The sequence below is a fragment of the Sus scrofa genome, chromosome 9 (assembly GCF_000003025.6).
Source record: "Sus scrofa isolate TJ Tabasco breed Duroc chromosome 9, Sscrofa11.1, whole genome shotgun sequence".
In the NCBI taxonomy this organism is placed as follows: Eukaryota; Metazoa; Chordata; class Mammalia; order Artiodactyla; family Suidae; genus Sus; species Sus scrofa.
In genome coordinates, this window is record NC_010451.4 from 56,934,773 (window position 1) to 57,078,951 (window position 144,179).

At 41.0% G+C, this 144,179-nt stretch overlaps 2 protein-coding genes across 7 annotated transcripts; one reads left to right on the forward strand and one right to left on the reverse strand.

Moving 5' to 3' along the window:
• ZBTB44 (zinc finger and BTB domain containing 44) lies at positions 12,373-84,031 on the reverse strand. 6 transcript variants are annotated; one of them, XM_003130080.5, is made up of 6 exons: positions 83,813-84,031; positions 37,841-38,913; positions 28,229-28,313; positions 24,954-25,117; positions 22,713-23,013; positions 12,373-19,750 (listed from the first exon to the last, which is right to left on the reverse strand). In XM_003130080.5, the coding sequence occupies exons 2-6, from the start codon at positions 38,856-38,858 to the stop codon at positions 19,468-19,470; spliced, it is 1,851 nt and encodes a 616-aa protein (XP_003130128.1). In that variant the 5' UTR covers positions 38,859-38,913; positions 83,813-84,031; the 3' UTR covers positions 12,373-19,467. The 6 variants fall into 6 exon arrangements, with proteins under 6 accessions (XP_003130128.1, XP_005667568.1, XP_013835025.1 ...); XM_005667511.3 differs by lacking the exon at positions 83,813-84,031 and adding an exon at positions 82,524-83,052; XM_013979571.2 differs by lacking the exon at positions 83,813-84,031 and adding an exon at positions 82,524-83,050 and having other exon boundaries at positions 24,954-25,063.
• On the forward strand, positions 82,009-85,476 carry LOC102165987 (proline-rich protein 18-like). Its single transcript, XM_021063955.1, has 3 exons — positions 82,009-82,035; positions 82,433-82,761; positions 84,438-85,476. The coding sequence occupies exons 1-3, from the start codon at positions 82,009-82,011 to the stop codon at positions 84,484-84,486; spliced, it is 405 nt and encodes a 134-aa protein (XP_020919614.1). The 3' UTR covers positions 84,487-85,476.

Here is a 144,179-nt window from a genome sequence, read left to right on the forward strand (position 1 = left end):
CAAAGCAGGTATTTATCACTTGCTTTGACTTGGGATCACCTAGAAAACGGTTCCAACTGTTCTTCCACAAGATGACAGACCCTGGTGTTGACAATGGGGAGGGAAGATGTCAGAGGGGGTTTGAGCGAGTGGCCTTTCCTCTGGGCCCGTGGGATGCAGAGGCTCGTCCATCCGTGGGATGAGCCTTCTGAGCTCATGGCAGAGATGGGAGAGGAGAGAGAGCGGCCGCTGGCATGTCAGAAGCGGGGCCCTGGCTGAGGATAGGGGAGCCTGTGTCCAGATTATCTTTGTCCAGGCTGTTCCCCCACCCACCCCTGACCCCAAACCAAGACAGATTTGAGGAAAGAGCAGCCCTGACCATGAGCTCTGTGCGATGCACCAGTTGCTTCTGAGGGCTGATGGGCCTGCAGTGATGGTTGTATTTTGGTGAAGAAACCCCAACTCTGAGGCTCTCAGTCTCGTTATCTGCTGCTCCTCCTTTTTCTTCTCTGAGGGGTGCGCACTCCTGGTCCATCGCCCTGTGCCTGCAGCTTGGAGACACATGTTTACCCTTTCCCTTCACCTCCAGTTGTTTCCTAAAAATGGAATGCTCAGTTTCCAGGCACGGGTGGGATCAACCCCATTGTCTGTCTGTTCCATTGTCTCAGAATCTTCCACCAGGAGGGATGTGGATTTTCCTGGGGTGTAAACCTAACATGCCCTTCCCCTTGGCTCTCTGTGCTTTCCCTGCACCGCCTGCTCCCTTCACCTTGGGGTTATCACGATTTTCCCTGCCCACGCCCTGGTGTTCAAGAATAACTCAGCCTCCCTGCCAGACTTCTCTGGAACTTCATACAGACTTGTTTAACTCGAAAAGGAAACTCTTCCATCCTTAGCCTATGTTCTTTTTCCAAAGAGCTGAAGGGCACCGGGTGTGTGGTGAGGGCAAGCGAGGAGGGAGAAGGACCAGATTCAGAGAGAAGGGGAGGGAAGCTTGCATTCAGGCTCCCTCTCTCCACCCAGAAGTACGTTTAGAGAACAGCTCCCCGCGTAAACAAGGCATCAGACACCTTTTTGAATTTCATAACAGAAGTACTATCTGAACACCTAACAGGACAGGAAAAATGTATAGACACAAACTAGAAAAAATTGGTATCTATATTTGAAACATGTGACTGTGGCAAAAAAAAAAAAAAAAAAAAAAAGTAACAAGCTTATTTCTATCGGCCAAAGGAAAGGATGAGGGACGAAGTCTTTGGTGCAGCAAGGTTTTGTCAGGGCCCACCCCGCGCCGTTTGTGATTGGGAAACAGGGCAGTTCTAGGGTGGGGGGCTGCTTTAGGGAGCAGATCCTGGAACTTGTCGGGGGAGAGTTTATGTCCCTGGGAGATGTGGGGTCCCAGGTCTGGGCCAGTGCTGGGAAACAGGTGCCTGTGCCCGAGGCCTTTTCAGGTGTGTGCCAGCATGCCTCTGTGGTCCTCCAGGTGCTTAGGGGAGTAACAGCTGCCTGAGGGGCACCCATTTGACCTCACAGCTGGAAAGAACTTAAAGGTCAGGTAGGTAGGCACCTGCTTAACATCCGAGAGCAGAGACAGGCTGTCAGGGACAGGAAGTCGCTGTGATGATGGTCTCTCTCCCGCTGGTGTCTGTGCTGGGTGGGACCTGGCAGGTCAGCTGCTCCAATGATATATAAAAAGTGTCAGTAACAACGGGCAGGGCATGCTGAGTGCCTTATATGCATCACATCCCTGCATCCTCACCAGTCTTGTGACTGTGTTTGGAGGAAGCGGTACACCTCGGTCAAGCTTCCTCAGTAAAAGAGGAAGGCTGCAAATCCAGTGGCAGGACCCCAAAGCCCATGCAGTGAAGTGCTGTACTGCCTTCTGGAGGCAAGTCGCTCCCCACCTGAAGCTTTGAGGATCCAGGGTCTCTCGTTAGGCGATCAACCCTCTGGCTCAGGCACACGCGGGAAAGGCCAAAGTGAACTGGGCTGGATTCTGAAACGGCTCCTGCAGCATTTCAAGACCCTTCCCATTCTCATCTCCTTGGCTACGCCCAGCAGCCCCTGGGCATCTCCCCTTCTCGGGGGCCAAACTGTCTGCTCTTATTCCTCGGCCTGTGGCTAGCAGGAACCTGGAGGGAGAAAACGTTCCCTTGAGTCTTGGCTGTGGGCAGCAGAACAGCATGTTCTGAGCTGTGACCAGTCTTCTTCCTCCCTAGAGCCCTTCATTTCTGCTGGATGCTGGTTGGCCTTGGGGGGGGGGGGCGCATAAGCAAAGGGAACAGAGGCCAAAAGTGATTGGGCAGCTGAGCTTGGAGAGATGGCTGGAAAAGGACTGATGGAAACTCTGCTGGGGCTACGGCACACGTCCCTGTACTGGGTCCTGCCGAATCCAGGGAAATCCCCTTTGCTCAGATGTTTCCAGGCCCAAAGAAGAGCCACAGAATGAGCCTGTACTGGGTGACAGAAATACTTCTGGATCATCAATGATGGGGACTTTCTTCACTGGGACCTGGGAGAATGTCGCAACCAGAGCCGAAAGGCCAAGTCCGTTTTGTTTTAGTTCCAAGGCTTTTGAAAAATAAGTGAATGGTTAACAGTTTGAATGGTTTCACTGGGTATTTTAAACAAAAGCCTTTTAATTAGGTTTAATAAGTATTCTATAACTTTAGGTTAAAGGCAAAGAAAGATGACTCTGGGTCTTTCTCCTAGGGCTCATTCAAGGCGAGAGCAGTAGGGGGCGCCCACACCTCATACTTCCTAAGTGTCCAGGGGAAGCTTTGGGTATCTCCACAGCCCCCTCCACCCAGGTGATGGTGAGTCTTGGCAAAGTACAGACGTGGAACACAGTGTTCCCAAATGTGGCAGTGCCATGTCTGGACCCCTTGTGAAGGTGGCTTTCCAGGGGTTGTGCTGCCTTTTCTCTTCCTGTCCCCTTGCCCTAAGGGGTGGATCCATGGCAGTGGCATGCCATGAGCAAACTCGCTGTCCCCTGGTGAGGCTGGCAGGCACTCTGAGGTCCCACTGCACTTCCTGAGCTCCGGGCATGGAGCAGGCCTGCTCACATGACCTGGAAGTGGGTTATGGGTTGGCCTTACGCAGGCATCCTTGGCAGATTCCCGGGCTGGTTTATGGGAGGCTGCAGGACTTTGGGATGGTGGTCACTGCTGTGGGAACTGAGCACCCAGAGGGAAGCTCCTCAGGTCGCCTTTTCCAGAGTGGATTTCATCCCATTTAATATACCTGTCCTCAAGGTCAATGTTTCCAAGGTCAATGTCTACTCGTTCAGGCTTTCTTCACTGATGCCATTTTCTAGCTTTTCGGTCATGGTCACATCAAGTAGTAGGGAAGCTGATGAGTTCAGTTCTCCAGGAAGAGCTCATAATTAGGTATTTCTTCATCACTGACAGGGAAAGTGACAGGCAGGAAGTGTGCTGAGGTTTGTTTTTTAATTAACTGTGATCTGATTGATAGACTGCCATTATTACAGATGTGTATCATCTCTCCTCACTGATTCCTTCTGAGGACACTTACTTCTCACCGCCTGCAGGCCTGGTCCTGGCTCTGGCGGCACAATAATGCCCCCACAGGAACTCAGGGGGAGAGCGAGGCCCCTGCTCAGCGACACACTCTCCTGTCCCTGAGGGAAAGAACCTTAAAAAGCCAGGGGGCTGAACTGAATGTCCTGTGAAAACCTCACCAATGCCCAGCTATGAAAGGATGAGTCTGGGGCTCTGGGAAGATCTTAAGCCTATTCCTTACCACATATTCCTGTCACCCCATATTAACATCATCTTGGCCTGAGTCTGAATTATATTCAGCCTTGACCTCCCCACATGCTTCTCATTCTCCTTGGGATTAATGAACGCCTTCCACTTTGTACTTACTCACGGCACTGCATTATAGGTAACTTCTGGGAATCAAGGACCAAACTTTTACGTCTACACTGAAAACATTATACTTACTTAACACACTCCTAGATGCCCTCTGGGAAGGACCTGTGGGGAGAGTCAGGGGGAAGGCCCACCTCCCGAGGTTTAGGAACCAGGTGCTGAGTGTGTTGGCTGGGCCCGGAGGAGGCATCTGGTTCTCATCGGAGAAGGGGAGTTGCTGGGCAAACTGAACTGCTGGATTTTTCCTTTACTTCTGGCTCTGCTAACCCCTCCACCCCCCCTCCCCCCACAACCTACACTTTATGGTGGGAGAAGAACCGGAAAACCCACTGACGCAGATAAAAAGCTGGGGTAAACCAGTGACTGTGAGTGAGTCTGGGGAGGTAGGGATTCAGGAAATGAGGAAAAACCTTCCACACCTGGTGCCTGTAAACAGAGGTGAACAAGGGGCTAGAACTGTTTGGCTCTGGAATGGTGGCTGATACAAGTGAGGGTGTCGGCTCCAGGAGGAACATGAAAGGGCTTCTGGTCCCATGTGTTTCAGGGACACAGGCTCAGGGCCCCAGAAAGGGAAGTCTGGTAGCAGCCCTGGGGAGGGGGCCCTGGGTGGGCAGTTAGCAAGCTGCCCCAGACGGATCCCACGTGAAGCAGAGGCCCTCCTTTCTTCACTTGTCCCTTTTCACGTGTGTCTGTTCTGCAGCACTTAAAACGTGCAAGGCTAGGTTACCTTCCCCAAAGCTAATCTGTGCCAGGGTCTTTCTCCCAAGACCACACGGAAGGCCCTGCCATGTCCGACAGTGGATCTCAATTCCAAAAGGTATCACACAACCTGCCAGGGAGGCCAGGGGTACTGTGAACCCCAGCTCTACAGAGAAATTCTTCACACATGCACCTGGCACATACTGGGCAGGACTGAAAGAAGCTGTGTTTAGTTTTTCCATCACGTTTTCTCCATTTAAATCTCATTCTTTCCCTAGGCCTTCCTTGCGGTACCTCTCTAAAAGGCACTTCCCCAACTTTCCAGGGCAGTTATGCGTATCCTCTCAGGAAGTTCTGGGGTGGGGGGAAGAGCAGTTGTCTAATAAAAGCCACTCATGTTTCCTGGGTGAATACAGATTACATGCTGACAGCAAACAGCTCAGCTCTGGGTTCAGTGTATGTCTGCATGTAGTCAGGGCCTCTATAGAAGGTGTCTGGGTATCTGACGGATGCAGAGATCATTTTCTTTGCTTTTTAGGGCCACACCCATGGCATATGGAGGTTTCCAGGTTAGGGGTCTAATAGGAGCTATATCTGCCAGCCTACACCACAGCCATAGCAACACCAGTTCTGAGCTGTGTCTGCGACCCACACCAGAGCTCACGGCAACACCAGATCCTTAACCCACTGAGCAAGGCCAGGGATTGAAATGTAACCTCATGGTTCCTAGTTGGATTTGTTTCCGCTGCTGTGCCATGACAGGAACTCCTCTGCAGAGGTCTTTTAAATGGCATCTTAAACTTAGGAGCCACAAATTTGGATACAAAGAAGCAGCTCAGCTATGTTAAAAACTTAAACCTTCAACTGCTGCTAGAACTTGGCCTTTAGCTTGGTTGCTACCCCAGAGCAACCTGCTCCTTGGCTTGTGCTGGGGAAACACACTTCCTGAGTTTGTTCAGGACAGGACACTACACGTGGAAACAAACTTCCTCCATCCTCCACGATCAGTTTCTATTTCTTTTTTTTTTTTTTTTTTGGTCTTTTTTTTTTGCTATTTCTTGGGCCGCTCCCGCGGCATATGGAGATTCCCAGGCTAGGGGTCCAATCGGAACTGTAGCCACCGGCCTACACCAGAGCCACAGCAACGTGAGATCTGAGCCGCATCTGCAACCTACACCACAGCTCACGGCAATGCCGGATCGTTAACCCACTGAGCAAGGGCAGGGACCGAACCTGCAACCTCATGGTTCCTAGTCGGATTCGTTAACCACTGTGCCACGACGGGAACTCCTCTATTTTTTTAATCTCCCGGCACCGCCTGTTCCACTTTGGCTTCTTGCCTGTGGGTGGGGATCCTGGCCTCCCTCCTGAACACACCAGGCAGCTTACTGTCCCTTGTACCTGCTGTTCCCTCTGCCTACGGCACTCTTGCCAGTGGAGCAGTTATTGTCCACTGATCGGATACTGTCACCTGCTTGGACCTAGATGTCCTGGTCCTTTGCTCACTGTACCTAAAATCGTACCGCCGCCCACTTGCATGCTATCTTATTCACCCCATCCCACACCCGGATGAACTCCATGAGGGCAGGGTTTCTTTGGTTCTGTTTGATGCACTATTTGTGGTGCCTAGAACAGTGTCTTGTGTAGCAGACAATGTTTATTGAAGGAATTTTAAGCAGAGTGAAGTAGGACATGAGAAACATGTTTGGAAATTCCATCTCCACTATCTCGGTTTAGTAGAAACCTGGCTCTACTAGAAGAGGGCCACCCAGCTGAGTTTTTCCAAGGGGGAAAAGAAACCTCTCTTTACCCTAACTCTGAGCTGAACTCTGGAACCTGGCTCAGAATTTTGCCTAATTCTCACCCTATTTTGTCTAGGACACAGTTTCTCCTCAAAACAGGGAGTTTGGCATTCCTGCTGTGGTGCAGTGGGTTAAGGATCCACTGTCGCCGCAGCTACAGTGTAGGTCGCAGCTGTGGCTCAGATTTGGTCCCTGGCCCGGGAATTTCCATATGCTGCAGGGCTGGCCAAAAAAGAAAAAACAACAAAAAGCAAAGGGAGTCTGCCTAAGAGTTTGACAAAGTCAAGTAAAGGGCACTGTGAGGGCTTGGAATAAGAGTGGATACTGTCCACTGTTTAGAGACACAGGCTAACCTCTCACCAAACTCCTCCCCAGATCCCTACTTTAGCCCCACTCATGGCACCTTCTAGGCTCTTCCCTGAACTACTGAAGAAATTCCTGTGACCTCAGTTAAGTCTGTATACCTTCTCCCTCATCTACATTAGGCTTGTTCTTACTCTTTCTAGAGTAAGCTCTGATTAGTTGTCCTTCTGGCTCAAAATGTGTGATGGTTCCCTATCCTACCAAACGCAAGTTCTTAAGACCTTCCTGATCTGGTCCCGTTCTGCCTGACATTTTCTTCTTTCAGGGATCCTGTACATCTCAGCAAATCAAATCACTTGCAACTCTTGGACACTCCATCTCTTATGCTCAGTATTATTTCCTGAGTGGCCCTATTTTTCTTTTTTGCTTTTTAGGGCCACACCCGTGGCACACAGAAATTCCCAGACTACTGGTTGAATTGGAGCTGCAGCCGCTGGCCACAGCCACAGCCACAGCCACGCCAGATCCAAGCTGCGTCTGCAACCTACACCATAGCTCACGGCAATGCCAGATCCTTAGCCCACTGATTGAGGCAAGGATTGAATCCACATCCTCATGAATACTAGTCAGGTTTGTTAACCACTGAGCCACGAAGGGAACTCCTGAGTGGCCCTGTTTTTGCTGGTACAAATTCTAGACCTCTTTGCAAGGAAGATTCAGCTCAAATGTTCCTCCTCCATGTAGCCTTCCCTGATCCCTCCAAATTTCCAAAGCACATGTTTTGGTGTTTTTCAACCTGTTATTTATTTATTTTTTTTGGCTGTGCCTATGGCATGTGGCAGTTCCAAGGCTAGAGACTGAACCTGTCCCACAGCAGTGACCTGAGCTGCTGCAGTGACAATGCTGGATCCTTAACCTGCTTCACCACAAGGGAACTGTTATTTTTGTATTACCTTTTCTTCCAGAATTTTTCTAGACTTCGGAAACCATAAGCTCTTAAGGTCAGAGACTTCATTCAATCAACCCTGGACCTGGGGACACCTTGATACAAGAGATAGGCATGGCACTTGTCCGAATAGAACTTATCTAGTGGTGTTTAGTCCAGCTGATTTTATTTAATATACTTATTTATTTTAGGCCACACCTATGGCATTCATAAGTTCCCAGGCCAGGGATAGAACTCCCTCCACAGCAGTGACAATGCCGGGTCCTTAACCCATTGAGCCACCAGGGAACTCCCCAGCTGATTTTAAATTATCAATTACCAATGTAATAAAAGCACAGGATGCTCTGTGAACCTAACAGGAAGTCCCAGCCCAGGGTGGGGGCTCTGGGAATGCTTCTTCTTTTTTTTTTTTTTTTTGGTCTTTTTGTCTTTGTTGTTGTTGTTGCTATTTCTTGGGCCGCTCCCGCGGCATATGGAGGTTCCCAGGCTAGGGTTCGAATCAGAGCTGTAGCCACTGGCCTACGCCAGAGCCACAGCAACGCGGGATCCGAGCTGCGTCTGCAATCTACACCACAGCTCACGGCAACGTCGGATCGTTAACCCACTGAGCAAGGGCAGGGATCGAACCCGCAACCTCATGGTTCCTAGTCGGAGTCGTTAACCACTGCGCCACAACAGGAACTCCTGGGAATGCTTCTTAAAGATGAAAGACTTAGGTATGTACTTGACGGATGAGTAAACCAGACGGAAAGAGGAAAATGGCAGGACCAGTGTTTCAGAGAACAATTCAGGAAAATTTTGGCAAGGCTGAGGGCAAATTTTTGGTGTTCTGTCCTCAAGTTCTCTAGTGAGTACCTCTCAGCACTCCGGTAAAGTGAACTTATGACCGTTTCCTGGCAACATTCAATTATTTATTCAACATTTTTTTTGAGTTCTACTATGTACCCAGCACTATGGGGGATATACAAATAGAACACACAGTCCCTGATGTCAAGAATTACGTCAGGTGAGGGAGACATACTAGTAATAATACATGAGACTTAATAAGTGGTTACTATACACTAGGTGCTCTCTCTCCTAAGCATCTTACATACAATTCATTTAATTCTTATAACTACACCATGAGGCAGATTTAAAAGAGTGTGATTGAGAAGTGGTTTGGTAGAACTAAACAAAATCTGCTAGGGGAACAGACAGGAGGTGAAGCCTGATCTGTGTTGTGAAAATCCAGCTACACAGCAGGCTGGGACCGGTTCCCGAGGGGGAGAGGAAGATTTTAGGTAGGGCGGTGGCCTGATTAAAAGATGACTCTAGCAGAAATGGGAGGGATGGACCTGACTGGAGAGAGGGAACAGTGGTTAGGAGGCTGTTTTTGCTGTTACTAGGCCAGAAACAACAAAGGCTTAGCCGCAGTAGGGATGGAGAAAATGATAGAAAATAATACCAAAAGAGGTGGTAAAGTTAACCCAGTGGTGGTATTGTCTAGGGAAAAGCACACAAAGAAAAAGCACATGGCAATTAATCCACGTCCCTATGGCAAGGTCACTTGTAGTTGTTTTACATCATAGAGACCAAATTAACCTGACTTTCCTTTAGGAGAACTAGGTCTTGGCATAAAAGACAAAAACACACATCTGCATCATTGAACTCACACTTCCTGCCAGTATTACCCTCTCTCAAGAGGCTGCCGAAATGTTAGTGCCCCAAAGAATCTCAATGTGAGCACTGGAAGGGTCAAAGCTCCTGGCTTCTCTTCCAATCACAGGGTCTGGGAGAGCACAGAGCCCACAAAGATACCGGCTCTACCCACTCAAGACCTCTCAGGGTTCAGACCTGTTGGTACCTAGAGATTTCAGGGTGGATCTAATGCCTTTTTTTTGTCTTTTGGGGGCCAGCATGTGCAGCACATGGAAGTTCCCAGGCTAGGGGTCAAATTGGAACTATAGCTGCTGGCCTACACCACAGCCCCAGGAAAACAGGATCCTTGACCCACTGAGAGAGGCCAGGGACTGAACCTGCATCCTCATGGATACTAGTCAGATTTGCTTTCGAGGCGCCACAAAGGGAACTCTCCAATGCCTTTCTTATAAGGGTAGGAAGGGCACTAACTGTCTAGGTGGACCATATGTTTGCTGTTACACCACTGGGTTTTTGAAGACCAAATCATTTACAGTGCTAATCTTTGGTAACTGTAGAACAAACTGAAATCTTCACTAATCTTGTATGTAGACTCATTTGCATTCAATTAATTCTCTTCCTGGACAAAAGTTATCATGTACACAGGCCCTACATATATACTGATGACACTTGTACTGCAAGAGTGCACTATCTGCCTCAGTCCCTAATTACGATAGGCTAGGAGTATTTTATTTGGTTGTGATCTTTTCTTATATTTTAAAGCAATTTTCCCCAAAGAGGGTCTCTAGATGGCTCATCAGAAGCAATTCATTTGAAGCTGGCCATTTACTTAGTGTGTGCTGCTAACTTTTCAGGTTCTCTGGTCAATGAGATTCACTCTTTTACTTAACTCCAGCCAAAGGCAGCCAGAAATGTTAGCTGTAGAAAAAAGCAGGCAAGAATAGAAAGAAGGGTGAGGGACTGTGCGGAGGGCCCCTCAAAATGATTCTAACGATACTCTGTCCACAGCCTCTGTAATGACTTGTTTGCTTATCTATAAAATGGGCAGGTTTACTAATTTTGTTTGTTTTGTTGCTATTTCTTTGGGCCGCTCCTGCTGCATATGGAGGTTCCCAGGCTAGGGGTTGAATTGGAGCTGTAGCTGAGGGCCTACGCCAGAGCCACAGCAACTCGGGATCCGAGTCGTGTCTGCAACCTACACCACAGCTCACAGCAACACCGGATCGTTAACCCACTGAGCAAGGGCAGGGACCGAACCCGAGACCTCATGGTTCCTAGTCGGATTCGTTAACCACTGCGCCATGACGGGAACTCCAGGTTTACTAATTTCAAGTACTTTTGGTACAAAATTTCACGTAAATGAATCAAGATTTTAAGAAAACAAAACAGCTTTCCTGGAGTTCCTGTTGTGGCTCTGTGATAACAAACCCAACTAGTAACCACAAGGATGTGGATTTGATCCCTGGCCTTGCTCGGTGGGTTAAGGATCGGGTGCTGCCGTGAGCTGTGTGGAGGCTGCAAACGTAGCTTGCATCCCAAGTTGCTATAGCTGTGGTGTAAGCCAGCAGCTGTAGCTCCAATTCAACCCCTAGCCTGGGAACTTCCATAGGCCACAGGTGTGGCCCTAAAAACAAACAAAAAACCCCCACAAAACCAAAAATGAACAAAAAACCCCCACAAAACCAAAAGCTAAAAAACCCAAAATAGCTTTCCTGTCATCCTCATGTCTGTTCAAACCCTAGTTCTCATCAGTTTGCTGATGGGGGAATTCTTTCTGGACTGACTATGCCCCATCTTATTAGTTTTTCTATCTGTGTAAAAGTTTACCCGTGAGAAAAATGAATTACATTGCATTTTGAGATTTTTTTTTTTTTGCTTTTTAGGGCCGCACACAAGGCATATGGAGGTTCCCACTGGGGGCCAAATCAGAGCTACAGCTGCTGGCCTGCGCCACAGCCACAGCAATGCAGGGTCTGAGCTTCGTCTGCTACCTACACCACAGCTCCCGACAACGCCAGATCCTTACCCCACTGTGTGAGGCCAGGGATTGAACCAGCAACCTCATGGTTCCTAGTTGGATTCATTTCCACTGCGCCAAAAAGGGAACTCCACATTTTGAGATTTGATGTTCATGAGCAAGTTTCTCTCAAACTCTTAGTACGTTTACAGATTTCTCAGTTTAGTACTTAGAACAAACATTCTGTTCAGAAAAGAATGCCCTAATAATAATCCCAGCACCAAGTCAAGGAGACACACATCTGGAGGTTATTACCCTTAGTAACATTCTGAGAAGAGTTTTTCTGGTCTGGAATTCATATGCAAATCAAACCACAGGGCATAAATGACCATTTAAAATTCTACATTCTGGGTGACTGAGGCCACTGAGGACCACCCCCCACAGTTGGCTGACCTTGAATGGTCTGGAAAACTGCAGTTAAAAATACTCAACATACTCAATGAATGATAGAGAATGCTTTCCCAAAATTTACCCCTTTCCTCCCAAACTTAATTAAAGTGATCTTGGTAGCCTGGGGTGAATGAAACAACTGACTTTGCCATTACTCTCACTCTATAGACCACTTATTGTCAAATTCCACAGTAAGACAAATCTATAGTTAGAATGACCTTCCCTGAGGATCTCATAGGCTCATCACCTATATGCATTGAGCTGCTTTCCTCCAGTAACTATCATTTTCTACTCCTTGGCTGCAAGAAATTATTGAAATATCACCAACAGGTCTCTAATCAATAAAGTATGGCCTCAGAAAGACTCAGGGCAAGTTCTGAAAAAAGTAGCTCTGTGTAAAATACCTGGTTCAGTAGCTCTAGGATTTGATGACTTTCTCTAACCAGCCTCCTTCATATCCCTTTCAATCTTAGGGACAGTGTTTGTGGATTCTTTACAAATCCAGCTCTTGGCTTACCTGCCCAGGAAGCAGACACATGCTGTCTCACGTACGACCCTCTAGTCTGTACACACTCAAATGGATGCTTCCTTAAGTGACGCATTATTATGATGACATATCTTACCCACTTGACCTCAAGCAGCACCACCATCAATTCTTCCTTCTAGCCAAGAGTAAATAACAATATCAGCAACTTTTACTCCATAAATCATTAATAAGATATTTTAATGAAGGAAAAAAACCCAAACAAATCTTATTCTTATGTTTCTATCCAAAGACACTCAAAACTATTTTTTCCCGGCCCATCCCTTCTAACTGCAACTTTAATTTGTGACCATGTAATAAAGGCCAGTTTAAAGTTTTTGTTTTTGTTTTTTAAAAAGTTGAAACCTTTTAAAAAAAAGATTAAACAACCAGGCTAGCAAAAAAGTACTCAATACATACTTTCCTTATATCAAACAAGCTAATATTTCAGTACAATGTAACTATACAGAATATATACAATACACATATATTCACAAAGCAAACACTATAGGCTCAGAACAGATTTGAAAAAACATGATATTCACATTGATTACAATAACTCTAAAAATGATTGTAACATTGAAACGGCACTTAGTATACAAAAAAGTCACAAAAATATATATATATATGTTGTCACCAAGAACTATGGTTCCTCTGTAAAATACTAATAGCCAGATACTAGTATATAAAATGTGAAGTTCTGACATTGTATACATTTTTAGTAAATAAAACAAAATCCAAAACCATTTCTGTTACTGTTGAAAGTCAAACATGCCAAATAACTTAGCTGTGGCCACTGTTACCAAGTAAAGCCAAACTCGAATGAGATGATAACTGGATACAAAGCTGGTGAACTAGGGCCTGGCACAGGTAAGAAAGTTGTACTGGTTCTAGGAGAGGGTAGAAGACATGGAAACACCCACCCACACAGTTTAATTCACATTTCTTCCCCAGCATCACCCTCCCTCCCCCAAGGGTTTCACAAAATGCCAGTGCCCCAAAAGAATCATAATGTTGTAACTAGCAAGAGAAAAGTTTCTCACAAACTTCCTTGATGTTGGGCTATAGGCAAATGTTAAAGCATGCATCAGCTAAATAAAGCCGTCGGTCACCCATCTAGAAGACTGTGGTGCACAGTTTCCTCCTAGGCTGGTTGTCCTAGAAAGTACTCCAGTTTTTAAATGGAGCCAGATTTATACGTTAGCTCTGTAAAATACTGAGCTACTATAGCAGCAAATATGAAATTACATAAACAAAAACATAATTTTATTTAAAAATTCATTTGTTACATCAAAACAATTTTTTTCCTTTCACATCTGTTTCCGATACCCAGACATCAATTTCTTCTATCACTGAATTATGGTCTATTATCTCAAACTGACTTTTTCATTTTGCTGCTGTGGAAAAAGATAAGTTCAAATCCTGGAAAATTTACTCTTAAAAATGGGAGTACAGAAATTTAAAGTAAAAAAAAAAAAAAAGTCTTCTAAAAGTATCTCTCACAAATATATATATTTAAATATTAAAATAGGCTACCTAGGATTTTTATAAAATGGCTTTTGAAAAGATAGCAGAGGCACAAAGAAGCCATATACTATCTTCCAACTGGACATAAGGTGCCACAAGGGTGCCCTACAAAGAGGCAGGCAATCTCTATCTGATGCAACATGAGGCACCAGCAATAACAGAGAAATCAAACATATTACTGGGACCTGCGCTGAAATTAAATTTTGCTCTAATAGGGACAGTTGTCTTTTAAAAAAATATCTTGAAATATAAGCATCAGAAGCCATCACTTCGTATACGGAAGAAAATGAATAAAGTTTCTGATCTTACTTCTTCCAAACACCTGATGACATTCACTTCAGGCACCTGAAAGATCAACAGCAGTGCAACTTTCAATAATTTAATGGACTACTCTCAGTATGAGAGACTTTACATAGCATTTGTTAACTTGAAAAGTGAAACTGAAATAAAAGCTCTTAGAGAAAACACAATCATAACCTATCATAGAAAAGGTTCTTTCTAGAAAAAGCAGGTGTTTCTAGGAACTGCACAAAAAGTTTCCCACCTTTAAATGAATACAGCCTCCACCAAATCCAAGGAAAGAGCGTGTGTTTAGAGGAGATGATGGCTCCTTGTAATGTCAGGAAGATGTACCCTTCCTCAGCAGACAATGTACTTGGTAACCCAAACAGTCATTTACAGGGTGATTTTTTAACTTGCGTAACTGAGTAATGAAATCTGGAGATGGTTACATTGGTATTTGGGAAAACAAGGACAATTTAATAAAAGTCATAGCACTGTAGGCCCTCCAACCACCAAGCAACAATTTTATCAGTAAGTCATCACAATTGAGCCCAGGGCTTTCAGTTTAATCAGCAAAATTAGTCAATTTAAAAGAGAAAGGCATAATCAAGGAATCTGATTTTATAAACCAGGCACTTCAAACTGAATTTTAAGTTAAAAAAAATTTTTTTTAAAGTTATTTTCAACCAATGGTCTGAATCTTAAATTCTTTGTAAACTATTATGTACATAGAAACCTTGGTACTAGTTGGAACTGGCCATATGGTCCCTATGCAAAGGGAGCTACATACCCCAAGTAGGACACACACTTTAAGGCAGACTGTTTCTTGGATGCTGCCAAACGGAGATGCCAATAACATCATTGCCTGACATGTCTGCAGAGATTATCTGTAAGATATGGAACTATTATTTTTTATCACAAAAATATAATCACTATGATGTAGTAGAAATACATTAACTGTATTAGTTGAATATGAAGTTTTTAAAAAAAGTATTAACTATGATGTCATCGAGTCTTCATCCCATAATCTGACTTAACTTCTCATTAATAAATCTCAACATACTTATAATCTAAAAATTAAATACCCAAATAATGTCTGCTTCTTAGCTGAATCTAGAATTTGGTCCAATTCCACTTCATTGTTAATCTGAACCATTATTGCTTTTGGCAAATCTGTCTGGCTGAGGACCTTCCAAATAAACATACCCTATGTCACCAATACTCTATCAAGCAAAATGATACTGAATGATAAAAATGGGTATAGGCAAAACAAGGAGTAAGTTACTCTAAATTTGACAATTTGAGCTTAAAACCTGTAGGATATGCTCTGTCATAAATATTCCTCATAGACATGGTTACTGTAACAGGGCTCCTCATCAATCCTGTCCCACTGATTCAGAGAAGAAAATCTATGCATTCTTCTTTCAGTAATTTTTAAAATCTAAATAATATTATAAATAAATCCTCTTATGTCAATAACTTACAGTGAAAACCACATTTACTACCTTTTGGCAACTTTGGATTGCTTCCAAATGTGAACTTCACTGTTTTTTTCCCCTCCCAACTAAACTAGAAAGCTATTCTTCCTCACTTAGATGTATATTCCAGAGATATAAATTCACATTTTACAGATGGGTGAAAACGGAATAAATGCCACGAGTTTCTAATCCTATCAATTCCTTAAATTCCAAACTCCTTTTGGTTATAATATTACGATTTCAGGATTGTTCATTTATCAAGCAATAAAAATAATTCTATCCATGTGGTATACTAGCACGAATTTACCTACATAGTGATGTAATTTTCAGGGGGTATAAAGCTAAAAGAAACTAAAACATAATCTGAGAACCTTCAAAATAAAAATCACTAAACTGGTAACTGGCCTCTTTTTAGATTAAGTACGAGAATAAAAAATAGTAAGAGATCAAATAAAAGACTCAAGAGTCTTCCAAAGGCTCTGGGAGAACCATTTATACGTGGGGAGAGACTGGCTCAGTAGTTGGAAGGTAAGGGGGTTACCAATGATAAGTACATTAGATGTGCTAATTCATTCCACTTAGTAAAATGTTTGAACAAAATGGAAGTTTTATTTTTAAAATCACAGGGCATGTGTCATAGCATGGAATCAGAATGTAAGTGCTGTAAGCCAGAGTGGCTGCTGAAATGTTAAAATAAAGAATGAATGAGGCTATTTAAACATTTTAGTACACTTTGTCTCACTGAAATTGAGAACTTTAAAAACTGTGAATATAACTAAATTATCTAAAAAAATTAAGAAAATTACTTCAAATTCAATGCAAGAAATATCAATTTAAATTCACTTACAGGTGATAACCTCCATCTGCATCCCTTTCTCAAAAATGTAAAATTCAAAAAAAACAAAAACCAATATGAATGCTTTCGTTTCTGAATTAGTACAATCGCTGACATGCTAGATGCTACCACTGTTAGAATACATACCCTTACAAAGGGAACAAATGACTGCAGGAGATTGACATACCTTGTCACAGCAAAAATCTTTGCTCATTTCTAACGTATGCATATCATACCTATTTGGTAGCTTTAAAATGAAAAATACATGCTTTTCTTATATAAAAGACTTGGTTTAAAAAGGCAATTTATCCTGTATCCTAAAATTTAAGCCCTTTCAATACCACAAAGTTTTACCCCCTTGGGCCTTTAAGACAGCTAAGCTAAGGTATTCCAAACTGGAATTTTTAATGTTTAGTTATACTAGTAATTTCTAATGGATGAGATAATGTAATTGGCTTTCATCTCTTTGCAATGTTTTCCATATATTCTAGTAAAAATTACACATCCAGGCATCTTTGTCTTAGATGAATTTTAAATAAATCTAAATAACACTATGCATAATTTCCCCCATAACTTAGTTTCCAAAAACTGATCCATAAGCTAAATATCCTCAAGCCGTATATTATCAAGGAAAATGTAGCGCCTCAGTGAAACGGGGAAAAAAAGCCTTCGTTTATATCATATTTTCAGTACGAGTTAGTTACCTGTATTGGTAAGATTTGGAGAGCACACAGCCAACAATAGGCATTTTCACAGTAGAGTCAAATATTTCACAAAACTTGGAAATCTATATAATTTGTAATTACCAATGAAAATCTAAAGGTCTATTTGGCAAAAAATAGCCAGTGATGGTAATCCTACATTCTGAGAACACTGAACAACTCAGAGCTGCCAAAATTGTGTAGGAGACTCTTAATGCAAAATATTCAGGACAGGGGGTGTGCTAAAACCCTTTTAACCAACAGATCTACAAGTGGTTCTGATGTATTTCTTCTCATTAACGCTATTTCTTTGTTCTTTTCTTTCTTCCTTCTTACAACTGAGGGCAACAATGACTCCTGGTCATAATTTTACCTAATCTTTGTCCATGTAAGACTCTAAAATTAACTGAGATTTATCTACTGGTAGGCATAATAGTTTCCAAAGAACCTATATGATTAAAAAAAATTCTTGACCTTTCCCGCTGAGACACAGCAGTATCACTATTAAGGAGTACCACAGTCTGTTGCAGAAAGTAATTCAACCTAGTAGTAAAGAAGCCTAAATGATGGAAGGCCATCATAATCTATATATGTTGATTTTCCTGAAGGTACTATAGCCTATATTTGGGAGCAAACAGGAAACAACAGGTTAGTAAGTGAGAAAAGAAATTGGAAACAAGTTGAAAAGAGCAGAACATAGAAAGAGACAAAGGAATATTAATATAAAAAAATCTCTAATGAGTTTACTTCCTTTAACATTTGTGGGGGATTAAGTTATAGAATTAGCCAATTAAAAAAAAACTGAAATAATTAAATCCATATTAACCTAAAAAATATTTTATATTAAGGTGTAGCACCCAGACAAAATTGAGATTTTATGTTCTGAGAAAGAAACTGTAATCTTCTAATCTAATCAGGTGCTTTCACAAGTATTAAATTTTAGGAATATAACAAAGAAAAAAGTTACTCAAAAGCTCATTATTGGGAGTCCCCTGCTGGCCTAGTGGTTAAGGATTCAATGTTGTCACTGCTGTGGCTTGGGTTTAAACCTTGGCCTGGGAACTTTTTTCACATGCTGCAGGTATAGCCAAAACAAACAAAAAAAAGTTCATTGTTCATGGAACCATGAATATTTAGAATCAAAGTCAATGGCACCAGATAAAACATATACTCCAGCCGAGAGTATCATATCTATTAACTATAAACCAGAAAGTGTCATTTTTTTTTAGCAGCAAAAGAGGTAATATTCATTAATTTAAGAATTCTAGTTTTTCTTTTCTTAATTCTTTTTTCTTTTACCCAGATTTGAGTCATAGATCATCATTTTATAGCCTTTTCTCATCTTCTACTTTATTGCTTACGATGTGTAAAAACTATACTAACTGTTTTTAATAAGACATTTGGCAATATCTAAAAATATTTTGGAATAAGAACAATGTATCGTTGTAATATAGATTTTTTGTAAACAATCTCAGTTGGGTTAAGAATGTAGCCTTAACAGAGAATTCTTTATTTTGTCCAAAACAGTACAATAAAAACATCCCCAACAATACACAAAACCTATATATAAAATATAGAACATCTCCAGTATTTTTTCCTTCTTATGGGATCACGCCAAGTGTAGGCAAGAGAAAGTACTCTTGATGGGGTAAGACAAAAACTGATTTAGGTAATGACCTAATTAGCCAGGCAATAAAATTCAAAGACCAGGTAAACAACAATTTTAGCCAGAAAAGCAGAGTTTCTATGAAGCTGAGATCTACATACTACATATTTTACACTCCTGGCCATTTCATGCACAGCTTAACTATTCTCAACCATGGTTCTTTGCCTCCTTTAATAGAAGATTATTTGGAGGAATGGTACTATAAGGTACAGGGAATATCTACCCCAGTATCAAATTTTTACCATGAAAAATAAAAATGATAAAGCTTAAAAAAAAAAAGAATACGTTGGATTTCGGAAGTACATACTATAATAATTTTTAAGAAAGCTCACCATAAATACTTCCAAAAACAACAGGCTTTACAAAAAATTGTACACTGTCCTGTGTATAGAAGTAAACATCTATTCAGGCTATCTGCCAAATTTGTTTAGTAATATTTCTGGTATTCCCTTTCATCTCAGAAGGTCAACAATTATCTTGTTTCTTCTTGACCTAATGATCCATTGTTAGCCCATTCCTAACACTGGAAGAAGAAACTGAAAATAAGTTTTAAGTTAACTGGTTCTCCCTAAGTCTCAAAGTTTCTATTTTGTTCCACCATGTCATTGTGCACTTATAGACACAATCTCTCAGTCATGAAAAATAAAACATCAGTTGCAGGACTTACAGAGTAAAAAGGAGAATTCTTTCCCAAACCCTTTTTTGTTTAGAAAATTAAATTAAATTTAAATGTACAAGACCAAGCACAGGCACTTTCCAAAAATCAAAAATGAAGCCAAATCATGAAATTACTCAATGGTTATAGATGACAGCTCTGATTTTGGGGGGTCAATTCTGGTTGCCTCGGCACCAGCACTGATCTTTGGCTGCTCTGGCATTTCTTCCTCTTTTTCTGCCAGCCCACCAAGAGACCCCAAGGGAAAAGTGCTTTCACAATTCTGGGTTGAGGAGACCTGTGAAATTACAGGCATTTGAACAGAGGAGTTGCTTTCAAAACTGTGTTCTCCAAGATCATACTGAACAAGGGTCTCTTCTTGCTCCTGGTTTAAGTAGTCCGGTACTAGGAAATCACTAGGTAAGAGGCAAAGGATGAAACAGGGAGTTAATTTTCACACCAGTAATAAGTAAGACAATAAATAGATTTGATTTGTAAAACAAGATTGGGATTTTTCATTTCTCTAATTCTTGAATGAAGATTATAACTCAGGAATGTTCAACTTCTAAACTCTCCCGATTATGAACCAAAACCATTCATCAGAACCAAAGTAGATCAAACCAATTCTCCCTACCATCAAGAGAAATAAAATTGTCACCTTCAGTATCACTTTGAACACCTAAACAGCCTTTCTTGTTTTATGTAAAAGAGCTTCTGTACACAAAACAAATGCAAATAGCATGTTCACTTAAGCAAAGATCATCTGAATAATTTATGCTTAACCTTTCTGTGGATAACACACTAATATGAGGTATATAAACTTAGCTTTTTATTACTTCCTGGATATAAATTAGTTAAGAAACTAAATCCTCATGTGTAAGTGACTTTATATATAATACACTATATAGAAAGATGTAAAACTACTTAGATGCTTTATTAAAATCTTTACTGCTGAATAAAAAAGGTCATTATACTAGGAATGTCAATAAATAAAATACTTAAGGTTATTATTTTATAATTTGTCCTTTTTTTTTTTTTTTTTTTTTTTAAATCTTTTTGCCTTTTCTAGGGCCGATCCCACAGCATATGGAGGTTCCCAGACTAGGGGTCTAATTGGAGCTGTAGCCGCTGGCCTATGCCACAGCCACAGTCACACGGGATCTGAGCCGCATCCGCAACCTACACCACAGCTCACGGCAACGCTGGATCCTTAACCCACTGGGAACCTCCATGTGCCGCAGGGGCAGCCCAAGAAATAGCAAAAAGACAAAAAAAAAAAAAAAAAAAAAGAATTGTATATCTGTAGGAATCCTTAACTCCTTATACAATGAAATCCTTAATTTTTTTTTTTTTTTTTTTTTGCTTTTTAGGGCCGCATTTGCAACATGGCGTTTCCCAAGCTAGGGATCAGATGGGAACTACAGCTGCCGGCCACAGCCACAGCCATGCGGGATCCAAGCCTCGCATCTGTGACCTACACCACAGGTCACGGCATCACCGGATCCTTAACCCACTAAGTGAGGCCAGGGATGGAACTCGCAACCTCATGGTTCCTAGGAGGATTCGTTAACCACTGAGCCATGACGGGAGCTCCTAATTTGTCCATTCTTAATAAAAAAATTAAAGTCTGCTCATCTGTAAAGTTAATTTAAGATGCCCTATATTTTCTAAAGCATCTTCAGGTATTAAAGAGGGGTACTGGAGGACGGAGGGCTCAGCACATGGAAGAAGCAGAAACAGCATGGTTAACTGGGGCATTTAGTTCCAAACAAAGTTTGATATGTCATGTATGATCTAGGTTTAGTGAAATGATAACCAAAAATCAGAGTTGGAATGATTACATTATACAAAACAGTTGGTTTGAAAAGAAAAGCAAAATCTATACAGCAATAATTTACTGAAAAAAAAAAAGATTTTAAAAATTAAGGTGGTTTAGGGAGTTCTTATTGTGGCACAGTGGAAACGAATCTGACTAGTAACCATGAGGTTGCGGGTTCGATCCCTGGCCTCACTTAGTGGGTTAAGGATCCGGTGATGCCGTGACCTGTGGTGTAGGTCACAGATGCGAGGCTTGGATCCCGCATGGCTGTGGCTGTGGCCGGCAGCTGTAGTTCCCGTCTGATCCCTAGCTTGGGAAACGCCATGTTGCAAATGCGGCCCTAAAAAGCAAAAAAAAAAAAAATTAAGGATTTCATTGTATAAGGAGTTAAGGATTCCTACAGATATACAATTCTTTTTTTTTTTTTTTTTTGTCTTTTTGCTATTTCTTGGGCTGCCCCTGCGGCACATGGAGGTTCCCAGGCTAGGGGTCCAATCGGAGCTGTAGCCACTGGCCTACGCCAGGGCCACAGCAACGCGGGATCCGAGCCGCGTCTGCAACCTACACCACAGCTCACGGCAACGCCGGATCATTAACCCACTGAGCAAGGGCAGGGACCGAACCCGCAACCTCATGGTTCCTAGTTGGATTCGTTAACCACTGCGCCACGACGGGAACTCCCAGATATACAATTCTGATAAAGTATTAAAAATAGACAACAGGAGCTGCTACTGTGGTGCAGCAAGCTAAGGTCTGTCTGGATTCAATCCCTGGCCTGGGAACTTCCATAGGCTGAGGGTGCAGCAGTTGAAAAAAATAGACAACAGCATTTTATATCTACAGGAGATCTTAGAAATCATCTTCAAAGCTTACATGTTATCATTCTCTAAGTTCCAAGTTTCTTCATCTGTGAAGTGACATGTTCAATCATAATAGCAGTTAGTGGCAGAGTTAGAACTAGAACCTGATCCCTGGATACCTTATGAGTCAAAAAGGTCACTAATTATAAATCTTTTTATATTAAAAAGCATAGGGCTCTAAACTGAAAGAAAAAAGGGAAAACTTCATTGATATAAATAAATTATCATAGTCACTATAGTTATAGTTGAAGGTTCTCTGTTATTATTTGAAAAAAAAAAGAGATGTGTTCAAGAATTTAACATCCAAAGAGTCTGAAGTAACCCACTATCACTAAGCATCATGGCATATGGTAGGTTCTCCAAAAAGATCTATTAAAATCTGCTACAGAATTACTTTAACCTTATAGTTAAAAAAATAAAAAACCCACAAGCAGATAACTAGTCTATTTCTGCAAGAAAAGATTTTTAATGCCAATTATAAAAATATTTTAAATTGTATATACTTAGAAGAATCAGTAAAATTTTATTGGATCAGGAGATCAGAGTATTATTGGATAGTGGGAATTTAAAAGGAATGTGACTAATTAGTTGGCAACCTGATTAAAAAACAAAAACAAAAACATAGCAGGCTGCCCTATAAGCAGGAAGAGAGAGTTTAGAAAGCAGTTTTCCTGGTTCAGGTCTTGTTGTGCACCTCACCTGCTCTGGAAGTAGTTTGCTAGCTCTGACGCTTCATGGTTCAGACTCCTCAGGTGCACGATTAAATTTCCAGAGTTGGTGAACATGGCGCCACATGTTTTGCACTCGTAAATCCGAGGCTTGCGGATAATGTGCCGGGAAACCCTCATGTGGTGTTTATATTCCCCGAAGGAAGTGAAAGTGGCACTACATATCTGGCACCGGAAACAGCGTTTACCTTCATGCTTTAGGCGATGCATCTTTAGCGAGTAAGCCCTGGTGAATTTTTTCCCACAGCGGTCACACTGAAATGGTTTAATTCCTATAAAATAAAGCAAAGTGAAATATTATCTAAAAACAAAATAAACAGAAAGATCACACCTCACACATGTCTGAACTATAATTTTGCAGCAATAGATAATTTGAAAAGATAAAAATTGTCAGCAGAAATGAATTCCAGATTCACTATCTCGGAAAAGGTACTGGACATTTGAAAAGTCACTAGTGCTTAAAAAAAGGTGAGAAAGGCCTGATTGGGGGGCAGTCCAACTGATTTTTTTTTTAAACTTTTTTTTAGGGCTGCACACCTGAGGCATACGAAAGTTCCCAGGCTAGGGTTGAACTGGAGCTACAGTGGCCAGCCTACACCACAGCCACAGCAACTCGGGATCTGAGCTGCATTGCAGCTCTCATCAACACCAGATCCCTAAACCACTGAGCAAGGCTAGGGATCAAACTTGTGTCCTCATGGATACTAGTCAGGTTCATTATTTCGAGCCACAACAGGAACTCCAACTGATTTTTGAACTCTTCTAAATCTTCTATTTCATAGACTTCAAAACACAATTTAACCACACTATTTAAACAGAAGCCAAACCTTCAGATGACATTATTTCATTAAAGTAATGAGGTTTATATTGAGAAGCTGTGAAAATGATCAGTACCCATACCCATTCTTCACTTCCTGTCTCAGAGGAAAACATGAAAGAATTGGGTTTGGAGATATTTAATGTAATGCTAGAAAAAATACATAGAGATTAATATATGAATTATAAAGTATATTAATAGGAGTTCCCAGTGCAGTGCAGAGGAAACAAACCTGACTAGCATCCATGAAGATGCGGGTTCGGTCCGTGGCTTTGTACAGTGGGTTAAGGATCCGGTGTTGTTGTGAGCTGTAGCGCAGATTGCAGACACAGCTTGAAACCCATGTTGCTGTGGCTGTGGTGGAGGCTGGTGGCTACAGCTCTGACTCAACCCCTAGCCTGAGGACTTCCATATGCCGCAAGTACAGTGCTAAAAAAAGCAAAAAATAAATTAACAAACTAAGTATATTAATGGTCTCCCCCAAATCATTATCCCAGTTTTATTTTTAAATTTTTATGGCTGCACCAATGGCATATGGAAGTTCTTGGGCCAGGGACTGAACTTGTGCCTCTGCAGCAACACGAACTGCTGCAGTGGGATTCTTAATCCACTGTGGCATAGTGGGAACTCCCACTATTATAGTTTTAGCAAAAAAAATTTCAAAAACCTTCAAAATATAATCTATTGATTCAACAAACAGGGAATTACTATTAGCACAGAGATTGTTAAAACCTATCTAAAGAAGGGGAAAAGTGAGAAATTATATAACAGAATAGTAGCAAAGATTTCTTACTTATCAGAAGTCAGTGTTCTACCCATAAAAAACATATTGCCTTTATGTAAACACTGAACTAAAGTTTCAAATATGTTGTACACATTATTCACCCAAAATTTCTCTTATACTAAAAAAAAAAAAAAATAATAATACAAGGCTGACTAATCAGGGCACAGAGAACTGCAGAATTAAAATTAAATTGTTATTAAATTTTTAAAAACACTTTTTATTTGGAAATAATGACAAACTTACAGAAGTTACAAGAATAGTACAAAGAACATCAATATATATCCTTTAAAACCCATGTGCTTTACCATATGTATTTGTGCTTTTCTCTCTCACGTATATATACACACATATCTGATGTCTTTTTCATTTCCATATTACACCCACCCCTCTAAGTTTTAATCATAATACTTATGCCTGTAGCAAATGTATTAATAAGCAAATAGCTTTCTGACACTGCACCATTTCAGCAATAGACCTGTTTATCTGCTCTCACTAGATAACCCAGAGATATACTTCTAACTCAAAAGCATCTGTTTACTATTTTTACCTATAATTTTGAAATAAAATGTTTACAGTTCTCATTTATGCCACAATTGGGACGATGACATTACCTGAGTGGATGAGCATGTGCTGTTTCAGGTTCTGAATACGGGTGAACCGCACCCCACAGGTTGGACACTGAAAAGGTCTATCTGGACCATTTGGACTTGGTCGTTCTGTGCTGCTGGTGGAAGGAGCAATGTAGAGTTGATAGGGATACTGAACATTTTCCAATCTAAAAAACAGACCAAAGAAGGCAACCAGGCTCTGATTTTTAAGTTCAATAAACACTTCTGTACAACTTTAAATAAAAGAAAAAACAAAATTTTTGAAGCAGTTTAAAAGTTACCCTAAGTTAAGCAAGGACTATTTTAAGAACATACCACAGATAATTTTACTTTAGGTATCCTTATCCCACTAATCCATTCCTTACTACTACTGCTTTAATTCAGGCCCTTGTCAATATAAGTCTGAATTAATAACTCCCTCTAATCCATCCTCACCGATTCATAGTGATTTCTGATTAAATCAATCCCCTGATAAAAATCCTGTGACAGTTCACTGTTACCTTCAGAACGAAGGCATACAAGAGTCCTTATGATCTGGGTCTGTGCCTCATTTTTTGTCATATCTCCCAAACATACCACGCCATGCCTTTTTTTTGGTTTGGTCTTTTTAGGGCCGTACCCCCAGCATATGGAGGTTCCCAAGCTAGGGGATGAATTGGAGCTGTAGCCGCTGGCCTACACCACAGCTGCAGCAATGCTGGATCTGAGCCAAGGCTGCAACCTACACCATAGCTCACGGCAACGCTACATCCTTAACCCACTGAGTGACGCCAGGGATTGAACCTTCGTCTTCATGGATCTAGTCGGATTCATTTCTGCTGAGCCATGACGGGAACTCCAATGCTGTGCTTTTGTGTATTTAACTTTCTCTATTTGCCTGCTGCGGTTGCCTAGATAACACACCCAGGCATTTTATGAGATGTAGCCAAGAAACTACCTCCTCCTGAAAGCCTTGACTCATCAGTGGTTCTAGCTACATGCCCTCCTATGTAGAGCAACAGATCCTTGTGTGGGACACTCACAATAATCTGTTTGTCTATCTTTAACCTCTCCCCCTTCCCCAAAGTTGGTTTGATTTCTTTGAAGGTAAGGGTTACATTTCATCTCAATACCCCACCACTTGGCACAGTATCTAGTACAGAACAGAGACCTTACCAATGTTTGAAATTAAGGAATCCAGGCATATTTTCATTTGCTTACACCTTAATTAATTTATTCAAATGATTCTAGTTCATAATCTGGTCTACTAGATTAACTATTCAAGAACAATAAACCCTGTTTGAGTTCTTTGAATCCCTCAAGTATTCAACAAATATACTTTTCAAGTCTGTTCTGGACTCTATGAGGAGGAGCTAAATAAGTGAAGTCTATATTCAATGGTCAGAGACAGACAATAAACACTTAAGAAAATAATCAAAACAAAGAATTAAAATAGGGTAACCTAAGAGTGACTGGTGGGTGCTATTTTACTTTAGACTGGGGGTCAGGAAAAGCTTCCTTAAGAACTGACATTAAGGAGTTCCCAGCGTGGCTCAGTGGAAATGAACCTGACTAGCATCCATGAGGACACAGGTTTGATCCCTGGCCTTGCTCAGTGGGTTAAGGATCCGGTGTTTCCAGGAGCTGTGGTGTAGGTCATAGATGCGGCTCAGATCACACATTGCTGTGGCTGTGGCATAGGCCAGCAGCTACAGTTCCAATTAGACCCCTAGCCTGGAAACCTCCATATGCCATGGGTGCAGCCCTAAAAAAAAAAGGAACGGACATTCAGACAGTGAGCTGAAGATTCAGGAGTGAGCAATGCGAAAATCAGGGGACAAAGCATTTCAGGCAGAGTAAGGCCCTAAAATGGCAGAAAGGCCCAAAAGTCAGACAAATATGGACTATTCTAGGAACTGAGAGACAGTCAGCATGGCTGGAATGTGGTATACAAAGAGGAGTGTGGTCTGAAGAGAGTCAGGCCCAAGTCATAGCATGTAGGGCTTTAAAGGCATAGTGAGGAGTTTAGAATTTAAGTGTAAATCTATTGGAGAATTTTAAGAATCTGCTACTTAGAACTGAAACATAATCTAACTGAATTTTTTTTTTTTTTTCTTTTTTTGGCCTTTTTAGGGCTGAACCTGTAGCATATGGAGGTTCCTAGGTTAGAGGTCAAATCAGAACTACAGCTGCCAGTCTACACCACAGCCACGGCAACACAAAATCCGAGCCTCGTCTGCAACCTACACCATAGCTCACGGCAATACTGGATCCTTAATCCACTGAGCAAGATGAAGGATTGAACCTGCAACCTCATGGTTCCTAGTCAGATTTGTTTCCACTGCGCCACAAAGGGAACTCCAGGTTTTTTGTTTTTCTTGACTGAATTTTTTTAAAAAGATCATTCTGGCTGCTACATGGAGAATGACTAGATTGGAGGGAGAATGACGTCAGGGGCCAGTTGAAGGTTACTGTAGCAGTCAAGACAAAAATATGGTGGCGTCTTGGGCTGGGTGGTTGGACTGAAGAGAAATGGACTGACAAGGAATGTGTTTTGGATGCAGAGCCGACAGGACTTGCTTAACGATTAAATATGGAGAGGAAGAGAGAAACGAGGATCAAGTTTAATTCCCAGAGACACTGCTTGAGAAACTGGGGGGACTGTACTGCCATCCTGAGAAGGGAAGACTGGAACAGCAGAATCTGCAGGAGGGTGAAGCCTGGTGAGCTCTGTCTTGGCCACATCAAGTCTGAAATGCTCCTCACATCAATGTGAAAATATCAAGCAGGGAGGGTCAATTTGGAGAGAATGACTCGGGAATCATGGAAGTATATAGCTAAGGGGTAGGTAAACTTTTTTGGTAGCAGGTCATATGTAATTATTTTTGGTTTTGCACACCACATGATCTCTGCTCCAACCACTCAAATCTGCAATCCACGGACAACATGAGCATGGCTGTGTCCCAATAAAACTTGATTTATAAATAAGGGGTGGTGGCTTGGATTTTGGCCTGTGGTTCAGTTAGTTTACTAAGCCCTGATATAGATACTATTTAAAGTGATGGGGCTGCGCAGTTTTGGAAATGCCCAAAAAAAGAAAAAGAAAAAAAAAAAAAAACAACAAAACCCAACCTTGGATAAGTTGTCTAATTTACATAGATAACGCTACCTCATAACTTTAAAAAATATACTAAAATGGGGTTCCAATAAAGTTTTATGTAATTTCCAGATGAAATGCTTGGATTTAGAGTTACAAGCACAGCACTCACAAGAAAACTATGTACTACGTCAATACTAACCTATCATCATCGTCTGCATGAGCATTGGTACTAGAAGTGCTTTGAAGTGTAGGTAACCCTTCGGTGACGCCTTCATCTACTGAACCTGTGAATAAAGGAAAGAAGACAGCGGTTAATACTTTGTAATAGATAAGCTAAGATATACACCGCAAGTTCTATCTGCAAGCCTCTGAACTGAATATCTAATGTCTATAACCTAAATTATTAGACAAAAGTAGTGTTCTGTAATATTTTACTTTCATAAGTAAAATAGCATTACACTAATACTTAATTCTTTTAGAAGTATTTCTTTGATATAAATTTTAGAAAGTAGAACATTTCAAACATAAACTATTATGATATACAACTTACTGTACACACAACTTTTTTTAATTTTTATTTTTTTAGGCCCACACCATGACATATGGAGGCTAGGGGTCGAATCGGAGCTGTAACTATTGGCCTACACCATAGCACACCACAACACCTGATCCTTAACCCACTGATTGAGGCCAGAGATCGAACCTGCGTTCTCATGGTTATTAGTCAGATTGTTTCCACTGAGCCACGATGGGAACTCCTGGGGCGTGCTTTTAAATATCCCTCTCTATTTCAAATTATCTTATGAAAAACTTGTTCTGCCCCGGACATTTAGGTCTTTTCTTTCACCTACCTGGAGCTGATTTTTGTGACGGAAAAAACTTACTGAAGATTTTTTTTTCTTCTTCTTCTCAGCTCTGCAGTGCTCTAAATGCATGGGTCTGTTTCTAAATTCTCTACTAGTTCCATCTGCTAGCCTTTTTTTTTTTTTTGGCTCATCCACTGCATGCAAGAGTTCCCAGGCAAGGGACTAAACACTTGCCACAGCAGTGACAACACTAGATCTGTAGCTGCTAGGCCACCAGAGAACTCCCAGTTACTATAGCTTTATAATCAATCTCACTATTAGCTCAAGCAAACCCTTTCACTTTATTCATTTGCTTCCAGAACATCTTGATTATTCCTGGCCTTTTGTATTTTTCTATATATTTTAAAATCAACTTGTTGAATATAAGTGATAATAATCATTCCATGTTCATTCTACTAGTATGGAAACTACACAGTTTTTCCCCCATTGATTTTGCTGGTTGCTTTGGAAATTAGACACATACTAACTTACCAAGTCTAAACAAAATTCTTACTTTCTCCTAGACGACAGAAGGATCTTAGATCACTTTTCATGTCCCATACACTCCCATTCTGCATTTTATAAATCAGTGCCTGACGTTTTACTTCTTTATTTTGATAAAGTCTCTACTTTTTCTACTTTTTCATATAAACAATGTTTGTTCAGATGTTTACCTTTCTTTGCTCTTCATTCTTTTGTGTATTTTAGATCTTCCATCTATGTTCACTTTACCTGAAGTTTATCTTAAGCATTTCTTTAGTAAAGATATTCTGCTGGCTTCTGTTTTTCTTTGAGAATTTTTTTTGTTTTAGGGCCGCACCTGCAGCATATGGAAGTTCCCAGGCCAGGGGTTGAATTGGAGCTGTAGCCACTGGCCTACAGCACAGCCACAGCCATGCCAGATCTAAGCCTCGTCTGCAACCTACACCACAGCTCCTGGCCATGCCAGATACTTAACCCACTGAGCGAGGCCAAGGATTGAACCTGCTTCCTTATGGATACTAGTCAGATTCATTTCTGCTGAGCCATGACTGGAACTCTGAGAAATGTCTTTATTTCAGCTTTATTCTTGAAAGATATTTTCACTTTGTGTAGACATTGATAGCCATTTTCGTAATTACCACATTGAGGATATCATTCCATTGCTTTCTAATGTTATTAAAAGGTCATATTTTGGAGTTCCTGTCGTGGTGCAGTAGAAACAAATCCGACTAGGAACGACGAAGTGCGGGTTCAATCCCTGGCCTCGCTCAGTGGGTTAAGGATCTGGTGTTGCTGTGAGCTGTAGTGTAGGCCAGCGGCTGCAGCTCTGATTCCACCCCTAGCCTGGAACCTCCACATGCTGCGGGTGCGGCCCCAAAAAGCCAAAAAAAAAAAAAAAAGTCATCTTTTTCTGAAGGTAAGCTGTCATTAAATTTTTTTTTGGAATTTTCTCTATAATGTGTCTAGGTTTGTGTTTCTTTTTATTATTACAGTTTGGGATTTGCTGGCCTCTCATCTTTGGTCTGTTGTCTTTTTGTCAATCCTGGAAAATTCTTGGCCATTTACTTTTCTCCTTTCAGGACTTCGATCGAACCTATGTTTGTACTGTCCATAATCTTCACCCTCTTCTACATCTGTAGTCTCCACCACAGTCTCTGTAATGGTTAATTTATATGCCAGCTTACTGGACTAAGTGGTGCTCAGGTAGCAGGTAAAATAAATAAATAAAGAATACTAAATGTGATTTCTTTCTTGTTTCTTGATGATTCATGGCAATTATCATGAACATCAGTTCTTACATTGTGTTCCAATACACTGATAGAGGTGGTTTTTTTTTTTTTTTTTCTTTTTTTTGGTCTTTTTGCCTTTTCTAGGGCCGTTCTCGTGGCATGTGGAGGTTCCCAGGCTAGGGGTCTAATCGTAGCTGTAGCCGCTGGCCCACACCACAGCTTCAGCAATTCGGGATCCGAGCCACGTATGCGACCTACACCACAGCTCACGGCAATGCTGGATCCTTAACCCACTGAGCAAGGCCAGGGATTGGACTTCGACCCCACGGTTCCTAGTCGGATTTGTTAACCACTGAGCCACGAAGGGAACTCCTGATAGAGATTTTTGAAAGGAGACAAGACTTTATGCGTTTACACTCATCCCCCAGTGCACCTCTATTATTATCTTCCCCCTGCCCCACCTCCCAACCCCGGATCTGGTGTTGTCACTGCAGCAGCTTGCGACAGGGTCTGATCCCTGGCCTGGAAACTACCATATCAGGGGTATGGCTAAGAAAAGTAAAAAACAAACAAAAACCCCCCAGAAATAAAAAAAGAAAAAGTTGTTCACTTGTCAATATCTTCCCACTGTCCTTTTTTTCCTTAAAGGGAACTAAACAATAACATTTCAATTTGCCCTAGGATAAAACTGGATAAATCCCAATATTTAGACCTGGTTACCATGGACACACACACACACACACACACACACACACACACACACACACTTCTACTTTATAGTAGTCTGCAGTTGTTCAGAATTCTGGCAACATTAAAGCTTATAGGTAAAGACTTGCAAAAAAAAAAAAAAAAAAGCCTGAAGGTGTGATTAGGGCAGGCCAGGAAGACTGATCTGACATTTGACCATCAGGCAAGCTATAATACTTTTAGGAGGGGGTGTGGTCATGATGAGGTAGAAATAAAACCCACCATGCTTTGGATTGATTCTATTATTATCTATCAAGAGTTTGCTTTAAAAGCTGGTCAAAAAGAACTAAAATGTACAAGATATATCTAGCAGATGGTCCCTCTTAAAACAAATCTATTTCCACATTCTAAAATATCTAAACCTTGGCCTCTAGATCCTTAATTTAATGGAGAGTATGCATGGAAAGTAAAACAAAGGGAACTCTCCTCTTGTCCATGGCAAATATACCAAAAGCTAAAAATAAAAACCACTCCAAGCTAAATTAGGAGTTAAAACAGACTTTTAGAAATCTATCCATACTGTGGACATTAAAACCCACAGTGTTTTATCATCTATGCAACTATTAGCAAAAATAAATCTTGTAAACTTTTTTTCCTGACGCAATGGTTTCTGCTCAGGACAACACAATCATATTAATTGGAATTTTAATTGAACTGATTTAATAGGAAGGATGTTAATTTCCTGAGGTGACAGTGATGTTTCTTTTCCTTTCTTTCTCTTTTTTTTGTCTTTTTGCCATTTCTTGGGCTGTTCCTGCAGCATAAGGAGGTTCCCAGCATATTAGGAGTCTAATCGGAGCTGTAGCCACAGACCTACGCCAGAGCCACAGCAACGTGGGATCCAAGCTGTGTCTGCAACCTACACCACAGCTCATGGCAATGCTGGATCCTTAACCCACTGAGCAAGGCCAGGGATTGAACCCGCAACCTAGTTCCTAGTCGGATTCGTTAACCACTGTGCCACAATGGGAACTCCGACAGTGATGTTTCTTAAATTATTAAAATGATATTTCCTTTCTAAACTGTAGGGATTCTGCTCTTGGTGGTAATGAGGGCTAAGAATTCTAAACAGAAGCTTCTGTCTTATGAAATCAGTAAAGCTGACTTACAGAATCAGACTTAAACATTAAGGTCTACCTTATCAGGGGAGATAAGGAAGATAATCCCTTCCACAATTAAGAGTGCTGGAGGATAGTTTCTGTTCCATCAATCTGAGTCCTGTTTTCACTAACCACTGTACTTAAAGTACTTAAGACACAGAGCCCCTTCTGGTGGTGAAAAATAATTACAATGGTTGTCTACTACAGAGCTTTTACCACGTACCAGCTGCTGCTTTAAGCATAATATCTCATTTCATACTTGAGAAAGAGGAACTAGCCTGATACTGACACTTAGGTGTGACTGACCTCAAACACACAACTTTGTTTTTCTCTCTCTCCCTCCTTTCTTTTCCTTCCTTTCTTTTTCTTTCTTTCGCTTTTTAGGGCTGCACCTGCAGCATATGGTGTTCCCAGGCTAGAGATCAAATCAGAGCTACAGCTGTCAGCTTACACCACAGCTCCTGGCAATGCTGGATCCTTAAACCACTGAGCAGGACCAGGGGTCAAACCCGCATTTTCATGGATATGGTCTGATCCGTTTCCACTGAGCCACGACAGGAACTCCCCACAATTTTTTAAAAACCACAAAAACAAGGTCATTGGGCAATCACAAAAATACCAAACCTCCCCTTTCTGGCTAATGGAAGTCCCTGCCGCTTTAGGCTCACTTTGGTCTGCATTCCTAGATATCTGTTGAGATTCTCAGTCATAGAGTTCGCTACACTTTATGACGTCACCAGTCACAAAGCAAACCTCATCTCCTTTAATCCTCCCTGAAATCACCTAACAAACCCATTTCCTCTAGTAAGTCCTTTCTAACACCCTCTTCGTGAGAAGCCCTAAAGAGCCATACTGTGGGGATCTCCCATATTGCAAATGGGCACAGAACTCAACTTGTTTAAATACAAGTATGCTCCTGGTGGTCTCTGCTGTAACAGGGCGCTGAAAGAAATGAAGAACTCATGGAGATTCAGCTGAAGTTCTTACTGTCTTGCACTGGGAACCTGGATAACAGAGTACATATCTAAAATTCCTTCGGAAGTGGAACAAGCCCTTAGCTGGGAGGTAAGTAAGTTCATGTTGAATCGAGCTCATCTATCTTACTGAAGTCTTTCAGTGTTGGGTTTATTTTGTATTCCTAGAACAAGGTCTTTTGAGAGAGGCTGAGTTCAGATCTCCGACTGGCAAAAACATTTCAAAACTTTACAAGGTATGACATACATGGACCTTGAAACTATTAGGTAAAGTGACAGAAGTCAGTCAGAAAAGACTACATACTGCATGATCCCACTTATATGAAATATCCAGATACAGTATATTAGTAGCTACCTGGGACTAGGGGTGGGATTAGGAGGGAGTCATTGCAAAAGGGTATGGGGGTTTCTTTCTGGGGTGATAAAAATGTAAACTTATGATTGTGGGGATGATTAAACAACTGTGCATATATTAGAAACCACTATAGCATACACTATTATGTTTTATTTTAAAAAAAATTCATTTTATTTTTACTGCCACAACTGTAGCATATGGAAGTTCCCAGGCTAGGGGTGGAATTGGAGCTGTAAGCTGTAGCTATTGGCCTACTCCATAGCCACAGCAACGCTAGATCTGAGCCACATCTGAAACCTACACCACAGCAATGCTGGATCCTTAATCCACTGAGTGAGGCCAGGGATTGAACCTGGTCCTCATGGATACCGGTTAGATTCGTTAATCCCTGAGCCACAACGGGAACTTCAGATTCTGTATTTTATATGCAAGCACCATTCCAAGCCAGGAAAACCCACTTTACAGTTGGGGAAATAGAGGAACAAAATCATTTAGATTTTTTATCTCCCAGAAAAGGCAGGTGAGCACTACCTTCTGATTTCAGGCTGCAGCTCTAACCCTCAGCTGCCTGTAAATTTTTTTTTCTTTTTTTTTTTTTATCTTCCCACTGTACAGCAAGGGGGTCAGGTTATCCTTACATGTATACATTACAATTACATTTTTCCCCCACCCTTTCTTCTGTTGCAACATGAGTATCTAGACATAGTTCTCAATGCTATTCAGCAGGATCTCCTTGTAAATCTATTCTAAGTTGTGTCTGATAAGTTTTTTTCTTTTTAGGGCTGCACTATGGCATATGAAAGATCCTGGGCTAGGGGTTGAACTGGAGCTGCAGCTGCAGGCCTACGCCACAGCCACAGCAATGCCAAATCTGAGCTGCATCTTTTTTTTTTTTTTTTTTTTTGCGCCATTTCTAGGGCTGCTCCCGCGGCATGTGGAGGTTCCCAGCCTAGGGGTCAAATTGGAGCTGTAGCTGCCAGCCTATAGCCAGAGCCACAGCAATGTGGAATCTGAGCCGTATCTGCAACCCACATCACAGCTCACGGCAAGGCCGGATCCTTAACCCACTGAGCAAGGCCAGGGAGAGAACCCACAACCTCACGGTTCCTAGTCAGATTCGTTAACCACTGAGCCATGATGGGAACTCCTGAGCTGCATCTTTGACCTATGCAGCAACACTGGATCCTTAACCCACTGAGTGAGGGCAGGGATTGAACCTCACTACTCATGGACACTATGTTGGGTTCTTAACCCACTGAGCCACAATGGGAACGCCAATGATCACTTTTTTTAATGGCAGATATATATACAAAAAAACTGAATTTCCTTTTTTTTTTTTTTTGTCTTTTGTTGTTGTTGTTGTTGTTGTTTGCTATTTCTTGGGCCGCTCCCGCAGCATATGGAGGTTCCCAGGCTAGGGGTCCAATCGGAACTGTAGCCACCAGCCTACGCCAGAGGCACAGCAACGCAGGATCCGAGCCGCGTCTGCAACCTACACCACAGCTCACGGCAACGCCGGATCATTAACCCACTGAGCAAGGGCAGGGACCGAACCCGCAACCTCATGGTTCCTAGTCGGATTCGTTAACCACTGCGCCACGACGGGAACTCCCCCCCCCCTTTTTTTTTTTTTTGATTTCTAATCTTTCTAATCTTCGTTGGCTTTTCTTCTCTCCCTGGATATAGATACTTCTCAAGGATCAGTTCTTTGGTTTTTGCTCTTACATACAAATCTCCCTGTTGAGAGTCAATCATTACTGTTAAAAGCCCCAACCTGGTCCTCTTCAGTTTTAGCTCACCCACCCTGCCTTTCAGCTGCTATGGGGCATGATGATGTGTGAACCCAAGCATGGTTCACACAGAACCAACCCACTAGTTTTTCACATTGCTGTTATTACATTTAACAGATTCCTATCCATTATATGATTAGCATTATGTTTTATACCATTTAAAAAGAAAAACTAAAGATTATTAATTATAAGACATCTGAATTCATACATAATACAAAAAACTGACTTAGAATCAATGAACATAAGATGTTATCACTATTTTCCTAGTCATCCAGGTACCCTGCCTCTTCCTATTCCCTCAATCCATATATTCAATATCATCAGGTGGTAATGATTCTTCCTTTACAAAGTCTCCCTCTCTTTTTTTAAGGGCTGCACCTGCGGCATACGGAAATTTCCAAACCAGGAGTCGAATTGGAGCTGCAGCTGCCAGCCTATGCCATAGCCACAGCAATGAGGGACTGGGGCTGAGTCTGCACCTATGCCACAGCTCACTGCAACGCTGGATTCCTAACCCACTGATCGAGGCCAGGGATCGAACTCACGTCCTCATGGATGCTAGTTGGGTTCTTAACCCGCTCAGCCATGACGGGAACTACTACAAAGTCTCTTAATATCTGTTTTCTTTAGTTTTACTCTAAGCATCTTGATTCATATAAAGATTACTATAACTGGTATTACTATTACTATAACTATCTCTCCTTAGTCAACTTCCTTGCATACCAATATCAAATTTATTTTCCTAAAATATCTGTAAATGTTTTACTTTTCAGTCCCTTTAAGGCAGACTCCTTATTACCAGTAGGATAAAATTCAAGCTTACCTGGCCTAGCTGTGATAGACATTGCTAGTTGCATATAATAATAGCCAATCTCCTCTAACTTTATTTGAGGCAGTTACATACCCAACTAATATGTGTATCCCCAGATTCCCTTGTAGCTAGGAAAGACCAAGCGACATAATTTGGCAGAAGTTTTGGGGGGACTTCTGGGAACATTTGTCTTTCCTGATACAAGCACTACCCCTTTTTAGAATATAAGGCTAAGAATGAAGCAAAAATCTAGTCACCCATAAAGTATATGGGTGACAAACTGAGGGCGGTGGATTATAAAAATATAAGGAGCCTAGGTCACTGCTTACATTGTAAAGCCACTGTACCAGTCCTGGACTTCCAACTTATAAACACTTTATGCAATAAAAATAAAGATGCTGTTTGGTTTAAGCCACTTTAAAGAGATTCTACTATATGTAGTTGAATGTAATCCTAACTGAAACTAGTGTTCAAGGCTTTTCACAACACTGCTGTCAACTGCTCATTTTCTTTTCTCCCATTATTTTCTATACTTGTAGGTTCTCATGCTTTATTCACATCATCGTACACTGAATTCACTGCTTTACCATACATGTTCTTCCATACCTCTGTGCTTTTATACATTTTCAAAGAAATGTCATTCCCTCAACTGAGCAAACTCCTAATTATTAAGATCCAGCACAAATATACAGTGTTAACTTGCTTTTTCCTTTGTGAACCTGTGACACTTTGTTCATACCTCTAGCTTAGTGCTGTTGATTTACTCATCTGCTTCCTCAATTAGACTATTAACTGCTCAGATGCAGGCAGTATATGTCTTTTTCATCATATATCCCTAAGTTTGGCACACAGTAAGTTTTCAATATATATATGTATATATATATTTTTTTTTTCGGTTGTACCCACAGCATGCAGAAGTTCCAGGGCCAGGGACTAAATCCATTCCACAGCAGTGACACTGCCGGATCCTTAACTTGCTGAGCCACCAAGGAACTCTTCTTAATAAAGAATAAAACACTAACTGGATTTTTTTTTTTGGGCCATGCTCATGGCATGTGCAAGTTCCCAGATCAGGAACTGGATCCGAGCCACTGCAATAACAATGCCTGACCCTTAACCAAATTTTGCCACAGTGGGAACTCTCTAACTGGATTTTTTTAAACTGGTATTTTTTTTTTGTTATTGAAAGTAAGTCACAATTCATATACATAAGAATTGTGCTATCATATAAGTTCCACCAGATATTGTTAAAATATCATCTTTCTTTCCCAATGTCTAATTTGTCAAAAAAAATTTGTAGCACTAAACAAACAAACAAAAAAACTGTAGTACTAACAGCATCTACAAAAATCCAGTTACTGTGTTTTATTCTTCTTCTATTTCCTACAGGATACAGCACAAAACTTTTATCAAACAAGCACTTAAAAATGCTTGATATGACTTGTTAGCATCATGGAAAACACATAAGACACTATACCTATAGAGGAAGACTGTGGACTAATCAGAAGGTCCTCTTGAACTTGTTCACTTCCTGGCACTGTTTGCTGATCACTCAGTGAGCTCTGAGATGCACTGACAGGCTGGGATACTTCCTCATGGACCTCCTCATCACTTAACCTTTCAACTTTGACCCGGACATCTTCCTCGGTACCCAGAGGCAAGGCAGTTTTTGTGCTCTCACAAGTCACATAATCGGGCATTCTTCTACCTGTCTCAGATGGCCCAGGTAATTCTAAAGTCCGGGTACCTTCTGCTTGCTTAACCTTATCAGGCTGAATCCTTCGATCAATTCCAAAAGGAAAAGTCCAGGGAAAAGCTAGAGAAGAGTCAACTGGCTGATTTCTATTTTCTGAGTAGGAAGCTGAAGAATTCAAAACCTGGGGAGAACTTGTTTGTGTGCTACACTTTACAGGACTTTCAGGAGACATAACAATGTAGCTTTTGCGCTTTCTCCGGGATTCTCGACAGACAGGAATGGTTCTTTCTACCACACTGCACTCTGAAGACACTGGAGAAATGCTTCCATCTCGAGACGTAAAATTGCAGTTAGAGTTATTTTCTTGTCCAGCATCTAGACTCTTTTCTGGTTGGCTGTTGGGTGTATTCCATAAAATGCTTGATTTCATGAATTCCGAGCAGGTACTAGCAACACTGAACATTTGCATATAGCTGGCTGCAGCTAGAACATCAATGATATTTTCTGTGTTAATTGACAGAGTGGCTGTATAAGCATATTCTAAGAGGGGTATAAAGCCAGTCACTGTAACATGATGCAAATCCAACACATTCTTGTTCTCATCCTCTGCTTGGCCTACAAGTTTGGTGCGAAAGAAATCACTGCAAGCTGCTAGTACCACCTTATGTGCCCGGAAGATTTTGTCCTGGACACGAATAGTGATATCACAAAAATGTCCATCATTTCGCAGCATGTTTAGCTTTCCAAGCATTTCCTGGCTGTGAGAAGAGGAGCTATGAGTAAATGTTTTCACACCCATCTTTTCCTTCCTCTTCTACAGATGCTGTCAAAGATGCAAATGAACCAGAAATGTCCTAAAAAAATACATAAAATAAACATTAATGGATGGTTTAAGTAGTTGAAACAAAAGGGCCACTATGCTAATAAAAATGCTGAAAAATGGTAGTGAGAAAGAAAGTTCAAGGTAAGAAATATCTTAAAATACATTCCTTACATGTCCCCTAAACTGTCCAGTAAGGAGTCTGTGAGCTAATGTGTTAATGAGCTAGCTACATAGTTTTAAATAATAGTAGTTTGCAAATAATGACAATTACAGATGACTATGTGCCAGATACTGTTCTAAATGCTTCACATTTGATAATTTGATTGTCATAATGTCTCTATCAATAAGTGTATTACTATCCCTGTTTAATAGAAAAGGGTTAACTACCTTGCTGAAGTCAGAAAGTTATTTAGTAGCAGACCCAGAGTTTAAAACCATTCAGGCTGGCTATAGAACCTACACTTGCAGCCTCAATGCATTATCCTGCCTCTTTTAGGATAAAAAGTGAGTAAATACAGGTGGTCAAGAGTCTAAGTTTTAAAAAGTGATAGCCTGCTTCATTTCTCCAACAATTCCTCCAAGGTTGTTTTAAGAACTAAATGAAACAATTTGACATTTTGTCAATGTTCAACAGATAAAGAGCACTGCTACTTATATTACTAGCATAATAAACAACCTTTTTGGAAGTAAACTTACAAAACAATGTTTAGTAATCAGCCAAATGACTGGATTTCCCCTTTAAAAAGACAGTTGGTTTACCTTTACCAGATTACATATATTAAAAATGTAGGGAGTTCCTGTCGTGGCGCAGTGGTTAACAAATCCGACCAGGAACCATGAGGTTGTGGGTTCGGTCCCTGCCCTTGTTCAGTGGGTTAAGGATCCGTCGTTGCCGTGAGCTGTGGTGTAGGTTGCAGACTTGGCTCGGATCCGCGTTGCTGCGGCTCTGGCATAGGCCAGTGGCTACAGCTCCAATTCGACCCCTAGCCTGGGAACCTCCATAAGCTGCGGGAGTGGCCCAAAGAAATGGCAAAAAAGACCAAAAAAAAAAAAAGTAAAAAAATCTGTCATTATTAAATACTTTTAATTTAACAAATCAAATAATATTTTAGTTTTTAACAGTACTTTCCCCCAAACTCTTTTCAGACCCTCTGTGTGAGGTCAGGGAGGCTTGTATTAGCCCTTTGATAAAGATAAGAGAACTAATACTCAGAGAAGCTGAGAGACTAACAAATGACAATCTAAGCTAAGATCTGGGACTTCTCACTCTTAGATCACAGTACTTTTCCAAAACAAAAACATACAGCTATGCATATCAATTATTTCACCTAAGATTAAAAAGTACTGAAATAAATGCAAAGCAAAGCAAACTTGGGAGAAGTACTTTCTGTGAAATTATTTTTGAATAAGGAAGATTTCAAACGCCTTAAGAATATAGCCAGTAGTTAAAAATGATGTTAAAGATGACGAATATTTAATTAGCCTGGAAAAACATGTGTTTCTGAATATTAAATGAATGTACATTTCCGATGTAGAGTTAACATTCAATAGCGGCTATTACGTATCTAGTGAAAAAATGTGACAAAAAGAATATACAGAATATATAGCATTCATCTTTGCGAAATAAATACATGTAAGTGTATATTTGTACACATACACATACTCAGCAGGAGAACATGTTTTAACTAGAGATTCATGAATTCCCAATGAGGGCCATGATCCTTCTGAAACTGTACACAGAAAAATGTCTGTATGCACACATGACAGCTTCCACCATATTTAAGGGAATCACTAGTAGAACATGAGGTTTTTTTTTTTTTTTTTTTTTTTGTCTTTTTGCCATTTCTTGGGCTACTCCTGCGGCATATGGAGGTTCCCAGGCTATGGGTTTAATTGGAGCTGCAGCCGCCGGCCTACGCCAGAGTCACAGCAACGCCAGGTCTGAGCCGTGTCTGCAACCTACAGCTCTTGGCAATGCCGGATCCTTAACCCACTGAGCAAGGACAGGGATGGAACCCGAACCCACAACCTCATGGTTCCTAGTCGGATTCATTAACCACTGAGCCATGATGGGAACTCCAGAACATGAGTTGTTTATTCCCCTTCTTTTTGCACATTTTTTCTTTTAAAAAGCAGCATATTGCTTCAAAACCTTGGGATTTCAGTTCCTCTTGGTTCAAATCGCAAAGTCATACAGAGTAGGCTTACCTTTTCCTTCCACTTGAAAAAGCTTTCAAAGACCAAAGATGGCAGTCACATTCCACTCTTCCCTATGGGTTTCTCATTTCTTTAAGCTAAACATCCCTTACCCCCAAGTGATCCTTCAAATCTTACTGAAATCCTTGTTACCCAGAGTACTCTGAACAATCTCCACTTCCCATATTTAAGACTGGTTCCTAGAATTATACACAATGTGACAGCTATGGTAGGATTATAACTTGAGCCTAATAATTTCACTATTTCTACCTCCCTTTTCTACACAAATATTAGTAAGACAAAACTAGGTATTCTGACAGCAAATCATACTACTGACTTTGTTTACAGTATTGAAAACTTAATTCAATAATTGACTTATCAGATTGAGGAACTTTATTATGAAAAGAAAGGAACACAAGTACAAATAAAACAGGTCCTTGAATTCAATAAGCTTACAGTCTTTATGCAGACGACACATGTGCCTAATTAAGAGTACACAGTGCTATGTGAAAGCCGAGAATGGAAAATTTAACTCTGTGCAAGACAGAGGGCATCATGAGGACAGGACCCAATGAAAGTAGAACTTTGCTGGATGATAAAGCAGGTGGGAGTTCCAGGCTCTCGTGGGACCTCACGTGATCTCAGCAAGTGCTCACCATTCTGATCTGCCCCCTGCATGGTATGTGTAATGCACTGGCTAACTGCTGTGAATGGGCACGGTAAGTTATTCTAAATGTGCGCATGCAGAGGTTCCAACATCAATCCATTACATGAACATCCCTTTTGAATGTTCTTTGGAGGTAAATGAGTATGTGAAGGAGAAGACATCCTAAAGATTTCCAGCTGAATAAATATAAAAAATTCACTGAATATTCTGAGAAGACAAAATAATCAAATTCTCCTCCATATGATAACATGATAGAAAGGATAAACAAGATAAAGCCTTATACTCAGACAGCCAGGTAAGGCCACTGAAAATAACTGCCTTGACCATATCAGAGATAATTTTTCAAATATAAACCTGCTCCATATACTTTCCTAAAGACCAGTAATCATAAGAGACTAGGCAGCTAGGACTGGTCTAACTAAATTACCACTTAACATATTTGCTGATTTTTCTCTCAGAAGTGAGATGAAAAGGGGGGAAAAAAGGGGAATATTTGTGGGAATTCCTGGGTGGCTCCATCAGTTAAGGATCTGGCATTGTCACTGCTGTGGCATGGGTTGCTACTGTGGTGCACATTTGATTCCTGGCCCGATAACTTCTGCGAGGCTCAGGCTCATGAAAAAAAAAAAAAAAAAAAAAGGCTGTATTTATATAGTTTTTTGTTCATTTACCCTACCCCAGTAAACTGGCTTCTTCTTTTAAAAGCCCAATCATGAGCATTTAGTTTGAGATCACATGGATCAGGGAGGAATATGCCTCCAAGCAAGTGATACTCATAATCCAGGTACCATTTGCATGAACAAAGGTGTGAAGGCAAGAAATTAAAATAGTATATCTGGAGAACATGTGTTGAAAACATTTCAATCTTGGTTTGGGTGGAAGTCCCAAACAAAAGACACTACATTCCAAAGTGAGGTGCAAGGCCCCCTATGCAAGGAGGTAGTGGAAAACATTTTTCAACCTTGGTTTAGACCCACCTTCGACATTCAAAGAGTTAAATATGAGAAAAGGATTTTTTGGCATTCCCGTCGTGGCTCAGTGGTTAACAAACCTGACTAATGTCCTTTAGGACATGAGTTCAATCACTGACCTCCTTCAGTGGGTTAAGGATCCAGTGTTGCTGTGAGCTGTGGTGTATGCCAGCAGCTACAGCTCCGATTCTACCCTTAGCCTGGGAACTTCCATATGCTGCAGGTGCAGCCCTAAAAAGACCGGAAAAAAAAAAAAAAGGATTTTTGTGGAGAGTGATCAATGTGCTATGAGTTTCAAAGCCTCTCCCATTTCCTTCTATTCCTCTGAAGGGAAAGGCACTGAGGCAGGTTTGCCCTTTGTTTCAGGTCTATGGAAAAAATCTAAAGGGTATGAGTCCAATTTAAACTCTGGTCAAGACTAGGAAGAATGCTTACCATTCCCTAACAGTATACAAGCGCAACGCCCAAAGTTGGTGTAAATTCCAGTACTGCCATTAAAGCTGTGGGACTTTAGCCAAGTCACCAAACTACCTTAATTTCTTTAGCAGTGAAACAATAGAACCCACCTCAGAGTTCTGAGGGATTAACTGGCCTAATACACGTAAAGTGCTTTTAACAGTACTTAGCATGAAATAAATGCTCCATAAACACTGGTTGCTGCTACTGCTAAAGACATTTTTCCTACTCAATCCTTGCCTCTCCCAATCCTGGAGTGCCCAAAAAACCAATCAGCAAATGAAAAGGAATAAAAGGGCAGCGGAGAAAAACAGAAAGAAAAAAGAAGCCAAATGAAACTCAATTTCCACTACAGACCTGTAACAGGCATGAGGTGGGCAAGGACGATAACCCTTTACTCAATGAAGATGATTAATTCTTGAAAATAATATTTCTATTCCCTGAAAGTGACCAGAAGTTATTAAAACTTGCCCTTCAAGGAGTTAGAAGGAGTACTATCCCCATAAGATAAATTTAAATGGACGGTGGAAAATGGATTCTGAATACTTTCCATAAAGCGTTGTTTGTTCACACTTATGGTACAAAGTCTGATAGATGGAGGAATAGAACGGGCAAAAGATGAAGATTAGACTGGGAAATGCCTTGTATGCCATTTATTTATTACGTGAATTTATTAACATAATGTGTCTGTGAAAACTTTGTTTCATGATATATTCTACAATAAAAAATTACATGGACATACATAATCTGGAAATACTGCAGTAACATACATACATGTTGCAAAGTGGCATGACACCATGTTATTTGAAAAAGTCATAAATATGGACAATACAAAAACCAGAAAGTATAACCTGATTTTTTTCTTTTAATGGCCACATCTACAGCATGTGAAAGTTCCCAGGGTAGGGTTGAATTGGAGCTGCAGCTGCAAGCCTACGCCACAGCAACACCAAACCCGAGCCACATCTGTGACCTATGCCCCAGCTTGCAGCAATGAACCCACTGAGCGAGGCCAAGGGGTAGAACCCACATCCTTCTGGAGACTATTTTGGGTCCTTAACCCGTTGAGCCAGAATGGGAACTTTGAAATTTTTAAATTAGATAATTCTATTAAAAAAAAAAAAAAAAAACCTCTCTCCATACGCATGTAGATGAATATGTATGTGTGTAGTTACACATTTGGAACTCATTTAAAATTCTTGAGTAAATTTTTTTTTTTTTTTTGGTCTTTTTGCTATTTCTTGGGCCGCTCCTGCGGCATATGGAGGTTCCTAGGCTAGGGGTCTAATTGGAGCTGTGGCCACCAGCCTACACCAGAGCCACAGCAATGCGGGATCTGAGCCGCGTCTGCAACCTACACCACAGCTCACGGCAACGCCGGATCGTTAACCCACTGAGCAAGGGCAGGGACCGAACCTGCAACCTCATGGTTCCTAGTCGGATTCGTTAACCACTGCGCCACGACAGGAACTCCTCTTGAGTAAATATTTAATTCAAATTACTAATGTAGAATTTATGCAGCACTCACAAGTAATAAAAATGTATTTTGTAACAGTTTGCAATTTGAGCTAGTAAGTCAAAAAATTTCCTTCCCATCTCTTTAATTCAGAATCACTTAAGTAGTATATACACATTTATGAAAGTGGGAGTTGCTAAATAACATATACTTTAGGAGAAAAAGTTCTGATTTTGTTTTGCAGTTGAGTTGAAAAATCTTTGTCATAACAGAATGGTTTAAGTTAGACAAATCTTAGGTTCTGAATTCTGACTCTTCCATTTACCATTCACTCATTCAAACTTAAATTACTTCATCTCTCTATGCTTCAGTTTTCTCATATGTTAACAGGAATGGAAATTACACTTTCGATAGCCAAAATGAATGAATTAGCACAATTCCTGGCATAAAGTAAACATTCAATAAATGTTAGCTACTATTATTACCCTGGAAAAAGTGTGAATAAAATGAAATGGAGATCAAATTTCAAAATGTCTTTTTTATGACACAGCACATTTTGAATATGTCTATTTTGATTTAAAGATTAGCTGATAAAAATTATCAGAGGATATGAGATTAAAACAGAGTAGCTCAGCATATATAGTTAGGTGGCTGCCTCAGATGATTAAAGTAATGAGAGACTGATAATCCTGAAACTAATTTGGGTGGATGCGAAAGGTGATATTTAATAAAAATTTTAAATATCTAGCCACATCTCAAAACTGGACACTAACTTTCCAAATAACACTGACAAGATTTTAATTATGCTAAAATTGAACTGAGATAATTGCGTTGCCAACCTATACTAGGACCTTTAGATACGTTATCTCATACAAGGTAAGCTGATAATAACCTGACTTTACAGAGGAAATTGAGATTTGGAACACTGTTTTGTTCTAGGCCGCTTCTGTTTATGCCAAAGCTAAGGACCTAGGACCTTATGATAGGCACTGGTAGTCACTGGGGAGTAGGGTATTTATAGCTACATGTGGTGGCAATATAGAGTGGCTGTTATAGCAGTGCAAGTGTAGGATAAGATAAAATTGAATTAAGTCAGTGGCAGTGAGGACAAAGCATAAATCTGAAAAATTTAGGAGGTAAAACCACCTGGGCATGATTTTGCATTAAGGATGGAGGCGGGGGTAGCTAGGAGAGAACAATGTAACCCTAGCTTTCTGACATGGATGGCTGAGTGGACAGTGTTTTCATCAAACAAGATAATGAAAGATGAAGAGCTGAATTGGGTAGGGGTTAGTGATGAACGAAAATAAGTATTTTGGTTTTAGGCACACTGGATTTGAAATACTTCTGAGAGGAATATCCTAGAGTAAATTTATATAAAGTTGCCCATTTTGGTCCGGAGTCCATGGACAGGTTAGGTATTGGGTTTTAAGTCACGGATAAATCTAAAGAATGCGTCAGGAGCATGGGCAGAAAGGCAAGGTGTAAGAAGATTGGAATGGGTGAACAGCAAAAGGATTCAGTGAAAATACAGTGTCTAAATTATATTTTGAACCTTTCCAATTTTCAACATAGTACACACAAAATAGGCACTGAAATAAATGAATGGATAAATATATGTCGTGAAATTTCTATCTGGTCTGGTTATATAAAGGGCCTATATCCATTATCAGTAGTTAAAGGTGAAGATAGTTACATTCTGAATTTGAGTTTGAATTAAAAGCATCAATATGAACTCCTAACGTAGTTACTCTTTGGCAATGAATATCCCCAGCACCCAGACTAGCTTCCAGTTCCATTTCCCACTAAAAGAAATCATGGCTCCCTATATCGCCTTCCAGCTATATGCAAAAAAGCTATCAAAGATCATTAGGGATATGCCAAAATGCAAGTCACTTTGAGGAGGTTCCCAATGGCAAAAAAAACTGAATAAACTGAAACAGTGAAATACGTTTAAATTCATGAATTCATATGACACCAGAAACAAAAATAAAGCCAATCCATCACCATGCTAATGAACCAAAAAGATTTTTTTTGTGTCTTTTTAGAGCCGCACCCACAGCATGGAGGTTCCCAGGCTAGGGGTCTAATCAGAGCTATAGCCACTGGCCTACGCCACAGCCACAGCAACATCAGATCCAAGCCATGTCTGCGACCTACACCACAGCTCACGGCAATGCCGGATCCTCAACCCACTGAGCGAGGCCAGTGATCGAACCCGAAACCTCATGGTTCCTAGTTGGATTTGTTTCCACTGTGCCACAACGAGAACTCCCAAGAAGTTATTTTAAAAACTGGTTTTTAAAAAGAGGAAAGGCAGTTTCTGCAGTGGTTAGGCAGGTTAAGAACCCAACTAGTATCCATGAGGATGCAGGTTTAATCTCTGGCCTTGCTCAGTGGGTTAAGGATCCAGCATTGTTGTGAGCTGTGGTGTAGGCCTGCAGCTGCAGCTCCGATTAGACCCTAGCCTGAGAACTTCCCTCTGCTGCAGGTGTGGCTGAAAAATAAATAAATAAAAATTAAAAAAGAGGAAAGAATAAAGTGTTTACCTTGCCTTTCCAATACAAATGATATTTCTAAGTAATCAAATAGAACATGAAAGGTTTCTCTTTAGAGAACTATCCCAGCTAATAACTGAAGAAGGAACATTAGAATTAGAACACCCGTAGTGCACATGATCCCACCTCCCCATAAAGAGGTATTAATCATTAAGGTTTATAACTTCACAAGAAGAGCAATAAGACACAGCCAAAAAGATTGAACAAAAATCTGACCAAGTCTGTAGATCCAACTACCAATTCACAGTAATTACAGAGGTAACAGGAATATGTTAAGCTACACCACAGCAATACAAGCAGCATTTAGACTGTGAGAAATTACAGGACAAAAGAGTTGAAAGGGAAAAAACCAGCAAGGCAGAAACGAGATTAAGGGGGAACTAAAATGGGGAATTTAAAAGATTAAAAGAAACTTCAAAGATTTTATAAACCAGTCAAACTATGGATCTTAAAAGAATAAACTTACGGGGTAATTGGAAATTAGTTTTCATTGACTGCTGGGAAATATCAAGAAATTATTAATTTTAAAATGCAATAACACTGCCATATATTTTATAACAGAGCTACAATTCACATCTCATACAATTCATTCCTTTAAAGCATACAATTCAAAGTTTCTTGAGTATATTCACAGACATGTACAAAAATCACCAATTTTAGGACCTTTTCATACCTCAAAAAGAAGCCCTATAGATATATTAGCTATCACCACCATCTTCTCCCCTCCACCTCACCTTCCACTTCTCTGCTGGCCCTAAGCAATCACTAACCTGTTTCTATGAATTTTCGTATCCACAACTTTCATGTGTGGAGTTTCCCTTGTGGTTTGGCAGAAACAATTCTGACTAGTATCCAAGAGGATGCAGGTTCGATCCCTGGCCTCGCTCAGTGGGTTAAGGATCTGGCATTGCCAGGAGGTGTGGTGTAGGCCAGTGGCTACAGCTCCAATTCAACATCCTAGCCTGGGAACCTCCATACACCATGGGTGTGGCCCTAAAAAGACAAAACAAACAAAAAAACAAAACAACAAAAAAACCCTCTAAAAGACAACCAAAAAACACCTCTCATATGAATGGAATCATATAATTTGTGAACAGTGGTTGGCTTCATTCACTTACCATAATGTTTTCAAGGCACATCCAAACCAGCAAATATCAGAGTTTTATTTTTATGTCTAGATAATATTCCATTGTATAGATGTAGCACATTTTATCTATCTCTTCATCAGTTGATGGACATTTGGGTTGTTTACACATTTTAGCTATTATGAATAATGCTTCTATAACCATTCTTGTAAAAGTTTTTGTATGGACACGCTTATAGTTTTTCTAAATATGTCTCCAGGAGTGGAATAAGACTCCAGTGGTAGCTCTTGGCTAATGCTGAACATCTTTTCATATGCTTACTGGCTATATGCATATCCTTGGAGAAATAACTATTTGAAAGCTTTGTCTGTTAAAAAATTTTTGTCTTTTTACAGCTGCACCTGCAGCATATGGAAGTTCCTAGGCTAGGGTAGAATTGCAGCTGCAGCCTATGCCACAGCCATGGCAACAACAGATCTGAGCTCCATCTATGGCCTACACTGCAGCTTGCGGAATGCCAGATTCTTAACCCACTGTGCGAGGCACAGGGATGGAACCTGAATCTTCACTGACACTACATCCAGTTCTTAAACATGAGTTAAAACGGGAACTCCTTTGTCCATTTTTAACTTGGTTGTCTTTTTTTTTAATCTTTTTGCCTTTTTCTAGGGCTGCTCTGGTGGCATATAGAGGTTCCCAGGCTAGGGGTCTAACTGGAACTGTAGCCACTGGCCTATGCCAGAGCCATAGCAACGTGGGATCTGAGCCTCGCCTGCAACCTACACCACAGCTCACAGCAACGCTGGCTCCTTAACCCACTGAGCAAGGCCAGGGATTGAACCGAAACCTCATGGTTCCTAGTCGGATTTGTTAACCACTGAGCCACGATGGGAACTCTGCAACTGTATTCTTAATTTCATCTGTGATGGTTCACTGTTCATAGTATTCTTTTATAATCTTTATTATTTCCTTCCTTCTGCTTGCTTTATGTTTAGTTTGCTCTTCTTTTTGCAGTGTTTTAAGGGGAAAGCTGATTATTTGAAATCTTCCTTTCTTAATATAGGTATATACAATTATAAATATCCAAACACTGTTATAGCTATGTAAATTTTGGTATGTGGTATCTTCATTTTCATTCACCTCAGAATGTTTTCTGATTTCCTATTTGACTCCTTCTTTGACCTGCAGGTTATTTAGGAATGTGTTTTATTTTCATTTATAAGTTTCCCAAAAATTTTCCTATTGATTTCTAATTTCATTCCATTAAGGTCTCAGAACATACTGAGTATGATTTCAACCTCTGAAGATTTACTGAAGTTTCTTTTATGGTCTAGTATATGATCTACACTGGACAATGTTCCATGTACACTTCAGAATGTACATTCTATTGTTGGGTGGAGTGTTTTATAGTTGTCTGCTAGGTCTAGTTGGCTTAGAGAATCTACTGCCTGTTGATATTCTGACTAGTCTATACAGTATTCAAAGTGGTGTACTGAAGTCTCTAACTATTAATGTTAAATTGCCTATCTCTTCCTTCACTTGTCCATTTTTGTTTCACATATTTTAGTATTCTGTTAATAACTGCACTTATCTTAATAATTGTTGTATCTTCCTGATGAAGTGACCCTATTATTATAAAATGTCCTTAGTAACATTTTTTGTTAAAGTCTATTTTGTCTGCTATCAGTACAACCACTCTGGCTTTCTTGTGGTTACTATTTACATCTTTTTTCTATTCTTTTTCAAGCAGGCTCTATCTTTGGATCTAAAATGTGTCTCTTATAGACAACATATTGCTAGATTAGGTTTTTTTATTTTTTGTAACCCAATTTGATAATCTTTGCCTTTTGATAGTTTAGTTACATTTATGTTATTATTGATACAGTTGGATTTATGCCATTCATTCCAATTGGCTTCTGTATGTCTCAGGTCTTTTTGTCCCTCTCTTCTTCCTGTAGTGATTTCTTTTGCGATTAAGTGAATATTTTCTACTGTAGCATTTAACCTTTTTTTTTTTTTGGTCTTTTTGCTATTTCTTGGGCTGCTCCCGCGGCATATGGAGGTTCCCAAGGCTAGGGGTCGAATCGGAGCCGTAGCCACCGGCCTACGCCGGAGCCACAGCAACGTGGGATCCGAGCCTTATCTGCAACCTACACCACAGCTCACGGCAACGCCGGATCGTTAACCCACCAAGCAAGGGCAGGGACCAAACCCGCAACCTCATGGTTCCTAGTCGGATTCGTTAACCACTGTGCCACGATGGGAACTCTTTTTTTTATTTAAACTTTTTAAATGACATTTCTACTATTTTTTTGAGTTACATTCTCAGTGATTCCTTGAGTTTACCATATAAATCTTTTAAGAATCAGCTTTTGATTTCTACTACCTTAGTATCAGTGACACATAGAAACATTACCCCCCTTTTACTAATATTATCAACATACACATTATATATACTGTTACAAACACACTGTTATGATTACTACTTTACCATCTGTAGTCATTTGTGCAGTCCAATACAGTTTTGCTCCCTCTTGTTTTTGTGCTGTTACTGACAAATATATTACATTCATTGCATTTCTATATGTTATAGGGGCCACCATTACATTATGTATCTATTTTCTAACTTGCTTTTTAATGAGAAGAACAATATCCATTTCTACCATTTTTTATAATTTCCTATTTACCTATACTAGTGCTCTTTTGTGTGTGTATCTGAATTACCATCTAGGGTCATTTGCTTTCAGACTTCAGAACTTCTTTCAGTATTTCTTATGAGGTAGTCTGCTAGCAAGAAATTCAGTTTTTGTTCATCTGGGAAAATCATTTGCTTTCATTTTAGAAATATAGGATTCTGGGTTAACAGTTTCTTTCTCTGAGTACACTGAATATGTTATCACACTGCATTCTGGCCTCCCCTGTCTGACAGGAAGTCAGCTGTTAATCTTACTTGGGAGGTTCCACTTTAAGTAACAAGTTATTTTTCTCTTGCTGCTTCCAAAATGTTCTCATTTGATTTTCAGCATTTTTACTATGATGGGTCTGTTTGTAGATTTCCTTGCATCTTACTTGGGAGTTCACAGGCTTCTGAATATGTAGGTTATTGTTCTTTAAGAAACTTAGGAAGTTGCCTATTATTTCTTCAAATATTTTTTGTCCTGTATCTTCTCCTTTCGCTAATTACATTATATATATGCTAGTGTACTAGATGGTGAACCACGTTTCCTCTCTCTGTTCTTTGGTTTATACAGTCTCTATTGTGCTATGTTCAAGTTTGCTAATCTTCTTCAGCCAAACCTACTGTTGAGACCCTTTAGTGAATTTTTTTTTCCTGTTACAGCGGTTTTTCAACTACAGAATTTCCATCTGGCTCTTTTTAACAATTCCTAATTACTACCAATAGTCCCTATTTTATGTGAAATTGTCATTACGCCCTCTTTCTGGTTTTTATTGGGGGGTCACCTGGACCAGGGATCAGATCTGAATCGCAGCTGTGACCTATGCCGCAGCTGTGGCAATGCTGAATCCTTAAATCAAAACTGTGCCAGGACAGGAATCAAATCTGGGTCCCAGTGCTCCAGAGAAGCCACCAATCCCATTGTGTCATAGTGGGAATTCCTCCTTTACTTATTTAATCATGCTTTCCTTTAGGCCTATGAATATATTTAGAATGTTCTCAAAGTTTTTTTCTGTTAAATCTGACAACTGATGTAACAGGCAGTTTTATGTTGCCTGCTTTTTTTTTTCTAGTGCAAGGCTCATAATTTGTTTCTCTGCATGTTTCATAATATTTTGGTGGAAATCAGACGTATTTGATAACATATTACAGCGACTCCAGTTACCATCCCACACTCCACTTTCCGGTATTTGTTGTATTTGCTTGTTTACTTTTTTAGTGACTAGCTGGATTAACTTTAAACAAAGTCTACTCTGCCGCCTCAATCCCCACAACATCCCTCTGATGCTGCTTCTCAGGGATGTGCATCTTTGGGTACATCCACAGTTAACCCTGGAATTACAGCGATACTGGCAATCTTTCCCTTTTCCCAAAACACACCCTAGTTTTAAGTACTAATTGCTCTATTATTTTTCAACAATGCCCAGTGACCTAAATCGTTCTACAAAATAATTCAATCAAAATAATTCAACTCTTCCTCTGAAGGAAGAGTTTGAGATTCCTGCTTCATATCTATTCTGACAGGAGGTCTACTCCCAGGTATATAACTCCCTGGTTCTCCCTGTAGAGTAACCTAGGCTGCATACTCATTAAATGCACAATCTTCTCCCAATTAACTTTCAACACACTACCACTATTCTTGAGAGCACTGACAGCACTGAAGTTCTACATACTTTTTGCAAACAAAGTGAGTTGTTAAGGGAAGAGACTAGGAACTACCACCCTGTTTTAAGGTCTGCTTTACCCTGCAGGCAAAACCTCTTGAGAAAGAGCTCTGGAGCTAAAGGTTGAGAGGAGAGAACAGCCGCAAGTCCTCTAGGCTTGACTCATCTGGAATGGTGCCACTGCTTCATGAACCAAGGCATAGATGACTGGGGTCCCAGTATTCTTAGTGTGTTGTAGCCAAAGTTCCTTAAGTAGGGGAATGGAGCAAAGAAAGCAGCCCCTATCTCCCAACTGCACTCATTGCTACATTCAATGTAAATGGCCTAAACACATCAATTAAAACACAGAGACTGTCAGAGTGGATTTAAAAGAGAGAGGGGGTGGGGTGGGGGAACGACCCTGCATGATTCAAACAAATCTACAAGAAACTCACCTCGAATATATTTTAGGTAATTTAAAAGGAAAAGACTGGAAGTTCCCACTGTGGTGGAGTGAGTTAAGAATCCATCTGCAGTGGCTCGGTTGCTGTGGAGCCACAGGTTCAATCTCGGCCCAGTGCAGTGGGTTAAGGATCAGGCATTGCTGGAGCTGTGGTGCAGGTTACACCTCTGGTTTGGATTTGATCCCTGGCCTAAGAACTTCCATATGCCACTTGGGGGGGGGGGGGGAAGGAAAGAAAAGAAAAAGAAAAAAAGAATCTTCAGGGCTAGATGATTTTACTAGAGAATCTTACCAAACATTTAAAGAAGTAACAGGAATCATAAATCTCCTCCAGAAAATAAAAGAAGACTTCTCATTTTATGAAGCCAACATTACTTCAAAACCAAAGTCAGTACAAAAAACCCCGACAAAATAGTATCTTCCATAAACAGATGTAAAAATTCTCAACAAAATATTAGCAAATCAAATCTAGTAATACAAGGAAAAATAAAAAGAATAATACCACAATCAAGCATGGCTTATCTTGGGATTACAAGGTTGGTTCAATATTAAGAAATCAATTTAATTCACCATATTCACATAGAAGAAATATCATATGGTAATTTCAATTGATGTGGAAAAAGCATTTAAAAAACTCAACATTGTTGCATGATAAACTCTTAGCAAACTAGGATTAGAAAAGAACTTCAACCCAATAAAGGGCAATTACAAAAAACGTATAGGTAACAGCATACTTATTGGTTAAAAGGGTGGATGCTTTCTCCCCTAAGATCAGGAAAAAACCTCCAAAATTACTTATTCAGCTATGATTATCTACATCAAAGGAATTTCTTTGTCATTTACAACAAGATGGATGGACTAAGAGGGTATTATGCTTCGTCAAATAATTCAGGCGGAGTTAAGATAAATACTGTAAAACATTACTTAAATGTGTTATCTAAAAAATAAGACCAATCAGTGAATATAAATAACAGAAACAGACCCACAGATATAAAGAATAAACTAGTAGTTGCCAGAGGGAAAAGGGAAGGGAGGGGGGACAAGATAAATAATAAAAATAAACAAGGCTATATATTGTATAGCACAGCCAGTATTTTTAAGTGTGTGGAGTACAACTTTTAAAAACTGCAAATCACTGTTGTACACCTGAAAATATGATACTGTTCATCAACTATACCTCAATAAAAAAATTTTTAAAGCATTCTACATTATTAAGTGATAGGGTATAAGGTAAATATAAACAAGTCAGTTGTATTCTTATATAACAGCAATGAACAAAAAGAAATCTAATTTTGATCTGTAAAAATTAAAAAACATTAGTATCATTACAGTAGTGCCAGAAAAAAAAAAACAAAACTTAAAATATAAAACAAGAGTTCTTGTTGTGACTCAGCAGTAACGCACTAGTATCTCTGAGGATGTGGGTTTGATCCCTGGCCCTGCTCAGTGGGTTAAGGACCCAACGTTGGTGTGAGCTGTGGTTAGGTTGCAAACGTGGTTCAGACCCCGTGTTGCTGTGGTTGTGGCTTATGCAGCTCAAATTCAACCCCTAGCCCAGGAACTTCCATAAGCCACAGGTGCAGCACTAAAACACCAAAACAAACAAAAAACCCCCCAAAACCCCAAAAAACAAAAACAAAAACCGCAAAACTAACAAAATATGTATAGAATCTACATGCTGAAAAGTATAAAACAAGAATAAAATAGGAGTTCCCGTCATGGCGCAGTGGTTAACGAATCAGACCAGGAACCATGAGGTTGCAGGTTCAATCCCTGGCCTTGCTCGGTGGGTTAACGATCCGGCGTTGCTGTGAGCTGTGGTGTAGGTTGCAGATGTGGCACGGATCCCATGTTGCTGCGGCTCTGGCGTAGGCTGGTGGCTACAGTTCCGATTCAACCCCTAGCCTGGGAACCTCCATATGCCACCGGAGCGGCCCAAGAAATAGCAAAAAAAGACAAAAAAAAAAAAAAAAAAAAAAGAATAAAATAAATTAAGGAAGACCTAAGTAAATGGATAGATATTATTTTCATGAAGTGGAAGACTCAATATAATAAAAATGTCATCTACAAAATGGAAGGAAGGAAAGAAGAAAGAACTAATTTTCTACAAATCTAACATGATTATCTGCCACAGGTGGGGCCTGAAAAGACAAAAAAACAAAACAAACAAACAAACATTCCTCGTTCAATATATTGCTGGATTTGGTTTGCTAGTATTTTGTAGAGGATTTTTGCATCTATGTTCATCACTGATGCTGGCCAGTAATTTTCTTTTCTTGTGGTATCTTTGTCTGGTTTTGGTATCAGGGTAATGGTGGCCTCATGGAATGAGTTTGGGAGTATTCCTTCCTCTGCAATTTTTTGGAATAGTTTCAAAAGGACAGACATTAACTCTTCTCTAAATTTTTGACAGAATTCTCCAGTGAAACCATCTGGTCCTGGACTTCTGTTTGTTGCAACTTTTTTTTTTTTTTCTTTTTTGGTCTTTTTTGGGGCTGCATCTGTGGCATATGGAAGTTCCCAGGGTAGGGGTCAAATCAGAACTGATGCTGCCAGCCTACACCACAGCCATGCCAGATCTGAGCCACATCTGTGACCTACACCACAGCTCATGGCAATGCCAGATCCTTAACCCACTGAGGAAGGCCAGAGATTGAACCTGAGTCCTCAAGGATACTAGTTGGGTTTGTTACTGCTGTGCCACAGAGGGAACTCCTGTTGGAAGTTTTTTTCAATCAGTTTCAATTTCAGTACTTGTGATGGGTCCATTCATCTTTTTTATTTCATCTTGGTTTAGTCTTGGAAGACTGTACTTTTCTAAGGATTTGTCCATTTCTTCTCAGTTATCCATTTTATTGGCATATAGTTGCTTATCGTAGTCTCTTATGATCTTCTGTATTTCTGTAATGCCTGTTAACTTCTACTTTTTCATTTCTAATTTTTTTGATTTTGAGTCCTCTCTCTTTTCTTTTTGGTGAGTCTGGCTAAAGGTTTATTAATTTTGTTGATCTTTTCAAAGAACCAGATTTTAGTTTCATTGATCTTTTCTGTGGTTTTCTTGGTTTCTATTTCATTGATTTTTTGCTCTGATCTTTATGATTTCTTTCCTTCTGCTAATTTTGGGTTTTGTCAGTTCTTTTTTCTCTAGTTGCTTTAGGTATAAAGTTAGGTTATTTGAGATTTTTCTTGTTGCCTGAGGTAGGCTTATATTGCTATAAAGTTCCCTCTTAGAACTGCTTTTGCTGCACTTAATGTGTCTTTGTTGTCATCTGCTTCTAGGTATTTTTAAATTTCCTCTTTGATTTCTTCAGTGATCCACTGGTTATTAGCATGTTGTTTAGTCTACACGTTTGTGTTTTTTGTAGTTTTTTCCTTGTTGTTGATTTCCAGTCATACAGAGTTTTGGTTGGAAAAGATGCTTGATCTGATTTCAATTTTCTTAAATGTACTGAGGCTTGATCTGTAGCCCAGAATGAGACCTATCCTAGAGAATATTCCGTGTGCACATGAGAAGAATGTGTATTCTGCTGCTTTTGGATGAAATGTTCTATAAATATCTATTAAGTCCATCTGGTCTAATGCATCATTTAAGGCCTATGTTTCCTTGTTGATTTTCTATCTGGATGATCTGTCCAGTGCTGTCAGGGAGGTGTTAAAGTCCCTTGCTATTATTGTGTTACTGTCAATTTCTGTTTAAGGTTGTTAGCAATGGCCTTATATACTGAGGTGATCCTATACTGGGTGCATATATAATTGTTATATCTTCTTGGATTGATCCTTTGATCATTATATAATGTCTTTTTCTCATAATATTCTTTAACTTTTTGTTTGATACGAGTATTGCTACTCCAGCTTTCTTTTGATTTCTGTTTGCATGCAATAGTTTCTTCCATCCTCTACTTTCAATTTGTATGTGTTCCTAGAACTGAAGTGGGTCTCTTGAAGACAGCATAAATGTGGGTCTTGTTTTTGTATCCATTCAGCCAATCTATGTCTTTTGATTGGGGCATTTAGTCCATTTACATTTAAGGTAATTACTGACATATGTTCTTATTGTGTCTTTATTAATTGCTTTGGATTTGTTTAGATGGTCTTTTTTCTTCCTTTCTCTTGTTCTTTTTTCTTGTGGTTTGATGACTTTCTTCAGTGGAGTGTTTGAATTGCTTTTTCTTATCTCTGTGTGTATCTACTGCAGATTTTGGTTCGCAGTTTGACAAAGGAATGTGTGTATGACTGTGTGTTTATGTAAGATTGTTTTAAGCTGCTGGTCTCTTAATTTCAAATGCATCTCCAGTATCCTGCATTTGCACTCTTCTCACATTTTCTGGTTTTGGTAGCATATTTTTGTGTGGATGATTTCCTACCTTTACTATATCTATGCCTTCACTGGTGAGCCTTGTCATTTGTAGTGTTTTTCTTTTTAGTTGTGACCTTTTCTCTCCCACCTAGAGAACTTTAGAATTTGCTGAAAAGCTGGTTTAGTGGTGCTGTAATTCTCTTAGCTTTTGCTTTTCTGAAAAGCTTTTGGTTTCTCCTTCAACTCTGAATGAAAGCCTTGCTAGTCATCTCGGTTGGAGCTCTTTTCCTTTCATCACATTAAGTATATTATGTCATTCCCTTCTGTGGTTTCTTTTATATGGTACCTGCATTTGAATGAGTGATCCTTCCCCATGCTAGGGAAGTTTTTGGCTATTATCTCTATAAATATTTTCTCTGGCCCTTTCTCTATCTCTTCTCCTGGCACCCCTATAATATGAATGCTGGTGTGTTTAATGTTGTCCCAGAGTTCTCTTAGACTACTTTCATTTCTTTTCAATCTTTTTTTTTTTTTTTTATTGTTCCTCGTCAGTGATTTCTACCAGCCCATCTTCCACCCCATTTTTCACTTCTTCTGCCTCCTGTATTCTGCTGTGGGTTGCTCAGTTATTTCAGTTACTGTATTTTGCATCTCTGCTTATTAATCTTTAAATTGTCTACTTCTTCATCATTTTTTTTTTGTCTTTTTCCTATTTCTTGGGCCGCTCCCGCAGCATATGGAGGTTCCCAAGCTAGGGACTGAATTGGAGCCATAACCGCAGGCCTACACCACAGCCACAGCAATGCGGGATCCGAGTCACGTCTGCAACCTACGTCACAGCTCACGGCAATGCCGGATTCTTAACCCACTGAGTGAGGCCAGGGATTAAAACCCACAACCTAATGGTTCCTAGTCAGATTCGTTAACCACTGAGCCACGACGGGAACTTCAACATTTCTTGTAATTTATCAATTTTTGCCCCCAGTGTTATTTCCAAGATCTTGAATCATTGTTACTATCGTTAGTCTAAAGTCTCCTTCGTGAAGGTTGATAATTTCCTGATCACTTAGCTGTTTTTCTGGTTTTTCTCCTTGTTCCCTTATCTGAGTCCTAATTCTCTTTTCATGTTGTATAGATTTTTGGTGTGGTCTCCTCTTTGCAGACAATAGGGTTGTAGCCTCTTGCTTCTGATGTCTGTCCCCACTGTGGCTGAGGTTGGCACAGGGACTTACTGCAGGCTTCCTCATGGGACCTGGTGCCCAACCACTGGCAGGTAAAACTGATTCTTATCCCTCTGGTGGGTGGGGCGGCTTTGTCCCTGGGTGAGATTAGAGGCAGCTGTGTGTGTGGGGGGGGGGGGGTCTTTAGGCAGCCTGTTTGCTGATGGGTGAGGTTGCAGTTCCACCCCATTTGTTACTTGGCTTGGGGCTTCTCAGCCCTGATGGCAGTGCCAGATTGTTACAAAACAGCCACCTCTAGAGAAGTTCACACTGATCACTGTTTCCAAGACCTGTGCCTCCAATGTCCTTCCCTCATGATAAGCCAGTCACCCCGTTTTCCCAGGAGGTCCTCCAAGAACCGCAGGCAGGTCTAACCCAGACTCTCTGCTTTGCCCTGGGACCCACTTGCACATGAAATCCTATGTGTGCCTTTCAAGAGTGGAGTCTCCATTTCCCTCAGTCTATGGAGCTTCTGCACACAAGCCCCGCTGGCTCTCAGTGTGAAATGCTCTGGGGGCTCCTTCTTCCAATGCCAGATCCTCAGGCATGTGAACCTGATGTAGGGCTCAGAACTCTCACTCCTGTGGGTAGGCCTTGCAATATAGTTACTTTCCAGTTTGTGGGCTGCCCATCCTGCCTACATAGGATTGCTTATATTGTGTAATTGCCCCTCCTACCATCTTGATGTGGCCTCTTTGTCTTCTGGAGTAGGATATCTTCTTTGATAGTTTCCAATCTATTTTGTTGAATTTTGTTCAGCAGTTGGAGGTAATTTTGTTGCTTTTATGAGAGAAGGTGAGGTCCAGTTCTTCTACTCTGCCATCTTAATCCTGTCTCAAACCACAGATATTTCTGATAGCACTGATTCTGAGGCTCTGACTTGGTTCAATGGGTTGGGTCTGCTCTTCCACCAGACTGTCCACATGTGGTTATTTTATTTTTTTTTTTATTTATTTTGTCTTTTTGTCTCTTTTTTGTTGTTGTTGTTGTTGTTGCTATTTCTTGGGCCGCTCCCACGGCATATGGAGGTTCCCAGGCTAGGGGCTGAATCGGAGCTGTAGCCACTGGCCTACGCCAGAGCCACAGCAACGCGGGATCCGAGCCGCGTCTGCAACCTACACCACAGCTCACGGCAACGCCGGATCGTCAACCCACTGAGCAAGGGCAGGGACCGAACCCGCAACCTCATGGTTCCTAGTCGGATTCGTTAACCCACATGTGGTTATTTTAAATCAAACTAAATTAAACTGAATACTCAGTTCCTCAGTCTCACTATATCAAGTAGTATATTAAAAAGCAGTTTACTGTTTTGGTAATATGCCCATATCACTTCATTTTTATTTTTTGGTCCTTTGTCCTTTTGGGGTTGCACCCATGACATATGGAGGTTCTCAGGCTAGGGGTCTAATAAGAAGCTTTTGCCGCCGGCCTACGCCAGAGCCACAGCATCTCAGGATCTGAGCCGCATCTGTGACCTACACTACAGCTCACGGCAATGCCAGATCCTTAATCCACTGAGTGACGGCAGGGATCAAACCCGCAACCTCATGGTTCCTAGTTGGATTCATTTCCGCTAAGCCACAAGGGGAACTCTACACTTTTTTTTTAATGCTCTTCAAAACTCTATTATAAATGAAAACACCTCTATCATCTAAGTTATTTAATCAACAGCAGTTAATAAAGGTTTTGCTGTTGTTTTTTACTGTGGCAAAACAAGTAACATAAAACTTACCATTTTAACCATTTTTAAGTGTACAATCTTGTGGCTCTGACGTTCACATTGTTGCTCAAACATCACTATCTCCAGAACTTTTTCACCGTCCATAATTAAACTCAGTACTCCTCAAATGATAATTCTTCATTCTTCATCCTCCACCCTCTACCAGACCCTGGTAACCAACCTTCTTCTACATTCTGTCTCTATGAATTTTACTACTCTATGTACCTCATATAAGTAGAATCATACATTATTTGTCCTTTTAAAATTGGCTTATTTCATTTTAGTATAATGTCTTCATCCATGTTGCAGCATGTATTCTAATTTCCTTCCTTTTTAAAGACTGCATAATGTACCACTGTATGTCTACTTTATTTATCTGCTGATGAACCTTTGGGTTGTTTCCACAGGTTTTTAATCTCCCACTTAACTAATGAAAGCACGATTTATTCTCAATTCAAAGAATCTCCGAGTAGAGATGAATCTTAGTGATCATACAAGTTCCACAGTGTTCTAATTCTAAAATCACTTGACGGAAATTATCACCATCATAAAATTCTGTATTATCTTAAGAGTGGCTACCACTTCAAACTGTTCATATTTCTCTTTTCCAAACTGGCAATTACCATCAGTATTTTATTTATTTAGTCATGACATACATGTTCACATGTGTGATTACCTCTCCATGGGCAAGGCCTCATTTTTTATTTTATATGGTACTCGTTGTGCTTCCTGGATTTGAGGGAGTGGTTCCTTTCCTGTGTTAGGGAAGTTTTTGGCTATTATTTCTTGAAATATTTTTTCTGTCCCCTTCTCTCTTCTCCTTCTGGCACCCCTATAATACGGATGTTGGTGCGTTTAACGTTGTCCCAGACTTCTTTGAGACTCTCTTGTTTTTCAGTCTTTTTTCTCTTTTCTGTTCTGCATTTGTAATTTCCACTAATCTGTTCTCCACCATGCTTATTCATTCTTCTGCCTCCTGTATTCTGCTGTTAACTGCTTCTAGTGAGTTTTTTATTTCAGTTATTGTATTTTGCATCTCTTCTTGTTTAAGTTTTATATCTTGTATCTCTTTGCTCAGTGTTTCCTGTAAGTTTATCCATCTTTGCCTCCAGTTTATTTCCAATGTCTTGCATCATCTTTAGCATCAACAATCTAAAGTCTTTTTCTTGGATGCTGAGAATCTCCTCATCACTTAGCTGATTTTCTGGGGTTTTTCCTTTATCCCTCATCTGAGTTATAGTTCTCTGTCTTTTCATTTTTATAGGTTTTTGGTGTGGTGACCTTTTTACAGATAATAGAGTTGTAGCCTCTCTTACTTCTGGCTGTCTGCCCCCCTTGTGGCTGAAGTCAGTATGGGGGCTTGCTGTAGGCTTCTTGATGGGAGGGGCTGATGCCTGCCCACTGGTAGGTGGAGATGATTCTAATCCCTCTGGTGGGTGGGGCTTAGTCTCTGATGGGATTAGAGGCAGCTGTGGGCCTGGGGGGTCTTTAGGTAGCCTGTTTACTGAGGGGCGGGGCTGTGATCCCACCTGGATTGTTGTTTGCCCTGGGGCTACTCAGCCTAACTGATGGGTGAGGCCAGATTATCACAAAATGGTCACCTCTAGAGAAAGGCAACTGCTGAATATTCCCAAGAGCTTTGCTTTCAATGTCCTTCCCTCACAACAAGCCACATTCACCTGTTTTCCCAGGATGTCCTCCAAGAACTGCAGTCAGGTTTGACCCAGATTCCTATGGAGACCCCACTCTGCCCTGGGACCCAGTGCACATGAAAGTCCGTGTGCGCCTTTTAATAATGGGGTCTCCGTTTCCCCCAGTCCTGTGGAGCTCCTGCACACAAGCCCCAATGGCCTTCAATGCCAGATACTCCAGGGGTTCTTTCTCCCAGTGCCAGATCACCGCAGGTGAGGGTATGATGTGGGGCTCAGAACTCTCACTCCTGTAGGTCAGTCTCTGTGAACCAGTTAGTTTTCAGTCTGTGGAGCTTCCCACCCGGGAGGTATGGGGTTGTTTATATCGTGAAATTGCCCCTCCTACCTCTTGATGTGGTCTCCTCTTTTTCTTCTGGAGTAGGGTATCTTTTTTAAGGTTTCCGGTCCATTTGGGCAGAGATTGCTCAGGCTTTAGCTGTGAATTTTGTTGTTTTTAGGAGAGAAGTTGAGCTCCAGTCCTTCTATCCCGCCATCTTGAGGCCTGATTTTTTAAAAAAATTGTGGAGTTCCCACTGTGATTCAGCATCACTGGAGCACCAGGATACAGCTTCAATCCCCAGGCCAGCATAGTAGGTTGTGACTCCAGTGTTGCCACAGCTGTGGCATTGGTCACAATGGTCACAACTGCGGCTCAGATCTGATCCCTAGCCTGGGAACTCCATATGCTACGAGGCAGCCAAAAAAGAAAAAAAAAAACTACATTAAATGTAACATATAATTTGCCATTCTAACCATTTTTAAATGTGTAGTTCAGTGACATTAAGCACATTAATAATGTTGGGCAGACAACATTGTTATCTACTTCTAAAACTTCTTCATTGACAAGGCCAGATTTTGACAAAACTCAAAAAAAACTACAGAGGACAAAAGCAAATAGCATCGCAAATTTTACTTTGGCATAATATTCCTAAACGGAACTTACAAAGCCTGTAAGAAATAAATTCATCATTTAACTATATCAAAAAATTCCATATTTATAAGAAGAAAATATATTCAATTTCACTTTTAAAAACTGAGCTTTATTTGAAAATGAGAAGAAATCTTGATTTTTTTTTTTTTTTTATTCTCTATTCCAGATACTTGAAAGGCAGCACATAGGTAAAACTTATAGAATTACACTGTCTGTTACGTTACCACAAATTTTTTCACTGAGTCAATCTTGCTTATGGGCAATTACATGTGCAGTTCACACTTTGCTTGCTCATCCTTTTCATTAAAAATTTTGTTTATGGAGTTCCTGCTGTGGTGCAACAGGATTGGAGGCATCTCTGCAGTACCAGGATGCAGGTTCAATCCCTGGTACAGCACAGTGGATTAAAGGATCTGGTGTTGCTGTGGCGGTAGGTCACAATTGTGGCTTGGATCTGATCACTGGCCCAGAAATTTCATATGCTAGAGGGAGGCACCAAAAATAAATAAATAAATAAAAATTGTTCATGAATAAAATAAAATCAAAGTAACTGAAATAATCACAAACACTCTAATAATTCACAACTGCTAGAGCTATTAATGGTACTGTAGACTAGAAATGGTTCTATACAATAGCTTTAGCTTTAACTCACAACTGATAGAGACAGCAATTACAGAACCTCTGGTAAGACCTGGTCTTCTGAGGACCCACACTCAAAACTGGTCAAGAACAAGACTTTATACAACTCTAGAAATCACCAGTCTTGCATAATATAGACAGCTGTGGAAAAATACTGTATTCCGATACAGTCAATACTATATTAAGTGTCTCCAGGGGAAGCATATGCTAGGCTGTGAGGTTTGACTCTGACACTTCTAGTTTTCATTTTTGTATACTATAGATATTACTTTCCATGGCTTAAAGATTATCTTAGAGGTTAAAGCGATAAAGGAAGGAGGAAATACTGAAAAAAGGTAATCTTTTTCCCTTCAAGTGGGAAAAAAAATAAACTCTCAGAAAATAGAATGAAGGAACTTGAACTTCGGAGCCAGAAGCTATAATTAGGAGATTATTTTACAGTTTTAAAAGTTTAGATCAGTATTTACCAGGTGCTAAAAAGGACGGAAAGGTTAACCAAGTCATAACTTAATGGATTATGGGAGAGGAGCTCAGATTACTCAATTCTTGGAATCTACTGCCTTTTATAAAAAACACAGTTAAAAATAGGAGCTGGAGCCAGTATTTCTAAATTATAAGTACTCTTTCCATTGACTTGATAACAGTATAATTGTTTCCATATAGGAACAATTGGGAAACAGCTTGGGATGGGAAAAGGTTATAACTTGTTAAAGTAAGTATCTTTCTAAATTATCAAACAAATGATTTAGGCAAATTCCATAACAAAATGTTTGAAAGAAAGAAATTACTGTTGGGTTAGAATTTAAAAAGTGAGTTTTAGTTGTACTCTTTCCTGCAAAACCACCTAAAGGGGAAAACGCTTCTGTGAGAAGATCAAACAAAAGCCTATTGTGATTATCTGAATGTCCAGAAAAATATATGCTTATAGTTACAGCTCTTAAATCAATACAAAAATCTATAATAAAGTCTTTAAAAAACACCTATTAAGTTGATGTTTCTTAGAAAGTTACTACCTCAAATCTCCCTAATGAGCAATACATATCTTACATCATAACTGCTCAATTCCTATTAAGGTTTTTAATTCTAGAAATGCCACAGATATATACCCTTAGTATCCATGCCCCTTTGAACTACAGAAGACTGCTACAAGGCCAAATACATTGAGCCTTTTGACAGTACTATGTATTAATTAAAAGAATTAAAATCTTCTCATAGTGCCCAAATCCAGTAACAGATTTCTCCACTTTATATATAATTAAGCATTATTTATTTCACTAAACTAAATTCAATCATCACGCAATATATTACTGTTCCCTAGAGATAGCTTATATAGTAAGAAAATTGCTTTGTAGTTCAGACAAATCTGGATCTTTTGTTGTTATTTTATAACCTGTTTATTATTAAAGTATAGTTAATTTAAAATAGTGTGTTAGTGTCAAGTGTATAGCATAGTGATTTGTGTTTCTTTGCAGATTATATTCCATTATAGGTTATTATAAGATATTGGCTACAAATCCCTGTGCTATCCAGTAAATCCTTAGTTGCTTATCTATTTTATATATAGTAGTTGGTATCTGCTACTCTCATACTTCTAATTTGTTCCTCCTCCCCACCCTTTGGCAACCATAAGTTTGTTTTCTATGTCTGAGTCTGTCTCTCTTTTTGCGTTATTTTTTAAATGGGGAGTTCCCGTCGTGGTGCAGTGGTTAACGAATCCAACTAGGAACCATGAGTTGTGGGTTCGATCCCTGGCCTTGCTCAGTGGGTTAAGGATCCGGCGTTACCGTGAGCTGTGATTTAGGTTGCAGACATGGCTCGGATCCCACGTTGCTGTGGCTCTGGCGTAGGCCGGTGGCTACAGCTCCGATTCTACCCCTAGCCTGGGAACCTCCATATGCCGCAGGAGCAGCCCTAGAAAAGGCAAAAAGGCAAAAAGCCAAAAAGCCACACACACACAAAAAAAAGTAATACAATTCTAAAGCCCTTTCCATTCAGTTACTACAAAATATTGGCCACATTCCCCATGGTGTACAATATATCCTTGAGCCTATCTTACATCCAATAGTTTGTACCTCTACTCCCACACTTCTATATTGCCATTCCCCAACCAGTAACCATTAGTTTGTTCTCTGTATCTGTGAGTCTGCTTCTTTGATTTATGGTTTTGTTGTTGTTTTGGCCTTTTTAGGGCTGCACCCACGGCATATGGAGGCTCCCAGGCTAGGGGTCGAATCAGAGCCATAGCTGCCAGACTACATCACAACCACAGCAACGCCAGATCCTGAGCCGCATCAATGACCTATGCCGCAGCTTGGAGCAACACCAGATCTTTAACCCACTGAGTAAGGCCAGGGAATGAACCTGCATCCTCATGAATACTAGTTGGGTTCTTAACCTGATGAGCCACAATGGAACTTTCTGCCTCTTTTATGTTACATTCACTAATTTGTTGCATTTTTAAAGATTCCACATACAAGCAATATCGTATAGTATTTATCTCACTATATAAATCTGGATCTTAATCATGGCTGTATCACTGATCTGACTGGATGCCCTTAAACAATTTAAGTGTGGTAGGGGTTAAATGAGATTAAATGAGTACTTAGGAAGTGCCCACTGTCTAGCACCATCAGTATACACACAAGAATGTGATGAAGCACTGAGTAACAGATGAAGTATCCTTACTGATAGACCTTTGACTCTATCACCTACCTCTGGCTGAATTAATCTCAAACCTCTAATACCATCATCTTTCTTGAACTCCAATTCTGGGCCTCTAAGACCAGCTAGAGTGCTAGACAATTTCATCTGAATGTTTGCCATCTTTCAAATTCAGTCTTAAAACTGAACTCAAATTCTTTCTCCTCAACTGATACTCTACTGCAGAATTTCTGTTAATGACAGATGCTTTCAATTACCCAGTTACTCAGAGCTTAAAATCTAGTACTCATTTTTGATTCACCATCTCCTGTCAAAACCTGGAAATCTTTCCTTAGCTATTCCTTCCTCAGAGGCATATTCAGAAAAATTATAGATACTCCTCTACTTATAAATATTTATTAATAATTCAAGGTCATTCTCTGGAGCAAGTCATTAACCATACCCACTACCAAGAGACAATAATAGTCTTGCATGGTACTTTAAATCTTTGCTGTAGTCTTCATTAGTTTCTCTGAGATTTTCAGGGTTTTTTGGCTGCAGCATGCAGTGGCCTGATGTGGGATCCTGAACCTTGGGCCACAGTGGTAAAAGCGCTGGGTCCCAACCACTAGACCACCAGGGAACTCCCTCTCTGTGATTAGTTTTAAGGTAGTTATGAACACTATTAAATCCAGCATGGTCAATAAATACAAAAACCTTAAGAATGCAGAAACTGTTAATAAACAGAGGTATGTGATCATGGTGGAGACAAATGCAGAGCTAACACTTTAATGAGAAAGCATGCTGCCCCCATGCATGGAATAAGTCACTGAGCAATATGAATGATTCTGAAGTACCCACAACAAATTCTGCAACAAAGGATGCTATATCTATGAGATAATTGACAATAATCATCAACGGACAAGGAAAATTGATAAAATGGAAAAACTTGAGTACGTGTTTAGAGTAGCATCAACACTAGATGACAAGATTTCACACTTTTTCGTCTCAGGACCCATTTACACTCTTAAAATTTACTGAGAATTGCAAAGAACTTTTGTTTATAGGACAAAGCAGGAACTATACCTAATATTTACATTATACACTGAAAATGAGACATGTAAAAAGCTATTGATTCATTAAAAATGGTAAGCCCAGTAGTTCCCTGGTGGCCTAGTGATTAAGGATTCAGCATTGTTACTGCTATGGCTGGGCTTCAATCCCTGGCCTAGGAACTTTTGCATAATGTGGGTATGGCCAAAAAAAAAAAAAAAAAAAAAAAAAAAAAAAAAAAAAAAATCCTATTACATGTTAATATAACATATTTTTCAGTAACCTACACTTCCTCAGAACAAAAAAGCAAGAATAACATGGATTTTTCCAACTCTCTTAAGGTCTATCATCATATCAACTGAATTCTCATATCTGCACCTGCATTCAGTCTGTTGTGATATCACACTTCAAGTAGCCTCTTGAAAACTCCACTGTATTTCTTGAGAATAAGAACGAAAATGACAATTATCTTATTATTATTATGAAATGGTTTTGACCTTATGGGCCCGCTGAAAGGTTCTGGAGATCCCAGGAGAGTTCATGAGTAACCACTGCCTTAATTTTTAATGTTAAATCAGGAGATGATTAGAAATTTGTAGACAAGAATTTAGAAAAGGCTCAGTAAGGTAAAGGACTGCTGTTCAAACTTCTGACCCAGACCAGAGAAAAACGGTTTTGTATATTCAAATTTGCACAACAAAGTAGTAAAATCCACTTGTCACTTAAGATAAAGGACCAATTGTAACACAGACATAATAGGCCTATTTGTAAAAGACAGTCAAGGAATCGTTAAATTGCTTATCTGGTTAAGCGGAATAGAGCTTGCTAGGGAGCTTCAAGGGTTATTAGGGTTAGGTCTCTTTGCTGTTCTTTAAAAAAAAAAGGCACACAAAACAATTCATCTCTGGATTTAAGTATTAGGATTGTTGGGGGGGGGTCACCTTGGAACCATAAGGAAAGCTAACTTAAGGATGGATGGCAAAGCAAAATGTTGAGAATTTAGGTTTCTTGTTTTTTGGGTTTGTCTTTATGCCTTTTTCTAAGGCTGCATCTGAGGCATATGGAGGTTCTCAGGCTAGGGGTCTAATTGGAGTTGTAGCTGTTGGCCTACCCCAGAGCCACAGCAACTGCCAGATCCTTAACCCACTGAGCAAGGCCAGGGATCAAACCCACAACCTCAAGGTTCCTAGTTGGATTCATTAACCACTGAGCCACGACAGGAACTCCAGAATTTATGTTCTTGATGCCATCACTGAATTGTAGAATAACTAACTCTGAAGTTGTCATACTCTGAGATTTGTTTTGTTTTCATTTGAAATAGTTAATGTCCTTAAGGTTTAAGTAACTACATTCAAAGTTTTTTGATACACAATATGAATATCCACATACAGATGTTCCACAGGTACTTCAACTGGTCCAAATGAATTAATCATCACTTTGCACAAATGTACTTCAAGTACAAATGTACTTCAAGTACTCTGGTCCATGATACCACCATTTCAAAAAGCAAAAAACCTGGAAATCATCTTTGACTTCTAAGGTAGCCTTTAAAAGGTTACTTCCTCAAAACAGGTCTATGTCCTAATCCCTGTAATTTTGTTAACGGTACTTTCATGGCAAAGATTTTGCAAGTATGATTAAGTATCTCAAGATATGGATATCTGTCCGCATATCCAAGTGGTCCCTAAATACAATCTTTAGCATCCTTCTAAGAGAGAGGTAGGAGACCTGACACATATATCAGAGAAAGTGATGGGAAGACAGACAGAAATTAGAGTGATGTGGCCCCAAGCCACAGAATGCCTGATGTCACCAGAAACTAGAAGAAGCAAGGAATGGATTCCCTACCCCACTAGAGCCTCTGGAGGGAGGGGGTACCCGCCAACATATTTTTTTTTTTTTCTCCTGTGGTATGCAGAATTTCCCAGGCCAGGGACGGAACTTGAGCCATAGCAGTAACCAGAGCTACAGCAGTGACAATGCCATATTCTTAACCAACTGAGCCACCAGGGAACTCCAGTACCTGCCAATATCTTGACTTCAATCCAGTGATACTGATTTCGAACCTCTGGCCTCCAGAACCGTGAGAGAATAAATCTGTTGTTTTAAGCCATCCAGTTTGTGATAATTTATTACAAGAGCCACAAGAAACTAATACAATTTCTATCTTCCACTTTTTCTCTAACACAGACTTGGTCATTAAGACCTATCTCAATCAAACCCATCCTTTCTCTTCTCCAATAGCCACTGCCTTGGGCTACTTTAACAACCTGACTGATCTCCTTGCCTTTAGTCTCACGAATCTTGAGTTAATCCTCCATCATTATTCGAATTGTCTAAAATCCAATCATCTTAGTCCATAAGTTACTACTTCATGCCTTAGCTATCATACTGAACAATTCTGGTATCAATTGATTTCAATACATAGGATATTGGAGATAAGGCAGACTATTATCCTCCAATTATAGTGAGGAAGAAACTGAGGCTTAGAGAATAAATGACTTATTTATTCTCATAAGGCAAGTTCTCATAAGGTCCTAAGACGAGTAAAGAGGAGTTTCCGTCATGGCTCAGCGGTAAACGAATCCAACTAGGAACCATGAGGTTGTGGGTTCGATCCCTGGTCTTGCTCAGTGGGTTAAGGATCCGGGGTTGCCACCATGAGCTGTGGTGTAGGTTGCAGACGCGGCTCAGATCTGGTGTTGCTGTGGCTGTGGTGTAGACTGGCAGCAACAGCTCTGATTAGACCCCTAGCCTGGGAACCTCCATATGCCGTGAAAGCAGCCCTGGAAAAGGCAAAAAAAAAAAAAAAAAAAAAAAGATAAATTCTTTGCGTCAAACTGATTTTGACTCATTCTCTGAACTATACACATTTCCACTTGCTCTCTTCTGGTCTCGTTTTAGAATTACCTTATTGCACTCAATAGGTCAAATTATTTTGTTTTTCCTTCCACTCTAGGTATGAGCAATACCATCCATTTGTATGTCAGTTTCCAGATTACAGTGTTTTAAAATATATTTTCTTTTGATCCACTTGGGAAGTATATGAAGAAATTCTTTAATGATCAAGGAAAATAAAGATCAGAGAAAATAAGCAGCCTTAACAGGGCCACAAAATCAGGTACTCTGACTCTACCAATGCCTTTCCCTCCACTGAACTCCTGCAGCATTTTCTATCTTGATTACTGACCTAGCATTTGATATAATACCAATTTAGGTTTACCAAGGTATTAGTCCTGTCTCTCCAAGGATAATTCCATATATCTGGAATCAATCATACCTGTGTTCTTCAAAAATCACTTTATAAATGCTTGCATTATAACTGATGTGCCAATTAAATAAACCAAACATACTTAATATAAATGGAACCAAACAGTATATATGTCCTACTCATTTCGCTTCTTTCACTGGATAGAAATTATTTTGAGATTCACCCATGTTTGCAGGCTCAAGAATTTTTGTTCCTTTTACTGCTGAGTACTATCCCATTGTATCCATTGTACCACAGTCTGGTTATCATCTAACAGATGATAGACTTTGAACTGTTTCCAGTATGGAGCAATTACAAATAAGGTTGCTGTGAACAAAAAATATTGACTGGCTGACGTTCCTGCCATGGCTCAGTGGTTAATGAACCTGACTAGTATCTATAAGGATGCAGGTGCGAGATCCCTGGCCTTGCTCAGTGGGTTAAGGATCTGGCGTTGCTGAGAGCTGTGGTGCAGTTGCAGACACGGCTTGGATCCTGCAGTACTGTGGCTATAGTGTAGGCCAGCAGCTACAGCTCCGATTCGATCCATATGCTGCAGGTGCGGCCATAAAAAGACAAAAGACAAAAAAATAAAAATAAAAAATTGCCTGGCACATCAGTAAATAAAAGATGTTACAGCCATCAAATTACAGCCATGCTGACAGTGAGCCCTGAGGGAGCTCAGGATGGAAATAGGGTGCAGTCATCAGACTAGTCACCCCCACCCCCAACCCTCAATGCACTCTGAGGAGTCTCAGGATGAGAAAGCACAGGATGCTGGGCCCATGTAGCTGAGATGCATATCAAAGAAATGATTTCAATGAGCCCAGACTCTTGCATCTTGCCACAGAAAAGTGCTAAATTCCTTGAGATATCTGGTTTTCTTTAATCTTCTGAAGTTTCTACTACCTGGTCTTTGTTGCAAAAACTCCTACATATCCTGGCTCCCCTGGCCTGCCTCTTTCAAGTGGTCCCTCAGAGCAATCTGAGAGTCCACTTCTGTGGACTGGGCTTGAAGTCCTCAGAATGTCTGCCAAATAAAACATAATTCTTAACATTGAGGTTGTGTTTTTTTTTTTTCACTTGACACTGCTATGAACATTTGTGCACAAGTCTTCATATAAACACACCAGGAGAGGTTCTTAATCATTTCTATTCCTATACCATTTATATATGCTATACTCTTGGGGTACGGGGGCATGCCCGCGGCATGCAGAAGTTCCTGGGCCATGTATTGAACACAAGCCACAACAGTGACAACAATGGATCCTTGACCTGTTAAGCCACCAGAGAGCTTCACACATGCTATATTCTTATTAATAATACTGCTTATTATAGTATAGTGGTTCTCAACTGGGCATCCCTTCACAGCCACAAAAGAATCACTGCTCTGTTAATCAGTAGAGTATTTTATGCATAATGGGTGATCAGTTAAGCTGTCTATAGATCTTGTTCTCCTATAGATCCATATGCTACTTGAGGGAAAATGCTGAACGTATGTGTATTCTGTAACTGCTTAACACAGAGAGAGCGTTTAAAAAACATTGACTAGGAGTTCCCTAGTTGGTTCAGTGGGTTAAGGATCTGGCATCGTCACTGCTGTGGCCTGGGTTCCCTGAGCTGGGAACTTCCACAATTCCACAGGCTCAGCCAAAAACAAAATAAAAAAAAGGAAAATAAATAAATAAATGTCTGTGGTGCTTATCTTTGGAATAAGCATATGCTTTTATGCTCATTTGTATTACTTTTTTTTCTGGCCACACCTGCAGCATGTAAAGTTCCTGGGCCAGGGACAACTCCTGCCACAGCAGTGGCCTGAGCTGATGTGGTAACAACATTGGATCTTTAGTCTGCTGTGCCACAAGGGAACTCCTATGGTCATTCACATTATTAATAAAAGTATAATTATAAATGCCTGAAATAATTTTTTTTTTTTTTTTTTGGTCTTTTTGCTATTTCTTTGGGCCGCTCCCGCGGCATGTGGAGGTTCCCAGGCTAGGGGTCAAATCGGAGCTGTAGACACCGGCCTACTCCAGAGCCACAGCAACGCGGGATCCGAGCCACGTCTGCAACCACAGCTCACGGCAACGCCGGATCATTAACCCACTGAGCAAGGGCAGGGACCGAACTCGCAACCTCATGGTTCCTAGTTGGATTCGTTAACCACCGCACCACGATGGGAACTCCCTGAAATAAATATTTTTAAAGGAGTTTAACATATACAACATGCAAATGTTTTAAAGAAAACCTGTCAATATGGATAGTTTAAAAATGGAAAAGCCATTAACTCAGAGCAGAAACTTCACGCTAAAATTACACAGAAATTTTAGTAGTGAAAACACAACTCATCTACTTCCTTCTCCAGAAAGTTACTGTTAAAATAGTATGTTTTTCACTACTGCTTCCTTTAGAATAAAGTTTTCTGGACAATTATTACAGCATCTCATATTTTAAGTTTTGTTCTAAGAAAAACTGTCACTATGTTGTCAATCTAAGCAAAAACAAACATCCATATTTTCCAAGAAAGGAATCACTTTTTAGAATTGATCCACATGAGTACTCATACTTGAGAGCATGAACACTAATGAAAGTGCATGTAATCTTTATCTGACAATAGTTTAATTCCCAAGCGTTTTCTTTAGGTTTATTCTGAACGAATTACTACTGTACTTGAGTTATAAAAAAATTAAGTCACTTAACTTTTATAACTAGCCACTTTTTACTCAAGTAAACGCTTAATTCCCAAGCGTTTTCTTTAGGTTTATTCTGAACGAATTACTACTGTACTTGAGTTATAAAAAAATTAAGTCACTTAACTTTTATAACCAGCCACTTTTTACTCAAGTAAAGATTTTAATCATTTTACTACATGAAGAAGTCCTTTCTAGTTCAGAACTTTGAGAAAAAGAGAGACTGAGATTTATGTGGAGTTAAACTTTAATTAAACCAGTAACGTTAAACTATAAGAATTTCCTCTCACTGCTGGTAGCCATAGAGTCATGCTGATTATTAATGTCGATATCCAGGGAAAGTAAGTTAATGTACATTGAGTAACTCCTACCAAGTATAGCTCTCTCTGGCCTCACAATTCTGGGAAAAGGATTTTTACGATCTAATTATAAATAAGGAAACAGAAGATTAAATTAACTTGTCCACACTCCTATAAGCAATAAAACTGGGATTTGAAGAAAGGTCTGACTGAAAAAACCAAAATCACAGCCCCCTCTCCCCACCTCATCAGTTACCATTTGTAAGAACTCAACCACAGTACTTAAGGGATATCAGCTATTAATATCAAATCACTTTTACTAGAAAGAAAGCTTGAAGAAAGTGCGTATCTTATTTCAGTCTTTTGGATCCTTACATGAAAAAGTTAAATTCCAGTCAGTTTTAGTCAATTAGCACTTAAACAGCTCTTTGTTTCTCTAAGCGTTGTAAGTGGTCATATCAAGTACTTTAGTCCCACTGTGTATGCTTTAAAATATGTACGTAAGTATAGTGGCTTTACCCAACATGCCTTTGCAGTGTTACCAACCTTACATGTGTCTTAGGGATTTGAACTGTGTTCTCCCAAAAGATATTTTGAGTCCCCAGTACCTGAGAACGTTACCTTATTTGGAAACAGGCTCTTTATAAAAGTAATCAAATTTAACTGAAGTGATTAGGATGTCCTTATACAAAGTAAAATTCAAAGACAGATGCACAAAAGAAGAATGCCATGTTAGGACTGAAATTATGCTGCCACAGGCCAAAGCACTAGCAAAAGCAAGGAGAGAGGACAAGAATAGCTTCTTCCCTCATTAAGTTCCTTCCCTTAGATGGGATCAATCCTGCCAATACCATGTAAGCTCCAAATCAAACAAAATTTCTCTTTAAGCCATCCAGTTTGTGGTACTTTGTTACAGCAGCATTAGCAAACTAATACATGTCTACTTCTTAAAGTAATGTAAAACGTAACTACATTAAATTTTAATAAAAGCAGAGACTGCAATTTAAAAAGCAAGCCCAACTGTATGTTCTTTATAAGAAACCTACTTTAAATAAAAAGAGAGGTATGTTACAAGACATACCATGCAAACAATAAGTACAGGAGTTAGCTATCTTTAATATCAGACAAGATAGACTTCATCACAAAAAGTATTACCAGCAACACAAAGGTGTGTAACAAAGAGTATATATGCACCTGATAACAATGCTTCAAAGCATTAGGAAGCAAATATTGACAGGATTACAGAGAAAGATAAACCATAGTAATAAATGGAAAATTTAACACCCTTCTTACTAATAATTGATAGAACCAGGCAAAAAAACAAAACCAAAAAACACCAAGCTATAAAGATCTGAAAAATACCATAGACCACCTTGACCTAATTGATATTTATAGTGCAGAATACCTATTCTTTTCAAGTGCAAGAAGGTATGTTCACTAAGAGAGACCATGTGCTGGGCCATTAGACAAATATTAATAAATTTTAAAGGAATGAATGCACACAAGAGTATGCTGAAGACGGAGTTCCCATTGTGGCGCAGTGGTTAACGAATCCGACTAGGAACCATGAGGTTGCGGGTTCGGTCCCTGCCCTTGCTCAGTGGGTTGACGATCCGGCGTTGCCGTGAGCTGTGGTGTGGGTTGCAGACGGGGCTCGGATCCTGAGTTGCTGTGGCTCTGGCGTAGGCTGGTGGCAATGGCTCCGATTTGACCCCTAGCCTGGGAACCTCCATATGCCGCAGGGGCGGCCCAAGAAATAGCAAAAAGACAAAAAAAAAAAAAAAAAAAAAGAGTATGCTGAAGCCATAGGTGAAGTCCATGAATGCACATAGACTATGTTCTCTAATCATAATAAAGAAAATTAGAAATCAATGAGTAGTCAACAAAATTCCATACATTTTTAAATAAAAAATACTTCTAAATAGTTCATAGGTTGATGAAGGAATCAACAAGGGAAACTGGAAAGTATTTTTAACTGAGAAATATTGAAAATACAACATTATCAACATCTGTGGAATGTAATAGCTAAAGTAGTGCTTAGAGTAAAATTTACAGTTTTAAATATATATATACATATTAGAAAAGGTTTAAAAATCTTTGGCTTACCACGACATACTCTACTATCTCACACTCAATAAGACGGTTCATATAAAAAACAAAATAACAGGAGTTCAGTGGAAACGAATCTTCGTCCATGAGGAGGCAGTTTGATCCCTGGCCTCGCTCAGTGGGTTAAGGATGTGGTGTTGCCATGGGCTGTGATGTAGGTCGCAGATGCCGCTCGGATCTGGTGTTGCTATGGCATAGGCCAGTGGCTACAGCTCTGATTCAACCCCTAGCCTGGGAACCTCCATCTACCGCAGGTGCTGCCCTAAAAAAAATAAAAATAAAAATAAATAACAAGTGTTTCCAAAGATGTGGAGAAATGGAGCCCTTACCACATATGATCTAGCAATTCTACTTCTAGGTATATACAGCAAAGAACTCAAAGTAGGGGCATGAACATATACTTGGACAAAAATGTTCACAGGGGCAGTTAATCACAATTGAAAAATGTCTATCAGATAAATGGATAAACAAAATGTGGTATATACCTACGATGGAATATTATTTAGCCTTAAGGATATTCTAACATGTACTAGGACATTGATAAGCCTTGAGGACATTGTGCTAAGTAAAACAAGCCAGTTGCAAGATGAACACTGCAAAGCCAGTTGCAAATCAAACACTGTTGGATTTCAAATATACAAGACCCCTAGAGTACTCAAATTCATAGATAAGAAGTAGATATCACGAAAAAAAAATTAAAGCCAAATCTTGGTTCTGTGAAGAGTTAAGCAAAATTGATAAGCCTTTAGCTAGACTGACCAAGGGAAAAAAAGAAATGGAAAAAAAGGGTGGGGGCAGTAGAAGGAAAACCTTGGAAAGAGATATAATGACCAGGATGGTAGACTGTCCCAGAAATGAAGGGTGTAGAGTAGGAGTGGCCAACAGTGTCAAATGCTGATATAGGTCAAATAAGATACAGACCAAAGTCTATTCAATTTATCCATAAGAAGTCACTGATGACCTTAAAATTGCACATAATAGAGAGGTAGTAGACTGTAATAGACAAAGAGTAAACAGAAATGAGGAAGTGAAAATTTTGAGTGTAGACAAGTCAATCTGAAGAACTCTGACTTTAAAGATAGGGCAAATGTGTTAGCTGGAGGGAGGATACTGGTATTTTTATTGAATGGAAGAAACTAGAGAATGCTTCTTCCCCCAGATAAGCTTTTCTAAATTGTGATAAAATATACAAAGAATGTTTTAAGTGTTGGTGGAAAAGACTCAGAGAAGGAAAAGTTAAGATACAGAAAACAGGTGATAACAGATAGTATAAGGTCCCTGGATAGGTAAAAAGAAACTGGATTCAGGGCTTGAGTAAAAGAATTAGCCTTAAACAGAATGAGACCCAATGATAGGAAAAAAGAGGAAAGAAAAGGTGTAGTTACAGTTAAGTTTATAGGTCTGTGGTAAGAAGTAGCGGGAGTTCTTGTCTGATTGCTTAGACATTTACTTCTCTTAAGTTACAGGTAGAGGTTAGATTGACAAGAGATAAAGAAGAATTTGAGGGAAATGAAACATTAAAAAAAAAGTGTGGAGGAAAAAAAAAAAAGGATGGCTAGGAGGCCCTGGAGGCCTAACTGAAACCCAGACCACAAATTTCTAGTCCTAATCATCTACATAGCTTTTGAGTTATGTATATCTCAAGAAACTGTTAAAAAAAAAAAAATGGCTTTGAACCATTTTAAAAAAGTATTAATAATCAGAAGTTAATACTTACACAGTACTCAAATGTACCAGGCATTGTTCTAAGTACTTTTCACATATTAAATAATTTAATTTTCATACAGCAGTTTGACATAGGTATCATTTTTTATCTGCACTTAAACCAGTAAGGAAAATGAAGCAAAGAGAAGCTAAGGAACAGACTACAGCCACATAATCAGTAAAAATCAGAGTCAAGATGTGAACCCAGGCGGTATGCTGAGTTGTGCCCCTTAACACTACACTGGTTTGCCTCTCAAAGTAAAGCTTAAGTGAACCTAGTTGAAGTAGGAAGAAATGAGGAGGAAAAATACCAGGTGCCAACAATAAAGAGGTAGTGATTCCTGTAAATAGAAGAAGCAGAGTTTGAATAGTTTTATGTGCCATGTGAAAGGCACCAAAGATAAAAGAAACTGTCCTCATACAGTAATGGAAAGCCACAAAAAAGGAAATGAGCAATGCTGGAAGATCCAAGGCAGAAAGGAAGAAAAGCAAAGAGTGAAGGAAAAAGTAAAACCCAAGATACAAAATGTAAAAAGGAGAAAAAGGTAAAAGTGAAAGAAAGCACATACACACACACACACACATACACCAATAAAAGGGAAAAATGAAACAGAAGCAAAGTATGCCCAAGCCCCTGAAAACTCTATTTTCTTTGTTTGGACCAAAGAATTTACTAGTTTTATCAAAGAGTATAAAGAAAATATTTAATAGAGGGTAGCTCTGAATATGCTTACTAGCTAACATAGGTGAAGATCAGATACTTAAAGATCTGAATTGAGAAAACTTTTAAATTTTTTTAAAAATTTTATGGCCACACCTGTGGCATATGGAAGTTCATTGAATCCAAGCCACAGCTGCAGCAAAGTTGGACTCTTTAACCCACTTTCCTGGAACAGGGGCCGATCTGAATCTCCCCAGCAATCCTGAGCCACCGCAGTTCCCGATTTTTAACCCATTGCACCATGCTGTGAACTCCTAAGAGAAACCTTTTTAAAAAATCAAGTAAATGTGTTTCACAAGCCAGAGGACAGCAAAATCCTATTCCAGAAATTACAGTTTTCGGTTACATGCTACCAAGATGTTTGTAATTATGCTGAATTCATCAAAAACTACCAAAACCAAATAGCAACATTAAAAAATATATACCATTTAATACCTACAGGACAGTAATATAGAATACTGAAATTACAAATTCTTTAGCTATCAAACATGTGTAATTTTATTTTACTTTATTTTTTTAATCTTTTTTGCTTTTCAGGGCCATACCTGTGGCACATGGAGGTTCTCAGGCTAGGGATCCAATGGGAACTACAGCTGCCAGCCTACACCATGGCCACGGCAATGGCAGATCTGAGCTGCGTCTGTGACCTACACCACAGCAACACCAGATCCCTAACCCACTGGAGGAGGCCAGGGATCGAACCCGCATCCTCAAGGATGCTAGCCGGATTCCTTTCCGCCACGACAAGAACTCCTTAAGTTTTTTTTTTAAAGCTATACAGTTATTAAAATGGAAGAACATTCAATATGGAGATAAAAGATGTTCTAGAAAGTTTCATCCACCAATTTTCACTCTTATAGGACAGAGTTATCAATGTGAAACACCACAAGGTCAATGATTTACTCCAGGATCAGTTATGTAAAAATGTGCTGCCTAAGGTCACCTTTGGCACTAATAATAATTTTAGTGAAGAAATTAACATAACACTCTATGTGCCCTTCAAGCAGGAGTGTAATGTATCTTTAAAGACACACATACAATCACTATTTTATTCTAGATTCTGTGACTAAGATCCAGAGATCTCACTGTCTAAAATGGCGTAAAGTATTTCTGACATAAAGAACAAAGGAAAACTAATGTGGCTTTCAGCTTAAGAGAGAAAATTTCAAGCAATCATTCTGAAGTACATGGAGAAGTGTCTCAATCACGAATGTGGTTCCATTTAAATTTGAAGTAAAAATACCGGAGTTCCCTGTCATGGTGCAGTGGTTAATGAATCTGACCAGGAACCATGAGGTTGCGGGTTCGATCCCTGGCCTTGCTCAGTGGGTTAAGGATCCGGCGTTGCCGTGAGCTGTGGTGTAGGCTGCAGACGCGGCTCGGATCCCACGTTGCTGTGGCTCTGGTGTAGGCCAGCAGCTACAGCTCTGATTTGACCCCTAGCCTGGGAACCTCCATATGCCTCGGGAGCGGCTCGAGAAAAGGCAGAAAGACAAAAAAAAAAAAAAAGTAAAAATACCCCATATAGCTTATACAAAGATATGCCTAATAGTAGTCTACAAAGTAACAGGAAACCATGGGGGGAAATAAATATATATATATATTCAATATATATAAATAAAAATATTAAAAATTACAGTTGGAAGAAGCCAAATTAATCAGGAGCCCCTAACTAGGGAAGGAAACCCCTTTTAAAAATAGTCTTTGATACATGACTATTTTCAATAACAAGAATTTTATCCTTTACAAAGTTAGGAAGACTTACTCAAAATTTAAAACCTTTGGTGTATTATGAAAAATTTTAGAAACAACAAAATTTAAAGAATTTTTACAGGAGAATGCCCCCAAAACCATACCCAGATTCTACCACGAACATTCTAGAATATTTGTTTTATTACACATCCATCCAAACTCCCATCCATCTTGATTTTTGATGTTCTACTTTTTAAATGCCTATTAAAATGGTATCTAAATGCAATTTCCAAAGCAAGGTCTGATAACTAAAAAGGACACGTGTAGTAGACAAGCACATGGGGCTCTTGGCATGCAATCACTGGAATTTCTATAGGACCAACATCAATCATGTACTTCCTGTAATTTGACCCATGCTGAGTTAAAATATATCCAATTTTATGACACATTATATTTACTTGTAAGATGTAGCAAAGTAGTTAAGTGAAACACTGAAGACACCTGAGTTTGAAATCTGGGTATCAGTTTACTTGCCAAGTGAGATAGCAGCAGCAATAACAAATGGTTAATAGGTTATTTAAATGAGATAATGCATGAAATGTTTAGCACAGTACTACCTCTTTGAAAGGGCTCAGCAACTGTTAGCAATTATCATCACTCTATTAGCCCAATCTATCGTAACAGGCTCTAGCTGCATTTTTAGGAGGCATTTTAGTTCACCTCTAGTTCTGAAGGAAACCTCCCTGCCAGAGCATCTCCAATAAAACAACTGATTCAAGACAGCTGCTCAAAATCACTGAGCAAAAGGTAGGCAGGAACAGGATTATTTGCTTGGTGTCAAAGTACTACCCCCAAATCACATACAAATCATAAACAGGCAAACCACACTTTAATAGATCTGATAGTCACCACTTTGATCAAGTGGCCACATTTAGTATTCGTAATAGTGTAGCAATGACATTAAATACCTCCTATATGATGTAACATGAAATACACCGCATCATCTATAAAATAATCTTTCCAAAGAAAGTTTTCCTCAAGCTAATCAGTTAGGTTTCTTTAGACCTAACTTTCAGTAACAGGAAATTCAGAGGGAGAGAGGAATAAATTAAATGACCCCACCAGGAAACAGACAAGCCTAATGTAAGTGGGAGAATTCTCTAAGACAACCGGTTTCATCAATTAAGTATCAGGAAAAAAAGGAGAGGAGGACACAGGATTTTTCAAAAAGGAACTAAGTGGGTAATTAACAAATGCAACTCAGGAATCTTGACTGAATACCGCTTGGGATTTCCCAAAACGACCTTGGAGTACTATGGAAATTTGCATATGGACTGTTAATTTAGAAAGGTGTTAATGCTATGTAGGGATTAGTAGAATGTCCATAGTTTTGGGAAACACTTGGGGAAATACTGGAGTGTCTTGGTGTTTGCAATTTACTTTCAAATAGTTAGAGAGACACACAGAAAGGGAAGAGAGGTGGGGGGGTCAATACCACAAAAATGCTAATCACTGAATCTAAGTATTGGAGTATTCACTACATTTTCCCTTAATTTCCGAGAGACTGGTATTTTTCACATTAAGTTTTTTAAAAGTATTCCTATACTGAGAGGCACAGTAGAAAACATTTCTACAATGGAATTATATCTGGGGACAAATTTCACTTCTATTACTAACTAGTTGTGTGGCCTAAGGCAAAGTTACTTAAAATTACTTAAGTTTCTGTCTCATCTATAAAACTCAAGTAATAATGTCTAAGTCATTAGGTTGTTCTAAGAATCAAATCAGATCACATGTGTAAAATGCCTAGTAGTGTAGCACAGAAAAAGTAAACCTGGTTTGCCTATTTAATGCTATCATTCTAAAATACAGGGCTATAGGAAAACATTCCTTTCATTATCGCCACATTCCACGATAAAGATACATTAGGTAAAATTAAAAGTCCATTGGCAGTTAAAGCGAAGTGACGGGGGTAAGTAAATGCATAATGAAGATTTATATAATATTTTTTAAAATCCAGTAATTCCAACTGAGACCCTCTAGGCAAAAAAATCTACCTACCCAAACCATTCGTATCTATCAAATTGTGAAGTCTGCTTTTGGTATTAGCCTCTATCCGAATAAAACATTAAGAAAATAAGTGGAAGTTAGAGACTTTCTTCCTGACCAACTGATAATCTACTTATACGTTTTCTTAAAAAAACGAAGTTTTTGTCTTCATTTCTATAAGTTCCAATAAAGCACACAATTTTTGGGCTTTATCCTAAATTCTAGTTAAGCATCATACAACTCACAAGCATGCAGTTTCCTTTCATCAGTGCTAACGTAACTCGTCATGTCACTCGCAGGTAACCCTTTTCCGGCTAGGCCAGCAGAAAATGACTAGAAGCAGACCCATCCTCAGGTAGGGAAGAAAAAAACGTGGGTTTTTTTGTTTTGTTTTTTAAATAAGTGTCGCCCTTTTTTTCCCCACTATCAGAAAAAGAAGCAGGGGAGAGGAGGGAACAGTCGGATCTCGGGCTCCCGGCACGACCAGGTGGGACGCTGACACCCCGCCTCCTCGGGGTTAGGGTGCTGGGCACACGCGCGTGCACACTGGGGGCGCCCTGGGAGATCGGGGCAATTTCTCCTGGACGTCAGGGCCCAGGTTCAGTCTCCTCCCTAAAGGATTAGATACCATTGAGAGCACCCGATAGGGTTCTCCCGGTTCCTTACCGTCCAGCGCCCAGATGGGAGACGCACGGTGGCAGCCCTCGGCGGGCGCGCGCGGCGAAAAAGGGCCGGCCCCCGCCCTCCCCTTCCCTCTTCGTTACCTGCGGGCGGCGGTGCCAGGGCCCGGAGGCCTGCTGCTCCTCCTCCTCCTCCCCTCCAGGCTGTGGCGGCGAGGTGGCGGCGGCGGCGGCGGCCCGGGGGAGGGGGCGGAGCGCGCGGCTCGCAGCCTCTCTCCTCCCCCGGGAGGCGGAGGGGACCCTATCTCGGGCCGCCGCGCCTAGGCCCGTGGACGGCCTGCGGCTGGGGCATGGCGGCCCCGAGCAGCGGCGTGCCTGCGAGGTGGGGGGCGAGAGGCGGCGGGAGGGAAGAGCGCCGAGGGCCTGAGGGGAGGAGCGAGGGGGCCCCGCGAGCCGCGCGAGCGGCCGTTGGGGGCGGTTGGCCGAGGGCAAGCGGTTTGGGGAGCGCGGCGACGGCTCGCGTTTTCCTGGCGGGTCGGGGTGGGGAAGGGGAAGGGGAGTGAGGGGAGGGGAGGGGGAGGTTGGGAGGGAGCCGCCGCCGCGCGCGTGCGGGACGGCGCCGCCGCTGTTGCCGCTCGGCTCACTCCAGCCTGTTTGGGGGCACTTTGTTTGTGTCCCACAATGCTCTGCGCGGGCGGCCGGGCTGGGGAAGGGGAGGGCAAGTGGGCGGGGCGGAGCGAGCTCGGGGGCGGGGCGCGAGCGGGGAGACACGGGTATTGCGCAGCCGCAGAAAAGGCCGCTCCCAGTTCGGGGCTTGAACTGTGGGCGACTCGGCCTCCTGACACCCGCGGGTTTTGACACCGCTCGTGCATCTTTGCGTCTGTGCACACGTGCTGATTTACCGATACACACCGCCCAGACCCTGGCCAATTCGCTTTTCCTCTACCCGTCCAAAGCCGCCTTCCCGTTAGCCCTGACAAACATTTCTGGGCATGGTTCACGCTTCTTGTCTTTTTTTGTTTTCTTTGAACTAAAACCGAAAGAAACTCCTGTTTTCTCGAGTGGTTTCTGTAGCGGGGTTGAACCGGAACACCCCAGGCGCTTTCTCTTGGTGAGGGAGCTGAGCTGGTAGTGGGCCCATTTCTCGCACACGGAAACTGAGGCCTGCGGAGAGGCGGCCTTGACAGGTGAGGACGCTGAGCCCCGCTGGCTCCCACGCCCGCTTCCGCTGCAGGCAGCCGGTGTCCCGGTTGCCTGCGGCCTTTGCACCCCCGGCGTCATATTGGTGCCCGAGGATTTTTCTAGAACTTCCCTCCCTGGGCCACCTGGCGGGACGTGCGGTTCTGAAGTGACTGAAGGAATTCATCTCGTTCCCCCAAAATATGCCCGTTCCTTCCACAAGCTTGAATTTTTTTGGCTCTACCACCACTAACCTGGCTTTCCGGCGGGGAAGACTGTGGGGCGCCCCGAAGTGACTGGTACGGCCGGGAGGCGCTCTAGAGCTCTCGGTCCACTGCAAAATCATGTAAAGTGGTAAAATTCCTGGACCCCAAGTCTTAGCGTCCCGGGGCGGGCGGGCGAGCGCCCGGGACGGAGATCGGCGGGTAGAAGGGGCGCCAGGGCTGCGGGTACAAGCGCGCTCCAGGCAAGCCCGCCGGCCGCGCAGAGGTGGAGGGGGTGCGGCCTGCAGTGCCTCAGGCGCTCTGGGTTCGCATACTTTGTTTTCCCACGCCTCCAGCTTTTACACCGAAAGACTTCTCTCCAAAGGGCTTTGTGCAAGGTGAGCTGACATCCCGCCCGAAGTAGAGTGGAGATTTCTTTTGAAACACTTGGTAACGTCTTGCATTAATCTTTCCGAGAGACCAGCACCCTAGCACCCCCTCTTTCTAACCACTGAAACCCACTTTAAAAATAAAGGCCATAAAAACAACGTCTAATTTTATAGTCTTTTGCAGTTTCCAACTGCTTTTCCAGTATGTATGTCTAACGGCCACCGCAATTGTAGTACTAATAAGTTTTACCACTATTTCCACCATCATTTTATTATTCCCATTTCAGAGATCCAAGTCGGAACGATGTGAAAGAGGCCCAGAAAATTTTGTGCTGAAATTTGAAGAAGGAGAAAAAAAGAAGGTGGAATGCTTACCCTCGGCGGAAAACAGGAGCGACAGAGCAAGTCTCAGGAAGGCCTGAAGTCCTGGTGTTAGAGCAGGTGCACAGGTAACACCTGGAGAAGAATCAGGATGGGAATAAAGTCAAACAAATCGTGTCGACCTCTCCTAGGGTATTCAGTAGGACAGTCAATAAAAGACAACTGGTCAGGTCCTTACTACTCATTACCCAAGGGACTGAGGTGGCAACTTCCTTTCGTGGCAAGAGTAGCAGCCCTGGCCAAAAAAACAAAACAAAACAAAACCAGCTTTCTTTTTTAGTTTACTCTCTTTTCTCCCTTTCCTTCCCTTTTGTACTATTCTGATTTTCATTTTACACTTAAAAATTATCGGCCTCTCACTCCACCCCCACCCTGGGACTGGAAGATCAATTAACCACCAAATGGCTGTGGGGCCCTAAGGGCACAGTGCTAGATGCTTGGATAAGGTGTAAGAAGAAATACAAAGATTAACTTTGTTGTAGTCCTTTCCTCTGTTTTGGCTTTGGGTAGGGTTAGTTTCTGTGGCTTTTGCAGCCTCCCACTTTTTTCTTCCTGGACTAGTAGAGGCTTGCCCTTCAGTTGGTGGAATATATACACCTTTCTTTGACACTCGATTAAATAATACCACTGGGAGGATTTTCTGAAACCAGAATCCTGCATACAGGTGAAACAAACAAACGTAAAACAGTATGAGGAACCTTTAATTATTAACCTGGTGTAGGTGACGCTAAGGAATTCAAATTCCAGGCAAAGAGGGTTTTATTTCAGCCATAAATTTGGGGGACCAAATTCTGGCACAAATGCCACTTGCTTGTGTTAGAGCATTATAGCTGAGTGGGAACTTACTTAGTCCATAACTTATTTCAGAATAAGAATGCTTGACACTTAACTGCAAGATCTCTAGTCTGACTTGGCTCATTCCAATAGAGGAGAAATCATTTCTGCATAAAGTGCCCTTGCTCCTTTATTAGATCTTTCCAACTATATTAACAAAATTAGTCTTGCTCCCCCACCCTGAAACTTGTTCCTCTTCTAGTATTCCCAGTTCATCATCCATCCCGTTGTGCAAGTCAGCCTCACTGCTTCACTACTTTACCACTTCTCAGTTCTAGTCCATCAACAAGTCCTGCAGAATGTTCCCATTCCTGTGGCCACCATCCTAATCTAAGACACCAGTACGTTGTGCCTGGAAAATCGTGATACAGCTGACCTGGCTTCCTAAATGCATTTGCCTTTCTCTTCATTCTCTGCATGGTTGCAATGCATGCATAGCATACAATGGCTTCCTATTGTTTTTAGGATAAAATAGACTGGTACCATGGCTTTCACTGCCCTTTAAGGTGGGCCTGTACAATACATAGCTTCAGCTCTTTGTATTTTTTCCAAAAAGGTGCTAGCTGTGGGTCCCCCCAACCCCCACATCTTCTAAAATGCCACATGCTCTTCTCCAATGCATACATTGTTCCCTCTGTGTATAAAAATTTCATTCCTTAGCTAATTGCTCGCAATCGTCACATCTCTTCTACATATGGGTGTATATGTGTATATATATGTGTGTGAGTGTGTTTGTATTTGCGTGTGTGTGTATACAAAGAGGAAAACCACAGGCCCAAGTAGCATCACTTTTGCTGAAGCCCATGATACCAAATTTAAAATCTAAACCTAGATTTAATACCTGACCTAATTGCAGTTTTGACCTTTACCAGGAATGTAATCTTCATCAGCCAGTTTGGAATTTTCTGGTCAGCACTAATGAGGTAATCGGTCACACGGACCCTCTCGATTCCCCACCCTCTCCCGCCCCAGGAAGAAGAAGCTATCTGCATGATAAAAACCCTTACTGTCCTTTTCCAGGCAAAAGAAAATGTCCTGGCCTAAAAAGAATCCTTTCTATTCTTTTGCTAATAATCTCCTGCCCCCACTCTTCTTCCCTAAGAAAACTTCCATTTCGTACAACTCCCCAGAGCACCCTTCCAGTTACTAGATGGGATGCAACGTGATTCAAGAATCATTGAATAAACTGAATTAGACCTTCAAGTTTATTGAGGTTAATTTTGTTTTTTAATACTATGTATGAACATTATGAGATACAATTCACATAGCATACAATCCACCCATTTGAAGTGTTACAGTTCAGAGTTTTTTAGTGTATTCATAGAGTTGTGTGGCCATTATCACCATAGTCAGTTTTTGAACTCCTATCACCCCCAAGAGCAGTTACTCTTCCTCCCCAACTCCTCAGCTCTAGCTGACCACTAACCTAACTACTTTATGTCTCTCAGATTTGCTGGTTCTGGACATTTCGTATAAAGGAAATTTAGCTCTCTTTTTGACCACCATTCGTTCAAAACCTCCTCCCCTGTTTCCCCAGATTGTGTTAGATCCCATGGTATAAGATTCTTAGAGCTCCCTGCATTTCTTTTTTTTTTTTTTTTTTTTGTCTTTTTGCTATTTCTTGGGCTGCTCCCGCAGCATATGGAGGTTCCCAGGCTAGGGGTCGAATCGGAGCTGTAGCCACCGGCCTACTCCAGAGCTACAGCAACGTGGGCTCCGAGCCTTGTCTGCAACCTACACCACAGCTCACGGCAACGCCGGATCGTTAACCCACTGAGCAAGGGCAGGGACCGAACCGCAACCTCATGGTTCCTAGTCGGATTCGTTAACCACTGCGCCACGACGGGAACTCCTAGAGCTCCCTGCATTTCTCCAACACCCTTATCATTCACCACTTTAATCTCAGAACCTAGCAGTGTCTAGCCCATAATAGATATTTGATAATTGTTTAATAAATGAATGATGATTAATGAAATAGATGAAGCAAATGGATATGGGGCCAATTTTATCAGTTAGTAGAATGTCACCTTTCCAGGACCTGTGATGTCAGAGTATAGCTTCAGTAGACTCACCCATTCCTCTGCAAGATGCCATGATATCCCTGATTAAGGTCCATCCTTTTGGTTTTTGAAAAATGGTGAGTTCTTTAAGATGTGACTGTTGAAATGCAACTCATCTTCAGAAGGAAAATTGGTCTTGTCTTATCTGTCTTTCTTTCTTTCTTTCTTGGGGCTGTACCTGCGGCATATGGAGGTTCCCAAGCTAAGGGTTAAATTGGAGCTGTTGCTGCTGGCCTTCACCACAGCTACACAATGCAGGATCCAAGCCGCATCTTTGACCTATGCCACAGCTCACGGCAACACCGGCTCCTTAACCCACAGAGCAAGGCCAGGGATCGAACCTGCATCCGTGAGGATGCTAATCAGATTCGTTAACTGCTGAGCCATGAGAACAGGAACTCCTATTTATTTATTTATTTTTTTTAATTGAAGGAAGAAGGCAGTGATTTGGTCTCACTGATTTGATCTTAATGTTTTTTGTCTGTTTTCAGCCCCACCTCCCCTCCCAACACAAGACTGTGTTTTGACTTCTTCACAGGATTCACAGCCAAACTTCTCAAAACTATTATCTGCACTCACTATTCTTTGACTTTGCATCTCCTTTACTTCTCATCCCCTCTGATTTTATTTTCCCTTTACACCACCAAAATGTACCTTTGTTGAGGGTGCACCACATTTGAAAGTTCCTGGACCAGGGATCGAACCCCAGCCACAGCAATGACCCAAGCTGCTACAGTGACAACACCAGACCCTTAACCCGCTGCACCACAAGGGAACTCCAACATGTTCCTCCTTAATGTCACCAACTACTTTGATGTTGCTAATCCAAAGGACATTTATTTTCATCCTCATCTTACTGGACTTTTGAGCAGCATTTGGTCTTGTTGAGCACTTGCTCCAACTTGAAACACTTTCTTCCTTGTCTTTGCTGATATCCCCCATGCATCCAGGGTTGAGAAATGGGTTTATACTATTTTCCAAGGCCAGCATTCCTCAAAAATATAGTCTCCAGGTCTACAGTGTGAGCATCACCTGTCAAATTATTAGAAATGTGAATTTTTACATCATACCTAGACTTACTGAATCAGAAGCTCTGGGGTAGGGGCCCACTGATCTGTGTTTGAATGAACTCTCCAGGTAATTCAGACCCGTACTCAAGTTTGAGAACCGGTGTCCAGGCATGCTCATCCACTTACATAAACTCTGTGAGCCACTGATTCCTAAATGCATACTGTTAGCCCAGATCTCTCTACTTAGCTTCAGATCTGCCTAACTGCCTACTAGTCCTGCTTTGCTTGGTTGTCTCAGAGATCATCAGACTCAACATGTCCAGGAGAGATGAATGGGCTTCTTCTGTAGATGAAATTTTTGCTCACTGTTTTCTTATCATTGAAGGGAACCATTTTAGGTTCCAGGCACAAAAATCAGAACTCAGGGTCATCCCTGACACCTCCCTCAGTTTATTATTAAATTATATCAATTTTTCTTTCCAAATTTATTTTACAATGAACTTTTGTGGAGAATTTCATACATATAAAAAAATAGAAGAATTGAAGTCTATATAAACGTGTGCCTAACACCCAAGCCTCCAAATCCAATCAATAGCCAGTGTTGCCTCATCCATTTTTCCCTTATTTTAAAGAAAATCTCAGGTATCATATGATTTTCTATGCAAATATTTTAGGCTATATTTCTGAAAGAGACTTAAAAAAACTCAATGCCGTTATCACAGTTAATAACAAGAAGGATTTCTTAGGAGTTCCCGTTGTAGCACATCAGAAATGAATCTGACTAGGACCCATGAGGATGTGGGTTCGATCCCTGGCCTAGCTCAGTGGGTTCAGGATCTGGTGTTGCTGTGAGCTGTGGTATATAGGTTGTAGACTCAGCTCTGATCCTGAGTTGCTGTGGTGTAGGCCAGCAGCTGTAGCTCCAATTTGAACCCTATCCTGGGAACTTCCACATGCAGCAGATGCGGCCCTAAAAAGCCAAAAAAAAGAATGGTTTCTTAATACTGTAAAATATCCGATTAGTGTTCACATTTCCAATAGAATTGTAACTGTTACCTTTTTTTAAGAAATTTCTCCCTGAGGAACTCTTTATAGGGTACTTTTTTTTTTTTCAGGGCTGCACCTGTGGCATATGGAAGTTCCCAGGCTATGGGCTGAATCGGAGCCACAGCTGCCAGCCTACAATGAACCTCTCATGACAATGCCAAATCCCCGGCGCACTGAGCAAAGCCAGGGATCAAACCCACATCCTCATGGATGCTAGTCCGGTTTGTAATCCGCTGAGCCATGACGGGAACTCCCTGGTTGGTACATTTTTTAAGTCCTCCGTATTTTTTTTCCACCTGCGGCATGTTGTTGGGAAAAAGTGACCCTGACTAGGATTGTCAATGCCGGAAAGTGAGACGCATGAACATGGGGAGATCTCGATAAGGCTGTTCTGCAGAAGGGCACGAGTACTCAAAAAGAACATGCGAAAGAGGGAAGACCCGCCCCTCATTTATCCCTAACGCAGGTGCAGGTGGTATACCTGTCCCCTTCCCATTGGTCAGGTCAGGGCGCACATTCTTCTCGGCGAATTTGAAACAAATTGTTACCAGGAGAAGAGGGAAAGAGGTGGGTGGAGGAGGATGTCTCAGATGAAGCAGAAACAAAATGGAGTAATCAGGACTTCCTTTGATAAAAAAGACATATGTTAATTCTCACAATGTGGAAGTTCCCAGTCCAGGGATCAAACCTGAGCTGCAATTGGATCCTGCACCACAGCTAGAGCAAGGCCAGATCCTTAACCTGTTGTGCCACAGGGAAACTTAAGCAGTACTTTTTTTTTTTTTTAATTTAAGGAACTAATTTGTTTGTACTGTAGTTTTTGCCACAAATCAGATTTTGTCAGCTGCAACCTCATGGTGTACTTTATTTACTTATTAAAATGTACCATTTTAGGAGTTCCTGTCATGGCTCAGTGGTTAACGAATCTGACTAGGAACCATGAAGTTGCAGGTTCGATCCCTGGCCTCGCTCAGTGGGTTAAGGATCCGGCGTTGCTGTGAGCTGTGGTGTAGGTTGCAGATGCGGCTTGGATCCCACGTTGCTGTGGCTCTGGTGTAGGCCAGCATCTGCAGCTCCAATTAGACCCCTAGCTGGGAACCTCCACATGCCTCAGGAGCAGTCCTCGAAAAGGCAAAAAGACAAAAACAAGAAAATGTACCATTTTAATAATTTTTTTTTTCTTTTCTTTTCTGGCCACACAACCCACTGCAACAGGCTTGGATCAAACCAGCACCTCCACAGAGGCAAGCCTGCTTGTTAATTCCCTGCATCACAGCAGGAACTCCCCTATGGTGTACTTCAACACGTTATCGTTATCTTGTCCTCTGTTATTTTCTGTAAATTGGTCGTAAGATTGAGATGTTTTATCAGAGTCAAGTTTGGATTTTTTGGCAGGATACCTTCTTATGTGGTGGTATATTTTTCCATTAGGAGACAAACAATGTGTGCTTTTCTCTCTTTTTGTAATGTTAACAGCTGTTGAGGAATAATACCTGCATCAGTTCATTCATTAGGAGTTTTAAAATGGTGATTTAATTCAATCATTCTTCATTTAGTAGCTGCAGTGTTTCTATAAAGGAAATCATCCCTCTTCAATTATTTGATTACCTGGTGGTATAGTTTATGTAAGAAAGCAGAATAAATACTTGATCCTTTGTCTTCTACTAAATATCTCTTAACCCTTTCTAGTCTCATTTTCAACTACTACCATCCTGATCAAAAATCCACAGAGTTCCCATTGTTATTCAGCAGAAATGAATCTGACTAGCATCCATGAGGATGCAGGTTCAATCCCTGGCCTCACCCAGCAGGTTAAGTATTCGGTGTTGCCATGAGCTGTGGTATAGGCTGGCGGCTACAGCTCCAATTTGACCTCTAGCCCGGGAACCTCCATATACAGCGGGTATGGCCCTAAAAAGACATAAAAAAAAAAAAAAAAAAAAAAAAACCAAAAAACCTTAACCTCCAAGATCTTGAATCTTCAGTATCCTATTCATCTTGCAAGTCCTGAATGTTCTGGTCTCTGCCTGTTTCTCCCCCCTCTTTTCATGCTATTTCTCTCTTTTCTTACTATATCCGACTCTCAAAAGTCCTTTGCACATGACCTCCCTCTACCTGCAAATCTTTCTCCAATGTCCTCTGCCCTTACTGACTCTTACATTGCTTTCTTAACGAAGACTAATTGGTGTTCCAGTTATAACCTCTCCTAACCCTTTCTGCTTGTCCTTTATGGCACATCTTATAGTTTGTGCTAAGATTATTTATGTGATTATTTTTTTAATATTTGGCTTCTCCCTCAACCATAAGATCCAAAAAGGCAGGGACCATGTCTATTTTGATAGCATATTTGCTCCTAAGCTTAACTTTTTTTTTTTTTTTTTTTTTTTTGTCTTTTTGCCTTTTTGCTCCTGAGGCATATGGAGGTTCCCAGGCTAGGGGTCTAATGGGAGCTGCAGCTGCTGGCCTATGCCAGAGCCACAGCAACATGGGATCCAAGCTGAGACTGTAACCCACACCACAGCTCACAGCAATGCTGGATCCTTAACCCACTGAGCCAGGCCAGGGATCAAACCTGCAACCTCATGGTTCCTAGTCGTATTCATTAACCACTGAGCCACGACAGGAACTCCTCCTAAGCTTAACTTAATGCTTAGAATATAGTATGTGTGCAAAAAATAAATGTTTAATTGACATTGAAGTCACATCTGAAAAAATAAAACATTTGTCTCAGTTTGTAAAGAGTAAGGAATACTAACACTTATTGAGTGCAAGGTATTATTCTGTTTTTCTATTATTTGTTATAACCTAATGAAGTAGATATTATAATTATCTCTAACTGGCAGATGAGGAAATGAACAGAAAGTAAGCCATTTGCCCAAGTTTGCACAGATAATGGATGTCAGAGTCAGGATTCACATCTCAGCAATCTGGCTCTAGAACCCAAGATACAAGGTTGAATTTCTAATATACCACAGTCTGTAAGAATACACCACACAAGTGTCTACACTGGAGAGAAACTGACCTCAATTCTTTGAGTCCTAAATTCAAAAATTCCAGAGAGAGGGCATGTTGGCTTATTAGCTCAAGTCAGGTACTCATCCCTAAACCAACTAAAGTCAAGGTGATGAGCACTACAAGAGCATGTAGTCCATGCTGAGGGGCAGTTTCCAGGGGAAGGGGGCACACCAGGCAGACAGTCTCTTAGGGGGTACACACATATTTCTTCCCATACATCTAACATCATATATTCCCTTATCCAGCATGGTGCACTTTCCCTACATAGAACAACAGATACCTCACCTCCTCAATGAGAAAGTGTTCAAAGACATAATCAGCTACCACGCTCATCTCTGGTTCCCAGAATTTCTGTTGATCATGTCTGGATATGACTGCACACAATTTTGCAACCTATGGGCTAATTGACAAATTTGACCCTCAAAACAATAGAGTTACAATCTTTTGCAAAGATCCTAAAGGCAGCTCCTGCCATGTAAGAAATTACCCTGGGCCAATAATAACCTCCAAGACCTTTTATTGGGTAAAGTTATTTCAGAGGCCTTAGGGTAGAAAAGTTCACAGACCAAACTAGGCAGCTCAAACCACAGTTTATCAAAAGAATTTAAAATACATAGTGAGAAGTAAGGGGAAAGAAGTAGGGTAGAAGAACATACTTTGGATAAGTCAGAAGTGGGATGGAAGAACCATACTATCTGTATCTGGATTACACCATGTTCATATTCCTGTTTCTTCCCTGTTATATCAGCTTTCCTCTCTGGGTTAAGAGAATCAGGGTTGGGTCTGAGCAAGGGGATCCCACAGATGGAAGGGGAATGGGATCATCATACACCCTTGTCTGTTGGAGAGATACAGGGGCAGGTATACCTGGCAAATACCCGTATCTCATCAGTTAGCCTGATGTGTAGCTGTGGTTTTATTTCTTGGCCAGAGGGTGAGTGGGGCCAGAATGGTGTCATGGATGGGTGGCTGATCAAGACCTCATAAATGCTGGATGCTTGGTGTGCCTCGTGTGTATTTACTGATTCATGGATATTTGATACGTCCTGGTCCTTCTTGCCCTTTCTATCTAGTTTGCAGCATGTATGCTCTACTTATTTTTTTATTTCATTTTTTTTTTTTTTTGTCTTTTTGCCTTTTTCTAGGGCCGCTCCCGCGGCATATGGAGGTTCCTAGGTTAGGGGTCGAGTTGGAGCTGTAGCCACCAACCTACACCAGAGCCACAGCAACGTGGGATCCGAGCTGCATCTTCGACCTACACCACAGCTCACGGCAACGCCGGATCCTTAATCCACTGAGCAAGGCCAGGGATCGAACCCGAAACCTCATGGTTCGTAGTCAGATTCGTTAACCACTGAGCCACGACGGGAACTCCACTCTACTTATCTTTATATCTCTCCTACATTCCTCACATGCCATTGGCTTCTATACTCAGTTTTGTCTAGCCTCCTTATTTTTTGTTTATCTTATTTTCTATAGTAAACATGAAACATTCCTAAAGTATATAAAGTATATAACACATGAGCCATGTTGGAGGCTGACATGCCACCTCTCACTAGGTCCGACCCAGTGGGTCTTCCCTCCAGTGTGGGGACAGATTGCTCACTTCTGGTGAATGACAGAGGAAGTCGTGGGCTTCTGTTTAGTGACTCTAGATGCGCACTCAGACCACAATGTGTCCATATCATGGGGGACACCCAGAGACTGAGGCCAGCCGAGCAAATGACAGATTCATATCTCCCACCTCCTACTTACTCTGAGCATCCATTTGCTGAGCAAAATGACACTCATTCTTCTCTCTCTCAAGCCCACTTCAACTCGCATAAATTAAATTGTATATGTTCTTCTACAGAACAACAAATATGAAAGGATGGGAGACAAAGAGGATATCCATAAATTAAAAAAAAAAAAAAACTTTAGAAAAGAAGGGAAGGGAAAGTAGTGTATAGTGGTCACTGAGGCAGATCTTACATCCTACCTAGCTAGACAAGGTGAGTGAAGTAGATCATAGGACCAGCAAATTTCATAGACATCTATTTGTTAACTCGCCCCCTTAATAATGGAATAAGCTCAGTATGTCTGCCCCAGGTTCTGTCTGCTGGGAGAATTTTCCTTGTTTGTTCACCACGGGGCCATCCCAGAGAAAGAACTGAGAACTGGGGGGGGGGGGGGGGGTGGCGATTCCTCTGAAAGGGACTCGAATGAGTGTTTTATATTTTTATTTTTATTTTTTGCATTTTAGGGCCACACTGGCAGCATATAGAGGTTCCCAGGGTAGGGGTCAAATTGGGGCTAGAGCCACTAGCCTGCACCACAGCCACAGCAGCACAGGATCCATGCTGCATCTGCAACCTACACCACAGCTCATGGCAACACTGGATCCTTAACCTGCTGATAGAGGCCAGGGATTGAACCCGCATCCTCATGGATCCTAGTTGGGGTGGTTAACCGCTGAGCCATGAAGGGAACTCCTCAAATGAGTTGTTTAGCCATGTGCTGTGCTCTCTGCTGGTGAATACATTTGGACTGGGGCCTGTCTTAAGTGCTGAGTAGTAATAATCACAGCTCATTTGGCAAGGATTGAATTATTTTGTCAGTTCGACTTTAAGACTTTAGTTAATGGCCTGTTGCTTTTGTTTTGGGGGACAGTGTTTGTCCGTAACCCAATCCAGAAATCATTTGTGGCTAGGAGTGTGGTGCAATGATTTGCCAAACTTATATCAGATGATCATTCTTGGACCAATGAAATATTGCCCGATGGTGGGTAATTAAAAGAACCAGAACTCCCACAGTAGCCGTCTAGATGGAGGACGGATGTTCCTAATTCCTTTAAGTGTGTTCTTAATGCTGGCTGGTAATCACACTCCATTTTCCTAGTCACTTCATCCTCTTGCTTTCCTACATGACTCTGTCTGAATGTCTCCTCTTCTGTCAAACCTCTAATACCTTCTTGACTCTTACTCATGGTCGGTGACCCATAATATGAATAACCACAAATGTGGTGGCTTAAGTCAACACAAATGTATAGTCTTATAGTTCTATAGGTCAAAACTTTGACACAGGTCTCATTGGGCTAAAACCAAGGTGTGGGCAGGGCTGTGTCCCTTTCTGGAAGCTTAAAGAGGAGAACTCATTTCCTTGCCTTTTCTGGGTTCCAGAGGTCCACTGCATTCCTTGGTTCATGGTCTCCTATCTGCTAAGTCAGTAACTCTCCAACCCTATTTCTTTTCTTTTCTTTTCTTTCTTTTTTTTTTTTTTTTTTTGTCTTTTTGCTATTTCTTGGGCCGCTCCCATGGCCTATGGAGGTTCCCAGGCTAGGGGTCGAATCGGAGCCATAGCCACTGGCCTACTCCAGAGCCACAGCAACGCAGGATCTGAGCCGCGTCTGCAGCCTACACCACAGCTCACGGCAACTCCAGAGCGTTAACCCACTGAGCAAGGGCAGGGACCGAACCTGCAACCTCATGGTTCCTAGTCAGATTCGTTAACCACTGCACCACGACGGGAACTCCCGACCGTATTTCCATTGTTACATGTTACTCTGATCCAATCCTCTGTTTCCTTCTTCCATTTTTTAAAATATTTTTATTTATTTATTTATTTATTAACAGCTTTATTGAAGATCTAATTCACATACTATAAACAGTTTACCCATTTAAAGTGTTCAATTCAGGAATTCCTGTCGTGGTGCAGCAGAAACGAATCTGACTGGTAACCATGAGATTGCAGGTTCGATTCCTGGCCTTGCTCAGTGGGTTAAGGAACCTGTGTTGCTGTGAGCTGTGGTGTAGATCTCATACATGGCTTGGATCCCACATTGCTGTGGCTGTGGCTGGCAGCTGCAGCTCCAATTCGACACCTAGCCTGGGAACCTCCATATGCTGCCTGCGTGGTACTAAAAAGCAAATAAAATAAAGTAAAATAAAGTGTACAATTCAGTAATGTTTAGTATATTCATAGAATTGTTTACCTTTTAGCACTACCAGTTACAGAAGAGTTTTCCTCATCCCCCAAAGAAACCCTACACCCTTCGATGATTTCCCTTTATTCTCCCCACCCTCAAATCCTGGCAACCACTACTTTACTCTCTTTCTCTATGCATTGGCATTTTGTGTAAATAGAATAATACTCTTTTGTGCCTGTCTTCTCTCACATAGTGGGTTTTCAAGGTTCTTCCTGTTGTAATAACGTGTGGCAATATTTCATCCCACCTCTTCCACCTTTTTTTTTTCTCTTTCAGCCACACTTGTGGCATATGTAAGTTCCCAGGCCCGGGATCAAATCTCAATTGCTGCCATGACCTATGCCACAGCTGCAGAAATGACGGATCCTTAACCTACTGGATTGGGCTGGGGATGGAGCCTCACCACCACAGAGACAACGCCAGATCCTTAACCTGCTGTGGCAGAAACTCCCCTCTTCCACTTTTAAGGACTCATATAATTAGATAATCCAGCATAATCTGCCCATCTCAAGGTCTTTACCCTTCATCACATCTGCAGATTCCCTTTGGCCATGTAAGCTAATATTCATAGGTTCCAGGCATTAGGATGTGGACAGCTTCGGGCAGCCATTACCATCTCCCACAATAACCGTCCTTTCTATATCAGAGAGAAAAGATAAGCAGTGAGAAGAGAATTTTAATAGACTTTTTATCTCCCCGCCCAACCCCACTGGGTGGATCCAGGGACTCTGCCTTCTCTCCTGTTAGGGTCTCTCCTGTTAGGGTGGCTGAAACTCTCTTGCTCCTAGCGCTTCCCTTCAGAGACTGCCCCTTCCTCTGCTGCTAGCAGAGGCCACACTGCCACTCAGCACTAGGCCCATGCCTTTCTTGCTCTCTCAGTGACACCGCTGGAGCTTGTCTCCCTGCTCTCTGCATTATCCTCCCCCCCACCTCCTGGATCATTACAGGTGGAGTAAAAACAACTTTTAATTTCTCCCTTCTTAAAATTCTTTTTTGACCGCTCTTCCTTCTCCTGCTACTGCCCCATTTCTTTGCTCCCTTTGACAACAAAGCTTCCCGAAAGATTTTTTTCTGTATTGTTTCCAATTCCTTCTTTTTAGTTTTTTTTTTTTTTTTTTTTTTTGGTTTTTGTACGGTGAAATGTACATGATAGAAAATTTGCCATTTTGTTGATTTTTTTTTTTTTTTTTTTTTTTGCTTTTTAGGGCTGAACCTGTGGTATGTGGAGGTTCTCAGACTAGGGGTTAAATCGGAGATACAGCCACCGGCCTACTCCACAGGCACAGCAATGCCAGATCGGAGCTGCGTCTTTGACCTACACCACAGCTCAGGGCAGCGCTGGATCCTTAACCCACTGAGCGAGGCCAGGGATCAAACCTGCAACTTCATTGTTCCTAGTCAGATTAGTTTCCGCTGTGTCACGACGGGAACTCTCATTTTGTTGATTTTTTTAAGTGTACAGTTCAGTGGCATTAAGTATAACCATGTCGAGAACTTTCCAGAAATTTAATTTTATTTAATTTTATTTATTTATTTATTTTTGCCACACCTGAGGCATATGGAAGTTCCCGGGCCAGGGATCAAATTCGAGCTGCAGCTGCAAAAATGCCAGGTCCTTAATCAGCTGTGCCACAGTGGGAACCCCTCCAGAACCTTTAAATCATCCCAAACAGAAACTCAGTACCCATTAAAACAACTCCCAGCACCTCCCCCTAGCCTCTGGTAAGCACCATTTACTTTTTGTTTCTATGAATTGGACTGTTCTAGGTGCCTGACATAAGTGGAATCACACAATATTTGTCTTTTTTTTTTCCTAGTTTATATCACTTGGTACAAGTTTTCAAAGTTCATCCATCCTGTAGTGTGTATCAGAATTTCCTTCCTATTCCATCCTGTGTGTATACATACCAGTTGTATTTGTCCATTTATCTGTACATGGATACTTAGGTGATTTCCACCCTCTGGCTATCCTGAATAATTCTACTGTGAGCATTGGCCAAGTATCAACTTGAGCCAATTCTCTTAAATTTACTCCAATTCAGATGTGCTTCCATTGCTCTACCCAAACTGCTTTTGTCCAGGTCATGAATCATCTCTGGACTGCTGTAGCCAATGGTCAGTCCTCCAGGCTCATCCTAGTGCCATTTGGCTGAACTGATCATTCCTCCTTGAAGTATTCTTCACCTGATATCCAGGACAGCCTCACACACTCCCAGTTTTCCTCCCACTTCTCTAGCTCTTCTTTCTTTGTCTCCTTTGCTAGTCACCCTCACTGCCTCCTCCTCAGTCCTTGGACCTACTCTCTTTTCTTTTTGTACTTACTCCCTTGGTGGGTGATAGCACCCTGTCTTATGGCTTTAAATGTGCTGACAACTTGCAGGGTTTTTTGTTTTGTTTTGTTTTGTTTTGTTGCCACACTTGTGGCATGGGATCGAACTGGAGCCACAACAATGTCAACACCCCGTCTTTAACCATTAGGCCACCTGGAAGCTCCTGACAACTTACAAATTTTTATCTCCAGCCTGGATATCTCCCTTCCATGTCAGACTCCAACAATCTGCCTGACTCTCCATTTGGTATCAAGTAGTTATCTTAGATTTAATGTGCCCCCAAATAAATTCTTGGTCATCCTCATTCTCAAAACCCAATCTTGTCAGTATTTCTTAATTCATTGGATCTATAGCCTTCTAGTTGCTTAGACAAAAATCTTGGAATCATCCATGATTTCCCTATTTCTCTTCCACTCCATATCCAATGGATTAACAAATACTGTTGGTGCTTTCTTCAGAATACATACAGAATTTGACCATTTCCTGCTACCTTCACTGCTACTGCCTTGATACAAGCCACCAACATCTCTTGTCTGGATTATTTCCATAGCCTCCTAACTGGTCTCCCTGAGTCTGTGCTTCTCTCTCTTCAGTCAATTATCAACATAGCAGCAGAGAGATGCTGTTAAAATGTTAACATTATCCCTCTATTAAGAATCCTTCAAAGGCTTTCTTTCTAACTCAAAGTGAAATTCAGTGTCCTAGCAATGGTTTACAAGGCCTGACACAGTCTTGCCTCTCCTTACCTCCTACAGTTCTCTTTCTTACTTACTTCTCTTTAGCCGTCCTGGCCTCATTGCATTTCTCAAATACACCAGGCACATCTCTACCCTAGGGTTCTGTACTTTCTATTTCCTCACGCCCTCATTGCCTTTTTTAAGATGCCAACTTTTCAGTGAGAACTTTCTTGATAACACTACTTAAATTGTAACCCTGCCAGCATTTTACTTTTCTTCATTACACTTGAAACTTTCTAAGATACCATGTAATTTACTTATTTTGTTTGTTATTTTTTTCTGCCTAGTAGGATATAAACCTTATAGGGCAAGGGATTTTTGTTTCTTTTGTTCATTGATGTATATACAGGACTTAAAACACTGCTTGGGAGTTCCCATTGTGGCTCAGTGGAAATGAGACTGACTAGTATCCATGAGGATGTGGGTTCCATCCCTGGCTTTGCTCAGTGGGTTAAGGATCCGGCATTGCCAGGAGCTGTGGTGTAGGTCGCAGACATGGCATGGATCCCCCGTTGTTGTAGCTATGGGGTAGGCTGGCAGTTGCAGCTCTGATTTGACCTCTAGCCAGGGAACTTCCATATGCCACAAATGTGGTCCTAAAAAGTTAAAACAAAAGGCCCGAAAAATGAAAAAACATTGCCTGGCACACAGCATGTACTCAAAAAAAAAAAAAAAAAAAGAGATGAAAATTTGGTATAAGTCACTTATTAGAGAGTAAGTTGATGGTGGAGGCATCTGATACTCTCAATGTGGTCACTGAAGTAGGAAGCAAAGTTACCTGTGGAAGTAGGGTCAGAGTTGGTTCATGTGGTGCATGGCTTGAAGAAAATGCTGCAGATTTGCAAGAGCACTTGTGGGAAATGGGAAAGGCAGCATGTTCAAGGTCCCCTGGCCCCAAAGAGAGTCTTGCTGAGGTTGAAAAAAATATATTTTGTGAGGTATCAATCTGGAGATTTTCTCCAGAATCTAATAATGACTACATTTATTGCAAGTGTCAGGACTTGTGCTAAGTGCTTTGCCTTCACTGTTTTATTTTGTTCTCATAATAACTCTGAGATAAATATTATTTACATTTTACTGGAGAAAAGAGAGGGCTTAGATAAATTAAATAACTTGGGCAAGGTTACTTGGCTGATGAATGGCAGAGCTAGGATTCAAATTGAGCTGTTTTACTCAAAAGTCTCTGCTTGCACAGTGTACTATGTTTGTCATGGGCTTGATATAAGAAAGGGGATTTCCAGGTAGATCCAGTCTTTATTGTCTGCCAGTTGGGTGAGGCAGAATAAAAGAGGTCTATGGTTAGGTTGTAGGAAGTAGAATGGTTGAATGGTGTACTGTGACTTTCAGTCTGGTTAGGGGTAACACCATAGCCATGAATGGAGTAAGATTTCTGGATGCAAATGGAGAAATGAAGGAATTAGAGATAAGAATGAAGTAGCCATGCAAGGGGATTACCGGTTTTAGCATCATGGCAGCATGAGCCAGTGGGGATCTCTGTTACCCCTTCTCCATTGCAGAGACATAGAAATGGTGTTCCTGGTTCCAAATGTGAAAGAGGAACTGAAATCTGGATCTACTCACTTGATTCATCAGCCAAGAAATAACAAAACAGTGTAAATACTTTAGAGGCTGGGTAGTGGGCTCCCAACGTCTGTATAAGGATAGGAGATAGAGCCTCAGGAGAGAGTGAGGCAGGAAGCTAGAACTGAGATCCTTAAATCAAGCCGGGACTCTGATGAAGTTACCCTTCAGTAACTCAGTGGGAACCACAAACTTCTCAGGGAAGTAATAAGGAAATGTATTTACACCCTGAGTTTAGATTTGGAATCTGAATTTGCCTTATTCTTGTTAATGGAATTCCTGATGAGGAGATATTAGAATAAAGGCTGGTCTGGGATAGCTTGTTATCCTGGACAGTGAAATCCTTTTTGTGCCTGAAAGACGCAAATATAAAGCCACTATGTAGCATACTTCCATCATCCATCCAGTCGACTCATATGGGAATACTAATTCCTGTTGAAGATGAGTTCATAGTTAGAATTGCAAACCATTTGGGGTATGACTCATGCAGAATTTATCAGGGATCTACTATCAGTGGAATTAGTACTTTGAAATCCTGTTTTTACAAAACATTCTTGAAAGGATTATAAAGTAATTAGTTTGAAAATAACCAAAGAGAAAAAGAAGATACAGAAATCATAATGAAAAAACATGACTCAAAAGAGACCAGACATATTTGAAGAAGGGCCAAATAGAACTTCTTAAAATGAAAAAAATTTTTATTGAAATTAAAACTGAATAAGTGGGTTAAATTATATACTAACACATTAATGAATGATTTGTGAACTGGAACTCAGCTAAAACATAACTATCTAAAGGACTGCCCAAAGGGAAGAGATGGAGACTATGAAAGTAAAGTTGAGAAATTACCTGGTGGCTCAGTGGGTCAAAGATCTGGCATTGTCACTGCAGTGACTTAGTTTACTGCTGTGCTTTGGGTTTGATCCCTGGCCGGAGAAATTCTACATGCCGTGGGCATGCATGCCCTCCCCCGCTCCTGCCCTCAAAATTAGGATATAGAGGATGTACACATATAATTTCTCTTCCAGGAAAGAATGTAGAAAGAATGAGGGGAAAGCCATATCAAAAAGACAGGGCTGAGAACTTTCCGAGAATTGTAAAAGACTTGATTGTTCAAATTGACAAAAGCTAACTAGTGAGCAAAATAAATCAATAGCAATCCTTACATAAACACTTTATAGAAGAACTGCAGGACACTAGAGACAAAGACAAAGGTCACCTACAGAGGAAAAAATATTAAATCAATATCTCATCAGTGAGCCTAGAAGCTAGAAAACACTGGAATAACATCTTTAATGTTCTGAGAGGAAATAACCAGTATACCAGAACTTTATACCTAGCTAAACCATCACAGAATATTGACAATAGGATAAAAACATTTTCAGACAGCCAGAAGACTGAGAATGTATCACTCAGTGACTCTGTCTGAAAGTATTATTAAAAATAGTAGCTCCATGAGAAAGAAATTGGATTAGAAGAAATAAATGGAATGCAGGAAGCAGTGGTGTTCAAGTGAGCAAAGCAGGTTTACTGGAGGGAAAAAGCACGAACCAGCTAGAGGTTTAGCAAGTGTGGTCACAGATTGTTACATTTAGGTTTAATATCTCAGAGGTGGAAGAGTCCTGTGTGCTGTGTAGCCTTGAGAGTAGTTGACTGGAGTGAATAGAGTGAAGGTCATTTGATCCCAGAAAGTCAAGAAGCTTTGAAGCTAAAATATGGGAGGGACCATATATTATACTGATTATTTTCCTCCACTGCATCCCAGATAGGTTTTCCAGTCTTCTCCCAGTGCTGCTTTGGGCACGGAGACTGACTCCTGAGAACCATATCAGCTAGGTTTCTTTGCTACCTGGCTTCATGTAGGTTTGACCAATTGGAGTCACTGGCCAAAAATCAGGGTGTGACAGAAAGAGAGATGAGGAGTTCCAATCATGGTTCAGTGGAAATGAATCTGACTAGCACCCATGAGGATGCAGGTTTGATCCCTGGCCATGCTCAGTGGGTTAAGGATCTGGCATTGCCGTGAGCTGTGGTGTAGGTTGCAGATTCAGCTTGGACTGGTTTAGCCATGGCTGTGGTGTAGGCCAGCAGCTACAGCTCTGTTTCGACCCCTAGCCTGGAAACCTCCATATGCTGAGGGTGCAGCCCTAAAAAGACAAAAAACAAAACAAAACAAAACAGAGAGATCAGAGTTCTTTCCCATTCTCTCCCTGCTTCAGCATTGCTTCTCTAGTAGCAGCCATTTCTGTGACTAGTGTTTCACTAATGGCCCCTTTTCCCCAGCTCCAGCTCTCACTGGACTCAAATAACTCTTTCTTCTTGCATTTTGGCCCTATGAATAGCAGATTTTTAACACCACTGATTTCTAGGTACTGTAAGGAGATAATTTTCCATGGATCTTTCATGTTTTTATACCTCTTGCGAGCAAGGGACTAAGTGCCCTTTGTTTCTGGTGATCTTTTCTTTCTTTTTTGCTTTTTTTTTTAGGGCTTCCCCTGTTGCATATGGAAGTTACCAGGCTAGAGGGCTAATTGGAGCTACAGCTGCTGGCCTACGCCAGTCACAGCAATGCCAGATGGAAGCCGGGTCTGCGACCTACACCATAGCTCACTGCAACACTGGATCCTTAACTTACTGAGTGAGGCCAGGGATCGAACCCAAAACCTCATGGTTTCTAGTTGGGTTCGTTTCCACTGTGCCATGATGGGAACTCCCTCTGGTGATTTTTTCAAGGAGGTTTGTATCTTCAATATCCTTGGAAAGTAAAGATAGTGTCTCTTTCTGGAGCAAAAGGTAGTCATACTCACTGTCCAGTGTAATGAAGATAGAGGGCAGACATGTCTCATGACCACCCTAAAAGATTGGGTTTCCTATATTCAGGGTTTACTGGCTTGCAACTCAACCCATCACAGTGCAGTTTTTATCTAGCCCCCTTAGTGTCACTGTAGGGGAACTGGGGCTGGGGTAGGTAACCAGAACAAAAATGCTGATGCACTGGCTACTGTTATTGCTCTGTGAAGTCAACTGTCCTTCATCTTGACCCAGAAGTGTCATATCCTCAGTCACTACCCATGAAACTGTAACAGGTTATCTTGTTACTTTCAAATAGGGTAAAATCTCAAATCCCTCACAGTTCTTGACATGTAACTTGGCATCTCTTGTTTGTTCCCTTGAGATGATACATCTAAAGATAGTTCTTTTCGCAGAACCCGTCTCATTGAATTCTGTTTCCTGCCTGATATGTCTAGTTTGAAGTCTCAAGGGATATGCAACAGTTCATTTTGTATATCAACCTGGCTTGGCTGTGGTGCCGAATTGTTTGGTCAAACACCAGTCTGGATGTTATTGTGAAGGTACATATTTTTTTCTTTTTAGGGTTGCATCTGTGGAATATGGTAGTTCCCAGGCTAGGGGTTGAATTGGAGCTGCAGCTGCAGGCCTATGCCACAGCCACAGCAATTCCAGATTCGAGCCACATCTGCAACCTATGCTGTAGCTTGCAGCAATGCCTGATCCTTAACCCACTGAGCGAGACCAGGGATCAAACCCACATCCTCACAGATACGAATCAGTTTCTTAACCCATTGAGCCTCAACGGGAACAACTTGAAGATATTTTTTTTAGGTGTGATTAACATTCTCTCTCTATATATATACACAGATACACAGACACACACACACACACACACACACATGCTAGACTTTGTTAAAACAAATTACTCTTCTTAGCGTGGATGGGCCTCCTCAAACCAATTAAAGGCCTTAAGATCAAATACTGCAATTTCCTAAAGAAGAAGCTATTCTGCCTCAGAACTGCAGCATAGAAACCTGCCGGCATTTCCTGCCTGCCAGCCTGCCCTGCAGGTTTTGGGATTACCAGCCCCCACAACTGTGTGAACTAATTCCTTAAATCTGTCTCTGTGCATATATTTCCTACTTGTTTTGTTTCTCTGGAGAACCCCAAGTAATACAGGATGCTCACAGAATTTAGAGGAGACTATGAATATATTGTCCCAGTGCCCAAATGATGAGAGGGAGTTTCCAAGTTAGAAAGTATGAAACAGCAATAGTATGAAAAAGAATAGCATTTCTTGAGTCTAAGTGAAGAGAGAGGAGGGTGCCTCAGTGGTGCCTCCAGGCAGCAAAGGAGGCAGAATGTGCAGGACGTGGCCCCTGCTTACACATCAAGCCTTACCCCTATCTCTATCATTCATGCACCCACCCTATAAAAAGGACTTGAAGCTCTTAGAATCCAATGTTTTACGTTCTAATGTCTCCTTGACTTGGGTTTTATAGTTCCTTCTACCAGAAAGTCCCTCTGTCTCTCCCTTCTCTCCAGGATCCTTTCATCTCTCAAAATTTTCACCACCTTTCCTTCCTGGCAAACACCCTTTCTTCCTTCAAGTCTCAGCAAAAGCTTTCCAAAAAAGCAAAGTTAGTTGTACGATTTCCCCCAATTTTCTTGCTATCTTTTTTTTTTTTTTTTTTTTTTTTTTTGCTGTCTTTTAAGGGCTGCACCCACGGCATATGGAAGTTTCCAGGCTAGGGGTCAAATTGGAGCTGTAGTCGTTGGCCTATGCCACAGCCATAGCAATGCCAGATCCAAACTGTGTCTGCGACCTACACCACAGCTCATGGCAACACTGGATCCTTAACCCAGTGAATGAGGCCAGGGATCAAACCTGTGTCCTCATGAATACTACTCAGATTCGTTTCCACTGAGCCATAATGGGAACTCCCCCAATTTTCTAGAAATTATCTTACTTTGTAACTCTGTGTTTGTATGTGTCTGTGAACAAAACTGAAGCATTTTCGGCTTAGTATTATATATATTTAGGACAGGACCTATCATATAGAATGTGCTCTATACATGTTTGTTGTGTGAATGAATGAGCGAATAAATTTGTCCATGATCATGTAGATGGTAGAATGAAATTCCAACTCAGGATTTTCTTACTCTAAAGCCTACTTTTCTTCTCCATATATGATATGATCCAGTTCCTTAGGAATTCTGAAGATAGAATACACCTACTAGGAAGATAAATTTGTCAGCAGTGGAAGGAAAGAAAAGCAATTATGGGAAAAACTGATGAATGCCCATTTAAAAAAGAATAGGGGGAGTTCCCGTCGTGGCGCAGTGGTTAACGAATCCGACTAGGAACCATGAGGTTGCGGGTTCAGTCCCTGCCCTTGCTCAGTGGGTTAACGATCCGGCGTTGCCGTGAGCTGTGCTGTAGGTTGCAGACGCGGCTCGGATCCCGCGTTGCTGTGGCTCTGGTGTAGGCCGGTGGCTACAGCTCCGATTCAACCCCTAGCCTGGGAACCTCCATATGCCGCGGGAGCGGCCCAAGAAATAGCAACAACAACAACAACAAAAGACAAAAAATAAATAAATAAATGAAAAAAAAAATAAAAAAGAATAGGGCATGGAGTTCCCGTCGTGGCTCAGCGGTTAATGAATCTGACTGGGAAACACAGGTTATCTTCTTTACACTGGATAGTGAGTATGACTACCTTTTGCTCCAGAAAGAGACACTATCTTTACTTTCCAAGGATATTGAAGATACAAACCTCCTTGAAAAAATCACCAGAGGGAGTTCCCATTGTGGCTCAGTGGAAACGAATCCAACTAGAAACCATGAAGTTTCGGGTTCGATCCCTGGCCGTGGTCAGTGGGTTAAACATCCAGTGTTGCCATGAGCTGTGGTATAGGTCACAGATGTGGCTCAGATCCCATGTTGCTGTGGCTATGGTGCTCTGACTCTTGTTTCATTTTTGTTTTGCTTTGTTTTTGTTTGATACCTACTCTTTTCTCTTTGTTGACAAGATTCCCAATGGATTAATCTCAAATATAAAAACAAATTTAGGGAGTTCTTTTGTGTTTCAGTGAGTTAAGGATCTGGCATGTTCAGTGAAGCAGCTCTGTTTGCTGCTGTGGCATGGGTTTGATCACTGGCTGAAGAAATTTTGCCTGCCATGGGTACGACCAAAAAAGAAAAAAAAAAGTAGTTATAGGATTTGATTTGCCATACACAACATATATATTAAATGTCCCTTTTGCTTCAAAATGAAACAGTTTGGAAAGCTTTCAAGTTTATCGATAATCAGTTTATTTTCATAAGTCTTATTCCATGCAGGGTTGAGTGGGTGACTGCTCATTTGGTTAGATTTTGATGTCACATAAAGGAACTGTTCTGTTCCTTGAATTCCTCTGTGGAGAATGGAAGGAGCCTACTTACTTTTATAATGAGATTATATGTTTAGACATTGGCTCCTTTAATTTAAGGCGAATTCTCCTTTCTATTCATTTTTCCTAAACTCTACACCTAAATAGCCGTGTTTCCGCCCCACTATCATCTCAGATGCAACATTTCCAAACAGAAATGTTCTCTTGCCCCAGAGCCATTTCTTCGGAGTTTCTCATTTCAGTGAACTATACTACCACTCACCAGATTTCCCAAGCTAGAAACCCAAGGGTCTTCCCATCACTCATATCCAATCAGTCACTAGTCTTCTGGGTTGTTTTCATGAAGATTTCTTAACTCTGCCTACTGGTCTCCATGCAGGTGCCTGCTGCTGTTCAGGCCTGTTCAGGCCCTTCATCAGTTCTCATCTGTATGTCAAGAGTTGAGCCCTCCTCTGACCATTGTCCACAGCGTAGCCAGGGAGTTCCCTTTTAAAGATGGAATTGATCACATGATTCCTCTTTCTGAAATTTTATACGATGGCTACTCATTGCCCTTATGATAAAGTACAAGCTCTCACATTATTTAAGTTATCCATTTTCTGAACCCTGTCCAACTCTTCAATATTCATCCTCCTCTCTCCACTCCACCCCACCCATTTCATATAATATATTACCTCATTTTTCCCAATCTGCTCATATTCTCTCTCTCTCTTGCTTTTTTCTTTTTAGGGCTGCACCTGTGGCATATGGAAATTCCCAGGCTAGGGGTCATATTGGAGCTGCAGCTGCTGGCTTATGCCACAGACACAGCAATGTGGGATCTGAGCCACATCTGCAACCTACACCACAGCTCCTTGCCATCCTGGATCCTTAACCCACTGAGTGAGGCTATGAATCAAACCTGCATCCTCATGGATATTAGTTGTGTGCCTTACCTGCTGAGCCACAGCGGGAACTCCTGTTCACATTCTCTTTACTGTTTGTGTCTTTTTGCACATTGCTCCTCTTGCCTAAGAAGCTCATCACCTTTCCCCTGGCTAACTCCTATATGTTGAGGTTCAGCTCGGTCTCTTAACATCCTTCGGAAAATGTTTCCACGTATTTCCTGCTTGAACTAAATGCTCCTAACTATAGGCTTCCTAAATTTCCTGCACTTAACCAATATCATGGTACTTACCACATAGTTTTGTCTGTTAATTTTACTTTCATGCCTTTCCAAAGAGATGACAAAGCCTTTTATGACAAAGACTATTTTGTGCATCTTTGAAAGCTGAGAACCTATCAGAGAGCTGACATTTGTTTAGCAATCAATACATTTTGGTTGAATAAGGGAAAAAATTAAGTGACACTTAATAGTTGGTTTGAGAGGGCTATTAAAACACATTTTATCTTCAATATAGTTCAAGACTTTTTTATTGTGGTAAAATATTTATAACATGAAATTTACCATTTTAAAATATACAATTCAGTGACACTAAGTCCATTTAAATTGTGCAAACACTACTAACACTTTCTAGAACACTTTAATTATCCCAAGCAGAAACTCTTTATCCATTAAACAATAACTTCTTATTCCACCTTCTCAACAGCCCTTGGTAACCTCTATTCTACTTTCTGTTTAATGAATTTGCCTATTCTTGGTAACCATATAAGTGGAACTATACAGTATCTGTCCTTTTGTATCTTTATTATTTCACTTAGCATAGTGTTTTCAAGGCTCATCTGTATTGTTGCATGTACCAGAATTTAATTCATTTTCAAGGCTAAAGAATATTCCATTGTAGGCAAGAATATACAATGGGAAACAAGTCTTTTCAGCAAGTGGTGCCAAGGAAGTTGGATAGCTGCATGTTAATCAATGAAGTTAGAACAAACCTTTGTACTGTGGACAAAAATAAACTTGAAATGGCTTAAAGATTAAACATAAGACATGACACCATAAAATTCCTAGAAGAGCAGCTCCCGTTGTGGCTCAGCGTTAATGAACCTGACTAGTATCCATGAGGATGCTGGTTCAACACCTGGCCTAGCTCATTGGGTTGGGGGTCCTGAGTTGCTGTGAGCTGTGGTGTAGGCCAGCAGCTACAGCTCCAATTTGACCCCGAGCCTGGGAACTTCCATATGCTGCAGGTGCAGCCCTAAAATGACAAAACAAACAAACAAACAAAAAACTCCTAGATCATAAGCAAAAATATTCTCTGACATAATTGTATGAGTGCTTTCTTAGGTCAGTCTCCCAAGGCAATATTTGTATAAACAAAAATAAACAAATAGGACCTAATTAAACTTAAAAGCTTTTGCACAGCAAAGGATACCATAAACAAAACAAAAAGACATCCTGCAAGAGTTCTCCTTGTGGTGCAGTGGAAATGAATCTGATTAGTATCCATGAGGTTGTGGGATCTATCCCTGGCCTTGCTCAATAGGTTAAGGATCCAATGTTGCCATGAGCTGTGGTGTAGGTCACAGACTCGACTCGGATCTGGCATTGCTGTGGCTGTGGTAGAGGCTGGCAGATATAGCTCTGATTTGACCCCTAGCCCAGGAACTTCCATAGGCCTCAGGTGCGGCCCTAAAAAGCAAACAAAACAAAACAAATAAAAAAAACCCCCTAAAAAACAGAAAAGCTGCAGAATGGGAGAAAATTGTTGCAAACAATGCAACTGACAAGGGCTTAATTTCCAAAATTTACAAATAGCTCATATCAGGTCAACAACAAAGCAAACAACCCAGTCAAAAAATGGGCTGAAGACCTAAATATACATTTCTGCAAAGAAGACATACAGATGGCCAGTAGACACAAGAAAAGATCCTCTACATCCCCAATTTTTAGAGAAATGCAAATTAAAACTATAATGAGGTACCACCTCACACCTCAAAATGGCCATCATTAAAAAATTTACAAGAAGCAAATGCTAGAGGTGGTGTAGAGAAAAGGGAACCATCCTACACTTTTGGTGGGAGTGTAAATTGGTGAAGCCACTATGGAAAACAGAATGGAGGTTCCTCAAAAAACTTAAAATTACCATATGACCCAGAAATCCTACTCCTGGGCATATATCATAACAAAACTATAATTAAAAAAATACATGCACCCTTATGTTCATAGCAGCACTATTCACAATAGCCAAGACATGGAAACAACCTAAAGGTCCAGTGATAGATGAATGGATAAATATGTGAGATATATATGTGTACACAATATATAGTGGAATATTATTCAGCCTTTAAAAAGAATGAAATAATGCCATTTGCAGCAACATGGATGCAACTAGAGATTATCATACTAAGTGAATTAAGGCAGAAAGAGAAAGAAATATCATATGGTATCACATACATGTGGAATCTTAAATATATAGAACCTATCTACAAAACAGAAACGAGTTCCTGTCATGGCTCCAGTGGTTAACGAATCTAACTAGGAACCGTGAGGTTGTGGGTTCAATCCCTGGCCTTGCTCAGTGGGTTAAGGATCCGGTGTTGCCGTGAGCTGTGGTGTAGGTTGCAGATGCGGCTGGGATCCTTCGTTGCTGTGGCTCTGGCGTAGGCCAGTGGCTACAGCTCCGATTAGACCCCTAGCCTGGGAATCTCCATATGCATGGGAGCGGCCTTAGAAAAGGCGAAAAGACAAAAAACAAACAAAAAAAGGATATTCCCTCCCCTTTCCTTCCTTCCTTCTTCCACATAGTTGCTCTGACTAGAACTTCCAATAATACTATTTTTTCTTTTTATGGCTGCACCTGAAGCATATGGAAGTTCCTGGGCTAGGGGTCGAATTGGAGCTATAGCTGAGGCCTGTGCCACAGCCATAGGAATGCCAGATTCAAACCGCATCTGTGGCTGGGGCACAATGGGAACTCCTCCACATATTTTTGAATTTTCTAATTTTCCTTTTGGTTTTGATTTCAAGTTTCATTTTATTTTGATAGGAAGATACTCTGTATGATTTCAGTCTTTTTTTTTTTTTTTTTTTTTTGTCTTTTTGCCATTTCTTGAGCCGCTCCCGAAGTATATGGAGGTTCCCAGGCTAGGGGTCTAATCGGAGCTGTAGCTGCCAGCCTACGCCAGAGCCACAGCAATGCAGGATCCAAGCTGAGTCTGTGACCTACACCACAGCTCACGGCAACGCCAGATCCTTAACCCACTGAGCAAGGGCAGGGATCGAACCCGCAACCTCATGGTTCCTAGTCGGATTCGTTAACCACTGTGCCATGATGGGAACTCCTGATTTCAGTCTTTTATGCATTAAGAATTGTTTTGATATGGTCTATCTTGGAGAATGTTCCATGTGTACTTGAAAAAATTGTGTATTCTGTGTTGATGGAGTTTTCTGCACACATATATATTTGGATTATAGTGTTAGATCCTCTATTCTTTATTAATCTTCTGTTTGGTTATTCTATTCATTATTGGGAGTAGGATATTTCTAACTATTTTTGTAGGACTCTTTCTCCATTCAATTCTGTCAAGGTTTGCTACATACATTTTTTGGTTTTGCTGTTTGGTGCAGATATGCTTATAATTATTATATCCTCCTGATGAATGGACTTTTTTATAGATATATAATGTCATTATTTGTCTATTGTAACAGTCTTTGACTTAACATCTGTTTTGTCTGATTTTTTTTTTTTTTTGGTCTTTTTTGTCTTTTCCAGGGCTGCACCTGTAGCACATGGAGGTTCCCAGGCTAGGGGTCTAATCAGAGCTGTTGCCACTGGCCTATACCACAGCCACAACAATGCCGGATCCAAGCTGTGTCTGTGACCTACACCACAGCTTATGGCAAAGCCAGATGCTTAACCCACTGATCGAGGCCAGGGATCAAACCTGCAACCTCATGGTTCCTAGTCAGATTCGTTAACCAGTGAGCCACGATGGGAGCTCCCATTATTGCTTTCTTTTGTGTTTTGTTGATTTTTTGTAGTGACACATTTTGAGTCCCTTCTTGTTTCCTTTTGTATATATTCTCTAACAATATTTTTGTGACTATGGTTATGGTTGCCAGTAACACCCTAAAGTTATAACAACCTTATTTGAATTGATACCAACTTAATTTCAATTGCATAAAAAAGCCCTACTCCTATATAGCTCTGTCTTCCCCTGCCACTTTATGTTATTGATGTCGCAAATTACATCTTTATTATATGCTTATAATAGTTTCCTAATGCTCTAAGAAATTACTACAAATTGGGTGACTTAAGCAAGAGATATTTATTGTCCCACAGTTCTGGAGGCTAGAAGTCCAAGATAAACATGTCAGCAAGGTTCCTTTCTTATAAGCTGTGAGAGAAAATCTGTTCCATACCTCCTGCTTACCTTCTAGTGGTCTCCTGACAATATCCGGTGTTCCTTGGCTTGTAGAAACATCACCTTGATCTCTGCCTTCACCTTCATATAGCATTCTCTTTGTACGCCTGTCTCCAAAGTTCCCCTTTTTATAAGGACACCAGCTATACTGGACTAGGAGTCCACCCAATTACAATATGACTTCATTTTAACTAATTACATATGCAGTGACCTTATCATTATTCTTTATGAATTTTTCTCTTACACATTTCATCAGAGATCTTTTTTTCATACAACTTTGAGGTACTGTCTAGCATCCTTTCATTTAACCTTAAGGACTCACTTTAGCATTTTTGGTAGGGCAAGCTTAGTGGTAATCAATTCCCTCAGCTTTTGTTTATCTGGGAGGGAATATCTTAATTTTTCCTTTACTTTTTTTTTTTCTTTTTTTTTTTTGTCTTTTTGCTATTTCTTGGGCTGCTCCCACGGCATATGGAGGTTCCCAGGCTAGGGGTTGAATCGGAGCTGTAGCCACCGGCCTACACCAGAGCCACAGCAACGCGGGATCCGAGCCGCGTCTGCGGCCTACACCACAGCTCACAGCAACGCCGGATCGTTAACCCACTGAGCAAGGGCAGGGACTGAACCCGCAACCTCATGGTTCCTAGTCGGATTCGTTAACCACTGCGCCACGACGGGAACGCCTTCCTTTACTTTTGAAGGAAGGTTTTGCTGGCTATAGAATTTTTGGTTGACATGTTTTATCTTTCAGCACTTTAAAGACTTTATCCCATGTCTTTCTGGCCTCCAGGGTTTCTTGTGTGATATTGTATTGAGAACCTTTAGTTCATGGTGATGATTCACTTTTCTTTTTATCTTTTGACAGTTTGCTTACATGTCTTGGTTGGGCCTTTTTGAGTTTAACCTACTTGGAATTCATTGGGCTTCTTAAGAGTTACAGATTTATTTCAGCAAAGTTCAGATGTTTGGCATGATTTCTTCAACTAATTTCTTTCCTGCTTTTTCCTTTTCTCTTCTGGTACTCCCATAATGTGTACATTTGTATGTTTCATAGGCCCTTAGTTCATTTTTCTTCATTCTTTTTGTTTCTTCACTTCAGACTCCATAATTTTGATTATCTTATTTTCAAGTTTGCTGGTTCTTTCTTCTGTTTGCTTGAATATGCTGTTGAATTCCTCTAATGAAATTTCCATTTCAATTATTGTAATTTTCAGCTCCAGAGTCTGTTTGATTCCTTTTTATATTTTCTGTATTTTTGTTGATATTTTCATTTTATTCATGGATCATTTTCTTGGTTTCCTTTAGTTCTTTTTTTTTTTTTTTTTTTTTTTTTTGTCTTTTTGTCTTTTGTTGTTGTTGTTGTTGCTATTTCTTGGGCCGCTCCCGTGGCATATGGAGGTTCCCAGGCTAGGGGTTGAATCGGAGCTGTAGCCACCAGCCTACACCAGAGCCACAGCAACGCGGGATCCGAGCCGCGTCTGCAACCTACACCACAGCTCACAGCAATGCCGGATCGTTAACCCACTGAGCAAGGGCAGGGACCGAACCCGCAACCTCATGGTTCCTAGTCGGATTCGTTAACCACTGCGCCATGATGGGAACTCCGGTTTCCTTTAGTTCTTTATCTATAGTTTCCTTTAGATCTTTGAGCATATTTAAGTTTTATGTAATAAGTCTGATGTCTGGGCTTCCTCAGGAATGGTTTTTGTGAATTAGTTTTGTTCCTTTGAACATTTTCCTGTTCCTAGCTCTGCCTTGCAGTCTTATTTTGCTGAAAATTTGACATTTAACTATTACAGTATTATAATTCTGGAAATCAGATTCTTCCCTTTTCTCTGGGTTTTCTGGTTTTGTTTTCATTGTGGTTGTTTTTGTTGAAGATTATAGTAGTCTGTTTGTTTTGAGTGTTTTTCTAACTATTTTTGGAGAGGCTATATCACTTGTCAGGTGTGATCACTGAAGCCTCTGTTCCTTTAGCTCATATTCAGCTCAAAATCTGATGTTTTAATAGTGATTTCCTTGCATACCAGGAACTTTTCTAGTATTTACAGATCAGCTCTGTACTAAGACATTCCTTCAACACTTACCTAGTCTTGTACTGAGGCTAGTGATCAGCCTAAGGTAAAATCTTCTCAGCTCTTTTCTGAGCATGCATTTTGTCTGGCTATGCATATGGCTTCCTAAATCCCCCCACCCATATTTTTATGCTTTCGAATGTCCTAAATTCCCAGTCTCACTCCAGCTTTTCCTCTACACCTTAGAAAGTCTATTGTACATTTCTACCTATAATCTCTTGCCCCAGTAGGCTGGTCTATAGTCATCTTGCAAGTTTTATCAATGGTGTCCACCACTTTCCCCACATGATTTCTGAGTTAGATATAACAGAGACAAGCTCTGATGTCAGTCTTTCAGGTATACACCAGATAGTGTACAAAAGATGTACAAAATAACTTGCAATTAATTTCTGCTCTGCTTCTTCTAGTTTGAGGAATGATACTGGAAACCAGGCTGCCACCACTTCAAGACCAAAGGCACTGCCATGCTGGAGAGGGGGTGGAGCAAGGGTAAGTAAAAATGCTGCAAAACTTCCAACCATTTTGAAGATGGCTCTTTCTTAACTGGTTATTTGTTTGGCGGCTGTGAACTTTTGAGTGTTTTCCAAAGTTCCAGTAAGGCTGGTTCAGACAGTTTCTACCTTCTAAAAAAATACTTCTGTGAAGGAATGAAAGCTTGGAGCTTCCTAGTCTGCCATTTTGCTGATGTCTTTTTCTTCAACATAGTTTTGCCTTCTCTTGGACTTTCACTGAAGGGCATTAGAGCACTTGGAATATAACCTAAAGGAAGATGTGTGCAGTCACTAAAAAATGGTGGAGCAAAGACACCGTGAGCCACTATAAAAAAGCTTGGAATAGAAACTTGTTTGGGGAGTTGAAATTTTATGGATGAGGAATCCACTAGGATATTGGATGACAGTTGAGAACAGATAAGCTTAAGAAATGAAGTTCTGTCCAGGTAGTAAATTGCTCAGGGAGCTGTTGTTTGCTGACAGTATGGGACAGCTGCAGTTACATGCTACACATGGCTGGGTCTGGTTTCTTGATGCATATTAATTCCAGCTCATGAAGGGTCTTGAGCAATGCCAAAAATGACCAAATAGAAGAAAATGTGAAAATAATGATATGGCTAGTTCTGGAACTAAATTAGATCCTCTCCTCTGAGCCCAGAGAATTCTGTCTAATTCAATTCATTCCTAAAGGTAGCTGTCATATCAGCTTGTCCCAACTTTGGCTGTGGTTCATAGATGTGTCTCAGAAGTGACTTTGGGAGTTCCCGTTGTGGTTCAGTGGTTTAAGAACCTGACTAGTATCCATGAGGATGGAGGTTAGATCCCTGGCTTTGCTCAGTGGGTTAAGGATCTGGCATTGCCTCAAGCTGTGGTAAAGATTGCAGACCTGGCTTGGATGTGACATTGCTGTGGCTGTGGTGTAGGCTGGCAGCTACAGCTCTAATTTGGCACCTGCAGCATATGAAGTTCCTTGTCTGGGAACTTCACATGCCACAGATGCAGCCCTAAATAGGAAAAAGAAAAAAAAAAAGTGACTTGGGAGGAAAGCCTTTAAATTCACATTAAGGTGAACATGGCCGATAAGATTTGAGTATGAACCTGTTTACACTGTTCAGGGGGTGTTTGCATTTTAACAGAAGTCTCTATTTCAAGGTAAATGAAAATATTTCCAAGTGTGAAACTCTAAGTATTAGCTGTTTCATAGGAAAGAGAATTTTTAGAGGACCTGGTTCTAACAGAATATTTTCCCCCCGCTGTACAGCATGGGGATCAAGTTACTCTTACATGTATACATTTTTCCCCCACCCTTTGTTCTGTTGCAATATGAGTATCTAGACATAGTTCTCAATGCTACTCAGCAGGATCTCCTTGTAAATCTATTCCAAGTTGTATCTGATAACCCCAAGCTCCCGATCCCTCCCACTCCCTCCCCCTCCCATCAGGCAGCCGCAAGTCTATTTTCCAAGTCCATGATTTTCTTTTCTGTGGAGATGTTCATTTGTGCTGGATATTAGATTCCAGTTATAAGTGATATCATATGGTATTTGTCTTTGTCTTTCTGACTCATTTCACTCAGTATGAGAGTCTCTAGTTCCATCCATGTTGCTGCAAATGGCATTATGTCATTCTTTTTATGGCTGAGTAGTATTCCATTGTGTATATATACCACATCTTCCGAATCCAATCATCTGTTGATGGACATTTGGGTTGTTTCCATGTCCTGGCTATTGTGAATAGTGCTGCAATGAACATGCGGGTGCATGTGTCTCTTTTAAGTAGAGTTTTGTCCGGATAGATGCCCAAGAGTGAGATTGCAGGTCCTCTAAAAATTCTCTTTCCTATGAAACAGCTATACATATGGAAGTTCTATGTATAGATTTCTAAGGTATCTCCAAACTGTTCTCCATAGCGGCTGTACCAGTTTACATTCCCACCAACAGTGCAGGAGGGTTCCCTTTTCTCCACAACCCTTCCAGCACTTGTTATTTGTGGACTTAATAATGATGGCCATTCTGATTGGTGTGTAACTCAGAGTATTTTTTAAGGTGTACTCTACTCCAGATAGTATAAAGAAATTCCCAATTATAAAAGGGCTTTAGGAGTTCCTGCTATGGCCCAGAAGGTTGAGGATATGGCATTGCCTCTGTGGTGGCTCAGGTTGCTGCTGAGGTGGGGGTTTGATTTTGGTCTGGTACAGTGGGTTAAGGGTCTTGCATTGCCACAGCTGTGGCATAGGTTTCAACTGTGACTTGGGTTCAATCCCTGGCCTGGGATCTACCATATGCTGTGTTGCAGCTAAAAAAGAAAAAAAAGGGCTTTAGAAAATCCAATTTCTCTTCCCAATATGAATAGAAGCTCTGGAGCTGATTTGAATAGGACATATATTTTTAAAATATATTTTTTATTAAAGTATAATTGATTTGCAATTTGTGCCAGTTTCTGCTGTATAGCATAGTGACACAGTCATATGTATATATATTCTTTTTCTCATAGTATCTTCCATCATGTTCTATCCCAAGAGATGGGCAATGACCTTCTACACTTTTCCAGCCAAAGGCACCAAGGATAAAGCCAAGACCTTATTGAGAAGTCAGGTCAGGGAGACTTTCACCTTGCTACAGGAAAAGAAATGGTGATGAGGGGAAATAGAACAGATCTAATTTAGGATTTTGATTATTTTAGAAGATAATAAGCAGCCTTGATACATTTATATGGCCTTTCTTCCTAAGCATCATCAGAGACTCTTTGGGATACAGTATACAAAATAAGCAGCTGCCAGGAAGGATGGGTCCCAGAAGGTAAAAGCTAAGAGTGGGAAACATATTATCACTGACTGAATTTAACCTTTCCAGCCTCTGTTTCTTCCTCTGTAATATGGGAACAGTAATATCTTTTTTTTTAATTACTCAAATGAATTTATCACATCTGTAGTTGTATAATGATCATAACAATCTGATTTCACAGGATTTCCATTCCACAGCCCAAGCACATCCCCCCCCCCCAAACTGTCTCCTCCGGAGACCATAAGTTTTTCAATGTCTGTGAGTCAGCATCTGTTCTGCAAAGAAGTTCCGTCTGTCCTTTTTTCAGATTCCACATGTCAGTGAAAGCATTTGATGTTGGTGTCTCATTGTATGGCTGACTTCACTTAGCATCATAGTTTCTAGGTCCATCCATGTTGCTAAAAATGCTGGTATTTCATTCTTTTTGATGGCTGAGTAATATTCCATTGTGTATATGTACCACATCTTCTGGATCCACTCTCTTTCGATGGACATTTAGGTTGTTTCCATGTCTTGGCTATTGTAAATAGTGCTGCAATGAACATCGGAGTACATGTGTCTTTGCGAGTCGTGGTTTTCTCTGGATAGATGCCCAGGAGTGGGATTGCTGGATCAAATGGTAGTTCTATGTTTACTTTTCTGAGGAGTCTCCATACTGCTTTCCACAGTGATTGCACCAATTTACAATCCCACCAACAGTGTACTAGGGTTCCTTTTTCTCCACACCCTCTCCAGCACTTATTGTTTGTGGACTTTTGGATGATGGCCATTCTGGCTGGTGTGAGGTGGTACCTCACAGTGGTTTTGATTTGCATTTCTCTAATAATGAGTGACGCTGAACATCTTTTCATGTGTTTCTCGGCCATCTGTATGTCTTCTTTGGAGAATTGTCTGTTTAGATCTTCTGCCCATTTTTTGATAGGCTTGTTTGTTTTTTTGGTATGGAGCTGCAGAAGTTGTTTATAAATTTTGGAGATTAATCCTTTGTCAGTCGTTTCACTTGCAAAGATTTTCTTCCATTCTGTGGGTTGTCTTTTTGTGTTGTTTAGGGTTTCCTTTGTTGTGCAGAAACTTTGAAGTTTGAGTAGGTCCCATTTGTTTATTTTTCTTTTTATTGTCAATACTCTGATAGGTGGATCTGAGAAGATGTTGCTGTCGTTTATATCAGAGAGTGTTTGGCCTATGTTTTCCTCTAGGAGTTTTATAGTGTCTGGTCTTATATCTAGGTCTTTAATCCACTTGGAGTTTATTTTTGTGTATGGTATTAGGGAGTGTTCTAATTTCATTCTTTTCCATGTGGCTGTCCAGTTTTCCCAGCACCACTTATTGAACAAGCTGTCCTTTCTCCATTGTATAGTCTTGCTTCCTTTGTCATAGATTAGTTGGCTGTAAGTGCATGGGTTTAATTCTGGGCTTTCTATCCTGTGGGAACAGTAATATCTATTGAAGAGGATTAGAATGCTTTTGGTTGCAAATTATAAGAATATACATTGAACATAAGTTTTAAAAAAGGAAATTGTAGGCTTTTATTCCTGTATATCAAGAATGGGTCCAAAGACCCAAAGGATGCATTCAAACTTTCTGGTTCTCCATTTCTTAGCTCTGCTTGTTTTTGTTTGGCTTTTCCTCAGACAGTTTTAATTTATGTGTCAGTTAAGAAGATCTAAAAACTTACCTCCCAGCTTAACAGTTCCAACAGAAAACCTTGTTCAAATATCACTCCCAGGGCAGATTATATTACCTTGCTCAGGTCAAACATCAAAACCTTAACTAATTTCTATGTTGGTTTTTTTTTTTTTTTTTTTTTTTGTCTTTTCTCAGGCTGCACCTGCGTCATATGGAGGTTTCCAGGCTAGGGGTCTAATTGGAGCTGTAGCCACTGGCCTATGCCAGAGCCACAGCAACGAAGGATCCGAGCTACGTCTGCAACCTATGCCACAGCTCATGGCAACGCCGGATCCTTAGCCCACTGAGCAAGGCCAAGGATCGAACCTGCAACCTCATGGTTCCTAGTTGGATTTCTTTCCGCTGCGCCACGACGGGAACTCCTGTTATGATTTTTTTGATTGGCCAGCCTAGGTCATATTTATAACCCTGTATTTGGCCAGTGTACCGTAATTGACAGCCTTTCCAGGATAACATTGTGGGAAGGGAGAATTCCCTAAAGGATTTAAGAGGCAGAGGATGGGAAAATATACGGAGTATAAAAATATTATAAATGGAGTTCCCATTGTGGCTCGGTGGAAACGAATCTCATTAGTATCCATGAGGATGCAGGTTTGATCCCTGGCCTTGCTCAATGGGTTAAGGATCCGGCATTTTGGTGAGCTGTGGTGTAGGTCACAGACACAGCTTGGATCCTGTTCCTGTGGTGTGGCGTAGGCTGGCAGCTACAGTTCAAATTCGACCCCTAGCCCAGGAACCTCCATATGCTGTGGGTGCAGCTCTAAAAAAGGCAAAGATAAATTGTAACTATTATAATTTACCAAGCCCACCATCACAGGTTGAAGAATCAAACTAGCAGACACAAGGAAATTGCTTATAAACTATAATCATAATTAAAACATCAAATGATAAGTACCTTGTTCATTGAAATCAAGAAGGCTGCATTAGGTAAAGATGGCCTTATAAATCAGTGGGAAAAGACAGACTATTCAATAATTGCTATGAGATAACTGGATTAGCATCTGGAAAGAAATGAAAGTAGAAGCCCCACCTCCCACCACACACTATATCTGAATGGATTGAAGATTTAAATGTAAACATGAAACCATAAAAGTTTCGTATGACTGATAAATAAAACTACATTAAAACCAAACATTTGTATGATGAAAAACATCATTTGAAAAAAGAAGTCAAAAGGCAACAAACAAACTGTATACAAAGCAGTGGTGTGTTGGAGACAGCCTGCACTGGCTCACAGGAGCTGATTATTAAATTTCAGAAATTTTGCAAGCTGGTTGTCAAACACAGCCATTATTTAAAATTAAGTTATATTAACATAATTAAATAAAGACTGTTACAAACAAAGGTAATATATATTCACAAACTCATCACTCTAATTGTTTAACCGCATTTTGTTATCATCCATATTCTTGGAGAGATTTGTATCTATCATGTCTGCATCTTGGAGTTGATACATAATGGCCACCATCTATGCTCTGGGAGGATTTACATTTATTGTGTCTGTATCATGGAGATATTCCATAATGGCCTGATGCTGCACATTTCTTCCCAATTCCACGTTTAGTGCTGTTTTGTTGGTAGCTTGGAATTGGCTGTGGTAGGAATATTTACGTCATGGAAATTGGCAAATGCTTTAAACGAGGATTTATTTTCCTCAGAGACCATTGCTAAACACTAACCAACACACTACTGGGGAAAAAAATTGAAAGTCACATTAAAGAGAAAGGGCTGATCTCCCTGTATGTGATGTGCTTCTTATAAGCCTAGTATAAAAATACTATTAACCTAATAGGAACATAAGAAAGTGGTCCATTCCTGGAGATAAAAAGTGCTCTGTGTCATAATAGAAATGCAAATATAAACCATATTGAGATTATGTTTTATTTACTAGAATAGCGACACCTCAAGTTTGGTAAAATCCTGTTGGCAAGGATGATGAGGATATAAACTTATATAACCCTTTTGGAATAAAATTTGGCAATATATATTAAATTACCAATACATAGACTGTGTGACCTAGCACTCCTACCTCTGGGAATTTATCCTATTGTATAGTATAATATAATTGTTATTTTTTAACAATTTGTTGAAAACTTTTGTTTTTTTAATAGCAGATGACTGGAAACAGCACAAATGTCCAGCCACATGGGCTGGTTTAATAAATTGCAGAATATTTAATAAATAGAATTGACTGGAACTGTAAAAAAAAAAAAAATTGAAAACACCAAGTTGAATATGAAGAATCTCCAAGTTACACCTTTCCTTTCCATTTTCTTGAGAAACAGCTGACATATAACATTGTATTAGTTTAAGAAGTATAACATAAGGAGTTTCCGTAGGGGCTCAGTGGAAATGAATCTGACTAGTATCCATGAGGACACAGGTTCAATCTCTGGCCTCGCTCAGTGGGTTAAGGATAGGGTGTTGCTGTGAGCTTTGGTGTAGGTCACAGATGTGGCTCAGATCCCACATTGCTGTGGCTGTAGTGTAGACCAGCCACTATAGTTCCTATTTGATCCCTAGCCTGGGAAGCTCCTTATGTGGCAAGTGCGGCCCTAAAAGACCAAAAAAAAAAAGTATAACATAATGATTTGATGAATGTATGTTTCAGAGAGATCGTAATAGATTTAGTTAACATCTATCACCTCATATAATTTTTTTTTTTATTGTTGGAACTTATAAGATCTACTCTCTTAGCAACTTTCAAATATACATAAAGTATTGTTAACTATGGTCATTATGCTATATGTTGCATCTTTAGAATTTACTTATCTTAGGACTAGAATTTTGTACCTTTTGACTGTCTTCACTCAGTTCCCCCTCCCCTCTCCGGCCTCTGGCAACCACCAAGTGTTCTGTTTCTATGAATCTGAGTTTTTTAGATTTCACATATAAATGAGATCATGCAGTATTTGTCTTTCCTGTTGGATTCATTTCACTTAGCATAATGCCCTCTAGGTCCATCTATGTTACCATAAATGGCAGAGTTTCCTTCTTTTTTATGACAAAATAATATTCCACTGTGTACATGTGTGTGTACACACAATGTATTTATTGTATATAATATATGGATATGATGAATGGATAAAGAAATTTCTTTATCCGTTTTCTTCATTCATCAGGTTACATTATTGAGTTAAAAAAAGCAAGGCTAATATTAGATGTATAGTATGTTATTTGTATAATAAAATAAAAGTATAGTTGTATTTGGTTTGTATAAACAAAGTCTGGAAGGAAAGTAATAAAAATGGTTATGGGACAAAGTTGCTATGCCAGATGTGAGAAAAGGATGAGGAAAAGGCTTTGTGTTTTGTTTTTTTTTCTTAACACTAAAATGCATGTTTTTTCTTTTCTTTAATGTTGTTTTTTTGAATGTTGGACTATGTCAACATACTATCCTTTTACAAAATTAAATGAAAAACAGTAAATGAAAGATTCAAGGATTTTCTGTTGTGGCTCAGTGGACTAAGAACCTGACTAGTATCCATGGGGATATGGTTTCAATCCCTGGCCTCACTCAGTGGGTTAAGGATCTGGTGTTGCCACAAACTGCAGCGTAGTTGAATATGTGGCTCGGATCTGGTGTTGCCGTGGCTGTGGCATAGGCCTTAGCTGCAGCTCCAATTTGACCCCTAGCCAGAGAACTTCCATATGCCACAGGTGTGGCCTAAAAGGGAGGGAAAAAAAAAAAGCAAGCTTCATTAAAGAGCACTTGACATTCAATAAAAAGTTACTGAGGACCTATCATGTGGCGGGCACTGTTTTCAGAACTGTGACCTGAAGGTAGTGCCACATCTTATAAGTTGTGATGTAAAGCTGAAGAGTTTGTGATTGTCCTCAGTCACTAAGCCAGTCTTCAGATGCCATTATGTCCACCCCACAGTTTTCTTTTGTCCCATTAGCTCATATCCATGACCTCAATGTTGTAAAAATATTCCCCGAGTGATTGAGGTCTAGAAAAAACTTGATGTCTGTGTTCTTTTTTTTTTTTTTTTTTGGTCTTTTGTCTTTTTTGTTGTTGTTGCTATTTCTTGGGCCGCTCCCGCGGCATATGGAGGTTCCCAGGCTAGGGGTTGAATCGGAGCTGTAGCTGCCAGCCTACGCCAGAGCCACAGCAACGCAGGATCCGAGCCGAGTCTGCAACCTACACCACAGCTCACGGCAACGCCGGATCGTTAACCCACTGAGGAAGGGCAGGGACCGAACCCGCAACCTCATGGTTCCTAGTCGGATTCGTTAACCACTGTGCCACGACGGGAACTCTTCTGTGTTCTTCGCTGTATATTCTCTGTATATGTTTTCACATCTTGGTCATCTTTCTTTTTGAATGTGTTGTTTAATGTATTTTTGCAGACAGTGAACAAAATAGATAAAAATCCCAGTGACTTTACATTCTAGTGGTGATCAGGAGAAGACTGAGAAGGTGACATTGAGCACAGACGTGAAAGGTATGCCTTGTCAGAATCTGTGATTATGCTTGTAGGTTCATAGTAATTGCTATTAATGCTGCCCTCAGCGTGATTGCAAAACATTACACATGCACAGGCACACACATATTTATCATTATATATGGGTATAATAATGCCTTCATTACCTAAGGGCTACCCCATCCTGCCAGTGGCATAAGAATCTGATAATGACGATGGGTTTGAATGGAGTAAACCTCTTTTTGTGTCTCTCTTTTTTAAAATTAGGGCTGCACCCATGGCATTGGAGGTTCCCAGGCTAGGGGCTAAATCTGAGCTATAGCTGCTGGCCTCCACCACAGCCACAGCAACACCAGGTCCTTAACCCACTGAGCGAGGCCAGGGATCGAACCTGAATCCTCATGGATGCCAGTCAGATTCATTTCCACTGAGCCACGAAGGGAACTCCTTTTTGTCTCTTGCTCAGGCCCCAGTAAACAAGGACACAGACGACATTTGCTAGGCTTCCGACTCAAATTGAGAAGGTGAACCTCTGGTCGTGGGGGCTTAGTCCTCTTTCCAGATGAAGCTAAGTATTCCATAAAATTAAAGCCTTGGCTTTTTAATATCTTATTCTACCGACTAGAGTAAATAACATACTCAAAAAGAAAGACATCCAAGATATGAAAACATATCAGTGAACATACAGAGAAGAAAAAAACATTAAATTATAGCTAGATGTTAAGGGCCATGGGATTAGATATGAGTTGAGTGGCGTTTGAAGAGTGGTTCATGCATGTGTGAAGATACCAATTCTTTAGCTTTAGATCACAACTTAAATAATCTGGTGCCTGTTTCCTGTGTTCCTACAGTACCTGTGCTCTCTTTTATCCAAGCTCCTCCTGCATTTCCCCCCTTTTTGTAATTGTTTACTAAGTGCTGAGCTCCTTAGAGGGAAGCACTGTACATATTTCTTTCACATCCCCAGCACTTAGCATGGCCAGCCCTGACATTTAGAAGCTCTTAATAAGTGTTTTTTGAAAGACTGGTGGAGACATGCCCTGTGAAACAAGAAAATGGATAATACTGTAGATACCACTTTGGTTTGGGGGGATTTACAGTCCAGACCTGCTTTGTTTTCCAGTTAGGTGGGTGGATAGACTGCTGGGTGGTTTCCATAACTGTTAAGATTTCCTGCTCCCAGTTAGCTTGCATTCTATGTGCACACACAAGGCAGCTGGCTCAGCACAGCTGCCTGTGACAGTTCTCTTCTCCCTGCCAACTGGGTAGGCTCTACCATCAGTCTGTCCCAGAGTCTCCTACACCCTGTGATACAACAGTAATTCAATCCTCTTTCGCAGATTTCTCTGATCTCCTGCCCTGTGTTCTCCTCACTTCTGTTCCTTGCTGTCTGAGCTGCTCAGGCTTCAGCAGCCATGTGGACTAAAGCAAAAGTGAGTTCATCCACAGAGCATGTGCCCAGGCAGCCAAATCTTCCAGGTTTGAATAAAATGACCCAGTCTATTTGGCATTCACTGGGCAGTCACAGAGGGACATGGCCATTCTGGGATGTCCCTCAACAGGGCAGATGCTGCCCCTGCCAGACTGGCCAAGAGTCTTTGAACGGGGTTCCTGGTGGGAGGCATGGGCGATCAAAGGCCACCTTCCCTCCCCGACCTCCACACCTTATTCTACTAACACTGATTTTACTGTAATAATGAATTCCCAATAGGAATTTCAATTCCCAATTCCACTTGGATTCTTCCCAAATAGAAGTCCTTCACCTGGTCTATAGCTGCAAATTCAAAAGACTCAAAACTGCAGCTTTCACAGACAATGGACTATTTTATTTCTAGGGGGTAAAGAATTGGCACTGGCTAATGAGTTATATTCTGATGTACAATGCCCTCTGATTGTGTATTATATATTAGCACTCTGGACTTGAAAGAGACAATTGTGTAATGTTTGCCCATTAATTGAGAATAATCATCTCAGCTGCACAGTATTGCATACCAGCCAAGCTTGTCATTCTCATATCCAACAGCTTTTAATTGTTGTGTTGCCCTTTAACGGCAACCTTTCTCAGAGTTTGGAGAACAAAAACAGAGACCTACCTAAATATCAGCTCCTTCCCACCCTGAGAGAAAAGAATCCATTTAGTTGGAAAGGATTTGAGTGTTCTAATCCCCAGAGAGGGATCATGCCTTCGCAATTTCCATTATCCATCAAGTCTAAATGCTGAGGCCATGGGCTTGCTTCTTCCTAATAAAGTTAGGAAATGTATCAGACAAGAAAGGGGCTTATATGATTATACAGTAAGCTGGAGACCAAAATAGAAGAAATGCCTTAAAATTAATTGTTAGCATCCTTTTGAATGCAAGTAACAGAAAATTTGACTCAAACTGTCTTAATTAAAAAAAAAAAAATGTATTGGCTCACATAACTGAAAAGTCCCAGCATGGAATTGCTTCAGCACATTTAGATTGCAGGGCTCAAAAATATTTATGAGCTTTGGTCCCTTGGTCCCCGTATCCTGGCCCTTCTCTCTTCTCCTGCTGCCTTCTCAGGTGGGCCCTCTCTCCTCTGGCAAGAGGGCAGCTGGCAGCTCTGCTCTAGGCTCACAGCTCTAGTCCCAAGACTGAATTTCATTGGACTAACTTGGATCATGCTCCTTATTCAAAACCAATCATGGCAGCCAAGGGGAATGGAGCATGCTGATTGGCCAGGCCTGGATCACACTCAGCCTTGAAAGTGAAGGGTTGGGTCAGATCCAACAACCTGAACCACATGAACAAGCGCTAGAAGGTGGTGATAATTCCCTAAGGAAAAAAATAGTCAGTGTTACCAGAAAAATGGGACTGAATGCTGAACAAACAAGAAAAACTCAGACACTATCCCTTCATCTCAACCTCAGGAATGATTGTCTTTGTAGATTGGAAATTTAAGCCTCGTATCTTCTCCCAGAAGCCTGTCTGCAATAAAGACGACCATTTACCAAATGCTGGACATTGTGCAGAATGTTTTACATGTATCTTCTCATTTAATCCTTATGGCTACCCTGCCAGGGAGGTACAACTAACCCCCTTTCCTAAATAAGGGCATGGAGGCATAGGGAGATTAAATGGCACTCTCTAAGCCCACAACTATTAAAGAGTGAGTCATTTTTCAGCTCTGGCCTAACTCCAAAGTCCATGCTTATTCTCCTTTTGTATGTTTCCCAAACTTGCCCATTTATAAGACTTTCTGCAGTGGTTATTACAATGAAAATACAGGTTCTCAAGCACCACCTCATCCCAAGATTCAATAAGTCTGGGACTCTCTTTTGTTAACAAGTGTGCTCAGGGATTCTTATGATTGGACTAGAATGAAAATGCACAATATTGTGCTGCCTCCCACAGCTTAAAAAACTACTGCCGAGGTCATCCCTCCTCTTGCCTCTCCCTTTCCCCTCAGGGGCCCTACAGGAACTTCTTTAGCTGCTGGTTATAGCCACTCACTAGTGCACTGGTCTCCAAAGATGGGATGCATAAAGGTTCCACTGGTGTATAGGAAGGCAACATTTTCCTTTTTCCTTCAGTATCTATTTAATTTTAATCTAAAAGAAAAAAAAAAGATATCCGACTTTACTAAAATCTGATATCCAAATCCACACTGGCATTCTCCTTTCACCACGAGCCCCGGGGCCATCCATGCTACCTGAGGTGTCCTAAGAGAAGAGTGAGGGTCCCACCATGCAGAGGGAGAATGGCGCCCCACCCTTTGTTAACTCCCCCGCAAGTGAGACCTTATTTGTACCAAGGGGAATTACAGGTGATGTTATCCAGTCTCCTGTCCCCCAAAGTCACCCCAAAATCAGACTCAGATGGTTTAGAAGACAAGTTTTACAAAGTCATCAGCAAACATACAGTTCTTATATTTTATCTGTTTCAGATGATAGAGAAGGGGGAAAGCTATGCAGATCATTTTTATGAAGTTAGTAAAACTTTTGCTACCAAAGCTGATAAGGACAAAACAAGAGAAGAAAATTGTCCATTAACCACACTTAAGAATGTAGGTGCAAGCTTCCTAAATGAAATATTAGCAAGTTTAATTCAGCAGTGGAAAAAGATAATAGGCATCTGATACTTCAAATGAGTAAGATCATGGGATACAGTCCTGCAGTGTCATTGTTTTCTTCCTGCTGTTGTCCTTATAAGCTGAATTGTGGGGCCAATACTTTTTTGCCCTGAAGTAAATGAATAGTCATTCACTTATTTGGCTGCTCCAAATAAAAAGTCCTTTGATCATGAGAAATGGCCTCAGTTTATGAATTAAGATGTATAATCTGGAGTTCCTGTGGTGGTGCAGCAGAAACGAATCCGACTAGGAACAATGAGATTGTGGGTTCGATCCCTGGCCTTGCTCAGTGGGTTAAGGATCCAGCATTGCTGCGAGCTGTGGTGTAGGTCACAGAGGTGGCTCGGATCTGGCGTTGCTGTAGCTCTGGTGTAGGCTGGCAGCAACAGCTCCGATTCGACCCCTAGCCTGGGAACCTCTGTATGCCACAGGTACGGCCCTAAAAGGCCAAAAAAAAAAAAAAAGTATAATCTTAGGTAATAGTCACAACTTTCGACATCCAAAAATTGAAGCTTATTCCTCATCCTGAATCTGAGTCTGTGCAGGTAGAAAGCTTGCAGTGGGAATTGACAGCATGATACATATCTGTATTTCCTCAACTAGATTTTCTCTCCTCCCCGTGCACTCATTAGGTGGTCTCTGACTCCTCCAGGGTTCAAGCAGGGAAAGGGAGGGGAGCAATAGGAAAGGCCCTACTTATCCAGTACTGTTATGAGTTGATATCAGAACACCCTGGACTGGGCGGAAGTTTGTTTGTTTGTTTAGGGCTGCAGCTGCAGCATATGAAATTTCCCAGGCTAGGGGTTAAATTGAAGCTGCAGCTGCCAGCCTATGCCACAGTCATGGCAACACCGGATCCGAGATGTATCTGCAACCTATACCACAGCTCACAGCAACGCCGGATCCTTAACCCACTGAGTGAGGCCAGTGACTGAACCCAATCCTCACGGATACTAGTCGGGTTCATTTCTGCTGAGCCACAGCAGAAACTCCTGGGCGGGAATTTAAAGCAGACCTTTTCTATCAAGGAGGTCTTCTGTGAGTGTTTTTGGACATCTCTTTCTGGGAATCTCTCATCTGCAGTTTCATTCATGTGAGAAAATGCATCTTTTCCACCTGGTTACTTAGATTGCTAGGAGTTCTAGTTCTTTATGAAGTTGGTCCTCTTACATGGCTCTAAGATGATGTCACAAAGGAAAATACTCTTACTTATGGCTCAAAACTGGCCCTTGGGAAATATCTCCATTCTTTTTGCTCAGATAAATTCTGGGAATGTGGGGTTTCCCTAATGCCTCCCTTTCCTCTGCCGTCAGAGTAGCTACCCGCCAGTCTCCCATCGTCCAGATTTCTCAGATGTCAGACACAGTCTGCACTGTCCTTCAGGTTCTAGGAGACTCTATGGAGGAGCAATGGGCCAAGAACTCATTGCATTTCTAAAAAGAAAAGGTGAGACTTGTTCTATGAGAAATTTATTTTATTTTATTTATTTATTTATTTTTTTGTCTTTTGTCTTTTTTGTTGTTGTTGCTATTTCTTGGGCCGCTCCCACGGCATATGGAGGTTCCCAGGCTAGGGGTCGAATCGGAGCTGTAGCCACCGGCCTACACCAGAGCCGCAGCAACATGGGATCCGTGCCACATCTGCAACCTACACCACAGCTCACGGCAACGCCGGATCGTTAACCCACTGAGGAAGGGCAGGGACCGAACCCGCAACCTCATGGTTCCTGGTCGGATTCGTTAACCACTGCGCCACGATGGGAACTCCGAGAAATTTATTTTTTTGGCTGAACTCGCATCATGTGGAAATTCCCTGGGCCAGGGATCGAGTCTACACCATAGCAGTGACCTAAGCCAGTGCAGTGACAATGTCGGATTCTTAATCCACTGAGCCATAAGAGATCTCCATGAAGGCTTATTTTTTAATTAAAAAAAATTTTTTTTGGCTTTTTAGGCTGCACCCACGGCATATAGAAGTTCCCAGGCTAGGGGTCCAATCAGAGCTAGAGCTGCCGGCCTATAACACAGCCACAGCAACATAGGATCTGAGCTGCATCTGCAAACTATACCACAGCTCACGGGAACACTGGATCCTTAACCCACTGAGCGAGGCCAGGGATTGAACCCACATCCTCATGGATACTAGTCAGATTTGTTTCCACTGTGCCACAATGGGAACTCCCATGAAGGCTTATTTTTAAATATGTCTTAGGAATTTGGACATAGTGGGGTGGTGCAAGAATTGGAAAATAAATCAGTGGAACAGCATAGTAAGCTCAGAAACACACACGTATCTGGATACAATCCATGGTAAAAGAAGAATTATAAATAAATATGAAAATCATGACTGTTCAATAAATGGTGCTTGAAAAATTGATTTTCTGTATGGAAAAACACAAAATTGCATCACTCTCTTACATCACAGGTGGGTTAAAACCCTATAAGTAAAAAAACACAAACAAAAAACAACCCCCCCAAAAAAAACCCTTAAATTTTATAAGAAAATATGGGTATTTACAACTTTGTGTATGTATAGAAAGGTTTCTTAGACTTTACACCAAAACCATGAATTGTACAGGAAAAAGTAAGGACAAATTTTTATCACGTTATGTTAACATTAATTTTCTGTAAAAGAGAAAAAACAAAAAGACAAATTGAAGACATTTGGGAAAAGATATTTAAAATGCAAAATCTGACAAGGAAATAGTATCCAGACTATAGAAAGAACCTCTACAAACCAATAATGATGATGATGATGACAGCCCAGCACTGTCCTAAGCATTTGAGCTATATTAATTCATTTAATCTTTACTATATCCCTGTGACATATGTGCTTATCATTCTCACTCTACAGATGAAGAAATAGGCACAGAAAGGGTTAAATAGCATGCTTAAAATCACAGTTAAGCGATGGAGCTGTTTGAGCCTGGGATTCTGGCTCCAGTTGCTATGGTCTTAACCACTATGCTCTCAAATGCAATAGAAACATCAACCCAAGGAGCCAACACATAAACAAGAATTTCAGTCTCACTAGCAGTTAGAGAAGTGCAAATTAAGATGTAAGGAGAAATCACCTCACAATTTAAAAAGTCTGATAGTACCAAATTTGAGTGAGGGTGTAAGAAGAAAGTGGGAACTTTTGTACATTGCTGGTGGAAGTATAAATTTTTCACAGCAATTTCAGGAAACAATTGGTAATATGCAGTAAATTTGAAAGTGCTCACACCCAATGGCCGAGCAGTTTCACATCTAGAAATATACCCTAGGGAAATTCTCATGCGTGCACGGTGAGGTGTGTTCAAGAATATTCATTGCAGTATTGTTTGTAATAGCAAAATTTGAAAACCAGAAAATGCATCAATAGGAGAAAAATTGTGGCATATTTATACCATGAAATAATATGCAGCAGGTAATATATACCAGTAATATATCTACCAGTATGGGTAAATTTTAAAGAATAGTATTATGTGGAAAAAACTGATTGAAATAAGATACATATAGTGTAATACCATCTTATAAGATTTAAATATCTGCAAAACAATGCTGTTTAATATGTACGTATACAGGAGTTCCCGTCGTGGCTCAGTGGTTAACGAATCCGACTGGGAACGATGAGATTGTGGGGTTCGATCCCTGGCCTTGCTCAGTGGGTTAAGGATCCGGCGTTGCCATGAGTTGTGGTGTAGGTCACAGACGCGGCTTCGATCTGGCGTTGCTGTGGCTCTGGTGTAGGCTGGCGGCTACAGCTCTGATTAGACCCCTAGCCTGGGAACCTCCATGTGTGGCGGGAGCGGCCCTAGAAAAGGCAGAAAGGCAAAAAAAAAAAAAAAAAGTATGTTTACAAAATATGCAGTAAAAGAATAGAAACTTAAATAGTAATGATAAATAACATATTCATGGCAGCATTTATCTCCAATGGAAAGAAGAGGGCAATGAGTGAGATCTGAGAGATGTGTGCACAGGAAGTCTCAATGATGTTTGCTATGCTTAACCTAAAAAAAAAAAATCCTAAACTGGCTTTTTTTTTTTTTTTTTTTTAAACCGTACAATACCATATACTGTGATGAAATGGCTGATTCCAGGGCTGGGACAAAAAATCTACATGATGAGCCATGCACAGCTTCTTTTGTAAAGAAGCTCTCCTGGGCTATTTGAGGTAATATCAAAACAATACAGGCACCACTTTGAAGTGGTCCCTATTGGGCAAAGTGGGCAATTTCTGTATCAAAAAGAGTAATAACTACAATGAATTAAAACCTGTCAAATACAGAAAAACCATGAGTTCAAAATGAAACCAAAAAAACCCCCAAAGACTCTAATAGCTTGCCATTGGAAATTGCTATAATAATAATTTATTATTCTGAAAATGAGTAAGTAATAAGAATATATTTATCTTCCCTATGCCATATTTTTGGGGTAACTCGTTGATAATAGAAGGTCCTACAATATAAGAATTCCAACTAATAAAATGCAAAAGGAATGACAGACTTTCTTTTTTTCTTTTTTAGGCGCACATCTGCAGCATATGGAAGTTCCTGGGCTAGGGGCTGAATCAGAGCTGCAGCTGCAGGCCTACACCACAGCCACAGCCACACCAGATCCTTAACCCACTCAGCGAGGCGAGGGATCAAACCTGAATCCTCATGGATAGTAGTCAGGTTCTTAATTGGCTGAGCCAATTTAAGAACTCTGAATGACAGACTTTTTTAAAAAGCACCATTTTTGACCTCTAAAGAAATAATTGATCTAGGCAACATTCAAGAATGAGGTTAAAAGTATTAGCTGAGATGCCAGTAGGGAACATTATGATGGTGTCAGGCTAACGCCACCCTCAGCCTCCCTAAAAGTGGGACAGTGCGAACATTATATGTGGTGATGCAACAGGAGTATCTCTTATAACATTTCTTACCTAAAAAAATTGATCCTGACTTTAATCAAGTCCTTAGAACTGCTATTTATTTATAAGAAATATGAGGGATAGAAGAACTGCTTAAATGACAAGGATACAGTCGGCTAAAAGGTTCATTCTGTAGGAAAAATGACCCAGTTTCTCCAACAAATATGCATTGTGCTCCAACAAAAATGGCATAATCGAATAAGGGAGGGTGAATTGTTACCAGATAAAAAAACACTGAGAAGAGGTAACAACAAAATGCATTGTGAGGCCCTTGTTTGGATCCTGATTCAAACAAATTGACAGTAAAAAGACTAGGAAAATCAAAGAACTATGCACAGGGATTGGTAAAAGAGGACATTAAGGAATTTTTATAATTTTTGATACTGTGATGAAGGCACAGTGATTATGTTTAAAAATGTCCTTAACATTAAGATAAGGACACTTTAGAGGAGTGTAACATGGTGTTAAATGCCTTTCAATGGTCTTTTACTCCAATCCTTCAAGCACATTAATGATTACAGAAACCAGTCAGATACTTCCCTCAAGGTCTCTATGATGTGGGAGCCCAAGAGAGAATGTAGTGCCATCTGAGAGGAGCAGCCCCTCTGCCCAGAGTGGGCACTGCTGGGGTCACTGCCGCCAGGGGAAGGGCAGAGTGTAAAGAACCGGTGAGAACAGGGCCTGAAATGACTGTGGTAGCCGATGCTCACAGGGTGTAAATTCTGTATTTTACATATAAGCACAACAGTCCCAACCCAGGAAAACCCACTTTGCAGTTGGGGAAATACAGGACAGAACAATTTAGCTTTTTTATCTCTTAGAAAGGGCAGGTGAGATCTACCTTCTGATTCCAGGCTGCAGTTTTAACTACCACCTGCCTGTAAATTTTTTTTTTTTCTCTTTTTAGGCTTGCGCCTGCAGCTCTCCTGGGCTAGAAGTTGAATTGAAGCTGCAGCTGCAGGCCTTCGCCACAGCCACAGCAACATCAGATCCTAGCTGCATTTGTGACCCATGCTGCACCTTGTGACAACGCCTGATCCTTAACCCACTGAGTGAGGCCAGGGATCGAACTCACATCCTCATGGATACTAGTTGGGCTCTTAACCCACTTAATCACAATGGGAACTCCTTTTTTTTTTTTTTTTCTTAAATCTTTATGATTTTCTGCACACTTTCGTCTAACATGCAGAAAGGCTGTCAAAAGAATTGCATTCCTCAGCCCAAAGGGTGTTAATAGCCATTATCTTCTTTCTGAGCTTTTATCAGGAACTTCTGCTTGGCAATTCAAGCTGTGAGAACGTTTGCCAGAGATTTCTCAGGAGCAGGCTTAACTCTTCCTACTGTAGCAGAATTAATCTCTTTAGCAGTTCTCACTTTTCCTGGAGTCTGGGGCCTTTCTCAAGCTGGGTCCACTCTGTCCCCGGTAGCTGGTGCTCTGCTCTTCTGATCTGGTGCCTGCTTCGTGGCGGAGCCCAGGGGGGATGGAATGTTTCTGTTTGACAGTTTGCCAGCAGCAAAAGAATGAGCTTTCCTTGAGAATTTCCATTCGTGGGCTCTGAACCAAGTCCAGGGAACTATCTACCACGAGATCCTGGTGGTGTTGCAGCCTGGGGAGATAGGAACATGTACAGAGAGCTATTTTTCTGGTCCTACCTGCTGACCGAGTCACCATCACATTAGGCACAATTAAGCTGTTTCTTTTGATAAAATTTCCCTCCTTGCCATGTCCATAGAGGCTCGTCTGTGAATTACTTTTGATCTTGGAAGATTTTGTTTTTTAGATTTTTTTTTTTAGGCTATGTCTGCCTTGTTTATAATAAGTAGGACATCTTCCTATTAGAAGTAAGTGTTCATCTGTACCCTCTATGAAGGCATGGGACTAAAAAGGGGTTCATTGGAGTTCCTGGCCTGGCGCTGTGGAAATGAATCCGACTAGGAACCATGAGGTTGCCGGTTCGATCCCTGGCCTCGCTCATTGGGTTAAGGATCTGGTATTGCCGTGACCTGTGGTGTTGGTCGCAGACTCGGCTCTGATCTGGCAGTGCTGTGGCTGTGACGTAAGCTGGCAGCTGTACCTCGGGTTGGACCCCTAGCCTGGGAACCTCCATATGCCACAGGTGTGGCCCTAAAATAAATAAGTAAATAAATAAATAAATAAATAAATAAAAAATAAAAGGGATTCATGAGAGGGTATTAAAAAGTACTGGGGTATCTTTTCTGGTCTTCTTGAAGATAATTTCATGATATATGTGCCAGATGTTAAAAAAAATAGAGACTAATATTGAGCAGAATTGTATAAAGGGCCTTGCATTGGGCAGTATGATTTCCATAACGCATTTAGTCTATATTGACCTCAGTTGCTTTGTCTGTAAAATGAGGCTAATAACAATTAGCCTAAGTAAAGGTAAGAGGTTCATCTTCTGGAATGACTTTCCTTTTTCTTAAATCTGGGAAATACTGACAATTCATCCCATTCATTCAGTTATTTATATTGCTCTATATCCTCAGTCATGTATGTATTTTTTCACTCAACAAACATTCACTGAGGACAAAACATATAAATTAACAATGCATGATACTATGGGACATAAGATAAACGTTTGTGTTCTCAGGAGTTCCCGTCGTGGCGCAGTGGTTAACGAATCCGACTAGGAACCATGAGGTTCGGGTTCGAACCCTGGCCTCATTCAGTGGGTTAAGGATCCGGCGTTGCTGTGAGCTGTGATGTAGGTCGCAGACACGGCCCGGATCCCGCGTTGCTGTGGCTCTGACGTAGGCTGGTCACAGCTCCGATTAGACCCCTAGCTCCGATTAGACTCCTAGCCTGGGAGCCTCCATATGCCGCGGGAAGCAGCCCTAGAAAAGGCAAAAAAAAAGTTTGTGTTCTCAGGAATTCCCATTTTAATTGGAGAACGAAGGCATACATGGAAAACTGTAATGCAGAGTATGTCAAATACAGTAAGAAAGGTGCCAAATACTATGAGAATTCAGAAAAAGAGGAAATTTCAGGAAGACTCAATGAAGGATGAAGTGGTTAGATTGAATTTAGAAGATAAATAAAATTTGGATAGGCAGATATGGGGGAAGTATTCCACAGTCTCCGCAAAGACTTGAGCAGAGATCTGGGGGTGGGAATGTATGGACTATGTTTGGGAAACTATAAACTACTTAGAAAAAAAATTGGAAACTGTCAAAAATACTTGAACAGAAGACCAATCAGAACATAACGGGGAGTTCCTGTGGTTAACGCAGTGGTTAGCGCAGTGGTTAACGAATCCGACTAGGAACCATGAGGTTGCGGGTTCGGTCCCTGCCCTTGCTCAGTGGGTTAACGATCTGGCGTTGCCGTGAGCTGTGGTGTAGGTTGCAGACTCGGCTCGGATCCTGCGTTGCTGTGGCTCTGGCGTAGGCCAGTGGCTACAGCTCCAATTCGACCCCTAGCCTGGGAACCTCCATATGCCGCGGGAGCGGCCCAAAGACAAAAAAAAAAAAAAAAAGAACATAACGGCCACAGTTCAAGGGAGAGTTAGTGAGTGTTTAACTCGGGGGTGAGAGAGAGAAAGGGATGTGAGCACTGGCCCTGGAAAGGGTGACTGTGGGGATGGGAAGAAGGGGCGGAAGTGAGGGAGGCTGGAGCGAAGAATCCTCACATCTGCTTCTTTTCCTCAAGGTTGGGGGTCACTTCCCCAAACCTGACTGTCCCTCTACTTTTTTCTGTGAACAGTGTTGGTTTTAATACCCAATTATCTGTTCAGAGCAAGTCAGAGTTTGGACAAACAGCGATACTCTTTGACTGTGATCTTTATCTTGGAGGACATATGTGTTTTGCTTAAGTGTGACATGTTGCCCTAAAAGTCAATGAAGGAGGCAAAAAGATGTGTTGAGGCCTCATGTCCTCATGTCTCCTTCTCCTCCCACTGCTACTCCTTTGAGTTCAGATGTTCACTAACTGTCCCTTGAACTATGTGTTTTTGTTTTTGTTTTTTTGGTGGTTGTTGCTTTGTTTTGTTTTTTTGCCTGCACCCATGGCATATGGAAGTTCCCAGGCTAGGGATCGAACCCAAGCCATAGCACTGACAATGCCGGATCCTTGACCACTAGGCTACCAGGGAATTCCCTGTCACTTGAGCTATGGCAGTTGTCTCCTAGTTGGTCTCCCACTCATAAATCTTTTACCGTTTCCATTTTTTTTTTTCTGGATGATCTATAGTTTTCCAGCTATATAAAAATATATTTGAATGTATTTTCAATAATAATAATATCTCTGATGTTTAAGGTGATGTGAGCTAGTATGGGGATTATATCTCACCCACAAGAGTTTACAAACTAGTACGGAAAAGTTGTGTATGTAAATAATTAGATAAAACGAGGAGTTCCTGTCATGGATCAGTGGTTAATGAATTCAGCTAGGAACCATGAGGTTTTGGGTTCGATCCCTGGTCTCGTTCACTGGGTTAAGGATCCGGCGTTGCCGTGAGCTGTGGTGTAGGTTGCAGACGGGCTCAGATCTGGCGTTGCTGTGGCTGTGGCATAGGCCGGCAGCTATAGCTCTGAGTAGATCCCAAACCTGGGAACCTCCATATGCCATGGGTGTGGCCCTAAAAAGACAAAAAGACAAAAAAAAAAAAAAAAAAGAGAGAGAGATAAAACATGTGAAAAGTGCCGTGAGATTAGCACAAATTCAGAATAGGCAGCATTCAATCCTAGGAACCTGGGAAAGCATTGGGAAGGCGGTGGCCAATGAAAGAAAATATGGGCCTGTCTATAAATGTTCAAGGGTGGGGAACCTGAGAGGAATGGGAGCTAGTGGTTTGGAACTGAAGGTCCATGAGCAGTGGATTTTGTCAGGATATGCTGTCTACTAGTTGTATCTCCAAGAGCCTTCAAATTCTTTTTAGCCATTTCCCATACAACCAACCATGTTGACTTTTTTTTTTTTTTTTTTTTTGTCTTTTTGCCTTTTTTAGGGCCGCATCAGCACCATATGGAGGTTCCCAGGCTAGGGGTCTAATCCTATAGCCACCGGCCTGTGCCAGAGATGCAGCAATGCAGGATCCAAGCAGCATCTGTGACCTACACCACAGCTCACAGCAACGCCAGATCCTTAACCCACTGAAGGAGACCAGGGATCGAACCCGAACCTCATGGTTCCTAGTCAGATTCATTAACCACTGAGCCATGATGGGAACTCCCATGTTGACTTTTCGGTCTGCTTCCCCTCTGGTTAAAACTGGCTTCGTCTCTGCTGTAGGATATGCTTGGGGCGTGGACTCCCAGTGCAAGGATTTCTACAGGACTGGAATTTGACAATGGAGCTGATGCGAATGGGACAGGTGTGACCTCGATGTCCTTCATCTTGGCTTCCCTTACTCCAAACTGGTGTGATTTGTTCAAAATCCCACCTACTGCTTTTGCCAAGACCAGCTTTCCACACTCTGAGAATGGATTTCTCTCTGTGGTCTGTGAGGCCACTGTGCGGTTTCCCCTACTGGATTCCTTTTTGTGGTTGGAGGTCAAACCCTTTCTTGCCTGCTGCTTCCAGGAATTCGTGGTGTGTGTCTCAGCGTGCTACACGAGAGGGTTTTATTTTACCTCCCTTGAATGGAATGGCAGTCATCCAGCAGGCCTGGGTGCATGTAAAAATAGAGGGACATGTAAGCCTGCATTTCATATCCAGTACATAAGCCAGCCACCACTGGGTGCTGCACCATCATGTTTTGATGAAAGACTGCTGACAGCACCACAGACCATGCCGTGGGGCCCAGCAAACCACCTAATCCTGCTGCTTTATCCCTGGCATAGATGGGGCAGATTTCACTGCAGGGAACAATTTCTTTCCAGCCTCCAGCAGCTCTGAGTTTCTTTGGCTTTTCCTCCTTTAGCTGCCCATTACTGGTGACCCTCAGTCAGAGGCCAGGGTGACCACGGAAGACTAAAATGTTCAGTTAATCCCCCCATTTTTAAAAAGGTATAATTAGATCCACTCACCTGTGAATCTCTTTGATTGTGGAGCTAATGTCAAAAGGGCCCACTGAAAGTTCAGCATTTCCATATCTCTCACCCCTTTCTACAGTATACCACAGGAGAGTGTCACATCCTAGACTCAATAGGATTAAGTACGAATTCCAACCATTCCGTTGATTCTTTTCTTTTCTTTTCTTTTCTTTTTTTTTAAATGGCTCTACCCATGACACATGGAAGTTCCTGGACCAGGGATTGAATATAGACCACAGCTTTGGTCTCTGCAGCAGCTGCAGCAATGCTGGAACCTGAGGAGATCAAACCCACGCCTTCTGAGTGACCCAAGCTGCTGCAGTCAGATTCTTAACCCACTGTGCCACAGCGGGAGCGCCAAATTCCTACCATTCAGATTCTTTACGGTCTGGTCCTAAATTACCTTTCTCAGTCTGTAAACACTGCATCCTTACTTTAGCCTCTAGTTAAGAGTTTTGGTCCATTTTCTGTTTTCCTAGGCCGCTTATACCACTATGCCGTTATTGTAGTGGTCCCCTCCCCTGGAATAGTTCCCCTTCTCTCTGTCTGTTGAGAGCCTTTTTATCCACTAAGGCTGAGTTTCATTCCAGGGCCTCCACAACCACTCCCACCCACGGGTATCTTTCTCTCCATAGCATGCATTGTTTTTACTACATACTCGATGAGTCATTACGTTACTTAAGATAGATTCCTGGTTATCTTATATAATGATTAGACTTGATATTTTTCACATTGAAATTCTAGATTCTAGTCTCCTTTAGAATGGAAATCCTATGAGGTCAAGAGTCATGCATTATACTCCTTGTAACTCCTACAGTGCTAAGTGCTATGTATAAGAGGAGCCAGGAAGTGCGTATTGACTGAATGGATAATAATCCACTCTTGAAAAAGCAGAGCTTTGGCAGTATCTGTGAGTGAATCTAGTGACCTTTTGAGGACATTCTTGGCTAAGCAGTGAGAAATTGGAATATGAGGTAATAATTAAAGCTATTTTCAGGTCTAGAAGGGAGCTCAGAGACTGAAGTGCTCTGGAGCCATCTAGAATGTCAGCTTAAGTCAGCTTCCAGGTTGGTTTGCTTCCACCGTTTTAGGTTTCTTGGGATTCTATGCTATGGACTCAGAAGACCTGATTTTATAGTTGCCATTCCCTAATAGCCTTCATATTTTTATTCAATTAGTGCTTGATGGTTTGAATTAAGCTAGGAACAGTGGTTCTAACCTTTTTCTTGACGTTGTGGAGAATGCTTCTGGGATGTTTGTGTAAGATGTAAATGCTTTTTATGCAACATTTGGGTATTGAACAATGCCTTTGGAATTCCATAAGTACCTGAAATGTATAGTCAGCAATAGTGCAAAACTTTTTCTTTAAACGGTGTTTTTGACTTTTGTGAACCTCTAACCATAATTTTTAGATAAATCTGATTAATAAAATGGAGACTCAAACATGATAATATCTTAGCACAAAATGAGGAATACACAAAATTAGAAAAAAAACCATGATTTTCACATGTGTCTATAAAAGGGTTTTGAGGGTAATTCCAAAGAACTTTCAGAAATGTATTAAATTATAGAAGCATTACTGTAATAAGGATAGCTTTCACTGGCTGAACATTTATTGTGAGTCATTAAATACTTGCTATTCAAAATCTCATTTAATCCTAAAAGCAACCTGATGAAGAACGATTTAATTAGCTCCATTTTAAAAGTATGGAAACTAAAGGTTAAAATGGTTAACCTGGATTTGAACTCAGGCTTGTCAGACTCCAAAATCCATGTATCACTGTGATGACCACCTTGAAGGAAAAACACTGACTGGATATGTTCAACTCTCATGTCTAAGGACACTTAAGGCTGTTCATTGCACAGCTCTGGGGTCAGCGCCTCCCCTCTGCTCATAGCATATTTGGATGGGTTTTATGACAAATTTGTAGCAGATGGCAGTAAAGTGTCTTGAACAGGGTGGGTAGGGGAGTGGTTCCTAATTCACAGTTGCTCAAAAATTGTTCTCAGTGCTTTATGGTCCCATGTAGAAGGCAGGGTCTATAAATCTTCAGAGTTCCTGTCATGGCTCAGTGGTTAATGAACCCGACTAGTATCCAAGGACACGGGTTCGATCCCTGGCCTCGCTTGGTGGGTTTAGGATTCGGTGTTGCCGTGAGCTCTGGTGTAGGCTGCAGACGTGGCTTGGATCCCATGTTGCTGTGGCTGTGGCATAGGCTGGCGGCTACAGCTCCGATTAGACCCCTAGCCTGGGAACCTCCATATGCCGAGGGTGCAGCCCTAAAAAGACAAAAGACAAAAACAATAAATAAATAAATAAATAAATAAAAATCTTGAGCAACTTCTAGATAAGCCATCTTGGAACTAACAAATGAGGGTTCTTATTACTTAGGATCTGGAACAATAGCACTTGCCTTTTATCATGGTTCTGCCTTCCTTTTGCCTTCCTTCTGTCTTTGGAGTAAACTGATTTCTCCTTATATTCTTAGTTATTAATATAATTTATTGGCACAAACAATGTATTGAGAATCTCCTATGCGGAAGACGCTTTGAGAGTCCCTTGAGAGAAGGAATGAGGATGGGGAATGGTGGGCCGTGGAGTGACCTGGTGGAGGTGAGAATTTGAGGGAAGATGCAGGAGTGAACATGTGGCTTAATCTTACCTTTATTATTATTTTTTTGTCTTTTTATCTTTTTAGGGCCGCACCCATGGCACATGGAGGTTCTCAGGCTAGGGGTCCAATCAGAGCTGTAGCTGCCAATCAACCTACACCACAGCCACAGCAACACCAGATCCAAGCCATGTCTGTGACCTACACCACAGCTTACTGCAATGCTGGATCCTTAACCTACTGAGTGAGGCCAGGGATCAAACCTGAGTCCTGATGGTTGCTAGTTGGGTTTGTTAACCTCTGAGTCACAACAGGAACTCCTTGATCTTACCTTTAAACTGCAGAGGAGACTGAACTATGAGGACCAGACAGAAGTGGTAGAGTAGTGGTGGTGGAGGCAGGATATAAACAAAATCCTTTGGGAATATAAGGGAGAGAAAAGATTATTCTCTCTGGGAGAGCTGCAGACACCTTCACAGAGGATGGGACATTTGAGCTCATTCTTAAAGGGCGGGCAGGCCCCTGACAACTGGAGAAGGAAGGAATAGTAGCAGGAAAATATGAGGTGAAAGTGGTCTACTTGCCAAAGGGAGAATGAACTGTGTGTACCTGCTTTGGTGCTATTAGAAGTTCCCAGGCTAGGGGCAGAATTGGAGTTGTAGCTGCCGGCCTATGCCACAGCCATAGCAACTCCGAATCTGAGCTGTGTCTGCGACTTACACCACAGCACATGGCAGTGTGGGATCCTTAACCCACTGAGTGGGGCCAGGGATTGAACCCATATCCTCATGGACACTAGTCGGGTTTGTTTCCGTTGAGCCACAGTGGGAACTCCTAAAGACCTTTTGATCTTTTGATTTTCCAGAGAAGGCTCCTTTTGCATGTACAGCTACTGGCAGTGTTGGCTCTATCAGGCAGCATGAGATTTCCTTTCATTTTTCATTTCCAGCAGAGCCATCTCAAGGAAAAGGACCTTCTCGTTCTTTTGCTTCCCTTTGTCCAGGTTTGATATTCCATTTGCCATTTCCTCCCCCTTTCCTTTGATGCTTATAGCAAGGGAAGTTATATTGTTCATTCTTCCTACTAACATCTGGGTCAGGTATTTGATCCATATTACCTCATGACTATTTTTGGTAAGTTAGATGAGTTAGGGAGTAGGGTGTCACCACTGTTCATGGGTTGAAAACTCAAGGAAATTTAGGAGTAAAAGAATTGGAGAAAGAAGTGTATAGACAAAGAGGTGGGACATGCATCAAAGCACGGGATAGCATGCCATGTGTTGAGAGAGGTCTCAAAATAGAAGGTGCTTCTCTTGGGATTCATACTGCAGCCTTGGCAAGCAGCCCGCCCTTATCACCATTAATTTTCAGACTTTGGAATTGGGCACCACACCCTGGTGTTAAGCTGTTAACCTCCAGCATCAAGGCCACAGCTGCCGGGAAGAATTCCTCTTTCAAGCTGTGGCCTCATCAAAGTTCTTCGTCTGGACATGCCACAAAGAATAAATGTTCCTAAATCCAGTCCTATGATTCTGGGATTCTATATATACTCAGGCAGCTCCCACCCCTTTACTCCAGAGCTGTCTTAGAGTGGATCATGACCCCGCAGTTGCAGAGAGAGATAGAAAGTGTGTGTGTGTCCCCATATGTGCACAGAAGTGTGTAACCCTCTCAATGTATATGACGAGAACCCCCTTCCAGACCTTTTTTTCTTTTATTTCCTGGAAGAATAAAATAGGAAACAATGTGGATACATTTCAAGAGCCTGGCTTCTCCTGGCAAAAATCTGCTCTGAGTCTAGAGACAGGTTACAGTTTTCAGATTCAGGAGATTTTGAGACTTGGCCCAGTTTCCCCTGCTGTGTGCTATGAAGTTACACCCAGGCCATCAGCAGAGGGCTCCCTCAGCCTTAGAAGCTGGTACTGATGCTTGGAAGGCAAAGCCATGTAAATGAGAGAAGAAATACAGATCCGACTGTGAGTTTAAAATCCCATGCCCCAAAGTACTTTTGTAGAGAAGAAACCCTAACCCATGCTGAAAACAAACCACTTCAGCAAGAAGGTATTTGCTAGCGTTTACATTAAATGACACTGTTTAAATTCCTGGATCGAGGTCAGCGTAATGTTTATGCTCAGAGTAACACGTAGCTAAGTTATCCTTCAGAGGACGTAAGAAGCAGAACAACTCTCCAACCGGTGGTTTAATTGTTTCTGGACTGGTGGCTTGATGATTCCTAAATATTGAATCACAGCGCCATCAGTCACCATGGGTCCCAGGTCTGGACCAAAGCTTTGCAGATGCCAAATCCCTCTGTGACATGTGCACCAAATCATGCCCGCTAAACACACAGCACCTGACTGATAAGCACAATGTCAGGGTAGCTAATGGCCACTGTCTGTTAGGGCCATTGGAGTGGGCCAGCTGCTCTCCGTTAAGATGGCAAAGGACGCAGAGTGCAAATGGAATCGGAAAGGGGAAACTGCACACTGCCCAAACAACATCTACCTGAAGTTACGTGT

Coding starts and splice junctions, on each gene's coding strand:
- ZBTB44 (XM_003130080.5), bottom strand. CDS start 38,858: ATGGGTGTGAAAACATTTACTCATAGCTCCTCTTCTCACAGCCAGGAA. Junction 23,014..24,953: donor GCACATGCTCATCCACTCAG/GTAATGTCATCG, acceptor TTTATTTTATAG/GAATTAAACCATTTCAGTGT. Junction 19,751..22,712: donor GCAAACTACTTCCAGAGCAG/GTGAGGTGCACA, acceptor CCTCTTACCTAG/TGATTTCCTAGTACCGGACT.
- LOC102165987 (XM_021063955.1), top strand. CDS start 82,009: ATGCAGTTTCCTTTCATCAGTGCTAAC. Junction 82,036..82,432: donor TTCCTTTCATCAGTGCTAAC/GTAACTCGTCAT, acceptor CTTACCGTCCAG/CGCCCAGATGGGAGACGCAC. Junction 82,762..84,437: donor AGCAGCGGCGTGCCTGCGAG/GTGGGGGGCGAG, acceptor TTCCCATTTCAG/AGATCCAAGTCGGAACGATG.